Here is a 121,896-nt window from a genome sequence, read left to right as displayed (position 1 = left end):
TTCCTCTCTTCCGTCTGACCCTCTGTGATGTTCTATCATCCTCTCTCCCTCTCAGAGCTCTCCTCCCCGCCCTCACGCCCCACCCCACCCCCCAAATTGTAGAGAGGAGAATTAGGATTTTAAAAAAACAAAAATTCGGGCAATCCTAAAACTGTCAGTGATTAGCCCACAATTTCGTCTTTGTATTTGTCCTTACATTTGTTAACAAATATATGCAATACGCAGTGTTGCATTTACATTTAGAAACTTTCGGAAGCACGTTTTGTTGATTTTTAACTCAACAACAGGAGTTCCCATTGTGGCGCAGCAGTAGAGAACCTGGCTAGAAATAACCAGAAGGATGCGGTCTGATCCCTGGCCTCCTCAGTGGGTTAAGATGCAAACTATTGCCTTTGGAATGGATCAGCAATGGGCTCCTGCTGTTTAGCACTGGGAACTATATCTAGTCACTTAGCATGGAGCATGATAATGTGCGAGAAAAGAATGTATATATGTATGTGTGACTGGGTCACCTTGGTGAACAGTAGAAAATTTACAGAACACTGTGGACCAGCTATAATGGGGGGAAAAATCATTTAAAAAAAAAAAAAAAGGAATCCAGCGCTGTGAGCTGTGGTGTAGGTCGCAGACTCCACTGGGATCCCTTGTGGCTGTGGGTAGGCCTTCGCTGTAGCTCTGGTTTGACCCCTGGGTTGGGAACTTCTGTATGCTGCATGTGGGGCCCTAAAATGCATAAATAAATAAATAAATAAACAAACAAACTCAAAAACAGTTGCAGTAGGGATACAGCAATTGTAAAACAACCATTTTCTTTTCTTTTTTGTCTTTTGTCTTTTTAAGGCCGCACCCATGGCATATGGAGGTTCCCTGGCTAGGGGTCTAATCAGAGCTGTTGCTGCCCGCCTACCAGAGCTGCAGCAATGCCAGATCTGAGCAGTGCCAGACCCAAGCTGAGTCTTCAACCTACACCACAGCTCACGGCAATGCTGGATCCTTAACCCACTGAGCGAGGCCAGGGATCAAACTCGCAACCGAATGATTCCTAGTCGGATTTGATTCCACTGTGCCAAGACGGGAACTCCAAGCAACCTTTTAAATATTAGCGGACTGCTATAATAATGAAGAGGGTTAATTTTAACTTAGAAAATATATTTTTAGAATGCTCTAATTGTAAGTTATATCTAAAACAACCAGTGAGTAGTACAGTTTATGAATGATGACTATCTCTGACACTAGCCAGATTTTATGACTTCCCACAGGTATTTAAAACATGTTTCACAAACTTTGACGTCCATACAAATAATGTATAGAGGTTTACATTCAGATAAGCAAAAGCAGTCTCCATAGGAAAACTACTGGAAAGCATAGTCCTTACTTCCTTACATTGAATAGCTAGAATTTATTGAATGATTTTTATCTGCCAAGTATTGTTCTACTTATTCAACAAGTATTGACATAAGTCCTCTGAACTCTGAGAACTGTATGCTATTATCATCATTTCTATTGCACAGAGGAGGAAACTGAGGCACAGGGCAGAAGCAAGGTTTTAAGCAAAATAGTCTTAATTCCAGAGTTTATATCCTTAACTCTTACGCTATATTACCTCTTGTGACAGTAAAACACAACTGAGAAATCTGTCACTAATAATAGAGAACTGATTATATATGATTCAGTCTTTCACAAAATCTTCCCCTCAAGCTGTTTAATCAGCTAACCAAAGATCTTTCTTTACTTCACTAGGTTCAAATATTTGGCTTATGTGATTTTTTTCACATAATTATACTCTGACTTCTCCCTGAATGGAATTGCCACCAATGTTAAGTCCCTGGGCAACTAAGAAAGGGATACGGTATCATAACTGAACAGTGGCCAACATTAAAACAATGATAATTGAATACATGTCAAAAAATTAAAAAGAGAGCCAATATATACAATGTCTATTTTATGTAAAGTGTCCCCCTGTCATTTAAAATTACACCCTCATAAATGTTTGGCAAATTCTTTGTATAAGCAGAGTGATTAAACCAGTTTCAACAAATTTTGCTGTACTTTGGATTGAGAATTAATGGATTTTCTTTCTTAGGCATTCTTTCAAAAGTATTAACCTGGTTTGCAGGAGAAAAGCTTATAAAATGGCACAAAAAATACCTGGAATATTTCAAATATTAATCTCTAATCCCAATAGCTTAGTACAGTGCCTGGATATCAAAAGTATTCAATAAATACTTCTTGAATAATTGAGAGAATGAAAATAAAAATTCTTCAATTATGCTGTATGCAAATATGACACTCAATTATACATTATGCAAGTAATACAAGTAATAAACATTTTTATAAACTTTTTCTTTGGCCCTAGATAATTTTATTTATTTAGTTTTTAATTTATGGCAGTGCCCCTGGCATATGGAAGTTCCCTAGCCAGTGACTGAATCAGAGCCACAGGTGCAATCTACTCTGGATCCTTTACCCCACTACCCGAGGGCAGGAATAGACCCCATGCCTCCACAGTGACCTGAGATGCTACAGTCGGATTCCTAACCCACTGCACCACAGCAGGAACTCTGACCCTGTTTTATTTTTAAAGAAAAAATTTCTTCCTAAAGTTTTAAAACTGTGCCCCAATTGACCAGATTTGGGTAAAAGCTAGAACAAAGTAACCATAGAGAGAAATTTCCCTTTGAATTTAGCAAAATCTTTTGTGTTGGAATTCCTTTCTTAGCTTAGCAGTTAGCAGACCTGACTAGGATCCTCAAGGATTCGGGTTCAATCCCTGGCCTTGCTCAGTGCATTAAGGATCCGGCATTGCCGTGAGCTGTGGTGTATGTCACAGACGTGGCTTGGATCCCAAATTGCTGTGGCTGTGGCATAGGCCAGCAGCTGTAGCTCTGATTCAACTCCTAGCCTGGGAATCTCCATATGCCTCTGGTTAGGCACTAAGAAAAAAAAAAAAAAGAAAAAAAGGCAACCCCCCTCCCCCCAAAAAAAACCTTTGTGTTGATAAAGAATGTTGTTCCTGAAACTTCTGAAACTACAAGAACTTCTCTGAAGCACATGTGAATGTATAATGAATGGGTTACTCTGGCTGGACAGGGAATTTGGATGGGTCTAAGATGGAATGCGTCAAACTATGATAAACAATAATAATTTCCTAAAACTAATTTTTATGGCATATCCATCCCTAAATCTTTTGATTACACTTCTTGAGAAGGTGAAAAAAACAAACAACTGATGAAGTTAATGTAAAAAAATAATCTCTAAATTTCAGTCTGAGGTAGAGATGATCACATAAAACTGGGAGATCAACAGTTAAGTTATACACAAGTGATTTATTTGCTTTTTAGGGCACCTGGGGCATGTGGAAATTCCCAGGCTAAGGGTCGAACTGAAGCTCCAACTGCTTAAATACATGTCCTCATGGATACTAGTTGGTTTCATTTCCACTGAGACAAAATGTGAATTCCCACATAAGAGATTTTGGTGTCAGTGATAGTCTACTGTAGATTTTAGTTTTCATGTTCAATTTTAAATTACTCATAGGTGGTTTTAGTTGTGAATTGTTATTCATTTCTAGTGGCACACCAATGTTTTTGAGCAAATTCAAGCAGTAAGATGTATAAAAATATAATTCTATTTAAAGCTGATTACCTAGTTTGACACTTAAGCTGTTTGCTCTGATAATGATTCTGGATCGCTAAAAAAATGTTTTCTTTAAATAGGATGCTGGGGGGGACACAGTTTTGAGGTGCAAGTCTACTGTGTCCCTTTTTGCCTAGCAAAGCAGTAAAGCTGTTCTTTTTTCCTTCAACTCTCCCCACCAAAAGAAAAAAAAAAAGAAGATATTGACAACAAGTGAAAAAAGAGATCTCAGGGAGTTCCCATTGTGGCTCAGTGGTTAACGAATCTGACTAGGAACCATGAGGTTGTGGGTTCGATCCCTGCCCTTGCTCAGTGGGTTAAGGATCCGGCGTTGCCATGAGCTGTGGTGTAGGTCGCAGACGCGGCTTGGATCCTGCGTTGCTGTGGCTCTGGCATAGGCTGGTGGCTACAGCTCCGATTCGACCCCTAGCCTGGGAACCTCCCATATGCCGCGGGAGCAGCCCAAGAAATGGCAAAAAGACGGAAAAAAAAAAAAGAGATCTCAAAAAAAATCTGATTTTCTGTTACTAGATATCATTATTTCTACTATGTATTAACATTGCTAATACATATCTCCTAACTTAATAGCAGTTTATTAAGATTTTAACATTATAAGGTTATCTCAGGAAGGTTCTAAAATGCAAGTTAAATGGCATTAAAATGGAATTCTCATAAGTACATATGTTTGTTTATGTGTATGAGTATGTATACACTTGCCTCACTTTCTTAAGAGATTTTCATCTTCAGAGGGATAACAGGTAGCTAATCTCAAAGGGGACAACATTCAGGTAGCTAATCTTAACCTAATATACTTGAAGATCATAAAAGCCAATTACAATATACCTAATACTCAGAGTAAAACTAAAACATGTAAACGTAAAACAACCAAGCAACCAGCTATTAATCAGATTAATTGGCTCTGTGTTTTGAATACTATTTAAATACAAAATAAGTGCTTAATACTAAATTATAAATGTATAGCTGAAGAAAAGAATAAAAACATAAGGAGAGATGCACATGAAAGGTGATAAATTACTCCCTTGTGAAAAACTCCATAAAACAAGTCTTCAAAGACACTTAATTAAAACTTCCATGCATATACAAGAGTAGAAAAAAAAACACCCATCACCTAGATTTAATGATTATAAAGATTTTACTCCAATTTACTTTATCTGTTCTTTTATCCTTTTTTTCTTATTTTCTTAGCTGAAGCTGAATTTTTTTTTTTTTATTGTCTTTTTAGGGCTGCACCCACAGCATATGGAGGTTCCCAGGCTAGGGGTCTAATCAGAGCTACTGGTCGGGCCTACGCCACAGCCACAGCAACGCCAGGTTGTTAACCCACTGAGCAAGGTCAGGTATCGAACCCGCAACCTCATGGCTCCTAGTCCTATTTGTTGCGCCATGACAGGAAACTCTGAAGCTGACTTATTTTTAAGTAAATCATAGACATCATGTCATTTTTCTTCTCTATATTTCAAGACACATCTGTTAAAAAATGGGCATAATGCCATTATCACATCTAAAGAAATAAACAATAATTATTTAGTACTGTTTTATATTGGTTCGTAACCAAATTTTCCCAGTTGGTTTATTGAATTGGGATCCAAACAAGGTCCACACAGGGATTTTGGGTGTCATGCCTTTTAATTTAGAGCAGCCCCTCCTTCCATACATTTTTCCCCTATGCTATTGCTTATTACAAGAACCAATTCAGTTATCCTTAAGAATGGTGTATATCCTGTATTTGCACGTTTGCTTCCTCGAATGTCATTTACCTTCTTCCTTCATCCTTCATATTTCCCACAGTTGGAAGTTCCTGCTCTAGATTTGATAAGATTTCAGGTTATCTTTTTTTGCAAGAACACTTTATGTTGCTTTTTACTTATTGAAAGGCCTACAATGTCTGGTTGTCCCACCTGTAGTAATGCTAAGATTTATCAGTGATTTCAGGTGCCTAGAGCTTAAACCCTTCTCTCACCAAAGGTTTTATACACTGATGATTGTTTCCTAAATCAATTATTTCATTTGGGATTACAAAATCATTACTTTCTTTCTTTCTTTCTTTTTTCTTTTTCTTTTTTTTTTTTTTTTTTGTCTTTTTAGGGCTGCACCTGTGGCATATGGAGGTTCCCAGGCTAGGAGTCGAATTGGAGCTGTAGCTGCTGGCCTACGCCAGAGCCACAGCAACTCGGGATCTGAGTCTTGTCTGCGAACTACACCACAGCTCATGGCAACACCGGATCCTTAACCCACTGAGCAAGGCCAGGGATCGAACCCGAAACCTCATGGCTCCTAGTTGGATTCGTTAACCACTGAGCCACGACAGGAACTCCTTTTTTTTTTTTTTTTTTCCCCAAAATCGTTATTTTCTAATCCTATCATTCACGAAGAGCCACAAATCTCCTCTTCTACTTCATGTAAGCAAATTTCCTTCCATGACTAGCATAAAACTGGACATTTGTTCATTGGAGAGAGTAACGCAGGGGTTTCTGGCCTGGATGATACCACGTACAACTGAGAGCAAGCCTGGGTAACACACTGAAAATGGTGTCTGAGTGAATGTTTACATGTAGAATGCTGACACTTCAACACTTTCTCAACCACATGACTCCACAAGATTTGGAAGACATTTTTCTAAGGAATCTGATCAGCCCAAGAGAACATATTTAAATATACTGATATTGGGGTCTCCCGGCAGCAAAACCAGGTTAACATACAATGTCCCTCACATTTAATAAGCCCATATACATGCTCAGAATGTCCAACTGGATTTTTATTCTCTCAATCTTAAACATGAGCAGAAAACTAAATATCACCTTCCCTCTGAGGAAAGTTTCTAAGCTATAACACACAAAAATGGAATTTGGAAAAAGAAAAAGTTGTGTTTACTTCTAAATCCTAATCACACCCATCCTAATTCCTTTGCTCCTCTATTGCTTTCTTGGATTTGCTTGACGAAAGCACAGCCCAAGTTCAATTCAATACTACACCTGTATAACTAAAAATGGCTGAGGAAATACACACACATACATATACACACACAAACAGAAAGGCCAATTTAAACGTAAGGTCACAGGCCTCGTTATGAGCCCTTGATGCAACTATATCATACTATGTTCCCCTAGATCAGTAGTTCTCAAAATGTGAAAATCAGGCCACAGTACCCACTTCACCTGGGACATTGTTAGAAATGGAAATTCTTGGTTGGGTTCCACCCCAGACTGGGGAATTAGAAAATCTGGGACTGGGGCTCAGTTCCCAGGTGAATCTGATACACTGGGTCTCAAATTTTAGCATGCAAAAAAGTCAATCTCCCCAGTAAATGTAGTTAAAAACCAGATTGCTGTATCCCAGGCTTGAAGTTTCTGATTCAGGTCTGGGTCCCAAGTTTTGCATTTTTAGCAAGTTCCCAAGTGATGCTGTTACTGAATCTGGGACCACACACTGAGAACCTGTCCCCTTACCAATCATTCTCCCTTTTTAAAGATAATTTTTTTTTTAATTTTCATCTCCTCCTGAAACTGACTTTCAGCTGATGATCTGATTAGCACTTCACTGACAGGATATAAAAACAATCAAAATAGAATTTCCCAACCTCACACCTGTCACATCTATCTCCCTATTTTTCATCTCTATTCACATACACTACCTACATTCCAGTTCCTGGAGACGAACCCTCTATATTCCTACCTAGTGCTAATTTTTCCACTTGGGCACCAGATCCCATCACCTCAGGCCTTCTTAAGGAAATACATTTAGTTAGTTCTCCAATCTCTTTCCTACGTCATCAAAACGGCCCCCTTGGAGTTCCCATCGTGGTGCAGCGTAAATGAATCCGACTAGGAACCATGATGTTGCATTTGATCCCTGGCCTTGCTCAGTGGGTTAAGGGTCTGGCATTGCCATGAGCGGTGGTGTAGGTTGCAGATTTGGCTTGGATCTGGCATGGCTGTGGCTGTGGCTGCGGCTGCGGCCAGCATCTGTAGCTCCGATTCAACCTGTAGTCTGGGGACCTGCATATGCCCGTGGGCAAGGCCATAAAAAGAAGAAGAAGAAGAAAAAAAAGCAAACCCTTTACTGGATCCCCATCAACATTAAAAAATGCTGCTATTTCTTCCTTGTCAATACCTCTACCCCAATTCTAAACTTATTCCTTGATCCCATTTCTCTTTTTATAATAAAATTCCATAAAGGAATTGTCTGCATTTGCTCTTTCCACATTTATCTCTTTCCATTCCAAACAGTGACACCTAAACTGAGATTTAAAGGACCTATAGGGATGAGTGCATGTGCAAGGTGGGACACCATGCACAGAAGAGATTCCTAGGAAGAGTGTGAGGGGGCAGGAATGAAGGCGAGGAAAATAATGGGAGATTAAGTTAGAAAGGAACAGAGACTAAAGTAGTCACTAGGGCTTAAGGAATCTAGATTATTCTTACACAAATTTGTTGCTATTAATTTTTTGTTAAGCACTTGAATTGCATGATTAGATTTCCATCTTGGAAAGATCACTGGCTGTGATATCCCCCTTCCAAGGGGGATTGATAGCAAAATTACCATCTGGAAGACCAATGGGAAGTCTGTTTCAGTACAGATGAATTACACTGAGTTAGTGGCAGTGAGGATGGTGAGCACTAGGACCATTCAGAGACATTTGGAAGAATATGGAGAGGACTTGGCACTTGTATTTGTCTATTTTACTTCTCTGCACTGAAAGGACTGGAGTAGACTTTGTAGAGAAAATAAATGAGGCTTCAACTGAAAAGTGTTCCAAACACAAATAATAAATTTTTGGATAAAGCACTTTTCATTTGTAAAAAAAATTACTTGATTTTCCATAGCTAGCAGAACCTATTAAGGTAATTATTACTTAGACTCCAGTAGATACCTTTCCCACTTATCTAGAGAAGTGACCCTGTGATCTAAGTTGGAAAGTCATTTTTAACCGAATGACATGCCAAACCATAGACTTTCATTTTCAGCTAAAGTTAAGAGCTATATACCCACCTCCTAAGAAAGCTCTTAAGAATTAGTACCTTACCAGTTTGCAGAGTTCTTTCCAGGAATTCTGCAAGTCTGGCTATTGTTGCAAGTGCAAATTGTCTATTCTAAGACCTCATATACAGGCAGTTGAAATTTCCAAAATTTTTAGGAAGGACACTTTGTTATCATTAGTGTTACTTAAAATTAGTCATCGTTTTCAATGGTTAATGCTTTTCAGTGATACATTATTTTTACTTTTGCTTTTTTGGGTTTTTTTTTGGCCACACTGTTGCTGGAATTCGGCCTCTGTCTGCTGGTGCCGAATTGAAACAGAGACAGAGTTTTGGGTAAAGTAGAAAAAAATAGCTCTATCATTTTGCCAGGCAAAGGAAGTTCACAGTAGGCTAATGCCCTAAAGGTGGTGCCTCCATTAGAAAGAATTGTGAGGAGTTTTATAGTAAAAAGGAGAAAAACAGGTTTTCAGATATGTTTCAGGACTGGGACAAACATGCATTCTTCTTTCTTTGGGGGAATCTTAGTCATCAAAGCTGGAGTCAGGAGATGTCGGTATGATCATGATGCTGGTTTTCTGGGTTATTGCCTAGAATAACAATACTCACGGAAAGGGCCTATTATTGATCAGAGATGAGAACATGCTAGGAAATTTCCTGAAAAACATCATGTGTTAATAATCTTAAACCCACAAGCAATTGTGCTCAAGGTGCCTCATCTTTAGTTTTCAGGCGATTGTGATTAGGGTGCAATTAAGCCAGGGAAGAGGACAAGGAAGGACTCTAAGCTGTCCTTGACTGTTCCTCCCTTGTCTTTGAATCCCTTCTCTTCTCTCATCAGCAACTGTCTGAACCTGTCTCGAGGAGCTTAGGGAGGGTCATAGTGGTTGAACGAGGCCCATTTCCTGAGAATAAGAAATGGGGGACACAGGAAGGCTCTTGCTTCCAGGAGTCCCACAGAGCTCTGTCCAGTTTCAATACCTGCTACAGGTGGAAGTTCCTGGGCCAGGGATCAAAACCGTGCCACAGCAGCAACCCTAGTGGCAGCAATGACACCAGATCCTTAACCTGCTGAGCCACAAGAGAACTCCATACTTTTGCTTTATTTTTAATTTGTTGTGGGTCATTTGGTTAAGGGTTATGAGAAATGTAAAGTTGAGAACTTCTGATCTAGATTCTGGAGTCTTTATTGGATTATAGAAATGGGAATGACCTTATAAAATTTACTCCTACTCCTATTTTCTAGTGAAACAAACTGAATTTCAAGCTAATAAATATAATTTACAGAGAACATGAATTAATTTTATTTAAAGACAAAACATGTGACATCTTGGTTAAATATTTTTCATATTCTTCCATCATCATAGATGGAAAATGTAAAAGGTACAATAACATAGTGAAAAATGTCTCCTTCTCACCCCTGTGCTCCAGCCATCTTACCCCCTCTCTTCCAAGAGACAGCTACTCTTTCCAAGTATATCAGCCTGTGGATGAAACAATGTTCCTTTGCAGTAGGGCATAGAGGGAACAAGACTTCCTCAATGTGTGGTCAAGACAGACACACTACAGATGCATAAGTGGGCCATCTATATCTGAGTTTAAAAAGACGGGACAATGGCAGCAAGATCTTAGTAATTTGTAAGAACAATATCAGCAAAGCTGCAAATATCAGGGATGTTCATCATAAGAGGGAGGGTAATTTCCTGGTTAAAAAAAGTCTACACATACATCAATTCAATAAATATTCATTAAAGGGTTCCATGTATCGATATGTTTCCAGTAAATGACATTTATGGAATCTAGCTTGTATGGATTATTTGTCAGACTTAAAAGAACTATTCAACTTCATAAGTGATTACTACCAGTTTACCTTATGTGAACATGATCTACTAGCCCTTTAGTTCATTTTCAATTATTTTTCATCATTTAAAATAAAACAAACTCAAATTTTATTTCAAAATAGAATTTATTGAATACCATAGTGAATTCAATACATTAAAAAAAACCCTGTTTTTCTTGTCAGTATCAGCACATAATGAAAGAATTTTAAAGCACTGCCAGATTAACACTTCAAAAAAATTAAAAACTTTAAATCATGTCCCATTAAAAAAATAAAGCTTAGTAGTGTTATAAAAGTACTAGTTTACACTAATATACGGAAGTGTTAGAAGACTTCCACACTCAGAGTTTTATCAAAAAGTAAAAATGCAATCATGTATTTTTAAAAGGTTCTCATTTGATCAAGATACCACAGAAGGTATAAAACAGGCAAAAACCACCTAATTTACATTGACTTGTCTAATTGGAGAAAATCCTGCACATTATCCATATAAACTTTGGACACACACACACACACACACACAAAAAGAAATAAAAAGAAAAAACATATTCCAAAGGAAAATAAGTTCTTTACAATACTTTTTATGACTAATCAAAGAAACACATGATGATGTTAAATATTCTACATTTTTTCCTTTAGTTGCTATTTAACTGCCAATAATGTGAGACAATTCTAAAAGTTTTAAAATTTTTCCCTCCAGTGATCATTTTCTCAGATACAAAAGCTATCCTCAAGTATGGAAACATTATACAAGGAAATTTACATATATAATCTTCACTGTAATATGGCCTATATATTACTCTTGTCAATCATTTCATTTATTCTGAAAATTCAGTAATCCAAATCATGGACACTACACAATTTCTTCCAAATTTCAAAAGGGTGGAGTTCCTCGGAGTTCCCGTCGTGGCGCAGTGGTTAACGAATGCGACTAGGAACCATGAGGTTTCGGGTTCTATCCCTGGCCTTGCTCAGTGGGTTAAGGATCCGGCGTTGCCATGAGCTGTGGTGTAGGTCGCAGACGCGGCTCGGATCCTGCGTTGCTGTGGCTCTGGCGTAGGCTGGTGGCTATAACTCCGATTAGACCCCTCGCCTGGGAACCTCCATATGCCACGGGAGCAGCCCAAGAAATGGCAAAAAGACAAAAAAAAAAAAAGACAAAGAAAAAAAAAAAGGGTGGAGTTCCAGTTGTGGCTCAGCGGTTAACAAATCTGATTAGCATCCAAGAGGATGCAGGTTTGATCCCTGTCCTTGCTCAGTGGGTTCAGAGTCCGGTGTTGCCATGAGCTGTGGTGCAGGTTGCAGATACCTCTCCGATCCTGCATTGCTGAGGCTGTGGCATAGGCTGGCAGCTACAGCTCTGATTTGACCCCTAGCCTAGGAACCGCTCTATGCTTCGAGCCGCGAGTGTGAATGCAGCCCTAAAAAAGCAAAACAACAACAACAACAACAAAAAACCAAACAAAAAAGCAAATTCTAAAAGGTTAAGTAATTTGATTCAGATCTCTTGAATTTACAGAGTATCTATCTTTTAGGAAGCATAAAGTGATTTTTTTTTTGTTCAGGATTTTAATTTCATTATCCTCCCCTACCCTTTAGAATAACCTCTGAGGTAAACAGATTTTTTTTAAACTGTAAAATTACTTACTCTGCATCATCCTGAATAAATTCAACTTTTTTCCTTGTTAATGGGGAAATAAAAAGCCTTTCAAAGTGGTACAATCCACTAGTCTGAAAATGCCTGTTTTTAAAATCTCATTGGCTAAGAACAGATTGCAGTTTTAGAGACCAAGCTTAAATACATTTGTTCAAATATTTTTTAGTCAAATACAAAAATAATTTTTGCTTATACACAAGGCAGACATTAAAAGAGCAGAGGAAAACTGGAAGCTCATTTGTATTTACTATAAATGTACCATTTTGCCAAAATCTCTATGAAAATGTGACTAAAATCAATGAATGCCAATAGCAGATGGGTTAAAATTTTCTTCCTTCAAAAGAGAAATAAATTACTGAGTCTACTAATAAGGTATTGCTCATCTAAAAAAACTACAAACTATAAGGAAACATATTAGAATATCAAAGTCTTTCCCCACAAACCTCATATTTATTTTTGCTGCAATAAACTCAAGTAAAAACCATCTACAATTTGAGATACTTAATAATTTCTGTTTGATAAGCTACAAAAATGTTCATAGACAATATCTAAGAAGTATTTTTTTTTTTTTTTTTGCAGTAAGTGATCTGATACAATACATCTTAGGGGTTTCAAGACATATTTAGGGAAAAAAACCAAACTTCTCTTCCCCTTAAAGTTATTGGTGGTGAGAAGGCAAAAGAAGAAAAGATAGTCTTCTAAAACCAAATTTTCACCTCCCCTATCCTTTGTTCATATTTTGATTCCCCAAATAAAATATTTCTGCACTTTATTGTAATTTCTATAAATATTTTCAGCTTGGCTGCTAGAAGGATTGCTCAAGTACAATATAAAGTTGACACTGAAGATGGAGAAACTTAATGAATTTCACTTATTTCTTATTTTTATTAAATCAGTAAGATTGAAATAGCAAGGTAAAATAAGGTTTTATCTATTTTTTTTTTGTCTTTTTGTCTTTTGTTGTTGTTGTTGTTGTTGTTGTTGCTATTTCTTGGGCCGCTCCCGCGGCATATGGAGGTTCCCAGGCGAGGGGTTGAATCGGAGCTGTAGCTACCGGCCTACACCAGAGCCACAGCAACGCGGGCTCCGAGCCGAGTCTGCAACCTACACCACAGCTCACGGCAACGCCAGATCGTTAACCCACTGAGCAAGGGCAGGGACCGAACCCGCAACCTCATGGTTCCTAGTTGGATTCATTAACCACTGCGCCACGACGGGAACTCCGGTTTTATCTTTCTGATAACAAATGGTTGGATAAAATGGAATTTGTATCAAAGAACTAAGGTTCCAGATCTCTAGATGTAAAATTTTCTTTTACATTTTTCATAAAATGTGGTTAAGGCTTTTGAATATCATGAAGCTGGGATGAGAGTGAAGATAATTTTACTTTAAAAAGCTGTATTTGGCAAACATTTTATTGATATTATAAATGAAAATAAAGTTGGAGCTTTAATATAGCACTTAGTCTGTTCCCTCTATTACAGGCTGCCAAATAAATTAGAGTCTTTGGAAAAAATTCAAACTGGATATTATGGAGGCAAAATTAACATGAACTCCTACTTGTCAGATACTTATTTGTCATTTGCCATAAACCAAACAAGCCATAAGTGTATTAACGAGAAAGAAGGGCTGACGGTCAAGGGAGCTTCTCTATCTGTAAATTACTCAGCAAGTTAGCAATTAATCAAAAACATCTAATTCCCTCAAATGCCAAATTCAGTTCAAACAATAAAGGTCTGATCAATTTTTAAAGGCATTAGCTCTATATTTAATCAGTTAAACTGGCCTAAGAATGAAAAATCATAGATTTGTTCACATACACATTATTTACAGAGAAATATATAATCCTGCTACCTTTGCAATCACCTTTCATTTGGGAATTTCTTAGGGAAAATAAAAGAAAATGAAAGTAATTTGGCCTATGACTTCCAGAATAATGTCATAATCTGAGTTTTAGGAAAGAAAGAGAAAGAAAATTTTCAAGTTGGAAGGTACCAGAGTGATTAATTGGTCTAACATACTCATTTGGCAGAGAAGAAAAGAGAAATACAAGTGTCTTGAGCTAATACAATTTACTCAAACTCTTGCAATTAAAATGAGACTAACACCCCATTTTCTGTCTTTTGTTTCCATTTCTTTCCTCTGAAGCATACTTTGTATATTAGTACCATCTTCCTCCCAAATTTTTACAAGTTAACAGTGGGAAGAGTGGGAATCTGGAAAAAAGATAAGGGAGGGAATTATTAGAGATGTTAATGCTCAAACAATGAGCCATATGTATTAATATATCATTTGATAAGAAAAATAATTTTTACAAAACATTAAGTCAACATTAGCAGAAACAAACTTCAGAGATCAAAAATATCGTGGAATTGAATGTTAATTTAGAAATTTAAGCTACCATCTTCAAGAAAACGGCAGACCAACTGAAAACTGGATTTCAATTTTTGTGTCCTTTTAATGACTAGTTCTATATGTTGTTTCTCTTTATCTGGAGAAATATTCTAATATAATACATATCAGTCTGAAGGAATTTAGGTTCTCAAGTTAAAAAAAGGTTTCGGATTTTTTTTTTAACCTATGCTACAAAAATACACATTTATATATTCCCCAATTATATATTTTTAACCTCTACAGTGATAAAAGTTCCAAAATTCTGTTGCTGAACTGCTTTCTTGCATGGTCTTAAACAGTTATTTTTATAGAGCATAAAATCTGCATAATTCTTTACAATAAAATCTGCTCAGAAACTCTAAATACTTGTTAACTACCATTAGAGTTGAATGAAACAGTTTTCAGTAAGAAAAGTACAGGATTGGTTCAAAACTTTTTTTTTTAGAAAAATATACTGTATATAATACCTCTAGAAAATTACACAGACCATAAGCTTTTATTTAATGTGAAGGCACAACTTTAACATAGCTAAAAGCAAACATATTTCAATTATTTAACACATAATTGTCAGTACCAGTTCTTAAAAATACATATTTGCAAGCATATCATTAAAATTTTTTTCAGATTGTCAAATCAAAAGTCAATTTAAAAAGTCAAACTCTATTTGTAGAAATTGTCAGTTAACATATTATTGCAGGTCTACATAATACTATTGTTGGACAATCTGTTCACCAGCAGTCACAGGGTTTTCTTCATTTGTTGCATAGTCCAGATGGTCCATCATCTAGGCATAAATAAAAGGTATTAAGAAATCCAAATTTTCAACATGCCCCCAGCATTCTCAATTGGCAAAAGGATTTCCAGTTTTTAAGAAAGAGAAGACCCCATAGAAGCAAGCACTCTTTTGGAACAATGTATGGGTTCAATATCCATACTCCTCGGGACACACTCAAGGTGACAATCACTTTTTCAGGAAGCCTAATCATTTGACTCAGGACTAATTTTCTCTGGATCTTCCACTATTTCCATCTCTCAGTATGAATACTACCCTGAATGGCAGTGGGAACTCCATCACAAGATATTCCTGATGCTTATTCCAGGACAATATTTCAAGCAGTATCCATGTCCAGAGGTGGAAAAACTAAAAATGGCTCCACAAACACTGTGAGAATACCCCCTGGGTCAGGGACAGTGGCTGATACCTTGAATTGACCTTAGGATAATTTAGCAATGATAAATGAACATATGTGTGTGTGTGTGTGTGTGTGTGTGTGTGTGTGTACACACACATTTATTTTTTGGCCATACATGTGGCCTGTGGAAGTTTCTGGGCTAGGGGTCAAACCCACAGCATAGTAGCAAACTGGGCCACTACAGTGACAACACTGGATCCTTAATCCACTGCACCACAAGGGAACTCCTAATAAATGAAATTTTTAAAAGACTGTATGATAAAAATTTTTATTAAGAACAAAGAAACTAAAGGTATTAAAGGTCAAATGCTATCTGAAAATAAAATCAAGAATACATTTTCTATAGACTTTTTTAGAGTAATTACCAATTAAACTTTTCTCACATGATCAGTTCAGCTCTTCCCATATTCCCATAAAAATCTTTCTATACTTGGGAATGAAGGAAAGAACCACTTGAATGTTTTCAGTGTTTTTACCCTATTCTTCAGGAAAAACTACTTGAAAATAGAAGAAAAAAGTACTTAATGTCTTTCTGAAGACTGTCAAAGATTTTTAGTCATTAAACTCAAATATTGTGATGCACTTTTCCCCTTCTCTTTTACGAAGAAGTAGAAGACAAGCACGATAAGTGTTGCTATTTTTTATAAACTCATTCTAAAAGCTTTAGTGTTTTTGTTGTTGTTGTTGTTGTTGTGGTTTTTTGTTTTTGCAAGAAGAAGTAGAGAGAGGGATAATTTCTGAATAGGGTTTTGGGACTTGCCAGACAAAGAAAACACATGAGCTGAGGCTCTCAGCTGACAAGTGTCTCAAGTGATAGAGACAGCTTATAAAACCCAAACCTGATGCTCTGAGTCATTTCAATCCCCCAAACAATCAGTTTTGAGGTCCTCTATTTGCCAAAGATTTCCTCTAGATTAAGGTAGTTGCATATTCATAGTACTTCTGTGTGGAGGGGGAAAGAGAGAGAGAAAAAAAAAAAAAAGCCAAATCAAGACAGGTAACACAAAAGATAAAGTTTTGTGGAAGAGTTGCTTTAGTCAGGATATAAATAAGAGAGGGAAAGAAGCATGTGAGATATATTTAGGCCCCCTTTCTTCGTAGTAATTTAGATGCTCTGGGTTTAGGAGGTTGGAGCTGTGGGGAAAGAGAACTGAAGCAACCTTGGAAGAATGGATGGTGGGGACTCTCTTTCTTCCACAAGATCTGCTAACCCTGGTAATGGTAACCTAATGAAATAATAAAAATAACACGGAAATATAAAGAGCAAACTTGATGTCCTCCGAAATTGGGTCAGCTAGCCTGGCACTTACTGATAGCTGTGAACCAATCTCCAGAAGCTGTCTAATAAAATGCTCATTAAAGTACAGTAACTGGAGAGCTGCTGATACTACAGCAGAGTTGTTCTCAGTATCTGTATTCTGACTTGTCAGTTATAGCTTGTGACTTCTAAAAATAATTAGAAGCACTAGTGACATTTAACAGAGGACAAACCCAGTGTTTACTGGATATTAACAAACTGAAAAGTTAATTCCCACTCAGAGTAAAATAGCCCATTGGAGGTTGCTGTATAAATCTAACTCCACTGATTTAGGATTAGAAACAAAAAAATTCTCCCAAAGGCATGATTTCTATTCATTGTTCTATATGCCAAAGTAATTATGCCACTACTTAATTTTTCTCTCTGGAGAAAAAAACACTTTAACTTTCTCTCTACTCATTAGAAAATAAATGAAACTGGGAGTTCCCATCATGGCTTAGTGTAAACGAATCTGACTAGCATCCATGGCTGGTTCAATCCCTAGCCTTGTTCGGTGGGTTAAGGATCAGGTGTTGCCTCGAGCTGTGGTATAGATCGCAGATGCAGCTTGGATCCCTTGTTGCTGTGGCTATGGTGTTGCCTCAAGCTGTGGTATAGGTAGCAGATGTAGCTTGGATCCCTTGTTGCTGTGGCTATGGTGTAGGCCGATTTGACCCCTAGCCTGGGAATCGCCATATGCTGCAGGTGCGGCCCTAAAAAGATCAAAAAAAAAAAAAGAAAGAAAGAAAGAAAAGAAAAAACTGAAAACCTGTAATTCTTGAAGCACTCCAGAAAAATAGTTTATAAAAAACACAGTGTAGGAGTTTCCACTGTGGCACTCTGGAGTGCTGGGATGCAGGTTCGATGCCCGGCACAGCACAGTGGGCTGAGGATCTGGTGTGGCCACAGCTGTGGCATAGGTCACAACTGCAGTTTAGATCTGACCCCTGGCCTGGAAACTTCCATATGCCATGGGGCAGCCAAAAAAGAAAGAAAAAAAAAACAAAAAAAACACCACAGTGTAAGTAGCTTTGAGCTATAGAAAGGAATATATAATTACGGTTTCCAAGCTAGTATTAGTTTAGTGACATCCTATAGAAAATATTATTTTCTTTTTTTTCCCCCTTTTTTGGTTGCTCCACCACTCATTGAGTTCCCAGGCCAGGGATCAGATCTGAGCCATAGCTGTGGCCTAGGCAGTAGGCAAAGTCAGATCCTTCAACCCACTGTGCTGGGCTGGGGATAGAACCTGCATCCCAGTGCTGCAGAGATGCCACTGATCCTGTTGTGCCAGAGCAGGAACTCCAACATTACTTCTTTTGCTCAGAGAAATTTATAGAAGGTTGCAGGACTCCAAGTAAAAATATTAAAGTATTTCTATGAGGTCTCTAAGTTATAGCAACAAACGAGGAATAATTTGCCCTTTGGAAACAGCATAAAAAGGCTGTCAGGGCTACCCACGACATTTATAAAACTCCAGGAGAGAGTCTTGCTTTCTACTATTCTTACACTCAATTCTAATATCAGGCATTAGAATGAACCGAATAATAACAGCAAAAAACAAATGTGCCATCACCTTAGACTCTGATTTTAATTTATATTACTTGTTTTATATTTGATTCTTTCAGCAAAAACTTTTGGCACTTACAAAAAAATGTTTATGTATAAAGAATGTAGAGATATAATTCTAGTTTAGTGTTTTAAGAGTGCCTTTTACAATATCTTAAACAATTTTGGTAATCTGATGAAGGCTACTAAAACATAATCTGGAAGCTAATACATACACACAAAATTGACTAAAGGTCAGTGGATTAAAGATTGAACATTCTATTTGTTTTGCATGAAGAATTTCAGTAACACAGATAGAATGTGCAGTGTATAAAACACTGTTATCAGCACTGTGGGTTCCCAACACCCAGGAGATAATAATTTAAGTGAGGGAGGAATACATAAATACCTACAGGACAAGACAGATGTAAAGTATTTAAAGTCAAAGTCTAAAAAAAATATGGGGAAAAGTGAACCTAATTTCAGTTGGAGAACTCCTGGATGTCTGCTTGGAGAAGGCAGCTTTTGAGTTGGGAGTTACATAAGGGATATTCTGGAGACAGAGATAATGGAGGTGGGAGGGGAGGAGGGCAAGGATTATCACACTGTTAGCCAAAGAGATGAACTGGTAACTGCCTGAGGGCTGTCTTCAGGGTTTACCCTCTTGGCCTCCTATACTGAGTCCATACTTAGTCTCCCTCTAGTTTACCGGGCTTGCTGAGCTTCCCATTCTACTTTCAAAGCCCCTACCTAGCCTTACCTGATTTCAACGTCGCCTTGCCTCTCTAGGCCCTGGGCTAAGCCACCGCTATAGATTACAAATTCTCTTACCAGCCTGTAGATCCAAACTACGAAAGAAAAGACAGTGTCTTCAGGATTAAGTAACTTGCCAGAACTACTGCTAAAGCCAATAATATACTGGCTCTCACAAATGACAACATTTGAGCTAAATTAAGTTGGACTTTAAAGGTTGGACAAAAGGAATGAGAGGTTTTCTTCTTCATATTAACAGAGGGCATTACATCTTATAACTTTTAAATATGTTAGTTTTCTGGAAAAATAGACTCCCTGCTGGTAGCAGCTTATATTATTCTGCAATTAGCTGCCTAAAATTTCAGCAAATGTACATTCTTAGTATTTTAAAATTTTGTGCACAGTGGGAAAATGACCATGTTTATTTTAACAAAATCTTTTTCTCTGAGGCTTGTGATGGCCTTTTACAAATAAGTAGTTAAAAGAACTGGACTTAACAAAGACTGAAAGTTTAATATCCAAACCAGGAAAATGGAAATCTAGTTAATGAACTGAAAAGTAATGATCAGGAATTCCCATTGTGGCTCAGCGGGTTAAGAACCCGACTAGTATCCATGAGGATGTGGGTTTAATCCCCAGCCTCGCTCAGTGGGTTAAGGATCCGGACCTGCTGCAAGCTGTGGCTCAGATCTGGTATTTTCCAGAGTGTGGCGTAGGCCAGCAGCTGTAGCTCCTATTTGACCTATAGCTTGGGAACTTCCATATGCTGTAGGTGCGGCCATAAAAAGAAAGAAAGAAAGAAAGAAAGAAAGAAAGAAAGAAAGAAAGAAAGAAAGGAAGGAAGGAAGGAAGGAAGGAAGGAAGGAAGGAAGGAAGGAAGGAAGGAAGGAAAAAAGAAATGACCAAACCAACTAATAAACCAAAACAAAAAACCCCAATTCTTACAAATATAGCAAATACATTTATAGCACTAGTGATGTTCCTAATACTATAATTAAGCAACTTGCAGCTACTACAACAACCTTCTAAAGTAGGTTGATTATTATCCCATTTTACATCGGAGGAAATAAGAGGCACCAAGAAGCTAAGCACCTTGCCTAAGTTCACATGGCTAATAATAAACAAAATCAGAATTCAAACTTAGGCAGTCTGGCACCAGACTCCATGATTTTTATTAGTATGTGGTATTTTATATTCTAAATGTCTTAACCTAATAAAATTATTACCACACTACAAAAGTGAGAAGTTTATCACTAAAATTGTCCTATCTTTTCAGACACTTTTAAATGTATTTTCCTACAATAAACTGTCTTATTTAACTTCTACGTTTTGTGGTGAAGGCCCTGGAGTCTGCCCTTCTGGGTAATTTACTATGGCTTTACGTCCAGCTGCAATGATACATTTGCAGGAATCTTTTTCCTTTATAGGTAGCTGCTATAAAGCAGTATCATTTCTTTCAAGGTCACGATTTCTAAGAATGAAACTTGGATGGTCCAGGGGAGAGCATTTATTCATAGGGAATATAAATGCCTCCCTTGGTTGAATTCTCTCCTTACATACCGTCCCCTTTTTCCTCAATAAACATCATGGAGAGAGAAAGGAGCAACGGTGCTATAATAAAACACTCCAACCTTAAAGCTGGATTAAAGGGAAAGGAAAAATTTGCAAGCAAAAATAAAATTTCGGTGATAAAAATAAGAGCAGACATATTTAAATCTGTAAGATAGTACCATGTTCACCCACCAATAGTCTCAAATTTAAACTCTAACTTCAATAAAGATTTAACACCAAACCTAAACAACGTTTCCCCATGCTGCTTGTCCTCCTTGTCCTGATTTACCTCATAATTAGGTAATAGGTGCCCCTAAAAGTAGAAACCTTGCAGTCACAGTTCTGTCCTGAGTCTTTTCTTCTCTGTCTACATTCTTCCTCACTCACTGAGTTTGTTAGTGATACTCCCTAATTTCTGACTCTAGCTAGATCTGTCTCCTGCACATCAGGGGATGTTTACTCAACTGCTTATTAGTTATTTATCTCTCCCTGGTGGTCCCATAGGTATTTTGAAATGTCCAACATTGAATTCATCATCTTATCCCTCAAATCTGTTGCCCTTCTTAATTCCAGTGAATGGTCTCACCATATACCCATGTAGTTATTTAAGTCAGAAACCTTGGAATCCATTCCTACACTGAATCTATCACCAGATTGCATTAATTATGCCTCTAAATTTCTCTTGACTTTGTTCACTTCTCCCACTCTCACTACCTTGCTATTTCTGGCTACTATTGCTTCTAATAGTTATAGCTGTATAAAGTTTTGCTCCCTCCTTCAATCCATTTTCTAGATTTCTTAAAACTCTTAAATGGTCTCCAATGTTCCTAGGATATAATCTAAGCTCTTTAACATCTTTCAGGACCCTACAGGCTCTTTCCCTTGCATCCTTTTCCAGTTTTCATTTCCTATAGCTCCCTTATTCTCATACAATTTGTCGGCCATTCTAAATTTTCTTTGGTTCCCAAATCTGTCATGCTCTTCCCTCTGAGCCTTTGAAGTCATGGTTCTCTCAATATGGAACACACAGCTCAGTCTTAAAGTCTCAATATAAACTTAACATTCTTTAGGAAGGCTTCCTTCCCCAAATCACCTCTGTCTCAAAACCATAAGCACTGTGTCCCACTTTTAGGTTTCATGACACCCTGCCATAACTAACACATTTATCACACTTTATTGTTAGTGACTCTATCTATATTCTCCACTAGACTCTAACCTTCAAAAGGTTAGTTAAAATACTACCTGCTCAAACTACTGCTCAATACACATTTGTAAAATGAATAAATAGAAAATTATTTTTTTTAAATGATGACAAAGAACACTACTTGGCCTAAGGTGAGTTTCTTGTAGGCAGCATATTGAAGGTTTTTGCCTTTTTATCCACTCAGCCACTCTGTGTCTTTTGATTGGGGCGTTCAGTCCATTGACATTTAAGGTGATAATTGATAGATGATTATTTATTGCCATTTGAACCTCGTGTAAAGAACACTTCTTGGGATGTGACTTTGAAAAACTAGTATTAGAATGTGTTACATGACATACTTTTATTTTTAAAAATTTGTAAGATAAAAAACTCCATGTGGGTGTCCTCTTCATGGAAAAGTTACAAGCTATCTTACTAGATTAGTCAAGGCCTTTATAGCCATAAACTAATGTTATGTGTCTAAATACAAGTTGAGACAATGGCATTGTGAAAAAGGAAAGGTAAATTTTATTATTTTATCCTAACCTCAAAGAAATTATGAGATTTACCCTGAAGAATTCTATGCTGGTGTTTTTTTCAATTATAGTAGTCTAACTTAAAATGTTAATCACCTCTTGTCAAATAAAGATGACACTACGACCAACCACAAGGTGGATATGAACTTTGAACTGTTTACTGACTAACAGAATTGCAGCCACCCACCCAAAGTATCTCTATTTTTGTTTCATGTGACCACTGACACGCATGCATGAGGGTGGATGATGGAGGGTAGTTTGTTGTAACAGGGCAAAGCAGAGCTAACTGCCTCATGGAGGGATCAATGCCATGACCCTGACCTCAACAGGCTACTGTTTCCCAACCTTCCTCAGTTTCAACGCAAACAAACAAACTTTACTGGAATGCCAAGAATATTTAGGAAAAGAAGAAAGAGGTTTAACTTTAATGAAGAACAAACCCAAACGTGATAGATTCTGGTATCCAGATTCTCTCTGTTCTAGGAATTTTACAGAAAGGTCCATCTTCATTCATTTAAATCTGAAATGAGTGCCCTCTTTCATTTAGATGCCAATTTAGATGCTGTAGAGAGTATACTTATCTGCAAAACCTCAGGACACTTACTATGGATAGCTAATGTCAGTATTAAAATTTAGTACTTAAACATGGGTTTTACTTTTCATGAAGATGATTTTTGTGTGGCTTCTGAAAACTCATGTCGAAATGCTGTATTGATTTTCCCTGACACCCTCCCATTGCTTCTTGGTAGTTTTATCCTAAGTCATCAGAATTTTGGCATCAGATTGCAGTGGGGAGAGGATTTGATGATGCAGCAGGTGAACAATAAGGATGCAGTAGTGGAAAAAACTTAGGACATTCTGACAGATTCAAGGCAACTTTTTGGCATGTAAAAGCTTTGATATATATATAAGCAGTTCCCAATCAAAATTAGGCAGAGAGAGTCATAGATAACTTGGTAACCAAAATATAAGCACATACCTCATAGCCGCTACCTTTCCAGAACTTTTTCATTTCCTTACGTCTCCAAGCAACAACTGAGGCAGTAATTAGTGTGCAGGGTACTAAATAGAGGAGAGCAGGTTGCCCCTTTTTCATCAGCACCAGAACAACAAATGTAAGTATCATGCCAACAGCATAGGCTACAAGAAAATATCAAGCGTTAGTCATTTCTACATGTTATCAAGGGTGGATTTTAACTCCCTCACTGAAGTACTGTTTTTAGCTATTTCTGAGGATGTTTTTGCCCTATGATTTCTTTTCAAAATTTCATTATTTTCCAAGACAGTAGTTAGAAAAGACAGAGCTTTTGAAAATTCTGGAAACTGGTTAGTATTTCCATTATAATTACCCTTATCATTAATCATCGATAAAGATAATAATTCAAGAAAATCTCAATAATCTGTCACTATTAAGGATGTTGAGTTGTTCCACATTTCAGATAACTAAAATTGGTGCCTGTAGGTACTAACAGCTGCTTTTAAAAAAATCTTCCTAATAATGAGTATATACTTCTTTGTCTTCTTCAACAAGTACATATCAAATGTCATTTGATCTTTTCTTTCTTTTTAGGGTCATACCCACGGCATATGGAAATTCCTAGGCTAGGGGTTGAATAGGAGCTGCAGTTGCTGGCCTACACCACAGCCACAGGAACACAGGATTCGAGCCACATCTGCGACCTACACTGCAGCTTGTGGCAATGCTGGATCCTTAACCCACTGGGTGAGGCCAGGGATCGAACCCACATCCTCACAGAGACTATGTTGGGTTCTTAACCTGATGAGCCACAATAGGAACTCCCCAATCTTTATTAATGACTCAGAGTTTCATTATGAACATAGGATCTCAGAGTATTGGAGCTAGGAGGGCCTTTACAGATAGTGCAGTCCACCTTCTCAATTTATAAATGAAGCAATGGAGGGCCAGGGAAGTTAAGTAAGTGTCCCAAAGTTATACAGCAGAACTGACATTCTTAGAACAGTATCTAAATGGCTATCTAAATGGCTCTGGTGCAGGCCATTTGCCTAAGAATAAAGAACTTTGATATATAAACTTTGAGATAACTATTTGTTATGCTCAGAAGTAGTAAAATTTGTCTGTTCTCAATAATAGAAATAAAAGGATAAGTGACAACTACCTCTGCTATCCCAGGTGAGATGCTATTGTGCCATAAATTGATTTATGTTAATATGTAATTACTATATAGTATTTTAAAAATCTGCAATTATATAATTTATTGACAACTTATGTGCCATGTGCTCTAGTACACGTTTTATGTACAGAACCTAATGTTTTTCTTTTTCATATAATTTCCTTTTTGAACCTCAAAAACCTTGTAATATAGGTAGTAAAGTATACATATCTCTTTTGATGGAAAAAAAACATGTCTTAATTAATAGGGAAGAATTAGAATTCAGGACTCCTTGTTTTCAGACCTTTCCCTACAGGCAATACAGTTCAATATAATAAAAAGAAAAAACAAAAAATTACCAATTGTGGAGGAAACATAGTATATAGAAGAACCAGTCTGAACATCAAATCTTCTACAGTATGCAATCAATAGGCCTAAAAAAACACCTCACGTTATTTTCTTGAAGCAACAACAGCAACATAAATGCATCTGTTAACTATGGCAATAGTGTATGCTGAATGGTATTTAATCTGAATTTTTGCATCATTAGAACATTAAATTGAATTCTGGACAAAATTTTATACGCTGATTTTGAAAAACTTAATACCATATATTAAATATTTTCCTAAGCCATTAAGCAAACTTTAAAAACATGAGTTTTACTAGCTGCTTAATATTCTATGTCCTGGAGAAATTTTTTTTATATTTCTGTGGTATCAGCTGTAATGTCTCCTCTTTCATTAAACCTCTCTCTTTTTTTCTTGGTTCATCTACCTAAAGGTCTGTCAATTTTGTTTATCTTTTTAAAGAATCAACTTCTTTTTTAAATATTTCCTATTATTTTCCTTTCTCTATTTCTGCTCTAATCTTTATTATTTCCTTTCTTTTGCTACCTCTGGGTTTAGTTTGTTCCACTTTTTCTAGTCCTTGTGGGTGTAAAGAAAGGTTGTATATTTGAGATCTATAAGATTATTGCTATAAAATTTCTTCTTAGAACTGCTTTTGCTGCATCCCATAAGATTTGAAATGTTGTGTTTCTCTTTTCACCATCTCCCGACAAGTTTTTTACTTCTCTTTTAATATTTTCTTTGATCTACTTATTGTTTAGGAGTGTGTTAATTTCCATGTATTTGTTTTTTTTTAGAAAACTTTATTATCATGCTCCCTTGTGACTAGATACAGTTCCCAGTGCTATACAGCAGGACCTCATTGCTTATCCATTCCAAAGGCAGTAATCTGCACCTATTAACCCCAAGTTCTCAATCCATCTCACTCCCTCCCCCACCCCCTTGGCAACCACAAGTCTACTCTCTAAGTCCATGATTTTCTTTTCTATGGACAAGTTAATAATTTCTATGTATTTGTGAATATTCCATTTTTCCTCCTGTTATTGACTTCTAGTTTTGTGCTACAGTGGTCAGGAAATATACAGTGGAAAGGAAATAATGATTTCAATCTTAAATTTGTTAAGATTTGTTTTGTGTCCTAACATATACTCTATCCTAGAAAACATTTAATGTGTGCTTCATAATATGTACATTCTGTTGTTATATGGAATATTCTATATATGTCTCTAGTCCATTTGGTCTCTAGTGTTGAGAAAAATATTTAAATGTATCAAGGAAGAGCATCAAGGAAGACAATTTCAAGTTATGATCAAAGAACTCTCCCTTCCTACAAGAAGGAAGTAATTTAGAATTTAACATAGAGTTCAAATAACCCTCATTTGTAAGCAAGCAAGTATATGGAAACAACCCATTTTATTACTTTATTTATTTAGTAAACACTATTATGAAAATGTAAGAATGACATTCAATTGCCTAAAAAATTCAGAAAAAAATGTACTATCTTTATGGGTTGTTTCAGTGAATTAGTTTTGGTCCCTAGATAATTAATCAAATAAGTTTCTTGGTATTCCTTGTTATTTGCTGTTTAATCACATTTCGATACATTACAAACAGTGATACCCACCCCTAAAATTAGAATTTAGCTTTTAGAATTAAGTCACATACTGTCAGAAACTCTGCTTTGTAGGGGCCTTAAACATTTTACTTTAAGAATGCAATATTTACACACTGTCACACTATTTTCACCAAGTCTATGATACATGCTATATATAAGCTTTTTATAGGACATGATGTGGAACTGGTAAAATTGGGTTTAAGTTTAAAGAAATCTTAAGGTTATTCAATAGAATGCTTTCCCTACTTTATTAATTATGTTAATTTTTTTGGTGGTGTTGTCTTTTTGCCTTTTCTAAGGCTGCTCTCATGGCATATGGAAGTTCCCAGGCTAGGGGTCTAATTGGAGCTGTAGCCACCAGCCTGCGCCAGAGCCACAGCAATGTGGGATCCGAGCCGTGTCTTCGGCCTACACCACAGCCTACGGCAACGCCGGATCCTTAACCCACTAAGTGAGGCCAGGGATTGAACCCGAAACCTCATCATTCCTAATCGGATTTGTTAACCACTGAGCCACAACGGGAACTCCTAATTATGTGAATAGAGGCTCACTGAAATAAGAGAGCAGCTACACTGGACTCTTCATCCAGCTCACATGGCAACACTTTGTTTCTCTCTCTACCCAGCTTCTACTATATCAATGAAAGGGCTTTTTCAGAAGGGTCAGTACTCTTTACCCAGCCACAGGTAGTTAGTGCAGAAGGAAACTGTATGAAAAGTGGGGAAGACAAACACTCAGTTGAGAAACATTATTAATTATTTCTAAGCTATATTATTCCTGGGCTGGGATTAAGTTTACAGGTTGCACAGAGAGGAAAATAACACAGAACTGCAGTAACTGACAGAGAAGACATGCTAGGAGAAGGTGATAAATTCCACCATATGCTGTTGGTATTATAGTGCCCTGCAAGGTGGCATTCTAATGTTCCTCCTCATTATCAGGACATTGCTTAGTAACTAATTCCTAAACTAATTTTCCTAGAACATTGCTATTATTTTAAAATACAAGTAATAGAAATTATAATACATTTGTTATTATTAAATTCACCTTTAAAAAGGGGATTTGATATATACTTTCTTGGGAAAAAGGTCAAACTGACCCTAGTTACTTCCTCTAAAACACTTTTTGAGCCATGGGAGATATACTTTGGTTGTCACCATTTGAGCTTTCTTCCACCCCTCAAAACACTTTTTCTCCATCTTTGTCACTGATTCCAGCTCTAGAGACAGCCAAAAATACTTAATATAGAGTAGGTAACTTTTAAGAGATACTATCTATACATTTGACAATTTTAAACCATCATATTTTTTCTCAAATTGTTACAAACAATTGCTTACCTGGTACAATAATGTCTCCAAAACCCAATACTGAAACTGGCATAAGGCACACGCTCATTACTGAGAAATAGGCCAGCTTTGGTACTCTGATGACTACTGGTAACTGTAATTATAAAAACAAACAAACAAACAAACAAAAAAGAGGCCACCAATAAATCTCTTAGGAATTTTTACCCACATCTTTAGAAAAAGAAGGATTGATATTAGAATAATTAACATTTTAAAATTAACATTTGAGAAAGCTTGAAATTAGAGAACATAAATTAGACATATATACTCTGAATGTATAGAAAACTTGAAAGAAATAGGTATGTGGTTTTGGGAAAACAAAACCCAACACACATGTAGGGTTAACAGTATTAATCCAGTATTCCCACAACTAACTTTTTTTTTTCTTCCCTTTTTACGAAAATAGGACTCAGGCCTTGAAACAGATTTTTTTCCTCTTTTTTTTTGGTAATCGATCTGGATTTTTTTTCCCCCAAAGAAGAGTCTTATCTCAGAGGGTATGATTTAAAGTCCAATGAACATATCTGAAATACAATCCTTACTTTCTCATGGGGAGCTGAGGGTTGAGCAGTGGCTTCCACCAAGTTTCCATCATTCTAGGATGAAACCCAAGTCAATAGGTATTTAATAATTTAGAATACTAATAAAAGGGCTATATTTTGTGAGAAATAAAGTTTTACAATACCTTAACATGCACTACATGACCAATGACTCACATAAGAAGGCAAAATTATTAACTGGACACACACACTGGCAGCCCTTTATATTTAATTGCTATCCCTACCTTTTCATTATTTCCAAAAGGTCCAGCTGCAAGTTCAACCATGATACTCTCGCCATTCTAAAATTGAGAAGAAAGGTGAAAGAAACTATTCAATCACTTAAAAAGAAAAATCTGCCAGTATTTAAGAATAATTTGATCACATGGCTTAGGGTCTAGTGTAAACTGATGAAAAATGGGCTATAGGAGTTCCTGTTGTGGCACAGTGGTTAATGAATCTGACTAGGAACCATGAGGTTGCAGGTTTGATCCCTGGCCTTGCTCAGTTGGTCGAGGATCCGGCGTTGCTGTGAGCTGTGGTGTAGGTTGCAGATGCAGCTCAGATATGGTGTTGCCGTGGCTCTGGTGTAGGCTGGTGGCTACGGCTCCGATTAGACCCCTAGCCTGGGAATCTCCATATGCTGCATGGGAGCAGCCCTAGAAAAGGCAAAAAAAAAAAAAACAGAAAAAAGGGGGGGGGCTATAGAGTGCTTTTTCTAAAAGTTTTTGTAAATAGCAAAAATTAGAATCATCTACAACAAATTTCACCTAGCATGTGCTCCACTTTATCAGAGCCCAATAATTATCAGAAACTGACAGATAAACCACACTACTATTCAACTGAACATTTGAGTGCTGATTTATACTAACAAGTAATTCTAGCATTTCTAATGGGCTATACATTTTAGGTGCTTTTAGTTATATTATGTCATACACTATATGTCCTTGGTCATTTTTAGCAATAAAAATGAATAGGGCCACAAGAAATACTAATGTTTTTTATATTTAGCTTTGTAATAAATATTGGTAACTTTATTGAAATAAATACATACTTGACCTTCTGGCTGTTATCCACAGTAACAATGAAGCCAAACTTGAAAAGACTCAGCCCCAGAGAAGTTGGTAAGCTTCTCTAGCTTAAGTCCTGTCCAGTTTCAGCCATGCCAGCTTTTTATGCCCCAATCCAAACATTAACTTTAGGTAAATTTTTTCCTGTGTATGCCTAAGGTCTTTTTATGTGAGCTGTGAGAGAAGTTCATTAAAAAGTTCTTTCCTGGAGTTCCCGTCGTGGCGCAGTGGTTAACGAATCCGACTAGGAACCATGAGGTTGCGGGTTTGGTCCCTGCCCTTGCTCAGTGGGTTAATGATCCGGCGTTGCCGTGAGCTGTGGTGTAGGTTGCAGACGCGGCTTGGATCCCGCATTGCTGTGGCTCTGGCGTAGGCCGGTGGCTACAGCTCCAATTCAACCCCTAGCCTGGGAACCTCCATATGCCGCAGGAGCGGCCCAAGAAATAGCAACAACAACAACAACAACAACAACAACAACAAAGACAAAAAAAAAAAAAAAGTTCTTTCCTGACAGCCAAGTTTGTTGGGGAGAAGGGGAATATTAAGATGTAGCGAGCTAAGACTGCAGGAGTACCCATGTTATGCTTCATATTATGATAAATACATGCCCCAAACAGGGAGTGTGAAGATAAATAAATGCTAAATTTTAGGAAAATTTAATTAACTGTAATATTTATCATGTAGGTGGGCTGTGTAAGAGAAATTACTTGAGTATCTTTAAGAGGATTTCACTGATATCTGAGCTGAGTAGAAAAGGATAAAAATCCCTAACTACAGAAATCTTTTTACTCATGTTAAGCTTCAGGTTACAGAAGGGTTAAATCACAGGAGCTTATGCAAACTAACTAATATTAAATACAGTTCCTTATGGCAAACTCCCATGATGCAATTCAATTTCCAGGAAAAAAGTTTATTCTGGTTCATTTTCTCATTGTTATTTAAAACATTTAACTGAAGACCACCACTGACATCCTCTCATACATTCAAAGATATATGAGTAAGTATTATTTGCAAGATACTATACCAATATGGTGGTGGATGAAAAAAAAATGAAGACTCTTATTACCTATAGTCCTATTCTATCTGCCTGCCAACTCATTAAAAGTCTACTCATACCAGGGTCAAGAACATGTTTAGGGAGTTCCTGTTGTGGTGCAGTGGACACAAATCTGACTAGTATCCGAGGATGTGGGTTTGATCCCTGGCCTTGCTCAGTGGGTCGGGGATCCAGTGTTGCTGTGAGCTGTGGTGTAGGCAGGCAGCTGTTGCTCTGATTAGACTTCTAGCCTGGGAACTTCCATATGCCACAGGTGTGGCCCTAAAAAGCAAAAATAATAAATAAATAAAAGAACATATTTAGGACATCCAATATTTAATTCTTGAAATTCTCAGTGAAAGCCAAAAAAAAAAATCATAACTCACATCTGATTTTCAATTTGAGTTACCTAACAAACAAACCAGACTGAGAAGAATGTGTTAAAGGTAAATTTACAACAGTGAATTCCAAAGAGCACTTCCATCTTTTCCACTGGATCAGATTACTAGAAAGCACATTTCTAGTCAGTGGGAACTGAGATTGAGAAAAAGAAGATGAGAAGATGAAAAATTCCCTAAACAAGGAGTTCCAGTCTTGGTGCAGCGGAAACAAATCCAACTAGGAACCATGAGGTTGCGGGTTCAATCCCTGGCCTTGCTCAGTGGGTTAAGGATCAGGCATTGCCATGAGCTGTTGTATAGGTAACAGACAAGGCTCAGGTGTTGCTATGGCTCTGGCATAGGCCGGCAGCTACAGCTCCAATTAGATACCTAGCCTAGGAAGCTCCATATACCTCAGGTGCGGCCCTAAAAAGACAAAATAAATAAATAAATAAACAAACAAACAAACAAATAAATAAATAAAATAAAATAAAATAGAAAAATTCCCTAAGCACAGAAGAAGACTCAAAAACATTTTTATTATCATATAACCTTAAAAATCCTGAAACTTTTTTTATGTGTAGAAAATGGAAACAGTTTGCTGGCAGACATTTTTGGCATTTATAAAGTGATACTATTGTTAAAACAAGGGAAAAATTATTTTCATTTATTTATTTACTTTATTTATTTGGCCACATTCACCGCATGTGGAAGTTCCCAGGCCAGGGATTGAACCTGCATCATAGCAGTGACAACGGTGGATCCTTAACCTGCTAGGCTCCTGGGAACGCCTTAAAACACTTTTTGAACCAAATAAACTGACACAGTTGGAACAGATTTAGACAGAACTTTAGTTTTAGTAAACGAACAATTTTTTTAATAATCCATAATACCAATTTCATGCTTTTTTTAGGTTACTATTGCAAATGAAGTCAATGAGCCAGATGGTTCATCATTAAAACATGGAAAAGTGCTAGCAAAATGATTTGGGTAGCTGTAATTTGGAACCTTTAACTACATTTTAGCTTTCCAAGAGAACACATGCTTGTCTTATGCTATTACAGCAAATATAAAAAATTCAGAGATTTCAGACAGAAGGGGTGAAAGAATAGATGAGGAACCACTGGAGAAAAAAGCAGTGATTATAATATCAAATATTAAAAATATAAGCATGAAAAGGATAAAGAAATTATATAAAGTTACAAAAAAAGTCTCAAAGTGGGTAAAGTTAAAGAATTAAAACTGGGCACTACTATGAGTTCCTGCCATGTACAGAGGGTTCATAATCTAACTGCAGGGGCTCAGATCAACCCCCGGCCTGGGAACTTCCATAGACTGAAGATGCGGCCATAAAATAAAATAAAAAAATATGCAAAATTGGGCACTACTGTATAGCACATGGTCTTTTCAATCTCTTGGGATAGACCATGATGGAAGATAATATAAGAAAATGATGTATATATATGTATGACTGGCTCACTTTGTGGTACAGTAGAAATTGGAAGAACACTGTAAATCAACTATAATTAAAAAAAAAAAACGGGCAAATAATGAAGGACTATCACACTCATCCAACAACTTTCCCTTATTCTAATAACAGCACCATGACTTTATTGAAGACCTAGAGGCACAAGTGGGAATAGATGACCTAGGAGTTTCCAGTTGCTATGATTCTAACCTCATAGAAAAAGCCAACCTGAGATAATCAATAGACAGACAGAGGCAGAAGCAGAAAGGGTGCTTGTGCTTGTGCTCCTTGGATCTAGCTTCTCCCGGGGCCAGCCCCACCCTGGCCTTTGCACCTATCCTGGATAGATGGGACCTCTTTCATATAAAAAGGTTAGGTTGGGTTCCAGCAATTGCATCCAGAAGAATTCTAGTGATGGAAAGGGAGGATAGAATGCTAGCAATATTTCCTCACTCAACAGATTAGGAAACTGAGGGCTAAGTGACTAGCAACTAGGGTTACAAGGTTACAGAGCTACACTTTAAGTGTTCAGACTTCCAGTATGATGCCCTTTCTTAGTCTCACACTAAAGTTACAGAAATGAAAGTAGCAATAACACTTTCATTCTTTTTGCTGTCTATATTGTCTATAGCAAATAGTTATTGTTTCATAAAAAGAAGAAAAGTTACTTTAAAAATGGGTAGGAAGAAATTTTATAGACATTCTCATGTTTACACCAATGAGACTTTTTTTGCAGAATTGCCTAAAAGCTTGAAATATTCTCTATGAAAAGGCCAATGTCATTAACAATTCTTAAAGAATTAGAACTCACTCAGTGATAAACATCCACAAAATGAATACTCTAAGATAGCATATTTAAAATTTTCATCTTTTAGCATGTTTCTCATGGATTTCAAAAATATCATACCTTTAAAAAAAATCATACCTTTGTGATGAATGGTGTTATGAAAACGAAAAATACATCATAGAGGAGAAGAAGACCTAGAAGTATCACACATGACTGGTGAAGAAAGAAACAAATTTAAAGGTCAAATTTCCCATAGCTAAATTAGGAGATGTTATTTTGCAAATACAAATAAACATGTGAACATACATTTGAATACTATTTTTTAGATATTTAATGTTTATTACTATTTGTACTTTTAGTCTACAAATCACATTAAAACTTTTATCTGCTTTAACCCATTATTTACCAAAAAAATTACTAAATCAAAGAAATATTCTTCTGTAATATTTAGTCTTGTATGGATTTTATGAATTTGGAATATTATATAAATAACTAAAAATATTTTAGCTAGCAAGTCAGTGGTTGCCTGAGGCTGGGGCTGAAGACTGCCTGCTAAAAGGGCATGATGGAGCTTTCAAAGAGACAAGAAATATTCTATAATTTATTGAGATGGTGGTTATAAAGTTATATATTTATAAAATTTTAATAATCTGTACACTTAAAATGAATACATTTTATTATATGTAATTATACCTTAATAAAGTTGCATTAAAAAGAAAAATTTACTTTAGCTAGCAAAGTAGTATACTTTACCTTGAAGTTGGGTAACTTCAATGTTTTAATTAAATTCAGACAGAAAGCAATCCCCAAGATATCCTGTAAAATCCAAGCCCACCTAAAATCAAAAGAAGTTACTCTATTGTTTTATTTAGTTATTTTTAGATGGAACTTTTCAAAAGAAACAGATCATTACAGTAATACTGTTCAATTGCTATAATTTGACAATTGAATGATCAAGCAGCAATTATAACAAAAAACGTCTTATATTCTCCATATTTAGTAACTTACTGTCCTGGTAGAATAATGAATACTATTATACTAAGAAAAAGTTGAAAGGCTACCTCAGAAGAACATATATCAAACTTAAGTGCATATTTATCCCTACTCTTTGAATTTACATATCTCTTTTTAGAAAGACAGCTATAACAAAGGATAATGATGGTAATACATATCCAGATACCTAAATATAAAGGAAATAAGAGCAATGCAACAATACCCTATCAAGAACTGACATGAATAATTACCAACTGATAATTATGCCCAAAGCTGTCTACAACTGTATGAACCTTGCTCCAAATTTTAGGCCATTAAATTTTTTTTAGGTTTTTTTTTTTTTTTTGTCTTTTTAGGGCCAAACACACAGCATATGGAGGTTTCAAGGTTGAATGGGTGCTGTAGCCGCCAGCCTATGCCATAGGCACAGCAACACAAGATCTGAGCCACATCTGCAACCTACAGCTCATGGCAACGCGGGATCCTTAACCCACTGAGCAAAGCCAGGAATCGAACCTGCATCCTCACGGATACTAGTCAGATTTGTTTCCACTGAGCCATGATGAAAATTTCCAAATTCTTTCAGGTTTTAATAAACTGTTAATTTTTTTTTCTGGTTATCCTTCTTGTAAATGGACAGATACCTGTATATTGTCTTATAGTTCCTTTCTATTTACATGAAAGGTAGTGTACTCTAGATACTCTTTCACGTTTTTTTTTTTTCACTTAAAAATATATCCTAGAAATCACTGCACATCGGTTCACAGAGATCTTCATTCTTTACAGCTAGACTGCACTCCAATGTGTGGCTACACAATAATTAAATATATTTTTGAAGCCTATTTCAGCTCAGATGTTGAAATTCTAATTCATATTTACTTTTCTCAACATCCTCAAATCCATTAGCACAAGATCTGTTTATAAAGGAATTTATTTAGCTTGTTTGGGTTAGCAGATATAAGCTATTATACATGGAGCAGGTAAACTACAATGTCCTACTATATAGCACAGAGAACTGTATATTCAACATCCTGTGATAAACCATAATGGAGAAGAATATATAAAAAAAGAATATATACAAACACTTTATATATATACACACATATATATGTATAACTGAATAACTTTGCTTCATAGGAAAAATTAATACAACATTGTAAATCAATTATACTTCAATAAAAAATTATTTTAAAATTTAAGACTTTATTTAACTTGTTTGAAAACTATGATGTTCTGGAATAAAAACCAAAAAAAAAATCTATATTAATCATAATGAATAATTATCGAGGCAAGATACAAAATGATCCACACTTAGTCTAAGCTAAAAGCGAATACAATGAATACTCATACCTATCTTCATTTCGAAATACGGCCCAAACAACAGCTATTGCTATGCACAGTCCAGAGAGAAAAATAAGTCTCACTTCAATGCTTTTGCCACGACACACAATCCTAAAAAACAGATTGAAATAGGTTAATTTACCCTGTAGATGAAACACAGTGTTCACTTATATGACAAATGAATGTTAGCCACAGTCATAAGAAAGCGATTGAAATACTGACTTAAAAGTCTTGGTTTTAAGAACAACAAATGCTACATAATAAAATATTTAACAGTTCAGTAGAACTATGATGATGAAAATGCTCTATATCTCTGCTGTCCAATACAGTAGCCACTAGTCACAGGTGATTATTTAGCACTTGAAGTGTGGCTAATGAGATGGGGCAATTGAATTTTAAATTTTATTTAATTTTAATTAATTTAAATGTATATAGAGACATGTATATTGGACTGCATAGGTTTAAAATACTCCTACTTTCCCTTGTATTTTAAATTACAAACACCAACATTTAGGCTTCCTCGTAAGAGATACATACGTGCATTGTCCACATGCTATCTTACGAATTAGTGCAGCAAGACAGTTGTACAGACTCATCGCTGATGCTATGCAGAAAATTGCTATCATAACATAAACTAGAAAAAAAAGACACTAAATTACATGAGAACAGAAGGAAACATAAGAAAATATTCATATAATTAATATTAATTCTTTAGCTTTCTTATCAAATCATGATACTTTCAATGCACTGACCATACCATAATCTGAATTGGTTACAAAACTTAAAATATTTAGATGTTGAGTTTTAAGAGTGGGTATTTTATGTATTGTTTTAGTTGCATTACACACTGGTAGAAGTGCTTAAGGAGCTGAAACTGGCTCTACATTTTCTTTCTTTTTTAAAAAAATGTATTTAAAAAAAATTGAACCTAGTTGATTTATAATATTGTGTTAGTTTCAGGTGTTCAGATTCCTAAACATTATAGGTTATTACGAGATACTGAATATGGTTCTCTGGGGAATACAGTAAATCCTTGTTGTTTATCTTTTTAATATACAGTGGTATGTATCTGTTAATCCCATACTCCTAATTTATCCCTCTTCCTCTCCTTCCCTCTTTGGTAACCACAGTTTCTTTTCTATGTCTGGAATTTGTTTCTGTTTTATAAGTTTATTTCTATTATTTTTTTAGATTCCACATATAGGTGATATTATGTGATACTTATCTTTCTGTCTGACTTACTTCACTTGGTATGATAATCTCTAGGTCCATTCATGTTGCTGTAAATGGCAATATTTCACTCTTTCTTATGGCTGAGTAATAATTTCAAATACATACGACATCTTCTTTATCCATTCATCTGCTGATAGATATTTAGATTGCTTCCATGTCTTGGCTATTATAAACAGTGCTGCAATGAACACTGGGGTACATGTATCTTTTCTAATTATGGTTTCCATCCTTCTGGATATATGCCCAGGAATGAGACTACTTAGATCATAAATAGCTCTATTTTTAGTTTTTTGAAGAACCTCCACACTGTTCTCCATTGTGGCTGCACCAAGTTACATTCTAACCAAATCCACTTAAACAAACCTCTCTGTCAAGATACAATACTAAGGTAGCTAAAATTCACAAATGTTTTTCTATATTGGCTATATGTACTTGAGAATTATTTAGAATTAAAACCATTTGCTCCCTGTGTTGCTAAAAAAGGGGAAAAATATTGTACTCTAAAACAAAATAAAAGTATTCATGCAGTTCCTTGGTGGCACAGTGGGTTAGGGATCCAGTGTTAACACTGCTGTAGCTCAGGTTGGTGCTGTGGTGTAGGTTTGACCCCTGGTCTGGGAAGCTCTGCATGCTGTGGGCGCAGCCAAAAATAAAAGTATTAACTTTCTGAACTTTCTGAAAAATTTCACAATGGAAATTCAAATTTTATGTGAATTTTGCAAATTCCACTAGATTTCAGAAAACTGTAGCTCTGTTCTATAGGTAAAAAAAGAGAGTAAACTAGAGATAGCAAATCAGGGATAGCCACTTTTTTTTCTTTTCTTCTTATGGCCATACCTGCTGCATATGGAAGTTCCCAGGCTAGGCAAATCATAGCTGAAGCTGCAGGCCTATGCCACAGTCATAGTGACACCAGATCTGAGCCACATCTGCAACTTACACTGTAGCTTGCAGCAATGCTAGATCCTTTACCCACTGAGTGAGGCCAAGCATTGAACCCACATCCTCACAGACACTATTTCAGGTTCTTAACCCACTGAGCCACAATAGGAACTCCAATAACCACTTTTTAACTAGTATTCTTGGACAAGTTACTTTTTTGTTTATTATTTGGTATTTTTATTATTGGATATATATGGTAATATAAGATAGTCAAAAATTGCCAAGTTGACTTTGTTTAGTCATCCACCAAAGATTTCCAACCCAAGATTGAAGACTCTGGTAAAAATCATGCTCTGGAGGCCCTAACAGAGTTTTAAGGTGTCTCATTCAATATCACACTATATCTAAGAAAGTGATTAGGCATGAGAAAAAATTTTGTTAATATAACTATCTTTAGTAACTTTCTTGAGCATGACTTAAATGGTAAGGAGAACCTGAGCAATTCAGTATACTAAATATATTAAGACATGGTACAATTTTAGCCATAACGAACCATTTGAAGGTGTATTAAATCTTGCAATAACACACACCATTGTCAGAGTCATAATTAAATCTTATGTCCTGGGATAATCGTGAGGTTTAATTACTGCAGATATAAGCTGGGTCAACTTTTTTTTTTTTTGTCTTTTCTAGGGCTGCACCCATGACATATGGAGGTTCCCAGGCTAGGGGTCCAATCAGAGCTGTTGCCGCCAGCCTACTCCAGAGCCACAGCAGCAACATGGGATCCGAACTGTGTCTGCGACCTACACCACAGCTCATGGCAACGCCGGATCCTTAACCCACTGAGAGAGGACAGGGATCGAACCATAACCTCATGGTTCCTAGTGAGATTCGTTAACCACAGAGCCACAACGGGAACTCCTGGGTCAACTTTTTAAAGAGCAATGAGTTTAAGGAAATTTCTTACCAAAAATTAAAACATGATTTAAGATAAGTTAGAAAAATCTTTTTTCAAAAACCACTATATATATATCAACTGTGAGTCAGACACAAACAACTGAAGGCTGAGAATTAAATCAGAAAAATTAGCTGCACAATAATAATACAAACATCACCATTATAGCCACTATCCCAGCAACATATTGAAATATGAATGATGTTTAAAGAATAACTTTTTCTAATTGGGAATATATGTCATAAGTGTAGTTTTTATTTATTTCGTTATTTCTTTTTACAGCTACACTTGTGGTATATGAAAGTTCCCAGGCCAGGGGTAGAATTGGAGTTGCAGCTGCCAGTCTATACTACAGCCACAGCAAAGCCAGATCCAAACTGCATCTGTGACCTACACTGCAACTTGTGGCAATGCTGGATCCTTAATCCACTGAGCAAGGCCAGGGACTGAATCAGCATCCTCACAGAGACTATGTCCAGTTCTTAACCAGATGAACTACAATGGGAACTCCTTAAGTGTAGTTTTTAAATTGTTGCCATAGGACAGGAGAAACAATAAGCTGAAACTAACTTTAGGGGCTCAGTTTTCTAAACCAAAAGCTTACACTAATATTCTCTAAATAAGTATTATAACCTGTGATTTTTTTTTTTTTTTACAAAGGGTTTTTGCTAGTTCTCATCAGGCATACTTCTCTTTTCCCTGAGATCTCTCTCTCTCTCTCTCTTTTTTTTTTTTGGCACACTTGTGGCCTACAGAGGTTCTGGGGCCAGGGACTGAACCCACAGTGTGAATGCCACAGCAGTGACAACACTGGATCCTTAAACCACTGAGCCACCAGGGAACTCCTCTCTCCTCTTTTTTGTTATATGTTGGCCACAGATGGCAAATTTCCATCTTATCAGAACACTAAGAGGACTATCCAGAGGATGGGCATGCCATTATTACCCCTATCAGTCATTCTCTAGACCACAGGCAAGTATCTGTGTGTCTTTAGAAGCAGTATGCTCTTAAATGTTTATATAAGTGAGAACAAAATTTGAGGAATATAACATCGTGATTTGCAAACTGACAAAAAGGACAAATCACACTTTGGGGGTAAGCAGAAGCAATAAATCAGTAATCTGAATGATCTGTTTCAGGTAACTAAATATAACAAAGAAGTCCTTAGTCGGCTACTTAGATACTGGGTTTTCAGGCTTTACCTGCAGAGAGGAAAAGTTAGGGCCCATAGCAATTCTTTCAAGTCATCCATGAAAAAATGTTTTTATCTCAAGACTTATAATATTTTTAATTAGATTTTTTTTCTTTTTAAGACTGAAACTTCAGCATATCATATGGAAGTTCCTAGGCTAGGGGCTGAATTGGAGCTGTAGCTGCGACCTACACCACAGCTCACAGCAATGCCAGATCCTTAACCCACTGAGCAAGGCCAGGGACAAAACCTGAGTCGTCATGGACGCTAGTCAGATTTGTTTCCACCAAGCCATGATGGAAACTCCACCAGTCAGGTTCTTAACCTGCTGAGCCAAAAAGGAACTTCTTTGATTGGAATTTTGTTTTTACACACCAGAGTAATAGAGACCTAATACTTGTGGAAATTTAAAAAGTTAGTTATAAATTATTCACTTAAGTTTTCTAGGTAGAATGCCTTAAAGGAAAAGATAAATTTGGCAAAGTAAATTAAAGTATTATATGCTAAAAGCAGCAAATATAAAATATGACTTCTTACCCAACCATTTGTAGAAGAAATAAAGTAAGACCATCATAACGCAGCAGATGACAACAAATATTACAACTGTTAAAGGACTAAAAGTAAAATATTCTTCCTTCTTTTTCCTCATTTCTCTATCTTCAGAGTTTGTCACTGCCTTCATGTTTTCCCTGCACAAACATACATAGGAATTTCAGCAAATCTTTGAGAAATACAGTTATTTTAAAAATCTATCTCTAGCACCAGCTTAAAATTGTTTCTGATTACTTTAAAAACTACACACCAAAAAGAAATATTTAATGTGGAAAGTAAAAATTCCTTATAATTCTACCCTCCAGAGTTGATCTGTTACTAACCACTAACTTCCTTTTTTTTTTTTTGTCTTTTTAGAGCTGCACCTGTGGCATATGCAAGTTCTCAGGCTAGGGGTCAAATTGGAGTTGCAGCTGCTGGCCTATACCACAGCCACAGCAATGCCAGATCCGAGATGCATCTATGACCTACACCACAGCTCACAGCAAAGCCAGATCCTTAACCCACTGAGCGAGTCCAGGGATTGAACCCACAACCTCATGGTTACTAGTCAGGTTCGTTAACCACTGAGGCGCGACAGGAATTCTGGAACTCCAACTTTTGAAACAGCATTTTTTTCTGGAGGCAAAACTGTTGAAGCAGATGCTATTTATGATATGAACAAATTAATGTTTATGAACGTTTACATTATCTAATTTGGAAACTACACTGATGTAATAAGTTTCAAATGATAACCTTTTTACACACTTAATATTACCAACCTAAGATAGTAAAGTATTTTGAATTAGCTTCTCTTCAAAGTAATCACTAAATTCTTCTATCAATCTACTAAGTATTTACTATATATCTGTTTGTTGCTCATCAATGTATTAGGAAGGAGTCAAAAGAAGTTCAAGACATAGCTTTGTCCTACCTTGATTTAAGACAGCAAAACATTGTTTCTAATTCTCCCAATATCCCTTGCTGGGTTATACAGCTAATAAAAGGCAGAAGTTGAAAAGGAAAGAGTCATAAGTGTCCTTTGTTGAGCAGTCTGTTCTGTTCACCTTATTGTCTCTTCCCAATTAAATGCAACCCACTACATACTTTTTCAGCTCTTGTCCCTTTAACTCTAGTTTACTAAATTCTGTTCCTTTTTGGTATATCCTGACCCTTTCATCAGGCCTGGGAGCAAGATAAACTTTAGGTTAAAAAAAAGATTTATTTCTGGAGTTCCCGCTGTAGTACAATGGGATTGGTGGCATCTCTGCAGCAGCAGAATGCAGGTTCAATCCCTGGCCCTAGCCCAAGAACTTCTTATGCCACAGGGCAGTCCAAAAAAAAAAAAAATTACTTTTATCAAACTGTACATTTGTCAAACTGCTTATTCACCAATATGCCACTTCCTTATTAGAATTGTAGACTGGGATCATCACATTCTAAGCATTTGCAACTAACTGTAGGGAGTCTGTATGGGAAAAGAGCAGGGAAAGAGCTTGGGGTGAGACACATAGTACCTCCCTGAAACTGGAGAGTTGATGACAGGGTATTAATAGATGTTTCAATGAAAGCGGTACTGAGTAGGAAAACAGGTCGACTTTTGGTATCTATCACTGCAAACAGATACATTTAAAAACTTTAAAAAAATCAGAATACACATATAAGCCTTAACAATGAAAGAGTTGTATGTTCATTCTCAGTGTACTAAAAAGCATCAGGCAGTTTTTTTGTTTTTTTGTTCTTATTGTTTTTTCTTTTTAGGGCTGAACTTTCGGCATATGGAGGTTCCCAGGCTAGGGGTCAAATGAGAGCTGTAGTCGCTGGCCTACACCACAGCCACAGCCACAGCCACACCAGATCTGAGCCGTGTCTGCAACCCACACCACAGCTCACAGCAATGCCAGATCCTTAACTCACTGAGCAAGACCAGGGATTGAACCTGTATCCTCATGGATACTAGTCAGATTTGTTTCTGCTGAGCCATGTTGGGAACTCCCATCAGGCAGTTTCTTGAGGGAAAACATATACTACTAGATTTATTTATTTATTTATTTAGGGCCAAACCTGGAGCATATGGACGTTCCCAGGCTAGGGGCTGAATTGGAGCTGCAGCTGCTGGCCTATGTCACAGTCACAGCAATATCAGATCTGAGCCACGTCTGTGACCTACACCACAGCTCAGGGCAACACCAGATCTTTAACCCACTGAGCAAGGCCAGGGATCGAATCTACAACCTCATGGTTCCTAGTCGGATTCATTTCCACAACGCCATGACAGGAACCCCTAGATTTATATCATGCTAAAATTATATTTTTAAGAAACTGTACTCTTAAATCAGCTCAAGAGCCACATGCAATGGGGAAGACAAGCTTTCTTTCATGTCATCTTGAGTTTATGATGAGGACTGGTGATCTCATTATAATAAGGCTTTAATTCCCCACTGAAAAGTCTTTAGGTGAAATCAAGGCATTTTCCCCCTTTTGCATAAGATACATTTTTCATTTGGCAGGGTAATTCTGGGTCATGAGGTTCTATTCTCAAAAATTTTCCCTTCCCTAAGCCTTATTCTCCCTTCCCTTCTCTTTCAGTCTACCACTCTTTACTTGCTAAATAATAATTCTTGTGTTATTTTTTTAAAATTAAGACATAACATATAACTTCATATTAGGTTCAGGTATATGACACATTGATTCAATATTTGTAATATATTGGAAAATGACCCCACAATAAATCTAGTTCACATCCATCACTACACACTTTTTTGTGTGACAAGAACTTTTAAGATCTCTCTTAGCAACTTTCAAATATACAGTACAATATTATTAACAATGGTCATGTTGTATGTACATCCCCAGAAATTATTTATTTTATAACTTGAAGTCTATATCTTTTGATTACTTTCACCCATTTTGCCCACCCCTAGCCTCCCCAACTCTGGTAACTACCAATCTGTTCTCTGTATCTATGATTTCATTTATTTTTTTAAGAACCTACATATAAATGAGATCATTCAGTATTTGTCTTTGATGGCATTATATGACGTGAAATAAATCAAAGTCCAGCCATGTTGTTGCAAATTGTTCTTATGTCCTCAATAATTCTACTTATTCTGGAACTTTTCCCATTTTATCACTGATTCATACTCTGTTTCTCTATACTGTCACCACCCTCTGCAACATATACATTTAGTTCTTTCTATCTTTATCTTACTCAGAATCAGTCACCTCAGTTTCAAAATCCATAATCTTGCAAGTAAAGGACATCTCTCTCAACATGGCTAATGAAGGCAACATATTCTTTATTTTTGCCCATCATCACATTTTATGAATAAAATAACTTATATGTACTTCTTTCCCATATTCAACTTTCTTGAGAAGCCTGCTCTGACATGTATATGAAAGTTGCCTTGCTAACTCAAAGTCTGGTCCATGGCTCAGTTTGTTAAAACTGTAGAATCTTAGCATCCATCCCCAGTCTACCAAATCTGAATATCTGAATTTTTTAAATTTAATTTTATTTAATTAATATTTTTTCTTTTCTAGGGCCACACCCACTGCATATGGAAACTCCCACACTAGGGGTCTAATCAGAGTTATAGCCACTGGCCTAGCCAGAGCCACAGCAACTCGGGATTAGAGCCACATCTGTGACCTATACCATAGCTCACAGCAACGCCGATCCTTAACACACTGAGCAAGGCCAGGGATCAAACCCGCCACCTCATGGTTCCTAGTCAGATTTGTTAACCACTGAGCCACGACGGGAACTCCTTTTTTTAATTTTAATGAGATCTTAAGACAGTTTGCATGCACATTACACTTTAAGAAGCACTACTCTAGAGAAAAAATTTACATAACAATGGGAGCATAGTGAGAATCTATATTAAGTGGGAAAACACTTTAATGAATCTGTAGCTTTGGGGAAATTATTTATAGTTTCATCATATAATCTAGAAAATTATTTTGGAGAGCTTCTTACACATTATGCCTTATAAAGACTAATAATGAAGAAAAAACAATGCTTAATCATCTGAAAACATATGACTAACATGTTGAAATGTGTTTTCCAAATATGTAAAACATTTAAAGCTCACTACTCTAGGAACCTACACTTGTTAAGCCCTAACCTGTGCTATATGGAAGTTCTTGGGCCTGGGATCAATACAAGTCACAGCTGAGATCTATGCCACAGCTGTGGCAATGCTAGATCCTTAATGCACTGCTCTGAGCAGGTGACTGAACCTGCATCACCACAGAGACAATGACAGGTCTTAACCCACTGTGCCACAGCAGGAACTCCCTAAGCTTTCTCTCTCTTTCCCCCCCCCCCTGTTTTCTAGCGTGGCATATGGAGGTTTCCAGGCTAGGGGTCAAACTGGAGCTACAGCTGCTGGCCTATAACACAATGCAGGATCCGAGCCATGTCTGTGACCTCTACCACATCTCACAGCAATGCCAGATCCTTAACCCATTAAGTTAGGACAGGGATTGAACCCACAACCTCATGGTTCCTAGTCAGATTTGTTTCCACTGTGCCATGATGGGAACTCCTAAGCTTTCTCTCTTGATGTAAATTAATCAAATTTTAGTATTTTAAGAAACTACAAATAAATTTATTTAGCTTCTACTCCATTCCCTTAACCTCTTGGCCACAACTACAGGGATTGAAACTGCATCCTCATGGATATTAGTCAGATTTATTTCCACTGAGCCATGATGGGAACTCCTAAATAAGCCCTTTTTAATGGACTTTAATTAATCCATAATAAATTCACAAGGTGAATATATTGACCTTTATGCATAAAATAATATGCTCTGAGCACAGTTTTTTACTCAATTATAAATATGAACTGATCCTTCTATACTATATTGCCTGCTTTAATCTACAGCCAAAGGTATGTAACTGTAAGAAGACTGGGTTTAGGTTGTTATTAAATAGATAAATCCAAATTTCATGTACATTGGAATTTTTACATTTAAATTAAAATATGAACATGCTTAATTAATATCCTTGAGTTCCTAAAGCATTTTAAAAAATGATGAGGGATCAAAAATAAAAATAAAAAAAGATGAGGTCACATTGTAATGGCTCAACTCAGGAGAAGTACATATAAGTTTTCAGGAGGAGCTAAAAAACTTCCCATATTCTTATTAATTTTCTTCCAATCTAAGTAAATAGGTACATTAAGATACTAACATTCTTCACTTTTTCTGAAAGAGATAAGTAAACATCTTAATTTAAAAGAGTCTTTGGTGAAATTTCAGTGTCTCCTTGCCAGCAAAAGGACTAGAAGAACCTCTGACTCCTTTTTTCTCAGTGAAAAGTTAAAGATCTACATGAGCATACACCTGAAATCTAACTTTGTCAGCACTATATTCTGAGAACAAGTAGAATTTTAAATGTTGTTATATGATAAAATGATTACCAAACAATAATTTTAACCATTTATCTTAAAAACTATGAAGTTTAATTAAACTTACAATTCAATTAGCCCGCTCCAGTATCCACCTAATGCCACAGTGAACACAGCAATTACAAAAATAACCACCATAGTATAGTCAAAGTTAGGCCACGATGGAGAATACATTTTCACAGTAATATTATCTCCGAGAGCCTAAAAGGGAAAATAGCAGTTAATACACTAGAAATAGTTTTCTTTTTACTATAGTATATGGCAGCAATGCTCCAATTTCATTCTGGAATGGACACTACACATAAGACAGTCAAGAATAATAGAACTATTCTGACAACATGATATAGTCTCTTGTGAAAATCATGAGGCAATGCTTTGGTTTATTAAATCTTGAAAGCGCAGTGTTCCACATAATCACATTTTGTTCAAGGATTTAAAGATAAATGATGACACAAAAATTTTTTAAAAGAGGTCAAAACAAATAAATATTCTTCCTAACATTAGGGCTCTGAAACACCTTGTGCTAAATGTGGGATGAATACTTTTCAAATAAAGACTCAATAGGTCTTAATAACTTCTTGTTAGCAAATGGAACATATACAATAATTTAAATTAAATATCAATGGTTAAAAGTAAAATGTGGTATTACTTATTCATAAATTTTGTCTAATATATAATCCCTAATTTACCTGCTTCATATCTTTAAAGTCTTTGTGGTTTATAAATGCAACCAATATTTTCACATCATGAAATTCAGATTTGTTCCCTGAGGGAGGAAACTAAAAGAAAAAAAACATTATGAGAACCTAAGAACTACTAGCATATTTCAGAATAAAATATAAATTATTCTATTAAACACAAATATTACATCTTTTTTTAAATTTTTATGGTGGCGCTTGAAGCATATGGAAGTTCCCAGGCTATGGGTCAAATTGGAGCTGTAGCTGCTGGCCTATGCCACAACCACAGCAACACCAGATCCAAGCCGCATCTGCAGCCTATGCCACAAGTTGGGGCAATGCAGGATTCTCAACCCACTGAGCGAGGCCAGAGATTGAACCCGCATCCTCATGGATACTTGTTAGGTTCTTAACCCACTGAGCCACATGGGAATGCCAAATATTATGTCTTTTTAGTTATAAAACAGTTTAATGTGTTCTTTCTTAATATTACAGTAAGAGTTCTCAAACTGGAATCCTATAAGCATAAACTTAAACTGATATCTTACACACATACACACTTGTTCCTAACATAGTCTTGTCTAGTTTAGGAATGGAAAAGAAACAAAATTTCCCAATTAAACACTTATCATAACCATAATGGTTTATTTAAAAAGAATCCCACAACACTGTAAATCAACTATACTCTAATATAAAGTTTTAAAAAAATGATTGCTACATTAAAATAGAACAAAAAAGCCTAAAAAACAAAAACAAACAAACAAAAAAGAATCCCACTGTCAGATTATTTAAAACCCAGCCCCTAAACCACACACAAAGATAGTTCAATTCCTGTGAAATTTGTTATCTTGAACTCAAAAGAAGTCATTATAGTTTTAACTTACTAGGACACTGTTATTGGCAACCAACAATGCTTCAGCACCTCCTGTTTGTGCAATTCTGGCTTTTTCAAGAAATTGGCAGGTTCCCCACTGTACCACAACTGCTTTGTTCTTTATTCCTTCAGGAGGAATATCAGAAAGGCTGCACAGTGGTGTGGTAGTCAAATTCATCAAACTAATGGAAGTCTGGAAAAAGGAAATGGCTTTAATATGATAAATAGCATATTTTACCTTACTGCATTCAGTGACCAAGTATCAACATTGTTGTTTAATACCAGGTTCTTTTTTCTCTTTTTCATCGCCCCCATGGTATATGGAAGTTCCCAAGCCAGGCATCATATCCAAGCCAGAGCTGTGACTTACACCACTGCTGCAGCAGCACTGGATACTTAACCCACTGTGCCAGGCTGGGGATCAACCAGTGCCTCCACAGAGACAAGCCAGATCATAAACCCATTGCACCAAAGCAGGAATTCCAAATACACTAGGCTTTTTTTCTTAAGGCTGCACCTGCAGTATATGGAAGTTCCCAGGCTAAGGGTTGAATCAGAGCTGCAGCTGCTGGCCTACACCACAGTCATAGCAGCACAGGATCTGAGCCACATCTGTGATCTGCACTGCAGCTTGTGGCTATGCTGGATCCTTAACCCACTGAGTGAGGCAGGGAACTGAACCTGCAGGCCTCACAGACAATAGTCAGGTTCTTAACCTGCTGAGCCACAATGGCAACTCCAACCAGGTTCTTTTGAATCAGAAATATTTGATGACAATCAGGCTTTGAGGTAAGTATTTTCAAATTCTCTAACTTGTTTTTCCCACACAGAGAAAAATACTTAAGCAAAGCAATAAATTATTTATTAATCATGATATATTATAACTAGATTACATGCTAAAACATAATAATCACTGATTCTCACATTAATATTTTTATGTTTATAAATAAAATAGAAGATGTGATTTACTTACTGCATTTTCTAGGGTACTTGGAAGAGCTGTCCAATGAGGGTTATACAGCATGCAGTAGTCCTTTGATGGTGAAGGCAGGCCGTTTCTGGATGCATGCAGGATTGCTTCCTGAGCAGCTGTCTAGGACACAAACAATAATTTTCATAGTGGCAATAATTTGGCTGGCCAAGACCTAAGATAAAATCCTTTAATAAAACTACTTATATACAAGTTTGACCATATTTCCTCAAGGGGGAATATCTTCCAATGAATTAATTTCTTCTTTTTGAGGAAACAGTAAAACTATACACATTTGTCCAAAACATATTCTTTAAGGAATGTTTCTTACAGGCCTCTGGGGGGTTTTCCATGTCCATCACATGTAGAAGTTCCCAGACCAGGGATTAAACCTGTGCCACAGCTGCAACCAGAGCCATGGCAGTGACAACGCTGGATCCTTAACCTATAACAGGCCCTTGTTATAAGAGCCATATCCCAGGGAGGAATCTTGCTATAATGTTTTAACTTCAATACTCCCTTCACAGCCTGAAACCTTCCTTTCCAATCTCTTATGAGTTATCATTCCACTGTTCATATTCTATAGAAGAAAATGCACTTAAAATCCCTCGGCCTATTTTGCCTTCATATTCTATGAGTAACTAGGGTTAAAAAAAAAAAAAAGGTACATCATTATTTCTAAGTACTATCTCAAGTGTTTAAGGCCCTACAACTGTCTACTCAAAAAGATCAGTCCAGAGTTTAAAGTGAGGAAAATGAAGAGCTAGAAACATGTTCTTTCCCTTTGCCTCATTTCACATTACCTGGAAAGCAAAAAGAGCCAAGAAATGACTATAAAGAATAGCCATTGTACATGGGGGTGGGAGGTGGAAATGGAGTATATAAAATGAAGAAACAACCTGAGATAATTAAAATATCACTCTACATACAATTTCCTTCAAACTTAGATCAATCCAGATCTTCCCTCTCTCATCAATTGCGAAAATATTACTCAACAACATAAGAGAGAAAAAAAATTGGCAGATAAAGATGATATACTAAGCTTCCATCAGTAAAGCATGCATTAGGTTGAGTCTTTTTTTTTTTTTTTTTTTGCTACACCCATGCATGGCATATGGAAGTTCCTGGGCCAGGGATCAAATCTAAGCTATTGCAGCAACCTACACCATAGCTGCAGCAACGCCAGATCATTAACCCACTGGACTGGGTGGGGAATCCAACCCATGTTGTCACAAAGACAATGCTGGATCCTTAACCTGCTGTGCCACAGTGGAAATTCTGATATTTGACCATTTTTGAGCTATAAAATTGGTAATTTCATAGAGGTTGATCTAAATGTCTAAAGAGTACAGCAATGCTCTGATCAATGCTTTCCTAAAATCTCCCTTGAACATTTGAGATTAGAAGGCTTTCCAGCATACTTGGGTTTTATTAGCTCATGGATTTAAGCAAGTGTAAAAAATTCCTGAAATAGGCCATCAGATTACATAAAATAGTTACATAAGGAAATTATTTGTGGAAAAATGTTTTCACTCAGCTTTATCTTTGGTGGCCATAAATAGATTCTGACAACAGAGGCGAACTAATATATTAAATTCTTACTGTACATCAAACTATTTTTACATTGTAAACAAACTATACAAATACAACAAAGTATATTCAGGTTATTGGCATACATTCATGTGATTCATTATCACTGTTTTATAAATGAGGGCTCTGAGACTCAGAGAAGTTACTAATAAAACCTACGTAAGGTCATATAGTAGAATCATCTACAGTTATAACTACAGAGGGTAAGTAATTCTGCAGACAGTCATTAGGTTGATTAGATTTAGCTTAAACATTTTTGAAAGAATATGTTGTAAGTGATTTGTGTACTTTTTGCATCAAATGAAATGGCACATGATATCAGGGTGTCCTACCCATTAGTGATGGGGAGTTTGCTTGGTTAACACAGTAATGCAGGATTTCTCCAGTGTAAAATTAAATAATTTTACCTGTTGTGACTGGTAAGTAATTTGTGGCACTACATGAATTGTTCAACAATTTCTCATCTAGTGTTTTAGCCTCCATACCTCATCATGATGATCCATGCTTGAATTTAGTTTTACATATTATGTTAGAGGTTGTGAAATGGTGAATGTTCTTTAATACCGTCAATCCTCTACATTTGTTATTAATATTATTATTATTATTATCTAGGGTCTCACTTGTGGTATATGGAAGTTCCAGACTAGGGGTCAAATTGGAACTGCAGCTGCTGGCCTATTCCGCAGCCACAGCAATGCCAGATCGAAGCTGCATCTGCGACCTACACTGCAGCTTGTGGCAATGCTGGATCTTTAACCTACTGAGCAAGGTCAGGGATAGAACCTGCATCCTCAAGGATACTAGGTTGGGTTCTTTTTAAAATTAATTAATTAATTAAATTATTTATTTATTTTGCTTTTTAGGTCTGTACCTGTGGCATATGGAGGTTCCCAGGCTAGGGGTCCAATCGGAGCTACAGTTGCCAGCCTATGCCAGACACAGCAATGCAGGATCCGAGCCTTGCCTGTGACCTACACCGCAGCTCATAGCAATGCCAGATCCTTAACCCACTGAGCGAGGCCAGGGATGGAACTTGCAACCTCATGGTTCCTAGTCAGATTTGTTTCTGCTGCGCCACGACAGGAACTCCCTAGTCGGGTTCTTAACCTGTTGAACCACAGTGAGAACTCCCTATTAGCCACTATTCTTCCTTTTAAAAAAAGATTTTTGGAATTCCCTGGTGGCAGAATGGGTTAAGAATTCAGCATTGTCACTGCTATGGCTTGGGTTGCTGCTGTGGCACAGGTTTGATCCCTGGCCTGGGAACTTCCACATGCCATGGGTGCAGCCAAAAATAAATAAATAAAAATAAATTTAAAAATAAAAATAACTTTCTCTACCATCTTTTGTTTACTATCACTACAGATTCACTGATTTTTAAAAATTCAATGTAATACAATTACAATTATTCATTTTATGTTCAAATTATCCCAAATTTGGCCAGTAGAGCCTCCTTTAGCTTGCTCTTTGTATATTTTTAACAAGACCCCATTAGTCTTTGAGGACTTCCTTGTTTTTAGGCTGACTTTATCCTCTACCTTGCACAGAATGGAATCAGTCATTCTACTAAGCTTCTTTTGGAGAGGAATGTACCTAAACCAGGATTTGGGTTTTAACCATGCACATTGCTGCTGAAGAGACATAACCTTTACAATAGACAATTGGCAGTATCAATGAAACGTTTTAATATATACAATTTTCTGATTCATATATTACAGATGTATTATACAAATGCACAAAGACTGTACAAAGGTAAATGTACAAGGATATTCACCACCATGTTATCTGTTATAGCAAAAAACAAAACAAGACAAAAACAACATCTTCCACAGATAAGGATCCATTACATTATGGTATGCACAGTACACAGTTATTAAAAAGAAAGAACTACATATGTCTGTAGAAATAGATATCTATAATGAGGAAAGCAGGCTTCAGAAAAATTTTTTTTTTTTTTTTTTAGGGCCACACTTGCGGCACATGGAGGTTCCCAGGCTAGGGAACCAATTGAAGCTACAGCTGCCAGCCTACACCAGAGCCACAATAATGCCAGAATTGAGCTGTATCTGCGACCTACACCACAGCTCACAGCAATGCCAGATCCATAATCCACTGAGTGAGGCCAGGGATTGAACCCACAACTTCATGGTTCTTAGATTCATTTCCACTGCATCATGAGGGGAACTCCCAGAAAAATATTTATAGTGTTTCCTGTTTTTATAAAAAGAATGACCCTCTCAAAGCTCCCTATATGTACATTTATGTGAACTTCAAGAAGGTTGTGAAGAAAGACACATCAGACTATTAAAAAAAAGACAACAAAAGCAGAGACGAGTGTGAAAAGAGTGGAAAGAAAAATTATAAAAGGAAAAAACAAATAAAGTCCCTTTCCTCTCATTTTGGCTCTCCATCACCCCTCAGGGGTTTTTTATGTCTTTGCAGACATGACGATACATACATACAGTGTTTGTTTTACACACATGGGATCATAACAAACATACTGCTTTGTAGCTTTTCTAAATTTAAATTTTATGTTAGATTTTCCACTTGATACTTATACACAAACTCCATTTATTTATTTAGGTATATGGAGTTTCCCAGGAGAGGGCTCCAATAGGAGCTATAGCTGCTGGCCTACACCACAGCCACAGCAACACAGGATATGAGCTGCATCTGTGACCTACACCACAGCTTGCAGCAATGCCAGAACCTTAACCCACTGAGCGAGGCCAGGGATTGAACCCACAAGCTCATGGTTCCTAGTCAGATTTGTTTTCACTGTGCCATGATGGGAACTCCAATACTACCTCCTTTTATATAACTGTATAATATTCAGTGTTTTTTTTTTTTTTCTTTTCTTAGGGCTGCACCAGCGGCATACAGAGGTGCCCAGGCTAGGGGTCAAATTGGAGCTGCAGCTGCTGGCCTATGCCACAGACACAGCAAGGCAGGATCTGAGCTGCATCTGCAACCTACACCACAGCTCATGGCAATGCCAGATCCTTAACCCACTAAGCGAGGCCAGGAACCAAACCCACATCTTTGTGAATACTAGTCAGGTTCTTTACTGCTGAGCCACAGTAGGAACTCCTCAGTGTTACTTTTATAATTACAGAAACTAAGAGTTTTTAAAATTTTTTATTTTATTATTTTAAATTATTATTATTTTTTTTAGGGCTGCACCTGTGGCACATGGAAATTTCCAGGCTAGGGGTCGAATGTGAGCCACAACTGCCAGTCTATGCCACAGCCACAGCAAAACAGGCTCCAAGCTGTGTCTGCAACCTACACCACAGCTCACGGCAATACTGATCCTTAACCCACTGAGCGAGGCCAGGGATCAAATCCACATCCTCAAAGATCCTAGTTAGTTTCACTTCCACTGAGTTTTGACAGGAACTCCAAGAGATTTTTTTTTAAGCTTAAAAGTCCAAGGAAGTACAAAGATGTCCAGCTATGACAAAAACTTATTGCTACAGAGGAACTATAATCTTTCCTACAATGGTAGAAAATTTATCACTGATAAAAGCAAAACTCATTGGATGGGATTAAGATGGTGGAATAGAAGGATTGGAGCTCAACTTCTCTCATTAAAAACAACAAAATTACAACCAAATGCTGCGCAACCTTCAACCAAATGGACTGGAAACTTTCAAAAAGATATCCTACTCCAGAAGAAAAAGAGGAGGCCACATCAAGAGGTAGGAGGGGTGATTACATGATATAAACAACCCCATACATCCTGGGTGGGAAGCTCACAGACTGGAAAGTAACTGTATCACAGAGACTCACCTACAGGAGTGAGAGTTCTGAGCCCCACGTCAAATCCCCATGCCTGGTGATCTGGCATTGGGAGAAAGAGCCCCCGGAGCATCTGGCATTGAAGGCCAGTGGGGCTGGTGCGCAAGAGCTCCATAGGACTAGGGGAAACAAAGACCCCATTCCTGAAAGGCACACACAGACTTTCACGTGCAATGGGTCCCAGCACAAAGCAAAGGCTCCATAGGAATCTGGGTTGAACATGACTGCACTTCTTGGAGGATCTCCTGGGAAAATGGGGTGACTGTGGTTTGTTGTAGGGGAAGGACATGGAAGCAGGGCTCTCAGGAATATTCATCAGCATGCATTTCTCTGGAGGTGGCCATATTCAGAAAATCTGGCCCCACCAATCAGCACTGAGGAGCCCCAGGCCAAACAATAATCCAGGTGGGATCATAGCCCCACCCATGAGTAAATGGCCTGCCTAAAGACCCCTCAGGCACAGACATGCCTCTAATCTCGACCAGAGACAAAGCCCCAACCACCAGAGGGATACAATCAGCCCACCTACAGTGGACAGGCACCAGTCCCTCCCATCAGGAAGCCTACAGCAAGCCCCCATACCTAGCTACTTCAGCCACAAGGGGGGCAGACACCAGAAGTAAGAGAGGCTACAACACTATTGTCTGCAAAAAAGGACACCACACCAAAAACCTATAAAAATGAAAAGACAGAAAACTATAACTCATATGAGAGAGCAAAACAAAAACAAAAAACAAACAAAAACCCCCCCCAGAAAAACAGGTAAGTGATCTGGAGATTATCAGCCTCCAGGAAAAAAACTTTAGACTGATGATGCTCAAGATGATGCAGGATATTGGAAATAAACTGGAGGCAAAGATTGATAATTTATAGCAAACACTGAGCAAGGAAACACGCGATTTAAAACTCAGGCAAGCAGAGATGCAAAATACAATAACTGAAATAAAAAATTCATTACAAGCAACCAACAGCAGAATACAGAAGGCAGAAGAATGAATAAGCGAGGTGGAAGCCAGACTAGTGGAAATCACTGATGTGGAACAGAAAAGAGAAAAAAGATTGAAAAGAAATGAAGATAGTCTCAGAGAATTCTGGGACAATGTTAAATGCACCAACATCTGAATTACAGGAATGCCAGAATCTGGAGAGAGAGAGAAAGGGACAGAAAAAAAATATTTGAAGAGATAATAGCTGAAAACTTCCCTAACATGGGAAAGGAAGCACTCACTTGAATCCAGAAGGGCAACAAGTACCATATAAAATAAACCCAAGGAGGAACACCCTGAGACACATATTAATCAAACTGACCAAAATTAAAGACAAAGAGAAAATATTGAAAAGAGTAAGAGAAAAGAAACAAATAACATATAAGGGAGCCCCGATAAGGTTATCAGCAGAATTTTCAGCAGAAACTCTGCAGGCCAGAAGGGACAGACATGATATACTTCATGTGATGAAAGGAAAAAACCTCTAACCAAGATTATTCTACCCAGTAAAGCTCACATTCAGATTTGAAGGAGAAATCAAAGCTTTACAAATAAGCTAAAGCTAAGAGAATTCAGCACGTTAAACCAACTTTACAACAAATACTAAAGGAGCTTCTCCAGGCAGAAAAGAAAAGGCCACAAACAGAAACAAAAATACCACAAATGACAAGGCTCACCAGTAAAGGCATATATAGAGTAAAGACACAAAGTCATCCATGCACAATTACGCTACCAAAATCAGAAATTGTGAGAAGTGGAAGGTACAAATACAGGACACTGGAGATCACTTGAAATTAAGAGATCAACAACTTAAAACATATATAGACTCCTATATAAAAACTTCAGGGCAATCGATACACAAACAAATAAGAAAAATCAACCAACACTAAAGATACTCATCAAACCACAAGAGGAGAGAACAAGAGAAGAAGAAAAAAGAGAAACAAAAACAAATCCAAAACAGTTAAGAAAATGGCAATAAGAACATAGATATCAATAATTACCTTAAATGTTAATGGACTAAATGCCCCAACCAAAAGGAATAGACTGGCTGAATGGATACAAAAATAAGACCCACATATATGCTGTCTTCAAGAGACCCACCTCACTTCTAGGGACACGTACAAATTGAAAGTGAGAGGATGGAAGAAAATATTCCATGCAAACGGGAATCAAAAGAAAGCTGGAGTAGCAATACTCATATCAGACAAAATAGACTTTAAAATGAAGAATATTTTAAGGGACAAAGAAGGTCACTACATAATGATCAAAGTATTAATCCAAGAAGAAGATAACACAATTTAAAATATCTACGTACCTAACATAGGTTCACCACAATATATAAGGCAACTGCTAACAACCTTAAAAGGACAAATCGACAATAACACAGTAATAGTGGGGGACTTTAACACCCCACTTACAGCAATGGACAGATCATCCAGACTGAAAATCAACAAGGAAACACAGGCTGTGAATGAAGCATTAGACCAGATGGACTTAAAAGATATTTATAGAACATTCCATCCAAAAGCAACAGAATACACATTCTTCTCAAGTGCACATGGAACATTCTCTATGATTGATCACATCTTGGGCTACAAATCAAGCCTCAGTAACTTTAAGAAAATTGAAATCATAACAAGCATCTTTTCCAACCACAACACTATATGACTGGAAATAACAACAAGAAAAAAACTGCCAAAAACACAAACACGTGGAGACTCAACAACATGCTACTAAACAATGGATCACTGCAGAAATCAAAGAGGAAATTAAAAATTACCTAGAAGCAAACACAACAAAGATACAACACTCCAAAACCTATGGGATGCAGCAAAAGCCATTCTAAGAGGAAAGTTTAGAGCAATACAAGCCTACCTCAGGAAACAAGAAAACCTCAAATAAAGAAGCTAACTTTACATCTAAAGCAGCTAGAGAGAGAACAGACAAGACCTGAAAGGAAGGAAGTAGTAGAGGAAAGAAATCATAAAGATCAGAGCAGAAATCAATGAAATAGAAACAAAGAAAACCATAGAAAAGATCAATGAAATGAAAAGCTGGTTCTTTGTAAAAATCAACAAAACTGAAAAACCCTTAGCCAGACTTATCAAGAAAAAAAGAGAGAGGACTCAAATCAATAAAATTAGAAATTAAAAAGGAGAAGTAACAACAGACATCACAGAAATACAAAGGATCATAAGAGACTACTATGTGCAACTATACGCCAATAAAATGGAAAACCTAGAAGAAATGGACAAATTCTTTGAACAGTACAATCTTCCAAGACTAATCTAAGATGCAAGAGAAAAGATGAATGGACCAATCACAAGAACTGAAATTGAAACTGTGATTAAAAAATTCCCAACAAACAAAAGTTCAGGACCAGATGGCTTCACAGGCGAATTCTATGAAACACTTAGAGAAGAGCTAACACCTCTCCTTATGAAACTATTTCAAAAAATTGCACAGGAAGGGATACTCCCAAACTCATTCTAGGAGGCCACCATCACTTTCATACCAAAACCAAAGATACCACAAAAAAAGAAAACTACAAGCCAATTTCACCTATGAACATCAATGCAAAAATCCTCAACAAAATACTAGCAAACCACATCCAACAATACATTAAAAGGATTGTACATCATGATCAAGTGGGATTTATTCCAAGGATGCAAGGATTCTTCAATATCCACAAATCCATCAGTGGGATACACCACATTAATGAACTGAAGAATAAAAACCATATGATCCTCTCAATAGATGCAGAAAAAGCCTTTGACAAAATCCAACACCCATTTCTGATAAAAACCCTTCAGAAAGTGGGCATAATGGGAACCTACCTCAACATAATAAAGGCCATATATGACAAACCCACAGCAAACATCATTCTCAATGGTGAAAAGCTGAAAGAATTCCCGCTGAGATCAGGAACAAGACAAGCATGTCCACTCTCACCACTACTCTTCCACAGTTTTGGAAGTCCTAGCCACAGCAATCAGAGAAGTAAAATAAATAAAAGGAATCCAAATTTGAAAGGAAGAAGTAAAACTATCCCTATTTGCAGATGACATGATACTATACCTAGAGAATCCTAAAGACTCTACCAGAAAACTGTTAGAGCTCATCCATGAATTTGGCAAAGTCACAGGATACAAAATTAATACACAGAAATCAATGGCATTTCTATACACTAACAATGAAAGATCAGAAAGAGAAATTAGGGAAGCAATCCCTTTTATTATAGCATCAAAAAGAATAAAATACCTAGGAGTAAATCTACCTAAAGAGACAAAAAGACCTGTATCCTGAAAACTATAAGATGCTGATGAAGGAAATCAAAGAGGACACAAATAGATGGAAAGACATAACATGCTCTTGGATTGGAAGAGTCAGTATTATCAAAATGACTATACTACTTAAGGCAATCTACAGATTTCATGCAATCCCTATCAAATTACCAAGGACATTTTTCACAGAACTTGAACAAAATATTTTAAAGTTTGTTTGGAAGAACAAAAGACCCAGAATAATCAAAGCAATCCTGAGAAAGGAAAATGGAGCTGGAGGAATCAGGCTCCTGGCCTTCAGACTATACTACAAAGCAACAATCATCAAAAGCATATGGTACTGGCACAAAGACAGAAATACAGATCTGTGGAACAGGATAGAAAGCCCACAATTAAACCCACCCACCTACAGTCAACTAATCTCTTGACAAAGGAGGCAAGAATATACAATGGAGAAAAGACAGCCCCTTCAAGAACCGGTCCTGGGAAAACTGGACAGCCACATGTCAAAGAATGAAATTAGAACACTACCTAATACCATACACAAAAATAAACTTGAAATGGATTAAAGACCTAGATACAAGACCAGATGCTATAAAACAGTTAGAGGAAAACAGGCCAAACACTATCTGACATAAATCACAGCAACATTTTCTCAGATCCGCCTCATAGAATAATGACAATACAAACAAAAATAAACAAATGTGACTTAAACTTAAATGTTTCTCCACAGCAAAGCAAACCCTAAACAAAACAAAAAGACAATGAACAGAATGGGAGGAAATATTTGCAAATGAATCAACTGACAAAGGATTGATCTCCAAAATTTATAAACACCTTCTGCGGCTCAATACCAAAACAAAAAACCCCATCAACAAATGGGCAGAAGATCTAAACAGACATGTCTCCAAAGAAGACATACAGATGGCCAAAAAACACATGGAAAGGTGTTCAGCATCATTCATTATTAGAGAAATGCAGATCAAAACCACTATGAGATACCACCTTACACCGCCAGAATCACCATCATCAAAAAGTCTACAAACAATAAGTGCTAGACAGGGTATGGAGAAAAAGGAACACTTACAGTGTTGGTGGGAATGTAAATTGGTGCAACGGCTGTGGAAAACAGTATGGATTTTCCTCAGAAAACTACAAATAGCATTACCATTTGATCCAGTAATCCCACTCCTAGGCATCTATCCAGAGAAAACCATGACTCGAAAAGACACATGTACTCCAATGTTCATTGCAACACTATACACATTAGCCAAGACGTGGAAACAACCTAAATGTCCATCGACAGAGGAGTGGATCAAGATGTGGTACATATACACAATGGAATATTATTCAGCCATTAAAAGGAAAGAAATAATGGCATTTCCAGCAACATGGATGGACCCAGAAATTACCATGCTAAGTGAAGTCAGTCAGACAAGGAGACACCAACATCAAGTGCTATCACTCACATGTGGAATCTAAAAAGACACAATGGACTTCTTTGCAGAGCAGATACTGACTCACAGACTATGAAAAACTTATGGCTTCCCAATAAGACAGGTTGGGGTGTGGGGGGATGCACTGAGGGTTTGGGATGGAAATGCTATAAAATTTGGTTGTAATGATTGTTGTATAACTATAAATGTAATAAAATTCATTGAGTAATTAAAAAGCAAAACTCACTGATACGGGAATTACAAAGGCAAAACACAAATTTTAGTGGAAGATTAATATAATAGAGGAAAGTATAACCATACATAACTGCAGAATATTACTGGATATTGAACATGCCACAAACTTCATGAGCAAGATAATATGCCTAAATAACTTAAGCATTTCCACATTTTAATATCTCAGTAAAATTTCTCACAGAGATTGTGTAGATTTGAAAATTCAGTTTGTCAACAATAGATATCATGAGTTTTGGAATTAGAGACCTGGGAGAGAATGGCAGTTTCACCATTTACTGGCTGTGCTGCAAGTCATTTAACCTGTCTTGAGTGTCAACATTCTTAGCTCTGAGATGACAAAAAATATCCAAACCTCAAAGAGCTGTCATGATTATTAAGTTAGATGATGCAATTGTCTGCACATATTAAACTTTTAATAAATGCTAACTATTTTATTAATAATACACCTAGCACTTTGCCAAGTACTTGTACCACGCAGAAGAAATACAAGATAGACAGTGGTTGCTTAGCGTTTGGTGGGATGTGAAGACGGTGAGATGGCTAAAGAATGTGAGGTTTCTTTATTAAAAATGGACTTTATTTTTTAGATCAGCTTTAGGGTCACAGCAAAATTGAGCAAAAATAGTGTTCCTACATATCCCCTGACCACACACATGCATAGCCTCCCTCCAACCTCCATTGTTAACATTTTTTACAATTAATGAACCTACACTGACAATCCATTACCACCCAAAGTCTACAGTTTACATATAGGGTTCACTCTTGGTGTTGAACATTCTATGGGTTTTGACAGATATATGACACCGACCCACCAACACAGTATCATATGGAACATGAAATAGCTTCGCTGCCCTAAAAACCCTCTATGCTTTACTTGGTTTCTTTTTGAGTTGATGTGTTTTAAAACTGACTGTGTAGTATAAGTTGCACACATTTATACTAAAGCCACTGAACTGTACACTTTAAGTAGGTGAGTTGAGTAGTATATGAATTATATTTCAATAAAGCTGCCCTTACCCTCCCTCCCAAGAAAAAAACACTAAATAAGAAATTATAGCCTTACTGGGAAGATTAAAAACAAAACTGAAACAGATAATCTCAAACAGAATGTGATTAAAGTCAGAGTCCCTAGTAAAAGCTTTAATAGTTCTTAAGGTGTTAGAAATGCAAATTCTCAGGCCCTAATCTAGACCTGCTGAATCAGAAACTCTGGGTAGTTTGTTTTTAAATAACCCCTTCTGGAGATTTCGATGGTTTTTAAAGTTTGAGTACCACAGCTATAGAAGCAGTGCTTCTCAAGTTTTACTGTGCATATAAATTGGTGATCATATTAAAATGCAGATTTGGGGAGTTCCCATCATGGTTCAGTGGTTAACGAACCTGGGTAGTATGCATGAAGATTCAGGTTCGATCCTTGGCTTCGCTCAGTGGGTTAAGGATTCCTGTGTTGCTGTGAGCTGTGGTGTAGGTCACAGACACAGGTTGGATTCCACATTGCTGTGGCTGTGGATTAGGCTGGCGGCTATAGCTCTGATTCAACCCCTAGCCTGGGAGCCTCCATATGCTGAGGGGTGTAGCCCTAAAAAGACAAAAGACAAAAAACACATAAACCAACAGATTTTGATTCAGTAGGTCTGCGTGAAAAGTAAGAGTCTGCATTGCTAATAAGCTCCCAGGTGATGCTGATGCTGGTGGTCTATGGAGCCAACCTTGAGCAGCAAAAGCTGTAAAGAAACAAGAGCATAGTTGTCCTTGGGTATCTGAGGGGGATTGGTTCCAAGACAGATACCAAAACCCAGAAGTGCTCAAATCCCACAGATTTGATTCTGTATGAATTCAATCAATTGTAAATCATAAATATAGTACACATATTGAAAAAAATCCAAGTATAAGTAGACCTGTATAGTTTAAACCTTTGTTGTTTAAGGGCCAACTATAGAGGAAACACATCACTGTGGGTCAGTTAGATTGGGAGGCATAGATGCCTGAAACTAAGTGTCCCTTCAAACATTACAAGTACCAAATCAGGAATTCCCATCATGGCACAGCGGAAATGAATCCGACTAGGAACCATGAGGTTTCAGGTTTGATCCCTGGCCTTGCTCAGGGGGTTGGGGATCTGGCTTTGCCAAGAGCTGTGGTGTAGGTAGAAGATGCAGCTTGGATCTGGCATTGCTGTGGCTGTGGCACAGGCCTGCAGCAACAGCTCCAATTAGACCCCTAGCCTGGGAACCTCCATATGCCATAGGTATGGCCCTAAAAAGACAAAAGACAAAAAAAAAAAAAAAAAAAAAACCAAAAAAAAAACCCAACAAAAACCCCCCAAGTATCAAATGAGATGACTTGTGGTCTACCTGTGTTAGTATTAGATCATCTGACAAAGACTCTATGGTGGAGGGACAGGATACCTCCCTTCACATCTTCCAAGTTAAGAGACACATTTCAAAACATCTGAATTTCCCTTTGTAATCAACTGTGGTCTGGTCTTCTTTGATTTTACTCAATCTTAGAAAAATATGTTTAAAAAATGTTTATATTTCAACCTATAATAAAAATATTCTTTTATTAAAAAGCTCAGTGGAGTTCCCTTGGGAGTAGAGGGTTAAGGATTCAGTGTTGTCACTGCAGTGACCTGGATCCCTGGCCCAGGAACTTCCATATGCTGTGGGATGGGAGAAAAAAAAGTTAAGTATCAAGAAGTCAAAGAGATTTAAGGATAATATAACCTAGTCCCTTCATTCCCTAGCTCAAAGAGTTCCCAAATTATCAAAATGAAGTGGTCTCAGGGGCAGGCTAGAAATGAACTCCCTAAAACCCAGACCAACAATCTTTCAACTCTTATCCTTCAAGTTCTTTCATGTAGCTAGATTCCCTATGCACCTCTCAGTACCTGATCATTACTCCCCAGTGCTGATATTGGTCATGTATATCTCTGCATGAGCTGTTAACTCCTACTCTGCCATGATGCTGGACATGGTCTCCTACCACCATTCAACTTCCTGTAATACCCAATTAGTTCCTCCCACATCCTAAACATCCCAGACTTTAAGTCTTTCCTCATATCCTTCCAAATACCCCCACTTCAAGGATTCTAGAGCTTCATGGAATTCCTTTCTCTACGACAAGTGCTCCATACTTCTTACTCCAAATCCTCACTTAACAACAGTTCCTACAACCACTGGTGGTGGAATCAAGTGCTCTTCATGGCCATCAAATCAATAAGCTCACAACCATACCTTTATATTCCGCATTTTACTTGATCCCTACATGCAAGGGAAGTGAGTTTACTAGACCACAGTGTGAAGTAGTACTTCCTATTTTTCTGATTCAAATTTACCTCACATAAAACATCATGGGGTGCCTGATGTTAGCAAACATCTTCTATTTACTTTATCCAGATCTCTTGACTTCAGTCATATTCCATTATCATCTTTCAAAATCTTAACGTTACATCTGCCTGTTCTTATGATAATTTTTCTCCTAAATACCTTTTGGTATAACAAGTATCAAGTGAATATTTGAAAATCTACCCCCCCCAAATTAAAACCGTAATGGAGTACACTATAGTCACATCCTTGCAAGTGTACTTATCTCCCCATTTCCCCAGACCAATCAGATGTTAAAGGAACATATGTAAAGAGCTTTATTTTATTTCATCAATGTACCTTCACTGAGAACTGACTTTCACATCCCTGTCTCTTGAGGCTACATCCATGCTTTGTACTCCAGTCCCTTGGTAGTTCCAAGCACGGCATTTGTATTCTTGGCCTCTGTTCAAATGGCCTCCTGATGCTGACTCACCAGCCCAATATTAACCTAGGAAACAGGCCTTTCTACTTTCTACTCCTGTCCAAGAACAGTTCAAGGATTCTTCTTTAATCTTGTTTCACAGATTTCGTTTGTCTTCTACCCTTCTTTCTCTATCAAAAATTATCTACCAGCATTGGATCTACTTCCCAAAGTTCAGTCTTTACATGCTCTTTTTGAAAATAACAATTCTCTCTAAAAAATTTATCTAACGTACTATCCCCTACCCTAAAACATGCCATCCTCTTGGTCTGCCAGGTCTCTGTATCTTGGCCCATTTTCACCTGATCAAGATCTAGCCCTGAATAATACAATGTTAACCATTACCCATGCATATATTTAACTCCCTTCAAAAGCCTTAACAGGAGTTCCCGTTGTGGCTCAGTGGTAACAAACCTGACTAGAACCCATGAGGATGTGGGTTCAATCCCTGGCCTTGCTCAGTTGGTTAAGGATCCAGCATTGCCATAAGCTTGGTGTAGGTCACAGACACAGCTCAGATATGACATTGCTGTGGCTGTGGCATAGGCCAGCAGTTGCAGATCCAATTCAACCCCTAACCTGGGAATTTCCATATGCCATGGGTATGGCCCTAAAAAGAAAAAAAAGAAAAAAAAAAAAAAAGGAGCCTTAACAGATTAGTCAAGCATGGTTCTTCTTTTTTCCTAGAGATTATGCTCAGTAATCTGGGCAGCAATTTCTTTCTTTTTTTGGCCATGCCTGTGGAATGCAGAAGTTCCCAGGTCAGGGATTGAATCTGTGCCACAATAATAACCTGAGCCACAAAACTGACAAAGCTGCATCCTTTTAACTTCTAGAGCACCAGGAAACTCCCTGGGCAGCAATTTCTTACACTTTATTATAGACATGTGCTTTTCGAATTTAATGTTTTCTTAAAATCAGATTCTGATCCAGCAGGCCTAAGGGCCTGTGATTATGCGTTTCTAACATGTTTCCAAGTGATGCTCTGATTTGTGGTCTATAGAGTACACATGGTTATAGACTTCATCATGAATAGCAGTGAAACTCATCATGAAATAGAGTTTTAACTAAAGAGCAACCCCCCCTTGGCTAAGAAGGCAGCTGAAAGCCTTTCCAGCTATGCTTATCACTATACCACCCTTCTTGTAATAATGTAACAACTGTGTGCCCTATGCCCAAGCCAGCAGCCCTGCTAATCATGTACCCAACATTGCTTATCAATTCTGCTTCTGTAACCTTGCTTGCTCAGTTTCTTAGGGAGGAATACTGTCTGCTTGGGGATGGAGAGGAGGTCCAGGATGCTTACATGGGAAAATCAAGACCTTGTAGTGTATAAAACTTACTGAGAACAAAGTCCTGGTGCTCAGACTCTGGAGGTGACTCCTCTGAGCCCGCACTGGTGTTGAATAAACCTTGCCTTTCCATATCTCCGAGTGCTGTTTGTCTCCTTCCACTGCCACGGTTTTTGCAGTTTCTGCAACATTTTTGGTGTGTTGGCCGGGAAGCTGACAACCGAGCTGGCCTCTTGCGCTACCATTGCCGGGGAACCGGGGGAGGCCATGGTCGCCAGCCCGGTGACAGGTGGATAGCGCACACCAGCCATTTTGCCAGATCCAGACCCTCACTCGGGCCATGCTGGCCTTGGCCACACTGCTTCCCGAACAGACTCAGAAGGAGAGTGGAAACAGGTTCCTGGACAGGACGTCGGACTGGTGAGTGCCCCGGGGACATCTGCCCAAGTCAGGACCTGCCATACGGCGGAAGGAGAGACTGATCACCTCTCAGAGACCAAAGGGTCACTCAGGTCAGGATTTGCTCCCTTGGGATCGGGAGGCTTGTCAACCCTGGGGGGGGGGGGGTGTGTGTGTTTGTGAGAGAGAGAGAGAGAGAGAGAGAGAGAGAGAGAGAGAGAGAGAGAGAGAGAGAGACGACTGGAGAGAACAAGAGCCCATGCTCCACCGTCTTTGGACTACGGAGCAAGAGTGAGTCCTAACCTGCAGTTCTGCGGCGACCCTCATACGGCTTATGGTGGCCCTCTTCGGGGGGATCCTGATGTTGGGGTTTATACAGTCCCACCTATGCTAAGAGGAGCCTGAAATATCTCCTCCGGGGGAGTGGTCAGGCAGACGAAGCGATTGTTACCTGAGGCCTTGTCCTCACTGTTTGTCTTGTCACCGGTTCAGGGTGGGACTTCACACAATGGGTAAATCAGCTTCCAAGCCCACTGTCTTAGAGTGTATGGTTAAGAATTTTAAGAAAGGATTTTCTAGAGATTATGGTGTTAAACTGAGTCCTGGAAAACTGTGTACCCTCTGTACCCTAGAGTGACCCTCCTTTGGTGTTGGTTGGCCTCTGGAAGGGACCTTAGATGTGTTCACAGTTGCAGCAGTATATAATGTTATAACAGGAGACCCTGGACACCCAGACCAATTTCCGTACATTGATCAATGGTTGGAAATTTGAGGCCCCCATGGGTTCGGTTCTACACCACAGACCAGGGACAGTGTAGGTACTAGTACCCCAGTCCAAGAAGAAAACCTTGTCTCAAAAAAAGGTGCCACCTATTTATCAAGGGGAACCTGAGGACTCGTCCCCTATATGCCACCACCTTATGTGCTGCCTGCCCCACCTCTGGGAGCCGAAGGTCCCCAGATGCCAGATAGTCCACTGCCTTCTGTTTCTCCTCCTCCTTTTGCTTCTGAAGTTCCTAAGGCGATACCACCCCTGCAGCCAGATTCTCCAGAACCTATGAGCAGGCGTCTCTGGTCAGCTCAGGGAGCAGCCACTCCAGCATTGCAAATGCCCTTATGGGAGACACGGGGACCACAGCAAGTCACCTCTGATGGGACCATACAAGAGAGGGGACGGTTTTATTATTACCAGCCCTTTTCCACTGCTGATCTCCTCAACTGGAAACACCATACTCCCTCACATTCTGAAAAGCCTCAGGAGCTGATTGATCTCTTAGAATTCATCTTCCAGACACACTGTCCCACCTGGATAGACTGCCGGCAACTCCTTTTTACTCTATTTGACTCTGAAGAGTGCTGGCGAATTGTAACAGAAGCCCAAAAATGGCTTCAGGCCAATGCGGGCGGTTGAACAAACTTGGCACACTGGGTAAGGAAAGCCTTCCCAGAAGAAAACCCCCACTGGGACTATGACACTGAAGAAGGGAAACGTAACCTAGAGAGGTACCAGCAGGCCTTCCTACAGGGGGCAAAAGCTGGGGCTAAAAGGCCTACCAATATAGCTAAAATCAGTGAGATACTACAAGAGCCGAATGAAAGCCCAGCCAAATTCTATGAGAGACTATGTGAGGCTTTCTGAATCTACACCCCTTTTGATTCCAAGGCCCCTGAGGACCAATGGATGATAAATGCTGCCTTTGTGGGACAAGCCCAATCAGATATCCGTAAAAAGCTACAGAAATTAGAAGGATTTGCAGGAGAGAATGCCACTAAACTGTTGGAAATAGCCAACAAGGTTTTTATTAACTGAGACCAGGTGGCCCGCCATGATGCAGAAAAGAGAATGAAACAAAAAGTAACTCTTCTGGCGGCTGCCCTGTCAAAACCGGTGCCCCCAGTGGGGCCACCCTGTAGGGGACAAGGCCCAAGGCCAGGGAGAAGGAGTTCCCTGGAACATGACCAATGCGCTTACTGCAAAGAAAAGGGAACATTGGAAAAATGAATGCCCCAACTGTCCTGAGAAAAAGACCAAGGCCCCACCTAGCCGGTACTGACCTGAGCCATTCAGCACCAACCTGATTGGCCTAGCTGAGTCTGAGTAGGGGGGACCAAGCTCTCTCCAACTGGGCCCCCAAGAGCCTATGGTCAGAATTCAAGTAGGGGGCCACCCCATAGACTTTATGGTTGACACAGGTGCAGAACTTTCTGTGGTTACACAACCTGTGGCTCCCCTCTCGGGGAAAGAAACCACCATCATTGGGGCCACAGGTAACCAAACCCATAGACCCTTCTGCGGTCCTCAACGATGTCAGTTAGGAAGCCACGAAGCCATGAACATGAATTTCTTTACCTGCCTGACTGTCCAGTCCCCCTAATGGGAAGAGACCTGCTGGCTAAAATGGGGGCACAAATTTCCTTTTCTACTGACAGATAGGCCCAACTTAAATTGACAGAACCCCCCTCTCCTTTAATCATGGCTCTTGCTATAAAATGGGAAGAGGAATGGTGCTTGTACTCTTCCCCTTCAGAAATGGGGACCATACTCCCAGAACTAGAGACTAAATACCCATTGGTTTGGGCTGAAGGAAACCCACCAGGACTGGCAAAATGCCATGCTCCTGTCTTGATTGATCTAAAACAATCAGACTTCCCAACATTACTGGGGTCCTCCTAGAAATTTGCTTAAGAGGCGAGAGTCACTCTGTACCTGCAGTACGCTGGCATAGTCGACATTCATGTTCTGGCCAACAGATCCCCCACGTTCCAAGGTCAGGCCTTGAATAACTTTCTGATTCAATCTTCACTATTATATATTTTCTCTTTCCTCCCTAACAAGTTATATAATCAAGACAATGTATATTCTTTAAACTCTTACTTCCAGTATTCAAGGTTTATGGAAATGATGCACTGAAAGTGACTAGACCCAGACCTACAGAGATGAAGTGCAATCTTTTTTTCTTTTTTGCTTGTTTTTAGGGCCACACCCATGGCATTTGGAGGTTCCCAGGCTAAGGGTCCAATTGGAGCTATAGCTGCAGGCCTACACCACAGACACAGCAACATAGGATCTGAGCCACACCTGTGACCTACACCACAGCTCACGGTAATACCAGATCCTTAACCCACTGAGTTAGGCCAGGAATCTAACCTGAAACCTCACAGTTCCTATTCAGATTCGTTTCCACTGCGCCACGATGGGAACTCCTGCAGTGTAATCTTAATTACATAACTAGTGGTTCAGTGGGAGCAATGGCATCAAACAGGGATTTACAGAGAATCAGAGGAGTCTGTGGGCCATAGGGAAAGTAGAGCCAGGTTATTCCTTACACTTGGAGAATCTGGGGACACAAAATGCACAGGCTAAGAGGTACTAGGGTGTGGAGAAGAGACAAGGTAACCATTCCTTCATTCGATTCTCTGCAGTCTATGAGTTGCTAAGGGAGACAGGAGAGAATGAGTCAGGTAGAGTTTGTTCTTCATGGGTTTATATTCTATTTGTTACCTAGTCCAGCTTTTTCTGTGGTTTTCCCTAAGTAATCTTACTAATTAACTATTACAGAATTTATGATTTACACTAAAATTCATAAACTCAAATGCCTTTTTAGGCAGGTAAATCAGGTGATTTAAGACCACAGGACATGGCTGCTGTATAGCAGAGAACTCTACTCAACATTCTGTGATGATCTATCTGGGAAAAGAACCTGAAAGAGAATGGATGTGCAGGAGTTCCTGTCATGGCTCAAGGGTTAACGAATCTGACTAGGAACCATGAGGTTGTGGGTTCGATCCCTGGCCTCGCTCATTCGTTTAAGGATTTGGTGTTGCCATGAGCTGTGGTGTAGGTTGCAGACGTGGCTCGGATCCTGCGTTGCTGTGGCTCTGGCATAGGTGGGCAGCTGTAGCTCCGATTGGACCCCTAGCCTGAGAACCTCCATATGCTGTGGGTGTGGCCCTAGAATAGACAAAAAGACAAAAAAAAAAAAGGGTGTGTGTACATGTATAACTGAATCACTCTGTTGTACAGCAGAAATTATCTATCACAACACTGTAAATGAAGCATACAAAAAATTAAAAAAAAAAGACCTAGGATATGGCAACATTCGGAAAATTCTGGCCTAAAGGCAATAAAAAAAAAACTTAGTATCTTAGGGTAAGAGTCCATACCTGGAGACTTTATGGTCTAGATTTGTGTAAACAGATCCAGTTTCAGGTAAATATTAACAAAAACAAATTATCAAATATACAATAAACATTACTTCTATCTTTAAATCTTTTTTTTTATGAAAATAAATTCACAAATTTATCCAATTGGTCTTATGATCTACTTTGTTGTTGTTGTTGTTGTCTTTTTAGGGCTGCACTAGCAGCATATGGAAGTCCCCAGGCTAGGGATTGAATCAGAGCTGTAGCTGCCAGCCTATACCACAGCCACAATAAGGCAGGATCCTAGCTGGGTCTGCAATCTATATCAAAGTCCACGCAACACCAGATCCTTAACCCACTGAGCAAGGCCTGGGATTGAACCTGCATCCTCATGGACACTAGTCATTCATTATGGCTGAGCCATGATGGGAACTCCACAATCTACTTTGGATCCACACACACACACAAAAATCATTATTATACAACTTAGTGGAAAGTATAAAGAAGTATCTAGACGCCTTGGATTCTAGGCCTTTTTTATGACTTTCTGTATGGTCTAGGACAAGTCATAATCTTCCTGAAACTTCTCTCAGGATTATTTTGAGATTCTAAGGAGATGTCTGTGTAGCACTTCTATTTTAGAAGGAAACAACACAGCCATTAATGACTTAAAAATCAGATAATGGGATGCAGAATCCACAGAGACAGCTCAGAGGAGAGAAGGTAAAAGAAAAATTGTGAAGAATCTGAAAGGTAAGAGGATTGTGACAAAACCAGCAGGTCTAAGGTTGGGCTTAGATATGTACCACAGATCAGGTGATTTAAACAATAGAAATTTATTTTTTACAGCCTGGAGCCTAGAAGTTTCAAGGTGCCAGCACGATCCATTTCTAGTAAACGCTCTCTTCCTGGCTTGTAGATGGCCACTTTTTCACTGTGTTCTCTTAGAAACAGAGAGAGGAGTTCCTGTCGTGGCGCAGCAGAAACAAATCCACCCAGGAACCATGAGGTTGCAGGTTCAATCCCCGGCTTGGTCAGTGGGTTAAGGATCCGGCATTGCCATGAGCTGTGGTGTAGGTCACAGATGAAGCTCTTATCTGGCGTGGCCCATGGCTCTGGCATAGGCTGGCAGCAACAGCTCTGATTAGACCCCTAGTCTGGGAACCTCCCTGTGCCGCACGCAGGTATGGCCCTAAAAAGACAAAAGACAAAAAAAAAAAAAGAGAGAGAGAGAGAAACAGAGAGAAAGAGAGCAAGGCTGCGATCCCATTGCAAGAGCCCACCCTGGTAATCTCATCTAAACCTAATTATTTTCAAAGGTGGATCAACCTCCAAAATACCATATCGGGGTTTAGGACTTCAACATGAGAATTTGGGGGCACACAATTCAATCCACAGCATTCCTCCCCTTGCTCCCAAAATTCACATATTTCTCACACACAAAATATATTCATTCCATCCCAACAGCCTTAAAAGTCTTAACTTATTTCAGCATCAACCCTAAAGCCTAAAATCTCATTTAAATATCATCTAAATCTGATATAGGTGAGACTCAAGATTCTTCATAAGGCAAAATTCTTCTCCAGCTATGAATCTGTGAACCCAGACATGTTATGTCCTTCCAAAATAAAATGGTAGGACAGGATAGGCTAGGCATTCCTATTCCGAAAAGAGAGATCTGAAGGAAGAAAGGGGTAAGGGAACCCAAGGAAGATCAAACCCGGCAAGATGAATTCCATTAGATCTTAAGACTCAAGAAATACCCTTCTGGTTCTTTGTCCCACCTTCCAGGCCCACTGGGATAGAAGTGTCATCTCCATGGCTCTGTGGGGTCCCCTCCCAAGGCTCATGGCAGAGGCCAAAAGGCTTATTGAAGCTGAAAATAGTGGCCTTGAAGATCTCCAAAGTACCTTTGGGGGTCATTTCTTCCACTTCCTGAAGAATAATACTTGTTCATAGCCACACAGTTCTATCATTCTATCCTGTCAGATCCAAGAAGTCCAATAGCCTTTTAATTTTGTCCCATCTCCTTTCCCTGCAGTTCCAAGTAGTAGTGTTCTGCTCAAAGAATCCCATAAGCTACTTATCAAGTGACTGTTCAGCCACACCCTTGATGTTCTTTCCAGAACAACCCCCCACCCCCACCCCCAACTTCTCAGTATGGATAGGCTGAGAATTTCCAAATCTTCAAATTCTGGTTCCTTTGTGCTTAACAATTCCTTTCTGCATTGCATTTTACTATAAGCACTTAGAACCAAACTGCTCCATCAACACTTTGCTTAGAAATATTCTCAGCTAAATACCTGATTTCACTGCTTACAATTCTTCCTTCCACACAACACTAGAACACAGTTCAGCCAAATTCTTTGTCATTTTATTACAAGAATTAACTTTCTTCTAGTTTCCAAAACTTGTTCCTCATTTCCACCTGAGATCCCACCAGAAATCACCTTTAATGTCCATAGTCTAGCATGTACCTCAAAACCTCCGCTAGCCTCTACCCCACCACCTAGCTACAAAGCTGCTTCCAGATATTTAGGTATTTGTTACAACAGCACCCCACTTCTGGTAGCAAGATCTGTCTTAGTCACCTTGGGCTGCCATTACAAAATGCCATAGTGAGGGAGGGTGTGGCAGGTAGGGAGAGCAAACTTTTTGGTGTCTTTCCTTAGAAGGGATATATGCTATCACCAAAGAACTATCCTGTGGCCTCATCTAAACCTAATTATCTCCCAAAGGCCCCATCTCCAAATACCATTTACACTGGGGATGAGTTTTTCAACAGAGTGAATTTTGGGAGGACAGAATTCAGTGCACAACACAGTAGCTCAGCCTGTCTTTGACAGGTTGGGTAGGTGAACACAACTAGTTCCCAGGAGGTTGAGAGTGGAGGACAGAGAAGAAGGGATTAAAGAAGATTCTTTGAGTTGGTGCAGTATATCAAAGGAATGCAACTTTCAGCAAGAGATTTTTCTGCTGGGGATCCTGATTATCACTTCATTGTAATAAGTTCAAGATGTGGCTATATAACACTTCAAATTCTTTGACATGATGAAAAAAATGAACAGAACTTTTATAAAAACATGAGAAAGACTCAGAAGTCTTCAGAGAACTGCAATTTTAGAAAACAGATGCAAGATAAATTTCAATCATTCTCTTTGAGACAGAACTCTGTGACTGGGTCCAAATAACACTGAAATAAAGGTCTAACAGTTGCGGCTAGCAGTGGAAACTGGACTGGAGAAGCTCAAAGGTGAAATGGAATTATGGCAAAGCCAAGAGACAATTAACTACGTGCCAGGCACTCTTTTCATTAATGGTCATGGAAGTCATTAAAACAGCAAGACATGCTGTAGCTTGAATTCAAAATACAAAGTAAGGTCACTCTGATGTCAAGAGGACAGATAATGAAGGGCAGGCTACATGATGTTGACGGGCCTTTTCAGTACTAAATCTTTTGCCTCTTCTACAAGGATGTGACAGTTTCTGGAGATTAAATGCTGCTTCTAGATGAGGAGGATGACCCTGTTCTAACATGGCTAAGGAGAAAGATGCCCAGTAGGGCCAGCTTCAAGAGCCTAGAAAGGAGAAATGAAATGATTAAGCTAGCATCATTAATTCAAATGAACTCAGAGAGGCCACCTACAGCTGTCTGATCACAGAAGAATAAACAAGGGCTTCAGGGAGAAACTGGTTAAAACAACAAAAAACTTAAGACAATGTTGGAGGAAAGGAACTAGGTATCCAGTAAAAAGGAGGGAGGGAGGGAGATATAGAGAGAGAGAAAGAGAGAGAGAGAGAGAGAGAGAGAACTCCTGCTGAGGAAAAGGATATTAGATTTATCTGAGGTCTTCAGAAAAGGAAAGGAATGAGAAAGAGACAATTTCAGGAAATTAAAGGAACAGAGAGGAAGAAAACAAATCCACTGAGAAATTTACCAATAATACTAGTTGGTACTGAAAAAGATTTAAAAAGATCTTGGAGTTCCCGTTGTGGCACAGCAGAAACAATTCGACTAGGAACCATGAGGCTGTGGGTTTGATCCCTGGCCTCACTTAGTGGGTTGGGGATCCAGCGTTGCTGGGGCTGTGGTATAGGCTGGCCACAGTGAACACTGGTGTCCTGACCACCCACTCACTGAAGCTCCAACAGCTTGGTGTTGAATTTTAAGACATTATTACTTTTCTCTAATTATGAAAACAAACTTGTGAACACATATTTGTAGTTCCAATTGGACCCCTAGCCTGGGAACCTCCATATACCATGGGTGTGGCCCTAAAAAGCAAAAATCAATCAATCAATCAATCAATCTTGTTAGTTTATTAACAATTACTGGCAGAGCTCCTGGCATAAAAGAGATACACACTAAATATTTGTGGGTGAAAGAATGTTACTGAGTTCCCACAACAACCTATAATGAAGGAGTACAGAACTCAAGATTAATATGGTAAAATATGACAAAATTCATTATGCAATATAAAAATAAAATCTAGAAGGTGGGCTAGACAGGCTAGCTACAATTTGGAACAGGGACAAACTTGAGATTTGTGAAGCCCTTGAAATTACATGAAAATTTTGCTTACATTTTTCTCGTCATAGGGTTCAGAACTTTTAATAAGAATTTTAACGTGAGTTTTTAAGCAATTGATGTATTATGACATTGGTCATTAATTTGTGTTGCAAAAGGACAGGTGGGAATTTATACACGCACATATATATATTCTTATAATTAGTTTAAGAAGTTCAAATGAAAATGAGTGCAAAAACTCAAAAAAATTTCCTGGAGTTCCCGTCGTAGCGCAGTGGTTAACGAATCCGAACCATGAGGTTGCGGGTTCGATCCTTGCCCTTGCTCAGTGGGTTAAGGATCTGGCGTTGCCGTGAGCTGTGGTGTAGGTCGCAGATGCGGCTGGGATCCTGCGATGCTGTGGCTCTGGCGTAGGCTGGCAGCTACAGCTCCGATTCCACCCCTAGCCTGGGAACCTCCATATGCCGCAGGAGCGGCCCAAGAAATGGCAAAAAGACAAAAAAAAAAAAAAATTCCTATCTAGGTTATAATTTTATCTGCACTTACATACTATCTGAATTGTTATCTTTTGGACATATCTGATTACAAGATAAGCAACACATCAAAGATGCAGACCAACACTGCTTCTTTGTTAATTCTCTTTATATCCTAGTTCCCCCAACCCCAAGCTATTTTTACATACATTGTCCCACTCCTCTTCCTAATGCTGCCTAGCAAACATGAATACACCAAAGGCACTTAAGTACTTCAGGCTTCGATTTTTGTTTCCCAGTTAATGTTAGACACTTCCTATTGAATACAGTCACTAGCAGTAATCCTTTAAATTGGAGAGTAAGCAATAAATATACTCTTTCAGAGAAGTTACACATTCTAACAGAAAGAACTAGAGAGGAATACACCATACCAATTCCATATAAATAAAACTCAAGAACGTTCCTACCTGAAACTCCTTAAGTGAAAATTATAAGAAAGAAAAACTGAAACACTGAACACTGGCGTCCTGACCACCCACCCACTGAAGGTCCAACAGCCTGGTGTTGAATTTTAAGACATTATTACTTTTCTCTAATTATGAAAACAAACTTGTTTCACAAACAAGTAACACATTTGTTACTGTTACTCAACCGATCCTCCTTCTCTTTAAACTAGGCAGAGAAGTGAAAACCAATAAAAGCATTACATTTTGATGTGCTCTTTAAAAAACATTTTAAATTATTATTATTATCATTATTATTACCACCTCCCATCCCCAAAGAATCAAATGAGCCCTAAGACGAAACAAAAACTAGAGGAGGAAGGGGGTAAAGTCTGTATAAGAGACATTAAACTAAAGCGCAGTCCTTGAACCTCTAAACATCTTGGGATCAAGAAAGAATACTTTTTTCTTCTTTCGGGGTTGGGGTGGAGGGGTGTGCCAGTTGAGAATCGGTAAGAAGGGCTAGACAATAAAACTCAGAGGTCAATTTAAAACGCCTGGAACCGTGAAAAACTACAGAGAAACGCCAAGGTCAAAGTAGTATTAGAGGTTCGGAGATGGCTCTCGGGGGTAGGTATTCGGGGACTTCAAATGACGAGAATAGGGGCTGAAAGGAAAGGGAAGTGGATGAAAAAGCAAAAAAAAAAACCTAGAGCAGGCCGGCTAGGCGCCGGCAGAGGGGAGGCCGGGCAGGACCTCAGAGATGAAGAGGAGGTGGAGGAGGAGGAGGGGGCGAAGGGGGCCCGGCCCCGCCCCGGGGAGGCCCGAGCGCCCGCCCGCCCGCCCCCCTTACCAGAGGGAGCAGGAAGCCCCAGAGCAGGGCGGCCGCGGGGATGGGCAGCGGCCCCATCTGTCTGGTGGGCGTCCGGCGGCGCGGCTCGGCTCGGCGGGGGAGGCTCCGGGTCCCGTCGCGGCGCTGCCTCAGTGGCCGAGCCGCACAGAAGCCGGCGGCGGGACTTGGCTGGGGGCCGCCGCGGCTGCTGAAGCCGCCACTGCCGCGCCGACTTCCTCTTCCGGCCCCGCCCGGAGGCCGCGGAAACCCCCACGGGGCACGTGGAGCCCCGGTCCGCGCGCGCCGCCAGCAGGGCTTTCTGGGCGTCGTGGCGCCGGTGGGCCACCCACGGCGGGTCTGAGCGTGTCTCCTTCCAGTTGCCTGACCTGAACTGTCCCCGAAGTCCGGTCCTGGGAGGCGAAGGGACTTTTTCAAGGCCGTCTTCCTCCTAGAAGCCGCGGAACGCCTCTTCATGTTTTCCAGTAACTGCCCAGGTGCCCAAGCCAAAAATCTACATACTCTGAGGCCTAATTCATCTGCTCATTAGCAGACCTAGGCACCTCCACACGTATATTCCAAATCCGCCCACCTTCTCCCAAACCCCTGTGAGCACCCTATCCAGGCCACGGATCTTTCTCTCTTCCAAACCGGATTTACACACCCCACAGCCCGTTATCCACACAGTTATCTAAAACAGATCTTTTCGAAAATGTATATCAGATCTCTCACTCCCAACTACACTTAGGACAAAGTCAAAACTACTCCGGACGACAAAGTTTATAGAATATGGTCCCTGCCTTCTTTTCTGACGCCATCTTCTCTACTTTCCCACGCTTGCTTTAAGTCACATGGGCCGCCTTTTGTTCTTCCATCCTTTATATTGGTAGACCCTCCTGCAATGCTCTTCTCTCTGAATGCACGCTGGCATTCACTTATCAGCTCAAGTGTCACTTCCTCAGAGGGAGCTTATTGACATACCCAATCTGAAGTAGCCACTTAGTCACTTTCATATCAAATGATTTATTTTAATTCTTTGCATAGCACTTTTCACTCTCATATTCTTATTTATCTCTTCTTTTATTTATGATGTTGAATTCCACTTGATAGCAAGGCTTATTTCAGTGCTGTATCCATTATAACATTTGGCATAAAGTTGGTCCCCAAATACTTGTTGGATGAATATTCAACACCAAACACTGAATAGAACTCTATCCCTGCCATCTCACAGCTCAGGGTTTTATGAAGGAAACAGATGTGTGAGCAAACACAGTTCAAGGTGATTAGTGACCCTTTTGCTTGCACAAGATGCTATGGGAGTATCAATAAGACATTTAAAGGGGTGCCAGGAAACATTTCAACCTAACTCCAGTCTAGAAGGCTGAGTTAATTTTAGCCAGGCAGTGGGTAGGGGAAGGGGGAGGGAAGACTTCCAGGAAGATAGAACTATCAGTGTCAAAACCAAAGGTGACACTGGAGGAATTACAAAACTTGGGCTTGGCTGAAGGTATGAGTGATGATAGATGAAGTGAGAGAAGAAGGCAGAGGCCAAATCACAGATAGATTGGGGCATCCTGCTAGGGACTTTAGACTTATGGTTAGTGGTGCAAAGTGCAGTGACAGACAATTTCTGCTTTAGGAAGTTTTCTGTGGTGGCAAGCAGTGTGGCAGATGGATTGCAACAGGGCAAGAGTAGAAGCCAGGAGACCTGTTAGACAACTGCAGTAACCTAACCCAGGCAGGTATAGTGAGGGCCTGAGCTGAGACAGTGGCAGAAGAAATGGAGAGGAGGAGATAGTAGATCTGAAGTTTTATTGCAGAATTTGGTATACCTGAGGGGAAATGGGAGAAGAAGGAGAGGGATGAATCCCAGGATCCTGCCCTGGGTTCTTAATTGAGATGATCACCAGAGGAGATGGGGGAGGCAGAAGATATGTGAGGAAAGGGAAATAATTTTGGGCCTGAGTTTGAAAGGCTTATGGGACACGCAATTGCAAATGTCTGTAGGTTGGTGGCTAAGTGGGTTGGTCTGAAGCTTAGTGGCATACTGAGGCCAGAACTCAGGTCTCCTGCTTGTCAATCTGAGACTGTTTCCACATTTTCTAGTGGCTTAGGGCAAGCCAGACTTCCCTTTTGTAAAATGGCTGTGCTTTGGATTTCCCTTGGTGTTGCAGCAGATTAAGGATCTGGTGTTGTCACTGCTATGGCTTGGGTTGCAGCTGTGGCATGGGTTTGATCCCTGGCCCTGGAACTTCCGCATGCTGTGGGTGTGGCCAGAAAAAAAAAAAAAAGATTGTGCTTAGATGAATTCATCTCTAAATATTCCCTTTTGCCCATAGTGGCTCTTTATCTAGTGAATCTTCAACGTGGCTCCCAAGGCTGTCTGAAGATCTGAGGTTTTCCTGTCTACATTTATGCCCATTTTCCCTTCCCTTCAATTGGAGAGAATTTTGTACCCGCAGCAAAAGAACCTGTTATAGGCAAGTTCCTTGTGCTGTCCCTCTTGTAGTGCTTTAGTTTTCTTAGCTGAAAATATGGCAGTAATACCTGTCCTGTCTCACACGATTATTGTAAAAATTACCTGATTTGTAATTTGGGTAAAATTACTCTGGAAATTTTTTTTTTAGCAAAAGAAAAAAAGGAGGGTGGAAAGGAGAAGAAAAAGAGAAGGCTGTGTTATTGCTGTGATCCAGTGTCAGCACTGTTTGTCATAATTCACCAGAATTATTTTTCCTTGGTCAAAGTCCAAGTGCACCATGAAGGAAAATGGAAGAGTTAATGGAAGATTAAAAAATTCTTGTTAAATGACTTTACTCTTGGAATGGCTGTTAAAGGGTATTTGGTGTATACCTTTGTTACATGGGAGTTTCCCTGGAAGTAGGATTAAGTACCTGAATAAAATTTACTCAATATTTTTCTTTTCTAAGTAAGCTATATATAAAAGAAACCAATTATGGAAAATAAGTATCACTAAAGATGGTTTTAATTTCTAAATATATTCAGTTAATGGAATTTTTTCGCAATGATAAAAGAAAATTATTGGGTGTTAGAACCTTTCTATATTCTAAGAAATGGGTAGGAACTGTTGGCTCCATTTTATAAAAGAGGGATGTGCTAGGTGAGAGCAGAAGAGGAGGAGTTAAAACTCAGTCTCCTATCCGAGTACACTAGATCATTTATACTATCTATTGTTTGTATACAGTTGTATACAAGGAGGTAGTGTTGGAGTTCCCTTCGTGGTGCAGCAGCAAAGAATCCGACTAGGGACCATGAGGTTGCGAGTTCGATCCCTGGCCTTGCTCAGTGGGTTAAGGATCTGGCGTTGCCGTGAGCTGTGGTGTAGGTTGCAGATGTGGCTCGGATCCTGCATTGATGTGGCTGTGGCCTAGGCCAGCAGCTTCAGCTCGGAATTCAACCCCTAGCCTGGGAACCTCCATATGCCGTGGGTGCAGCCCTAAAAAGACAAAAGACAAAAAAAAAATACTTAGAGACGAATTTGTCAAAACATATACATGACTGAAATATTGAAAAACTGTAAAACATCACTGTGAAGTATTAAAGAGGGACCTAAATAAATAGGGAGATTTACTATGCTCTTGGATTGGGAAAGTCAATACTGTTAAGATGTCAGTTCTTTCTAAATTGATCTAAAAAATAATGCAGTTCCAAACAAAATCACAGCCAGATTTTTGTTGTTGTTAGTGTTGAAACTAGGATGCCAATTGCAAATTTATGTGGAAACATAAAAAAGCTAGAGTAACCAAAATAATTTTGAGGGAAAAAAAAGAACCAAACTGAGGACTTAAAGACCTGATTTCAAGACTTTTTTAAAGCTACAGACAGTAATGGTAGTTGAGTATGGTTAGTACCATATAGATATATAGATATATAGATCAATAAAAGAGAATAGAGAGTCCATAGTTAGACCTACAAATATATAATCAATTTTTTTTGACAAGAGTGCTAAGGCAATTCCATAGCAAAAGGATAATCATTTCAACAAATAACGGGTGTTGGAACAATTGGGTTTCCATGCCACTGAAAACAAAACTCCTCCTCAAATATAACACAGTTCTCACTTCATGATATATTCTAAATTTAACTTGAAATAAATCATAGAACTAAACACATGTGCTAAAACCAAAATATTTCCAAGAGAAAACATAGGAAAAAATATTTTTCTCCTTTTTCTCTGCTAACCTTTTGTTAGGCAAAGATTTCTTAAATAAAACTTACCAGGCGCTATAAAAGAAAAATGATAAATTGGACTTTATCAAAATGAAAATGTTCTGCTCTTTGAAAGATAACATTAAGAGAAGTAAAGGCTGGCCACAGACTGGGGAGAAATATTTGCAAAACATATATCCGAAAAAGGACTTGTGATGAAGATATATGAGAAACACTTGTACACTCAAAAATAGGACACAAAAAATTAAGAAATGAAGAAAATATTTGGACAATTTGTCAAAGAGAGAAAAGTATATATGTATGCAAATAAGCACATGAAAAGATACTCAACATCGTTAGTCATTAGAGAAATGCAAATTAAAAACATTAGATACCTACTAGTATGTGTAAAATTTAAAAATTGGTCACATAAGACTTCCCTAGTGGACTACAGCACAGCTATGTGGCATTGTCACTGCTATAGCTCTGGTTCAATCCCTTGCCCCAGAACTTCCAGATGCTGTAGGTGCAAAAAAAATAAAATAAATTGGCCATACAATTTTTTATGCATGGGCAATGGTATGGGTAAAATAGAATTCTCATATACTGCTGGTGGGAATGTAAAATAATACAATGACTTTGGAAAACTGACAATTTCTTATAAACATATTCCTATATATGATTTCATTTCATTCCTAGGCATAGCCAAGAAAGTGATTTTACATGTTTTACATACACATTTTGGGGCTTTATTTTTTCAATAATAGTCATAACAGATATAAACTAATATATCACTGTGGTTTTTATTTTTATTTATCTAATGATAATGATGTTGAATATCTTTCCATATATCTCTAGGCCATTTGTATATCTTCTTTGGCAAGTCCTTTGCCCATTTTTAAATTAGCTTTTTTTACTATAGAGTTATAGAAGTTCTTTTATAGTTTTTTTTATTGAAGTACATTTTAGAGATTGACCATTTATCAGATATAGTTTGCAAATATTTTTTCCCATTCCATAGGTTGCTTTTCACTTTGTTATTTCCTTTGCTGTGCAGAAAAATTTTCATTTTGTTGTAGTCTCATTTGTTTTTATTACATGTGGTTTTGCTGTCATATCTATGAAATCATCACCAAGCCCAGTGTCTTGAAGCTTTTCCCCTGTGTTTTAAGAGAAAACAGTTTCAGGTCATATGTTTAAGTCTTTAATCCACTGACTTTATTTTTGTGCTTATTACCCTTTTCATAGAAATAATCATTGTTACCACTGAGCCTCCCTAATAATATATTGTCCACAGATTAAAAAATGGTAAGAGAAGTTCCTTCTGTGGTGCACTGGGATTGGCAGCATCTCTGGAGCAGTGGGAGGCAAATTCAATCCCGACCTGGCACAGTGGGCTAAGGATCTGGTGTCACCCCAGCTCATAGGTTGCTGCTGTGGCTTGGATCTAATCTCTGGCCTGGGAACTTCACATGCCTCGGAGTGGCCAAAAGCTGCACGTGCGCGCGCATGCACGCACGCACGCACGCACGCACGCACACACACACACACACACACACACACACAGAGTGAGCGAGTGAGCTGCTTAGAGATTCTCAGTATTGTTTTTCTGCTGCCTTTGGTTATATACTTTACTCCTCTAATACCTGTTTATGAGCCATTTATCCTTGAGTGGAATGTGTGATTTGAATGCTTCCTGGGTCACCAGAGGTGACTAGGAGCGGAGAGAGAAGCTATCAGTTATGGTTTCATCACTGTATTTTCTGTTTACCTGTACAATATATTACTGTTCTTGACAATCCCAGTTGGAATTTTGTCAGTAAGTGAAACACAGTTGACACTTCCTGCATGAGAGGTGAGTTTACATATTAACTCAAATCTCATGGCAGGTAAAAAGAAGTATTTGATAGATTGAAATATTCTGAGAAGTAATTCAGGAAGCTCACAGTCGTGGGGGAACATGCAACCCAAGGTGACAGAACAAAACTCAGGCTCTGGCATCTTCTCTTAGGATATCGTTGTAAGCTCTTAGCAAGGGAATTTCTTGAATGCAAAGTTATTTAATAATAATGTCTTGTACACTATTTTTATTATGATTTTATTTATTTATTTTGTCTTTTGTCCTTTTAGGGCCACACCCATGACATATGGAGGTTCCCAAGCTAGGGGTCGAGTCGGAGCTGTTGCTGCCGGCCTATGCCTGAGCCATAGCAATGCCAGATCCAGGCTGTGTGAGCCATGTCTGCGACCTATACCATAGCTCATGGAAACTCTGGATCCTTAACCCACTGATCGAGGCCAGGGATCGAACCCGCAATCTCATGGTTCCTAGTTGGATTCGCTTCTGCTGCACCACGAGGGGAACTCCTATTATCATTTTAAAGCTCATATTTACTTCTGTGCTAAGAACTTTATATCATTAAGTTAATTCATTTGAAGCGATTTTAAGAGGAAATTATTGCTCCCATTTTGCAGATGAGGAAATTTAGACATCAATTTATGTATAGGAAATCTCCCATCAAGATAAGTAGCAGGAGTTTAAACAATGGTCATGTAGGATTCTGAAAGATGGAAGAATAGGAAGCACCATAAATCTGCCATTGGATCCCCATGTATATCATTGTAGGTTCTCAATAAATGTGTCCTAAGAGAATAAAATTTGCCAATAATTAAGAAACCTGTAATGTGGTTTTAAATATTTTGGGGTGTAACTAATTACTTCTGAAGTATTTTCTTTTCTTTTTTCTTTTTTCTTTTTGTCTTTTCTAGGGCTGCATCCGCAGCATATGGAGGTTCCCAGGCTAGGGGTTGAATCCAAGCTGCAGCTGCCGGCCTAGGCCACAGCCACAGCAACGCAGGATCCGAGCCAATCTGCGACCTACACCACAGCCCACGGAAATGCCAGATCCTTAACCCACTGAGTGAGGCCGCAACCCAGGGACGAACCCGCAACCTCATGGTTCCTAGTTGGGTTTGTTAACCACTGCACCACGTTGGGAACTCCTGAAGTATTTTCTTAATTTTAAAGAAATCTAGTCTTTTGAGGAATAGTCATAGCTAATTTTTCAAACAAGATCAATTCTTTGGATTTTGATTTGCCTAGAAAATCTGAGAGTCTCCTCACTGATAAAAAGGAATAAGAAACTTAAGTTGCAGCTTCGCTATTAAGATGAATCATTTTGGCCCCAGGACTTATTAAATCTCAGAAAAACATTATTTTTCTTTCTTAGGGCCCTATTTGAGGCATATTGCAGTTCCCAGTCTAGGGGTCGAATCAGAGCTGCAGCTGCCAGCCTACACCACAGCTACAGCAATACACAATCTGAGCCACATCTGTGACCTATATAGAAAGGCCTGATCCTTAACTCACTGAGTGAGGTCAGGGATCAAACCTGGAGACTATGTCGGATTCTTAACTCACCGAGTTACAATGGGAACTCCATAAACCTCAGAAATATTTTTTTGTCTTTTTTCTTTTGCTATTTCTTGGGCCGCTCCCATGGCATATGGAGATTCCCAGGCTAGGGGTCGAATCAGAGCCGTAGCCACCAGCCTACATACACCAGAGCCACAGCAACGCGTGATCCGAGCCACGTCTGCAACCTCACCACACACAGCTCACCGCAATGCCGGATCGTCAACCCACTGAGCAAAGGCAGGGACCGAACCCGCAACCTCATGGTTCCTAGTCGGATTCATTAACCACTGCACCACGACGGGAACTCCAGAAATATTTTTTTTAATTATGCAACTTTCTGAACAGTTTAAATTTACCAAGTGAGTTCCTGATCTTTGCTTGGATTTTTTTTTTTTTTCATTTTAGGACGTATTTCCACAGTAAAAATGAGAAGGTAATGATACATAATATTATAATAATTAATATAGTATTATAATAATACAATAACATGTACTATATTAAATATATAATATTTAATATATTTATTAAAATATACAATATTAAAATAATATAGGTTATATATTACATGTAAAATTTATGTAAATTATTACATAAATTACATGTAAAAATAATAAGGTTATATATTACATGTAAAATTTATGTAAAATAATACATACATATGTATATATAGATATACTTTTTAATATATTTGTTTGTGTGAATGAATTGTTTTACAATAAAACTTCTAAAAGTGATACCCCATTGTTTTATAAACTAGAGTTATATTGTTCTTGGAGTTGAGGCATAACAAGAGGTGTTATCTGTCTGTATAAATCAGTGGGACTGTGAGGAGCAGTGGCTGATTTTAGATGTTTCTGGGAAAGGCAAAGCCTAGCCCATTTCCAAGTTTCCAAGGCATAGCAGATTGACTCACATGTTACTAAAATCCCTCTCTGGCTCCAGAAGAATTAATTGACATGGTATTCTTGCTTGGGTACTACAGTATTATCTGTTGGCATGTTGAGACTACTCTGGGCTTTTAAAACCAAAGTTTCTCATTTACAGGAACTTCCAGATTAATAACCTATCACCTTCAGCAAGTAAATGCACCACAGCCACAGCAATGCACAATCTGAGCCACATCTGTGACCTGTGACCTATACAGAAAGGCCTGATCCTTAACTCGGGATGCTTTTTTTTTTTTTTAAGGCTACACCTGTGTCATATGGAAGTTTTCAGGCTAGAGGTTGATTTAGAGCTGCCACTGCCACCTACACCACAGGCACAGCAACCCTGGATCTAAGTTGCATCTGTGACCTACACCACAGGTTGTGGCAACTCTGGATCCTTAACCCACTGGACGAGGCCAAGGATCGAACCTGAATCCTCACGGAGACTATGTCAAGAGTTCTTAACCCACTGAGCTGCAGTGGGAACTCCTACAATCAGATGCTTTTTGATGCACAGAGATACCTCAAGCCTCTAAGGTGCCATTTATTATACAACTGAGTACTTTCTACATGACCTTTCTGGCTCTGATTTGCTATGATTCTATGAACTATTATCTGCTCAGGGGAAAAAAGACTCAAGATTTTATTGTCCAATAGTGCAGTTCAACAAAACTATATTGTGTGAGATGATTGAGATATTTTTGACCATAAACCAGTGCCCTTCCTACTGCCAGATAAAGGATGACATAAATTCACAAAAAGGAATTAACATCTTAATTTGATGTTTTATCAACTGTCTGATTTAGCAGGAAGATTATTATATTTATCCCAGTGTGTAGGCTGACCTCCATGAGTTAATTGCTGAAAATGCAAAGGATGTAATTACATTTTCTCAGTAACAGGCCTTGACAGTAATTTAAGCTTTCTCCCCACCTTTCCCTGTTTCTCATTAACCTACACCTGGCATTCTGTGTACATACCAGAGATCGGGATGATAGGGCCGTGTGATATCAACAGCCCTGTCTAGGCATTAGTGTGTAACCCAGTCAGCAATTGCAGCCGGTTGTTTCCAGCCGCTTGGATCAGCTGAGACGAGAACATCAATTTAAATGAAACTATATTTAAGGCGGTGACCCACTGTCACGAGATACAGACTTAAGGCCAGGAGTTTAAAATTCAATCATGAAAGGGTAGAGCACAGGAAACAGGGAAGAATGTGAGAAGTATTTTACCATTTATGAAGAAAAAAGAGCACTCTAACTTTTTCAAGTATAATATACAGGCAGGAAAGTGCACATTTTGTAAGTGTACACCTTATTCCCACATATCTGTGTATCTAGCACCTAATCCAGAAACTGAGCATTACTAACTCCTCAGAAATCCCGCTTGTGTTTCCTTTCAGCTAGTATTTGCTCCCAAGTAACTACTTTCTGACTTTATTTCCCCAGCATTATTGAGGTATAATTGACATATAGCATTGTTTAACTTTAAGGTATACAATGTGATGGCTGGACATTTATGTATATTGTGAAATAATTTCTACAACATGGTTGATTAACATATACATTACCTTACATGGTTATCTTAAAGTTTTTATTTGTTTGTTTTTGTTGTTTTTTTTTTGTTGGTGAGAACATTTAAGATCTTCTCTCAGCATTTTAAAGTATATAATACATGGGAGTTCCTGTCGTGGCACAGTGGTTAACGACTCCGACTAGGAACCATGAGGTTGCGGGTTCGGTCCCTGCCCTTGCTCAGTGGGTTAACGATCCGGCGTTGCTGTGAGCTGTGGTGTAGGTTGCAGATGCAGCTCGGATCCCGCGTTGCTGTGGCTCTGGCGTAGGCCGGTGGCTACAGCTCCGATTCAACCCCTAGCCTGGGAACCTCCATATGCCAAGGGAGCGGCCCAAGAAATAGCAACAACAACAAAAAAAAAAGACAAAAAAAAATATATATATAATACAGTGCTGTTAACTATAGTCACCACGCTGAATTTTAGACCCCCAGAATTAATTCATTTTATAACTGAAAGTTTGTCCCCTTTGACCAACATCTCCACAATTCTCCCACCCTCCAGCCTATGGCAATCACCAAACTACTTTTTTAGATTCCACATATAAGTTAGATCATACATAATTTGTATTTCTCTGCTTGACTTCTTTCACTTAGCATAATTCCCTCAAGATTCACCCATGTTATCACCAATGGCAGGATTTCCTTCTTTTCTTATGGTTGGATAATATTACACTATATTTTATATAAATATAGGTGTATATATATGTGTGTGTGTATATATATATATATGTATGCACACCATATTCTTAAAAATTTTTTATTATAGTTGATTTACAGTATTGTGCCAATTTCTGCTGTATAGCAAAATGACACAGTCATATATATATATGCATTCCATTTCTTATATTATCTTCCATCATGGTCTATCTCAAGAGATTGGATATAGTTCCCTCTGCTATACAGTAGGACCTCATTGCTTATCCATTCTAAATGTGATAGTTTGCATCTACTAACCCCAAACCATCCCCCTCCCCCTTGGCAACCAGTTTGTTCCGTATGTCTGTGAGTCTGTTACTATTTTGCAGATAGGTTCACTTGTGCGATGTTTTAAATTTCACATATAAGTGACATCATATGGTATTTGGCTTTCTATTTCTGACTTATTTTACCTAGTATGACAATCTTTAGTTGCATCCTTGTTGCCAAAAATGGCATTATTTTGTTCTTTTTTATGGGTGAGTAGTATTCTATTGTATATATGTACCACATATTCTTAAGTCTTTCATCTGTCGATGGACATTTTTGTTGTTTCCATGTCTTAGCTATTGTGAATAGTGCTGCTATGAACATAGGGGATATCTTTTCAAAATCCTGATTTCGTTTCTTTAAGGTATGTATTCATAAATGTGATTGCTAAGTCAATTGGTACTTCAACTTCTAATTTCTTGAGGGCCCTCTATACTATTTTCCACAATGGCTGTACCAGTTTACATTCCAACTAGCAGTGCACAAGGGTTCCCTTTTCTCACATCCTTGCCTAGAGTTGTGATCTTTTGGTTTTTTGATAATAACAATGCTAACAAGTATGAGTCAATATTTCATTGTGTTGTTGTTTGTTTGCTTTTTTTTAGGGCTGCACCTGCGGCATATGGAAGTTCCCAGGCTAGAGGTTGAATTGGAGCTATAGCCACTGGCCTATACCACAGCCACAGCAATGCCAGATCTGGGCTGCGTCTGTGACTTACACCACAGCTCACAGCCATGCCAGATCCTTAACCCACTGAGCGAGGCCAGGGATTGAATCTGAGTCCTCATGGATCCTAGTCAGATTCATTTATGCTGAGCCACTATGGGAACTCCTCATTGTAGTTTTGATTTGCATTTCCCTGATGATTAGTGATGTTGTACACCTTCTCGTGTACCTGTTAGAATTGCTTTCTAATTTCTATCACAGCATATTAGTTTTGTCTCTTCTTAAACTTCAATGAATCAAAATTATACAATTTGTTTTCTTTTGTGATTAGCTTTTCTTTCAACATTATGTTTTGAAATTCAGCCATATTGTTGCATATGGTTATAGTTTGGTCATCTTCACTGCTGTATAGTATTCCATTTTATGAATATATGATTTTTTTTTATCCATTCTTTGCTTATGGGTATTTGAGTAGTTCTTTACTTTTGGTTAGTACAAAAAGGAAGAACATATATTTTAAATGATGAAAAACTTGATTTTTCAAGGCCCTGGTGACTTGGCCTGCACTCACTCCTCCAGTCTCAGGTCTTATCATTTCCGTGATCTCACTGAAAGTTCCAGTCATACTGAACTCTGTTGTGGAATCCATTTCTCACTTATCTCCTGGCCTTTGAACATTCTGTTCTCTCTTCCTGGAATACCTGTTTCCCATCACCTATGCCTTAACCTGGATAACACTCCTCTGTTGGGCCTCAGTTCGAATGCACTTTCCTCTAGAAAACAACCACTTCCTCTAAACTACTAGTAAGGTTATCCTTCTTTACTGCCTGTTTGCTCAAATGTGTCCCCAGGAGACTGAGGGCAGAGGCTGTGTCTTACTCTTTGTATTCTATCCCTGGTGCTTAGTGCAGAGTGGGCACGGATTTGCTGAATACATTTATTTTTTACAATCTAATAAGTAATTAATCCAGTGACACACACTCATCATTCTAAGACCTAGTAAACTTTCATAGAAATAGGACACGATTTGGTTATTTTGTAATTTTTCAGTTTTATTTTTGTTTATTTATTTTGGCCACAGTGTGCAGTGGCTTGATGTGGGATCTCAGTTCCCAGAGCAGGGATTGAACCCTAGCCACAGTGGTGAAAGTGCCAAACCCTAACCACAAGGCTACCAGGAATTCCCTCTCCTCAGTTTTGATAAAGACAGAATATGCACATTTTCAGAAGGAAAATATGTTTCTTTTCAAACATCTTTTTAGAAATATATCTTTCTACATATCCTACTGTTTCAATGGTATTTTATACTTGTTAGGTTAGATAATTGGGATCATTGTGAAGCCAGATTCAAAATTTGTCTGCAGTGCTCTCATGCCTCCATGTCCTCTGGGAAAAGAGGCAAAAAGAGGTGTGTTGAAGGGTTGCCAAGAGTTTTCCTACGTAAGTCTCTTTACCTTTCTTTGGCTGGTAGGCTGGTTTCTCCAAATCCTCTGGCTCAGGCTGGTCCTCAGCTTTGGAGGGACTAGCTGCAGTTGGAAGGTGTATATGGATTGGGCTACTTTGATGATAAGAAACACTTAGGGTATTAGTTTAAAAATACAGGAAAAATATAAATTCCTAATGTAAACTGGCACAATCACTACAGAAAATAGTATGGGGTTCCTTAAAAAACTAAAAATAGAACTATCATATGATCCAGCAATTCTACTCCTGGGTACATATCCAGAAAAAGCAAAAACTTCTAATTTGAAAAGATACATGCACCCCGATGTTCACAGCAGCACTGTTTACAACAGCCAAGACGTGGAAACCAAGTAAATGTTCATAAAATATGATCAGATTAAGATATCTAGATCTACATCTAAGCAGTGGAATTTTATGCTTAGTGAAATAAGTCAGTAAAGACAATACTATATGAAATTACTTAGATGCAGAATCTAAAAAATAGTATAAATAAATGTATATGCAAAACAGAAACAGACACACAGACATAGAAAACAAACTTGTGATTACAAAAGGGGAGGGGGAGGTGGAAGAGACAATTTAGGAGTATAGGATTAACAGATACAAACCACCATATATAAAACAGATAAGCAACAGCAATATACAGTTACAGCACAGGGAATTATATCCATTATCTTGTAATAACCTATGATGGAGAGTAATCTGCAAAAAAACCCAAATTGCTATGCTGTATACCTGAAACTAACACAACTATACTTCAATTAAAAAAAAATTAGGAGTTCCCACCATGGCTCAGTGGGTTAAGAATCTGATTGCAGTAGCTTGGGTCACTGTGGAGGTGCAGGTTCAATCCCTGGCTTGGTGGAGTGGGTTAAAGGATCCAGTGTTGCTGCAGCTGTGGTATAATTTGAAGCTGTGGCTTGGAATCAATCCCTAGCCCAGAAACTTCCATATGCCGTGGTTGGCACCATTAAAAAAAAAAAAATTCCAGCCCCCACTCAAAGCTGCTTAATCAGAATCCCCAGGGGAGGGTATTACCTAGGTTTTAAGAGCCTCAGGTTATTCTTATGAAGAGCAAATCATGGGAAATATGTTTGAGAAATTCCAAGTGTTTCAGGAACTGGGGTATAGATAGTGTGTGTTAGAGCTGGCTTGTAAGCTAATTGTGAATATCCCTTCCCAGATCCATGTTGATAAACTGAAATTGGCCATAGTAGGAGAATTTATACCACAGAAATTGGTGAATGCAACAAATCGGGGCATTTCCCCACCCAAAGAGCTAGTTGTTAAACATTTATGATTACACCACTGACTATAGAAATGAAAAAACAAATGAAAATCTTTGCCCTCATGGAACTCACATTCTAATTGAAGAGACAGACAAAATAAGTGAATTATGTTAGAAATATATTAGAAGGAGATAAATACTAAAGAGACAAAGTTGCAGAAAGCAATGAGAAGTTATGGCTGGTGGTGGGCACTGCAATTTTAAGTAAAGAAAGATCCTCACTGAGAACGTAATATTTTAGCATTAATTTGAATGAGAGGAGAGAGGAAGCCATGCATATATCTAAGAGAAGAGTGGTCTAGACAGAGAGAAGAGTCAGTGCAAAGGCTAGACAGGAGTGCCAATAGAGCTGGAGCCAAGTGAGGAAGGGGTAGAGTCCAAGGAGCTGAAATCCTAGAGGTAATGGACGAAGCAGGGGAGGGGTAGAAGGCCAAACTATGAAAGGTCTAGAAGGCCACTATGAAGGCTTGAGAGAAATTAGCATAAGGAATTGCAGTGTTTTACAGAGTTAAAATGTAAGTTATCAAATGTTAACTTTTGTTGTTGTTGTTGTTGTTGTTTTGCCTTTTCTAGGACCGCTTCTCACGGCATATGGAGGTTCCCAGGCTAGGGGTCCAATCGGAGCCGTAGCCGCTGGCCTACGCCAGAGCCACAGCAACGCAGGATCCGAGCCATGTCTGTAACCTACACCACAGCTCACGTCAACACCGGATCCTTAACCCACTGAGCAAGGCCAGGGATCGAACCTGCAACCTCATGGATGCTAGTCGGATTCTTTAACCACTGCACCACAACGAGAACTCCAAATGTTAACTTAGAGTCCCTGCTGAATTCAAAAATGACTTTCAAATTGTTTTCTTTCAGCTGGTTTAATCTTGAGGCTTATCTTGGTAGCCATTAGCCATAGATGGCTATTTAAAATCTGAATTAACTTAAAAATAAATTTTTAATTTAAATGTATTGAAGTTAAATACAATTAAATTATTAAAATAAAATAAAACTGAGAATTTAGTTCCTTAGCTGCAGAGGTCAAATTTCAAGAGTTCTTTAGCTACATGCAGCTAATAGCTACCATGTGGGAAAGCACAGACCTATAACATGCCCATGATTGCAGAAGGTTCTATTGGACAGGGCTGCTCTAGGCAGTAAACTTGGTGGAGTTAACTATAGTTTGGGCCCCGGTTCTTAGGCTTTTTATGGAGGGTGTATTTTTTAATTGAAATATAGTAGACATACCATGTTATGTTAGTTTCAGGTGTCCTATATAATGATTTGACATTTGCATACATTATGAAATGATTGCCATGACAAATATGTCCCCATATGAAGTTATTACAATATTATTGACTATGTTTCTTATGCTGTATATTATATCCCTGTGACTTATTTGTTATATAACTGGAGATTCATATGTTTTAATTCCTTTCACTCAGTTTGCCCACTCCCCACCCTCTTCCACTGGTAATCACTCATTTGTTCTCTGGGTCTGTGAATCTGTTTTCCTTTAGTTTGTTTGTTTTGCTTCTTATTTTTATTTTTTGGCCACCCTGTGGCATATGGAGCTCCTGAGCCAGGGATCAGATCCAAGCTGCAGTTGTAACCTACACCGTAGCTGCAGCAATGCCAGATCCTTTAACCCACTGTGCTTGACGGGGGTCCAACCTGTGTCCTAGTGCTGCAGAGACACTGCTAATCCCATTACACCACAGTAGGCACTCCTGTTTTGTTTTTTAGATTCCACATATAAATGGAATTGTGCATTATTGTCTTTCTCTGTTTGACTTTTTTCACTTAGCATAATACCCTCTAGATCCAGCAATACTGTCATAAATGGCAAGATTTTTTCTGTCTATGGATGAGTAATATTCCAGTGTGTGTGTTTTTGTGTGTGTGTGTGTACATACATACCACAATTTCTTTTTCTATCCATATATCGATGGACATTTAGGTTGCTTTCACATGTTTGTTGGCCATCTATTCTATACGTCCTTGGAAATATGTCTATTTAGATCCTCTGCCCATTTTTAATTGAGTTATTTGGGGTTTTTTGATGTTGAGTTGTATGGGTTCTTTGTATATTTGGATATTAACTGCTCATCAGATATATCATTGGCAAATATCTTCTCCCTTTCAGTAGGCTGCCTTTTCACCTTATTGATAGGTTCCTTCATTGTGCGAAAGCTTTTTAGTTTGATGTAGTACCATTTGTTTATTTTTACTTTTGTTTCCCTTGTCTTAAGAGAGATATATCCAAAAAAATATTGCTAAGACCAATGTCAAAGAGCATACTGCCTACGTTTTCTTCCTATTTTATATTAACTAACCATGTGTATTGTGGGTTTATTTCTGGGCTCTCTATCCTGAAATAATTTTATTTTTTTTCTCGTATGATTGCTGTGACTTCTAATACTATGTTGAATAAAGTGGTGATGGCAGACATTCTTGTTTTATTGCTGATCTTAGAGGAAATGCTCTAAGATTTTCCACCACTGAGTATGATGTTGGCTGTGGGTTTGTCATATACGGCCATTGCAACTTATGGAAGTTCCTGGACCAGAGACGGAACACATACCACAGCAGCAAGCTGAGCTGCTGCAGTGACAATGCCAGATCCTTAACTTGCTGTGCCACAAGGGAACTCCTACATGGCCTTTTTTATGTTAAAGTATGTTGCACATATATGTGCTTTGTGAAGAGCTTTTATCATAAATGGATGTTGAATTTCATCAAATGCTTTTTCTGTATCTATTAAGATGAGATATATATATATATATGTATATATATATATATATATATATATTTTTGCTTTTTTAGGGCCGCACCCATAGCATATGGAGGTTCCCAGGCCAGGAGTGAAATCGAAGCTATAGTTTCTGGCCTATGCCACAGCCACAGCAACACAGGATCTGAGCCAAGTCTGCAACCTACACCACAGCTCATGACAATGCTGGATAGCTTAACCCACTGAGTGAGGCCAGGGATCAAACCTCAAATTTGTTAACCACTGAGCCATGACTGGAACTCCAATATGATTTTTATTCTTCAATTTGTTAGTGTCAGGTGCCATGTTGATTTGCAAATATTGAACTATCCCTAATTCCCTGGTATAGATTCTACTTAATCATACCAGTGTAATGATCCTTGCATGTACTGTTAAATTTGGTTTGCTAATATTTTGTTGAGGATTTTTTCGTCTATGTTCATCAGGAATATTGGCCTATAGTTTTCTTTTTTTATAGTGTCTTTGTCTAGTTTTGGTATTAGGGTGGTGTTGGCCTCATAGAATGAGTTTGGAAATGTTCCTTCCTCTTCAATTTTTTGGAATAATTTGAGAAGGATAGATGTTAACTTCTTTTCTTTTCTTTTTTCTTTCTTTCTTTTTTTTTTTTTTTAGGGCTGCACCTGTGGCATATGGAAGTTCCCAGGCTAGGGGGTGAATCAGAACTATAGCTGCCAGCCTTCACCACAGCTCACAGCAACAGTAGATCCCAACCCACTGAGCAAGGCCAGGGATCAAACCCCACATCTTCATTGATACTAGTTGGATTCATTTCTGTTACGCCACAACAGGAACTTCCTAACTTTTCTTTAAATGTTTGGTAGGATTCATCTGTGAAGCTGTCTGGTCCTGGACTTTTACTTATTAGGAATTTTTTAAAATTAATAATTCAATTTCTTTACTGGTAATTAGTCTCTTCATATTTTCTATTTCTTTCTAATTTAATCTTGGGAGATTTTACATTTCTAGGAATTTATTCATTTCTTCTAGTTTGTCCATTTTATTGGCATACAATTGCTTCATAGTAATCTCATGATCCTTGGTATTTCTGTGGTATTGGTTGTAACTTCCACTCTTTCATTTCTACTTTTATTGAGTTAGGCCTCTCTCTTTTTTCCTTGATGAATCTAGCTAGAGGCTTATCAATTTTATCTTTTCAAAGAACAAGCTCTTAATTTTACTGATTTTTCTATTTTTTTTTAGTCTTTATTTCAGCCCTGATTTTTATTTTTTCTTTCCTTCTACTAACTTTGAATTCTGTTTGTTTTTTTTCTAGTTCCTTTAGGTGTGACATTTTTTATTTAAGATTTTTCTGTTTCCTGAGATAGGTTTGTATCACTATAAACTTCCCTCTTGGGTACAGCTTTTCCTGCATCCCATAGATTTTGGATTGTTAGGTTTTCATTTTTATTTTTCTTCAGGTATTTTTTGATTTCCTCTTTGATTTTGCCTGTGACTTATGGATGGTGTATTTGCCCTAGCAGACTCCTTGGCAAGGACAATTTTGTACCGGCATCCTGGAGCCATTTGATTCCTGCTCAGATTGTAAGTTTCTATTTCAGGGCCTTATTTCTGAAAGCTGCTTTAGGTAAAACCTGTAATCTTCTTCAGAAACATCCTGTAGTTCATTTATATATTCATAAAAAGTGAGTGGTCCTTGGCTATTTCCTGGCTTGTATAACATGTTGTTGTGAAAAGCAAAGATGACGTAGATGCAAATTACTGGTCAAAAATGGCCCAAATTATAGCCTAGAGACTTTAATTTATTCATTTATTTATTTTGTGGTTGTTTTCAGTACTGAGGATTCATATTAAACAGTGATTCAATCTAAGATTTAAATTGCTCAGAGTCAAAAATGCAAAACAATTCCTTAAGCTTTTTTGAAAGAAAGGATGCTTTGCAAGGTTAATTCAAGGTTCTTCACATACTTCTACAGTGCTCCCTGAATGGGGTGTGGGACCATCAAAATGTGGTAGTCTGACTAGGGACTTTTCTCTACCTGGTTCTGTGTGATGAAGGGAAAGCAGTCTCTGAACTTCATATGAATGGCAGTTATTCTGTGAGCTGGCTTATTTGGAGCACGGTGCTTCATAAGCATCTGGGAGCTCATTCTTTATATTCTGCTAGAAATAACATCTTTATATTTTGCTAGAGATGTGTCTTCTAGGGCTAGGTAAGCATAGATCTTTTGGGCCAACGAGGCTTTGCTGGGCTCTGTGGTTCCTTGCAGGTATTTCTCTGAGGTGAGATTGGGTCTTATGGTCAGGATCATCCTCAGACTTTTCCAGCTTCTCTCATGCAGTGTCCTTTTCCTTTTCCCTCAGCTAAACACAGTCTAGAATTCTACAGACTGGCTTTTCCTCTTGCCCCAAACTTGTCCTCTGGGAAGAATCTGAAAGGTTTATTCATGTTAAAATATAAATTTCATGGAGTTCCCATTGTGGTTCAGCAGGTTAAGAACCTGACTAGTATCCATGGAGATGCAGGTTTGATCCCTGGCCTTGCTCAGTGGGTTAAGGATCTGGTGTTGCTGCAAGCTGTGTTGTAGGTCACAGATGTGGCTTAGATCTGGCATTGCTATGGCTGTGATGTAGGCCAGCAGCTGTAGCTCTGATTCAACCCCTAGCCTGAGAACTTCCATATGCCATGGGCATGGGGGAAAAAAAAAAGAAAAAAAAAATGTCTATATCTCCTCCCAGGAGTAAATTTATGGAAACTGAGCCACTATACATCCAGTCTATGCTTGGATCAGCCCTGATTTATACCTATCACTCTTGCATATTTATTAACAATGTTCCCTTTTACTCTCGAAATATCTGTATGATACATTAAGTAGTCATATTGTTTATAACCCCATCTTTTGCTAAATGCCTGGAGAATAGATGTAAGGCAAAATCTTCTCAAAGTTACTCCCTTAAGTTGGCTGCTCCTAATAATCTCTATGGCTTTCTCTTTCTTTTTGTCTAGGAAAACATGCTTCCTCTAAGAAATCTCTTGATTGAATTATTTCCTCACACTGGCAGTTTGATTGGATTGATTCCACTTTCTATTTTAAGAATTGCAGTGATTTTATTCACAGATTTTTGTCTGGAAGGCACACAATTAGAATGTGTTATGATCTTGCCTTTAGGCCCTACGTCTTATCTGAGATAAGAGCCTGGAGTATCTGGCAACTGCAAAATTCATTCCCAGCTAGACTAGCCTAGAGGCAAACTAGAACACCAGTCACTAGCATGAGTTACACCTGCATGCATATAAATGGCATTTTAAGAAGAAGAAAGCATAAAGCCACAAAGTCATAATGTTTCTTTAGAGCCAGACTGTAGCTATAAAAACACACCAGGTAGGCACTTACATTTTCAGCTGTTCTAAGTTCTCTGTTGGTTCTTATTAAAGTTTGTCTATATTCATTTGGATTTTAATATCAAGTAGATAGACTTTTCTTTTTGGTTGTGCAGCTGCTTTCCTTAAACATTCCAGTATACATCTTACAACTTACCTTTATGAAAAGGAAGGCCAAAAAGGGTTTGTATTGATATTTTGCCTAGTACTTTAGATAATAAAATTTCCAAATTCGATCATGACCTAAGAATTTTTTCATAATTTTGCCCCTGTAACCCTTGGAATTCCAGTTGGTTGAAAATTAACCTATTTAATGTCCTTGAGAGCAAAGGGTTAAATCTTAGCATCAAGGTTGACTTAAAACAACAGTTGGCCTCTTGTGTATACATTCTCTTCTCCTTTTAGGAACACTCTTTGTTGTTTGTTTGTTTTTCCATTTCAAATGCCTGTTTGCAATTCAGTGAGCTAGTTTTCTATTTATTGTGTCATCACCTTAAATGTTACACATCAAATAGTATCAAGAGTTATTTCTAAAACACAAAAAAGGGATATCTACTTTCACAACAAAAAAATCTACATTGGCCAAGAAAATTATGTGTGGTAGTAATAGCTGTGACAATATGAAAACTATTAGGGCAAATGAGAAGATATTAACAGTCTAACTCATTCCATTAACTGAAGAACTTAATTAGACAAAGAAACAGTAATCAAACAGAAATTAGAATGAACTTTCTATCTGAATGAAGGAAAGGAAGGATGCATTCTAACTAGACAGCAAGATGATATCCAACTTTAATTATTAGAATATCCAAACTTATGATTGTAGTTAGAGTCTCTACGTGCTGGTTGTAGACTAGGAAGGTGGATTACTTTGGGGAGCTTACTGTGATGGGTCTTCAGGCCTGGGTTCTGACTCAGAGCACACTGAGATTCATTTTTGTCAGGAGATTTATAAGAAATCACAAGAAAGGTAATGAGTAAACCGAGAATCTTCATGTGTTCATTTTAAATATTAATAATTTATATCTGTATATGTATATATAATAACTATGTCTGAGTATATGCTTGCCTGCATGTGCTAATTTATTTATTTGGATCTCGGGTGCAGAGGTTCAGTTAATGACATTCTTCAGTTACTGGCAAGTTACTGGTATGTTATCATTATTGGTCCCACCAAGAATCTTCTGTCCTATTTATATATCTATCTATCCTTTTATCCATTCATTCCTTTTGATAATCATACTGAACTCCCACTCTCCTATTGCCATAGGGAATTTCATGTATTTAATGTGTACCTTTTTATTTGTATGTGTTATACCAACTGTGTATTATATTATGTGATTGTAGCTTTAGTTTACATGAATAGCATTTCTTTCTATATCTTTTATTATTAAGCACTATGATTTAAAGATCTATCCTTGTTGTTATGTGGTACCTCTAATCTATTGCATCCAACCTATTCACTTCACTCTCTCAGTGATAGCCACCCAGGTTACCTTCCACTCCCTAACACCACAAATAAAGCTCCAGTGAACACCCTCCTGTGTGTTCCCTGAGAGACCAGTCTAACTGATGTACACTTGGTATCTCATTGTCTTTGTGAAATTTTTTTTTAAAAGTTTCTCCCAAATGGGGAGCCAGTTTTCCCAACATCTCCCAAATAACTTGTTCCTTTTGCAGTGATTTGTGGTTCCACTTTTATTGCATAAGAAGTTTCAAGCTGGACGTGGGTATGTCTCTGTGCTCTTCTCTCTGTCCAAGTCCAAGTATTTATTTCTAGTGGGAACTATGCACTCTCAGAGAAACAATAACTTGTGTAGACTCATCAGGGAAACACCCTCTCTCTTTCTGGTTTCTGATTACTTGGCAGGTCAAGTGAAGAAACAGAAATTTTCCTGGAATAAAAAAGATCGTACACCACGACCAAGTGTGATTCATCCCAGGTTCACAAGGATGGGTCAACATATGCAAATCAATCGACATAGTAAATCACATTAACAAAAGAAAAGTAAAAAAAACCACATGACCTTCTCAATAGATGCAGCAAAAGCATTTCTCAAAGTCCAATATCTATTCATGATGAAAACTCTTATCAAAGTGGGTATAGAAGGAACATACCTTAACATAATGAAAGCCATTTATGACAAACCCACAGCCAATATAATACTCAATGGAGAAAAGCTGAAAACCTTCCTGCTAAAATCTGGAACAAGATAAGGATGCCTAGTTTCACCATTTATTTATTTATTTATTTATTTATTTATTTATTTATTTATTTATTTTTGCTATTTTAGAGCTGCACCCACAGCATATGGAGGTTCCCAGGCTAGGGGTCAAATTGGAGCTACAGCTGCTGGCCTACACCGAAGCCACAGCAACACAGGATCCGAGCTGAGTCTGCCACCTACACCACAGCTCATGGCAACGCAGGATCCTTAACCCACTGAGTGAGGCTAGGGATTGAACCTGCATCCTCATGGATCCTAGTTGGGTTCGTTACCACTAAGCCACATTGGGTACTCCCAAGATAAATCATTTTAGGGGATACTTTGTGTGTACATCTAATTCAGATGAACAATCTCTGCCCTATAGAAGAACATTTCTCTGCTGAGTAGAATCTTTGTAACTTACTTGTACTTATTTGTCTCTTCATTTCTAGGCTCCAAACAAATGCTTTCCCTTTTTTATTGCACATTCATGCTTCAGGCTGCCATGGTATAAGTCATCAGAGTTGAGCATGTTTAGAACAACTGCCTTCCAATTTTGCCTTCTGAGATGAATTCAAGTCAATTTAGCTACAGTTAACTCAACAGATGGGAGGCAGTGTAGCTTTGGAAACAGATGGGTTTGAATTCTGGATATACTTTCTTAGTATACATTTAATGCCCACCATCCACTTTTCCTACTTCCATTCCCACCCACATCCATGTCTTCCTTGCTAGATTTTGTTTTTTGAGCTGGCATCGTGCCTAGTCTCAGGAGGAATGGATTGTGTTTCTAGTCACATATAGTGTGACACTTGGAGCAGAGATGGCCATCTTGTGACCATGTGGAAATAGCCTAAAATAAATGTCAGCTTATTTATAATGGCACACCAGACAGATGGAAAGAGTCTATGTCCTGAAGAACATTGTAGAGCTGCTGAATCCCTGGAACTGCCTACCTCCAAGCCTCTCATTAAGTGAACAGTAACTGTTCTTGTGGTTAAACACTTGTTACTCAAAATATGGTCTACAGACCAGTACTGGCCTCACTTGGTTACTTATTGAGAATGCAGACTATCACCCGCAATTCCCAACCTACTAAATTAGAACCTGCAGTTTAACAAGATCCTAGGTGGTTCTTATGTACATTAAAATTTGAGAGGCACTGGTATTAGCTACCCCCTCATAGGTTTTTATTTCTTGAAGCTGAATTCATCCTAAGTCATACACTGTGACCTTGGCCAAATTACCTAATGCAGCTAAACCTCAGTTTCTTTATCTGTAAATTATGAATAATAATAATAATAGTACCTACCTTGTAAAAATGCTACAATAAGTAAAGGAGAACATAAAACATGCTGCACAATGTCTGGCACGTATTTAACACTCAATGTTAGGTATCTTACTGAATTCTGTAAACATTCTTGGTGTAGATAGTAAATTTGAGGAAAAATGCAATTCTCTGCCCTTCCAGGATGGGAACTGGGTGTTTCCAGAATATCTGTGGGGGTGAGGTTTTATTGTCATTCTTGCTGCCAGGAGTATAGAACAGACTACTTCTAGATGCTGCTTTCCTGAGAATTGACTATAGGCAACTTATATCTACATGCAGCAGGTTTGATTTTATTTTTGAACTTCCTTAAGCTCAATAATAAAAGTCATTATTTAGAAATGACTTGGTTTATTTAGCTGGAGTAAAGATACAGGCCAGAAAATTAAAGCAAGGAATATTAGGAAAGACTGTAGGACAAAAATGAGATTAAAGGAGGAAGGCACTTAAGTGCTTGTGTACATGATGACTGTGCAATAGGACAACTGGTTGGGACTTTAGTAAACTTGCAGAGTAAGTCATCAAATGTCAAGCTGAGGTCCAAGTAGACTTAATTTAGGACAATAAAATAATGTGTGCATGCCAAGCATACACTAAATGTAGTGTGTCCATAGCTCATAAAAATATAAGGCCCTATAAAGTTTAACCTATTTATGGTACTCTATAATTAAAGTATATTTGTCACAATAAAAAGCATTCACTGAAATACTAAATGCCAATGGAAAAACAAAGTACCTGATGACGTCTGAATTGTGCTATCTCGGAACGCCTCTGTGAGGCTGGACTGCTTACTCTTGGCTGGAGAGGAAGGTCAGGAGGACACTTTGCTCTAGACCCACCCACCCCTGGTGGTGAAAGGTAGATGTGGGCCCAGCAGACCCTGAAAGCTCAGCAAAGCAAAGGGACCTCAGTGAACCGCAGGAGAAATGGACATAGTTGAAGCAAATGCTTGGTCTGCCAACTAGGGCATCAGAGAAGAGTGAGGCTCCCCAACATGACTGGGGGTGGCAGGGTATGAAGGGAGCAGGCAAGACTCAAGACTACAAACAGACAGAAAGCCTATTGACCATGCTCATCATGGTTAAATAACATGTAATTAATGGCCTCTGGATTAGGGGGGGATGGCTCTAGTGCAGGACCCAGCAAAATCAAAGCAAGGTCTCATTTTTAGGAGCACCTGGGATATTAAGCTGAAACCTCCAAAAATAGGATTAAGCTTTATAAACAGTATTGGAACTTAGGTTCAAGAAGCAGTGCCCATTATTAGCACAGGGCACCTCGTGAGCATATGGAACGGCAACTCCTTAGTTCTGTGGCAGCAGTGACCAGGTATGCTAGATCTCAGTCAAGGAGGAAGTGGTGGAAAACACAGGAGCCCGGGGTCAGCACTAACAAGAGGACCTGCTCCTTACAAGCACTTACAGATTGGGGATGATGACTGGGGTGTATGAAGCTGCCTAAGTGCTTTATATCCCAGCCCTGCAGGGACAAATATAAGGCTTTGAATGTAATTAACAATCTCAAATCCCAATGACTAAACATGATAATTATTTCTTACCAATCTCATAGTCCAACTGGATTGGTTGGGATGAAGTAAATGAGGTAAGTAGAAGTTTGTTCCACACAGTCATTTAGGTGCTCAAGCTCCAAGCACTTTCCACTTGGTGGCTCCAGCATCTTGTGAGGTCTTGGCTTCCTCCACTGGTTTCTCTGCATACAATAAAAGGGACAAACGGTGAGGGAGGACCTCAAGGCAGGTATTTTATTGGCTAGGTTTGTAGGTAGGTACATCATTTCTGCTTAATTTCCATTGGTGAGAATCAGTTGCAAAGCCCTTCCTAGTTTCAAGATGACTGATAAATGTTTTCCAGAAAAGGGTACAATAGCACTAAATAGGGAGCCAGTCTGCCAAGATAGAAGAAAGCAGAGGTGGCAGGAGGAATGAGATGAGATTTGTAGGAAGTAGCTTAAAATGGTTTCCCTTTGTGAGTTCCCACTGGGGTACAACTGAATCAGCAGCATCTTGGGAGCACTGGGACACAGGTTTGATTCTGGGCCCAGCACAGTGGGTTTAGGATCTGGTGCTGTTGCAGCTGCAACTGCAGCTTAGTTCACAACAATGGCTCGGATCTGATCCCTGGAACTAGAACTCCATATGCAAAAAAAAAAAAAAAAAAAAGTTTTCTCTTTGAAAAGTTAGTTTACTTGTGGGGAAAGGCAAGAGATATTCATTGATTTATTCATTGCTCTATCCATCCAATCAATACAAATTTATTAAGGATTGAGTGGGCTGAGCACACCAAGAAGAGTTTATTTAACAAATATTTTTGGGACATTTATTATTCCCTAGTAGTATTCTAGGTGCTGGGACTAGAACTGCAAATAAAATCAGACAATGCCACTGACTTCTAGCTTCAAGGTTAATGGGGGTATACATATGGATGCAAAAAAATGTAATAGAAGACAGTAAGTATTATAATAGAGGTGCTGTGGGATCCGGGAGGAAAATTCTTCTGACTTTAGCTGAGGTGGGTAAGGCAGGAAATAATAATACAGCTAACACTTTTTTATATGTGCCAAACATTGCACTAAGCAATCTATGACCCCAGTGTTATTTAATCTCCAATGAAATACCCAATGAAGTTATTTTCCAGCCAGAGCAGAGAAGGATTAAATAATTTTCTCTAAGTTGCTTAGCTTGTAAGAAATGGAATCAACATGTGAACCTAAGCCTAGTGAATTCTGAAAACCCATAGTCTTTTTTCTATATGCTATGCTGCCTTTCATTAGACATAAGAAGATACTGGGGTTGGATTCTGAAATACAAACAGAAGGTGGATTGACTATGATCTTTCAGGTATTGTGAACAATGTGTACAAAAGCATTGAGGGGCGAAACAACAGGTTGTATTTAGGAATCTGTTCTGAATTTTTTCAAATAACATTTTATTTATTTATTTATTTATTTTGTCTTTTTTTAAGGGCTACACTCACGGCCTATGGAGGTTCCCAGGCTAGGGGTCAAATCAGAGCTGTAGCTGCCAGCCTATTCCACAGCCACAATAATGCCAGATCCAAGCCATGTTTGTGACCTACATACAGCACAGCTCATGGCAACACCGGATCCTTAACCCATAAATGAGGCAAGAGATTGAACCCACATCCTCATGGATTACTAGTCGGATTATTAAACCTCTGAGCCACAACAGGAACTCCAAAAATTTATTTCTTACTGATGTAGTGTTTTAGGCAGGTAGGCAGTGGGTTTTGCTCCACATTGCTGCTGAAGGATCAATGAGGCCACTCGAATCAAAGTGGAGAAAGAAGGAAATCTGGAGAATCATGCACAGGCTTTTTTCTGCCTCAGCCTAGAAGTGACATACATCAATTCCCCTCACAGCTCATTGACCAAAACTGACCACATGGCTTCAACTACTTGCTGTAAGCTGGGCAGAAATGGAAGAAAGCGTATGGGAGGAAATGAATATTGTGTAAGTGTTATTGTCTGCTGCAGCTTGTATTTATTTAAACAATATTTTTTAGTTTAGCTTTTTTTTTATAATGAAGATAGAATGCATCAAAGTGAAAAATTCTGATTCCTAATTTAGACCTTTGTGACTGGTCTAATTTTAGCTTGTTTCAGATAAATTCTCATTGGATGATTTCTGGAGAGACTAGATCAATTCTAGGCCAAACCAAGGTTTTGAATCTCTCTGAGCTGGTAGAGAGGATCAGACTTTCAGTCAAACCTTCTTTATGTCTAGAACTAAACCACTATGCTCTGTGGAACACAGATTAATCTGGGCTGGACCAAACCTCTTGCCACTTGAATCAGAAAAAAGGGTATTAAATTATAACTTTAGAGTATTTTATATAATTTCATTGAAAATCTTCTTCATAGTATGACTGTGTGATAAATCAGTTTTAAAATGAAAATAGAAATGATTTTTCATTTTCATGTGTTTATAAATCTCTCAATAGGCTTTCTGTTTAATGATAAACAATTAGAAAAAATGCAAGCAATTTCAAGATTATATTTCCTTAATAATAAGTTACTTTAGTATATTTTGAAACAATATTTCATATTCAAAAATTGTGTGTATAATTTTTGTATTAAAAGAGTGAAGAGATTAGTGAAAGGTTGGGAAGATTAATAAATAGATTATTTGTATTAAAATCTTCTCTTACTGGTCATGTGATTAATCTCTCTGTTTTTAGGTTGGTATGTTATCTTTACTCCAAATTTGTATCAAAATTTTGTTCTTAATCTGATTTTAACAGCAAAGCACGAAATAATTCCTAGGTGCTCACCATTGGTCTGTGGTATTGTATTCTCATTTTACAGATAAGGAAAGCAAATACCTGAAAAGTTAAATAGTCTGGCCAAGGCATCAAGTTGGATTTTTTTTTTTTTTTCTTTTTAGGGCCAAACCTGGGGCATATGGAAGTTTCCAGGCTAGGGGTCGAATATGAACTACAGCTGCTGGTTTATACCCTAACTACATCGACGCAGGATACAAGCTGCATTTGTGACCTATACCACAGCTTACAGGAACACTAGATCCCTGACCCACTGAGAAAGGCCTCATCCTTCATCCTCATGGATGCTAGTCAGATTTGTTTCTGCTGCACCACAATCGCAACTCCTCAAGCTGGAATTTGAATCCTGGTTGACTGATTTCAGAGCATGTATCTTTTTACACATTTATTTGTTCAGTAGACAGGTGAGAGCAAGCAGCGGGGTAATTGACAAGAGGGTGAATAAAAAGTGTTCTTTATCCTATGGCCTATATTTAAACCTGGGCCATCAAGCAACATTTTCAAAGAAATGCTATTTATTTTCCCAATCTGCTCATGAAATGTTCTTGCTGCATACTCTTGGGATACTCTTTTAATTCTGTGAACCACTGTGGGTGGGCTGGACACATTAACAAGTCATAACATGAAATCATCCGTGACAGGTCTGTCTCTGGCCTGTCATCAGATTCCTAAGTGTCAGGGAAGTGGCTCAGTCTGTACTTCAGTTTATGGGCTGGGAATGTACTGGAAATACTCTGTGCCAATCATTTCAAGATAAAACTCTCTTAATTCCTTTTTAATAATGTAATTATCCCATTAGAGAAAAATTTACAATGCTAAATTCAAGTCAGTAATGGTGAATAGAATTTTTTTTTGGGGGGGATCTTTTTGTCTTTTTAGGGCCGTGTGTGCAGCAAATGGAGGTTCCCAGGCTAGGAGTCCATTCGGAGCTGTAGCTGCTGGCCTACCCAGAGCCACAGCAATACCAGATCCAAGCTGCATCTGTGACCTACACCACAGCTCATGGCAACACTGAATCCTTAACCCATTAAGCAAGGCCAGGAATCGAACCCACAACCTCATGGTTCCAAATCGGATTCATTTCCACTGTGCCACAATGGGAACTCTGGAGTCCTCATTTTTAAAAAATTTTTAATAGACAATTTTTTTAGAGCAGGTTTATGTTCATAGTGCAATTGAGTGGAAAGTACAGAGTTCCTATATACTTCCACCTCCACACATGAATAGCATCTCCTCTTATCAACATCTCTCATCAGAATTATACATTTGTGGAGTTCCCGTTGTGGCTCAGTGGTTAATGAACCCTGGCTAGCATCCATGAGGATGCAGGTTTGATCCCTGGCCTCACTCAGTGGGTTAAGGATCCAGTATCGCCATGAGCCGTGTTGTAGGTCGCAGACGTGGTTTGGATCTGGCATTGCTGCGGCTCTGGAGTGGGCCAGCGGCTACAGTTCCAATTGCACCCCTAGCCTGGGAACCTCCACATGCCTCGGGTGTGGCCCTAAAAAAAAAAAAAGACAAAAAAAAAGAATTATACATTTGCTACAATGGTTGAAATTATATTTATACGTCTTTATCACCAAGAGAACAGAATTTTTTTCCATGAAAGATCTAGATGTGTCATTTCAAATGACACAACCACATAACAGATAAACTCGTTGTGACTATTAAGACTAAGCACTATCAAATGTGAACTCAAGTTAGAGACACATATTTCCAGTAAGATATTCAGAAAGTTTTAGAAGATTTTGATATTTTTTTTTTTGGAGTGGAAGTAGCTTTATAATTTTTGTGATTTATTCCCCCTGGTTTTAAATCTACAGGGGCAAGAAAGAATGAATTGGCAGGGCTCCCATAAAACAAGGTCTATGTTCAGACTGACTCTAATCCTGACTAACCCTGAGCTATTCTCATTCTCATAAGGTAATCACAGTGAGAGAAAGCACTCTGTATGCTGTTCAACACAAGTTGGAAAAACAGAAATCAGAAATTTTGTTTGGAACCAGCAAAAAATGTGTTAGAAACAATAACAAAGAATTAATATTTATTGATTAAATAGCACTTATACTATGTGCCAGACACTGTGCTAAGTCCTTTGTGTATATGTTATCTCATTAAAACCTCGCAAGCATTCTATGAGATAGGTAGTATTATTTCTATCTTAAAAATGGATAAATAGAGGCTAAGTACTACACAGAAGGTTATGCCAGACTGGTAGATTGCAGGGCTGGATTTTAATCTCAAATGTATTAGGGTGGAGTAACTGGTTTAGTAATCCCCAAATTGTAGAAATGTAACAATATAAATGTGTTTCTTGCTGGGCAAGGTGCAGCATGGATGGTCCTCATCAGGTGGCTCTCTTTGCACCTCACCTCTAAGCAGTGACTCATGTACCCCTTCCATCTTGTGGCTTAAGCATGCTGTAGCCTCAAGATCTCCCATCATCAATCAGCCTGGAGTGATGGAAAGAGAGCATGGAAGATGGAATAGGATGCTTCAAGTCAGACCTGGAAGTAGTGATGTCACTTCTGCCCACATTCCATTGACTACAACTCAGTCACCTAAGAATCTGGGTTGCAAGGGAATCTGGAAAATGTGGTTTGACTCCATGTTCTGGAAGGAGAGACAAACTGTATATTGGTGAAGTCAAGAAATCTCTCCAGAGAAGGTTTGTCTGACTCAGGACCCTTAACTACTAGACTCCAATCTTCTCCCCTAATCTTTGACCAGAGAGAAACTACCAAGTCTCTCAGACTTAACACTAGATGGCATAAATCCATTTAGGAGTTTAAATAGTAAGAAGTACTGGCATAGTGCACCCATTGTGAGCCTGGGAACTAAAGCTGAATCTGATGACCTCCTTGGCACATTTCTAAATTTCTGCTTTTCCTTACATACAAATTAAAAATAATATTTATCTTCATGCATCTCACAGATTGCTATGAGAGTCAAAGGGGATAGTTTGTGTAAAAATACTTTGTAAAAGGTAAAATGATGCACAAATGTCAGTAGTTGTTGATGTTATTATTGTAACTTTCTAAGTGTCAGTGTGAGTGATACAGATAATAATCACTCTATAACACTGAAGAAGAAGGAATCCTGGTAAGTTGGACTGGTTAGGGAGTACTTTATGGGAAAGATGGAATTTGCATCTGATCTGGAGGGATGAATAATATTTACATAGTAAGAAAAATAAGGAAAAGGCATTCAAGGCAGGAAGTATTGCCTCACCAAACAAGTAGAAGCTGGAAGGAGCAGAGTACTTGTGAAACACTGAAAAAACTACTTGTCCTTGGAGGTTTCTGAGGTTGGGGTGGGCAGAGGCAAGTGAACTTCATGCTGCTGCCACCTCTGCCTCACTTCAGCTTAAAAGTTGAGACATTTCTCCATGGGCCCCTCTTATTTCTGAATGTCTTGCAAATAAGGCACAGATTGCACCTCGCTCCAGACTACCTTTTCAAGGATGGCAATAGCGTGTCCCTCAGAAGTAAAGGGCAGGCATGTCCATTATAAAAGATTTGGGGGAGGAGGCAGGCATCTGCAACTTGGGATCATGACTATTCTCAGATACCTCATGAAGTTCATGATCATCAAAAAGAAGACCAAGAAGTTCATCCAGTACAAATCTAATATGTCAAAGTAAGCATAACTGGCAGAAACCCAGAGACATTGACAATAGGATGCAGAGAAGATCCAAGTGCCATATCTTGATGCCCAGTATTGGTCATAGCTGCAATAAGAAAATGAAACACATGCTGTCTAGTGGCTTCTAGAAGTCTCTGGTCTATAGCATCAAAAAGCTGGAAGTGCTACTGATGTGCAGCAAATCTTACTGTGCTGTGATGGCTCATGTTTCCTCCAAGAACCTCAAAGCCACCATGGAAAGAATAGCCTCACTGGCCATGAGTCACCAATCCCAGTGCCAGGATGCACAGTGAAGAAAATGAATAGACAGCTCATGTGCAAGTTTTATTTGTGTTAAATAAAACCATAAAAATTCTGCAAAGAAAAAGGAAGATTCAGTACTATGTTTAAATGTGGGGACGACCAATGAACAGAACTCTGTCATGGAGGGCAGAAAAGTCACATGTAGATGGAAAATTATCTAGAATTCTAAGGCTGTGGTTTCTGAAACAGAATTGGTTCTACGTACAGGGCCCAAGAAACTTGGGATTTTTAAGAGATAGGGGCTCCATAAGAAAAATGAGATGAGGACTTACGGCAGTAAAGAAGTGAGGAAACCTGGCAGGCAAAAGTACTTAGTAGTCTAGCTGTAGCAGACAGTGCTAAGGTGCCAAAACAATTCAGTAAACAGGGTGTTCTAGGCTCATCTGACAATTTAGATACAAATAGGTATCACATGGTAATTAGCAAAGATGAGTACCTGACACTAATATGTGACAACACAAAATCATGAGCATTATACAATGTGGCAGGTGTGAGTTAGGTCTTTAGCACAGGAAGCAAGAATCCATTCATTCAACAAAGTGTACTGGCACTGCTGTAGGAGCTAGGGATAAAGCAGTGAATAAGAAAGACAAAAATCCCTGCCCTATTTTGCTCTAAATGAAGTTAAATCTGGCTCTGAGTCACCTAGGTCAAGAGAGGTGAGAAACTCAAGATTTGTTGGAGTTCCCGTCGTGGCTCAAGGGTTGGCAAACCCAACTAGCATCCATGAGGACATGGGTTCGATCTCTGGCCTGGCTCAGTGGGTTAAGGATCTGGCATTGCTGTGAGCTATGGTGTAGGTTGCAGATGTGGCTCAGATCCCAAGTTGCTGTGGCTGTGGTGTAGGCCGGCAGCTACAGCTCTGATTCAACCCCTAGCCTGGGAACCTCCATGTGCCACTGTGGCCCCAAAAGACCAAAAAAAAAAAAAAAAAGAAGAAGAAGAAAAGAAAAAAGAAACTCAAGATTTGTCATGTTTACGTTTAGGGGTAGAAAATGTATTAGGGGTATTTGTACCGTTCTAAGATCATACACACTAGAATATTCTGCCCTCTGGTCTTCAGACCACATTAGCTACCACTGTACTTGGGTGATCCAAGTCCTTATGGTCCCTTGTCTAGGCCACCCTAATATTTACAGGGCCTAGGACAAGCATACAATTAGAGGTTTATATAACATATGTTAAATATCTTAAAGTTATAAACCAAGCTGGAAAATTGTTGAATAAAATGGGTTCTATCATTCTGCTTTGACACATACAACTCTGTGAAATCTGATTTGAATTTAGAATTTGGGAACTTGGAGTTGTGAATGTGGCAGTGTGAGGAGAGGTGGCCCCTAGTCTAAGGTGCTTCCCTCTTTCTTCTTCCACCCCGGCTCTGTCCAGCACAATAAGGGAATGTCCATGCATCTGATGTATAGTCCAGCTGGCACATCCAAGTTCTGTTCACCAATCCCCCAACCCTTGCTAAAAAGGTCACATTTTTGGACATTATGCACACATGGGTATGGCTGACTTCAAACAGATAGATCCTGGAAAGGGTTTGGTGCAGGACTTGGAAGCATTTCAGGATCATTTGGGCTGAGATTCTGGGGTCTCAAATATGAAGAGCATGATCTAAAAGGGTGATGTATAGGCTTTAGGGGTACATGTCCCTTGCAGACTTCTTGCTCATATGGAGGGGTGTAGCCCATGGAGGGTAAAAGCAGGATCTTCTGAAGTGTGGGACCCATAAAATGAGTGGTCTGACATTCAGAACACAACCTTGGATCCAGTCTTTTTTTTTTTAAATTAATTTTACTGGAGCAGAGTTGACTTACAAAGTTGTATTAGTTTCAGGCACACAGCAAATTAAATCAGTCATATACATACACATACCCATTCCTTTTCAGATTCTTTTACCATATAGGTTATTACACAGTATTGAGTAGATTTCCCTGTGCTATACGGTAGGCTCTTGTTACCCATCTATTTTATACATAGTAGTATGTATATGTCAATCTCAACCCTCTAGTTTACCCCCCCACTTTGGTCTAGTCTTGAAGGTGATACAGCCAGATCAGTCCAGGTGACAAGAGATACCAGTGGTTGGGAGGAAAAGTGTGGGAGCTCATCTTGTCCATGTCTGCAGTGCTTACTGTCCTTGTGAGCGGGTGATTCCACTACTTCTGAGCAAATCTTGGGCCAGAGAACTAAAATTGAGTCTGAAATTTAGTAGCCACCCACATTGCCCCCTGAGATATAGCACACTGCCAAATCAGCCATCACCATCAGAGGCCCTGGATCCAGCTATTGCGGCAGAGTAGGGCACAGGTCCCTGACTCCCTTGAAATCCATAAATGCATCCCCTCTAAAGATGAGATGTTTCCCAAATGGCTTTCTCTTAAGTATTAACCCACTTCTTGTTCTCCCAATCCTTAGTGTCTTCTGCCACCTGGAACAATCTAGCTATATCACTTTCAAGTCTAGACTAAAAGTCATGTTTTGAGTGTAAGACAACTTTTAATTTTGGCCCTACAAAATTAATGCCATGAACTACTCCCGAAGGCAGACATGGTTGCTTTCTTTGGATGAGGGAGGCAGAAATACCTATAGCAGCCTGAACAAGATATAAATTAATATCTCAAACAGTTACCCTACCAAACATATATTATCTCATTCATTTCTTTATTACAGACTTAAGGAAGTAAAATATAAAATATAAATATATATAAAATATAAAATATACATTCCCTTTCTTATATTATCTTCCATCACAGTCTATCCCAAGAGGCTGGGTATAGTTCCCTGTGTTACACAGTAGGACCTCATTGCTTATTCATTCTAAATGAATAGTTTGCATCTACTAACCCCAAACTTCCAGTCCATCCCACTCCCTTCCCTTTCATTTTGCATTATTTTAGTTCCAAAAAGACACTAAAAAGATCAGAAAAAAAAAAAAACAGATAATCATCAAACATAAAATTTGGTTGATATCACTTGTAAATAAAATAGAATTGATTGTGAAATGCAATTTGGTGAGTTCTTACTGTTTGCTGTCCTCTTGTTTCCTTATACTTATCATCCAGCTCAGGGCAGAATATGTCTCCCTAAAGAGCGAGGCAGAAAAACTCCCCAGGTCTGGTTTTGTTGAGGATTTTAATTGTTAATTGTGAGTTTCAAGAATATACACCCAGGATGAAGAAGAAGGATTAAGTATACTGTAAACTTTTAAATCATGGAATGCAAAACTTTTTCTCCCATTGTTTTTATGCACAAACTCAGACAATATCAAATCCATATCCTAATTTTCTCCCTTAAAAAGGGAGTAGAGGAAGTAGGATACAGATGGGGGAAAGGAGTCAAGCATGGTACCATTTTATAAAGTCCTGCTCTTGGCTTGATCCTGTGAGGTACTCTGTAGCATAAATTATACCTCAGGGTTTATCCAGCCTTGAGGCAAAGGAACTGCACTTTCACATTCAGGCATCAATCAATCAATGGCTGTGGTTCCCCCAGAGCAATTCTGAATTTCTGCAAATACTGACCAAACAGCTTCTTTGGAAACAAAGCAAACAGAAGTTAGGAGACAGACAGCAGAACTGATAAAAAATGATCAGTGGGGCTATGAGTGATAGACCAACAGCAATGGCTATGCCAGTGACATTGACCATTTATTATGTAGTTTATAATTCTGTCACTGTATGTTGGCTTTTCTAATCAAGAGACAAAAGGTCCATTAACAACCAGTAGTAGTAGGAGGAAGAAATTCTAAGTGATTTGAATTGTTTGAGCAGTGGAAGGAATTAAAAAAAATCCCCTACTCAAAATTCTAGAGGAGTCAGATTGGCAGGATATGGTCATATATCCTTGTGTAGTGTAAAAAAAAAAAAAAAAAAAAACCTTTAAGCAATTGATCACTAAGTATATACCATTTCACCAGCCCTGTAGGGAAGGCAAAACATTTATCTGACTCAGTCCTTACCTCAAGATGCTTACACTATAGTTGGGTAAATACAATTCACATGCATGAAATAAGCACGAGCAACACCAACACTATGTAATTAAAGACTGTTGAGTTACGAGAAAAGAGAAATAGATTCCCTTTGGCTACACTTTTTTAGAGACTCAGTGTATGAGCAGTGAATAAGGTCAAATCAAGCCCATGCATGCAGTGATTCAATCAATCTGAGTGACGTCTTTGTGCCAGATGATAAGCAAGTTATGGCTAGAGAAACAGATCATAAGGCACTGTGATAAGCACAGTGATAAAGTCTATACTTTGGGGATTATTTGGGTGTTATTAGTATTTTTATTGTATTTTATTTTTTTATTTATTAGTATTTTTTAGTAGTAAGTTCAATTACTCTAATTCATTGAATCTAAGATGCCATGAATTGTTAAGATTTGCTAATATTTTATTTAGCATTAAGAAAGAGATAAACCCTGCCTGTTAAGCAATACAAGACATATCATGATTGCAGAAGTAGTACATGAAATAAATGTTCATTTTAGAGTTGATGAAATGGGGCTACAGGAGACATGGCTTTGGCTTAATTCTTTTCCCTGGCTATCCTTTGCTTTCAAAGGACAAACAGAAGAGTGCCCAATTTTTCCCTTCCTGTAGTTCTTAGTGTTGTTTCTGCACAGAGGAAAAATGATAACAGAAAGGCCTTGGTTTCTATCACTTTTAATTAGAACTAATTTGATAGGGAAATGAAGGCCAACAGTAGTATTTAAAATAGTAGTTAATATAGATTAGATGCTTAGTATGGATCTAGCACTGGACTAATTGCTTCTTACCCATTACTTAATTAATTCTTACCTAATTCACTAGGTAAAGGTATTAATATCTCTATTTTACTGATAAGTAAGCTGAGATTTAAAGAGGGTAAACAATTTGCCCGAGGTCACACAGCTGCTGAATGTCTGAGCTGAGGATGGAATGTGGGTCTGTCTGTCTGCCACTCAAGTTTAAATTTTTAACTACTATGCCCGTAGATGATTTGATAAGACCTGATTTCCGGTGAAGGAAAAGAATGAGGACATTTCATTTTACTCAGCATTTACCAGAAACATCTTTTCTCAAGGATCTTTTAGAAAGCAAACATGGTTATCCAGACTAAGAGAAGACAGAGTGACCTATCTTAAACTATGACCATGTTTCTGATGTCACGCTTGCATAACTAGTCTTTATACAGACTTTGCGAATTATACTGCTGGATAATGAATTTTAAATTGCATGTCTAAGTAGACTAAGAACTCTATAGTTAGTGGGTTATATTTAAGTGACCACAAAATAGATAAGGTGCACAATTAAAGAGTACATTTCTTCCAAACCCCTAATTTGTGTTAGAATATTCAATTACCATCCTCTATGTGCAGGCATGAATTTTGATCCAGTAGCAATGAAATCAAGCCCAGAGGTTTGCAGATTCAGAATTATTTATCATCCAGTATTACCTAACCCACATTTGAAAAAACTGTTTATGTTTACAGACAATTTGGGGTTATCTGAATTTAGTAGAGGTTGGCAATTAGCCTGATTAACCTGAGATAATAGGTGTAATTTTAGGATAGAAATGTCAGTTTCCTAGCTTCTTAATGTGTTTAGTCTGATCACCCTATAAACTGGACCAGCAATTCTCAAATTTTGGGGGTCTCAAGACCCTTTTACATTCTTAAAAGTACTAAGATCCCCAAAGAGATTTTGTTTATGTTGATTTTATCTATCACTATTTTCCATATTAGAAATTAAAATGGAGAAAACTTTAAACAATTTAATTCACTTAAAATAATAATTCTGTTACATGTTAACATATTTTATAAAAGAACTATATTTTCTAAAACAAAAAAATTTTGTTTCACATTTTTACAGAAGAGTGGCATTGTTTCACATTTAAGAGATCTCTCTAATGTCCGACTTAATAGAAGAGAGTTGAATCCTCCTATTCTGAATTCAGTCTTTTGTGATAATACACATCATGTGAACTCTGCAGAACTCCGTTATTTACTCACGAGAGAATGAAGGTTAACAACAACAAAAAAAAACCCACACAAATAACATTTTAGTATTATTATGAAAATAATCTTCACTTTATGAGTTTCCTGTAAAGGTACTAGAGACCTTGAAGGATCCCCAGATTATGCCCTAAGAACCACAGAACTGGAAAAATGGGTTACTCATGGTTCAAAGCTACAAAATAAAGAGATAAAACAAGATCAGATACTTTCTTTTTATTGTTGCTTTTTAGGGTCACACTCACCACATATGGAAGTTCCCAGGCTAAGGGTCAAATCAGAGCTGCAGTTGCTGGCCTACACCACAGCTCACAGCAACACCAGATCCCCGACCCACCGAGTGAGGCCAGGGGTCGAACCCACATCCTCATGGCTACTAGTCGGGTTCATAACCCGCTGTGCCACAACAGGAACTCCAAGATCAGACACTTTCTAATGACCAATATTCTTTACAAATTTTTGTCAACATATTTTCTTTTTTTATGGTGGTAAAATACATATTACACAAAATTTATCATTCTAACCATTTCTAAGTGTTTAGTTCAGTGGTATTAAATATTTTCACATTATTGTGAACAATTACTACCATTCATTTCCAGAATTTTCTGGTCTTCCCAAACTGAAACTTAGTACTCATTAAACAGTAACTCCCTACTTCCCCTTTCCCCAACACCTGTCAACCATATTAAAGCATGTGTCAGAATTTCATTTCTTTTTAAAGCTGAATAATAGTCCATTGTTTGTATATACCACATATTTAAAATCTCCATTCATTTATTGATATACATTTGGACTGTTTTCACATTTTGGCTATTGTGGATAATGCTGCTATGAGCATTGATGTACAAATATCTATTCATGTCTCTGCTTTCAGTTCTTTTGGGTATATACCCAGAAGTGGAATTGCTGAATCATATGATAGTTTTATGTTTAATTTTGTGAGGAACCAGCAAATAGTTTTCCTATGTCAGTATTTTAAACGCTATTCATTTCTTTTTTTCTTTTTTCTTTTTTTTGGTCTTTTTTTTGCCATTTCTTGGGCCGCTCCCGTGGCATATGGAAGTTTCCAGGCTAGGGGTCGAATCCAAGCTGTAGCCACCGGCCTACATTAGAGCCACAGCAACGCTGGATTCAAGCAACGTCTGCGACCTACACCACAGCTCACTGCAATACCAGATCCTTAACCCACTGAGCAAGGCCAGGGATCGAACCCACAACCTCATGGTTCCTAGTCAGATTCGTTAACCACTGAGCCAAGACAGGAATTCCAACTATTCATTTCCTGCTAAAAGTTTTAAAATAGATTGTTTGTAATGTATATATTTATTTTCATTAGATTTTGTCCAGTGACTAAAATTCCGTGGATCTGATATACAGTGTAAAGAATTATGAATTCTCTGGAAGATAGATTTCTCATAGCCCTTACTTTCAAGGAACTCTCAAACTAAATTAGAACATGTAAGTTAAATTCCACTAGTAAAAGAATAAAGAGAGAAGAAATAATATTTATTGGGCACTGAGCATGTTTCAGATACAGCTTTAGGTATTGGGGATACAAGCAGTGAACATGATGGAATCCTTTCCCTCAAAAATGAGCTAGAGTTTATCACAAATATTCTGAAATAGTGACCCTCAGATCATGAATGATCACTGTACCTTCAGGTGGTCTGGGAGCTGTTGGAAAAATTAACAGTAAATCATCATGACAGTGTCTATCCTTCAAGAGTGGTGAAACACAAATCAGCCTTGAGAGACAATCCCAGTAGCATGAATTTCCCACCCAAGAATTCAGAGGAGACAGATAAAATGTTAAATAGATATGCTTGCCAACAACCCAGAACTCCAAAGGCCAGAGAAGTTTGTAGAAGTTTTTCTAGAAAAAACAGAAGGAAGAGGAGAGAATAAAGAAAAGAGAAAACTTGTCAGAGGGAAGGAGTGGGCAGTGGTTCAGGATATGTTTATGCTCCCTTCTACCTTGAAGCCTGGTGGTCCTTAGGTACCTAAGCTGTGACTTACTCTCCAAGATCTGGGCAGCTGGGGAATAGAATGGGCTTAATGGACTGCCCACCTATCCTTCAAGGAGTTCTGTGGCTAAGTAGTATTGTGTTCACAGCAGAAATGGCATCTTTATTTGATAATTATGGTAATTATTCCTTCTTCTTCCCCCATTTTTCTTCAGTAACTTTCTTTTCTCCTCAAATTATCAATTGCCAATGTGCAATTGTATATTAGAGTGCAATGACTTTTTTTGGTGCACAGATTCTTCTATAAGTGCCCATCAAAATATCCTAGATCAAAATAGATTTGCCACAGAAGAAGTTTAAAGTAAAAAAATACCAATAATATTGATTTATATTTGTTTAAGTGCAAAGTCAACAGGATTTTATAATTTCCAGGAAGGTGAAAAAACAATCAAGTATGAAAACCAAGACTTCTGATTAGGCATTTTTCTGAACAGGTGAGAAACAGATACCAACACTCAAAAGATTCTATACTATGAAAAGATACCATTATGGGAGTTCCTGTCATGGAACAGTGGTTAATGAACCTGACTGGTAACCATGAGGTTGTGGGTTCGATCCCCGGCCTCACTCAGTGGGTTAAGGATCTGGCGTTGCTGTGAACTGTGGTGTAGATCACAGACGCAGCTCGGATCCCACGTTGCTGTGGCTCTGGCGTAGGCTGGTGGCTACAGCTCCGGTTAGACCCCTCTGCCTGGGAAGCTCCATGTGCCTTGGGTGCGGCCCCAGAAAAGACAAAAAGAAAAAGAAAAAAGAAAAGATACCACTATAAAACAATAAAGCACTACCTTCATTGTGACAGTTTATATACTCCAATGAAGGTCAGTCTTGAACCTGACCATAGGGAATGTAATGGAATGATACAGAAACCTCCAAAGGCCTAAAATACACATACAGAAATCCATAAATGAAGCTCTTGATTGCTTATTGTTTCTCCTGGAAGATACACTACTGTTACGCATAATAAAAAGGAGGAATCACTGATAGTAAAAAATGGTGCAAATCCCACTGCAGAGAAAAAAAGAGGATAGTATTGTATTAGAATAAAGGTAATAAAAAATGGTATTGGGGAAATAACTACTAAAAAAAATTAAGGTAAAGAACCCCAAAGAAAAAATTTTGAAATACATTCTATAGGACCAGTTAAGATTCATGACTGACAACATAGAATGTGAGCCCTTCACAGGTTATTGTCAGAGACTGTGCACTTCATTTTTTCCCATGTCTCCCTTAGGATGATGATTCTAAGTTTCTCAAATGGTCTATTTTGGCTATTCAGGGTCAGACTACAACTGCTAGCTATTCTGCTGGCTATAATGTCCACCAGCACAATATAAGAAGCCATTCTCAAAGACAACAGTAGAAAAGCAATTCGAACAATTCATAGTTAGAATCAATTGTGCCTTAACAAAGCACATGTGAGTTGGGTCCTTGGTGGCAGTGAGGACTCATTCATTCATTCATTCATTATTTCAACATTTGTTGGGTACCTGCTATGGGCAAGACACTGGGTATAGAGTGGCAAGCAAAATAAACTTTGGCCCTGTCCTTAGATCTGTTTTTGCTGTTTCAAATTTATTTATTAGTGTTGTAACAACACTGTTTTGGCCCTTGTGCCAATTGATAAAAATCATCTCTCAGTTCCACATCCACACTTAATACTCTTGTTTTGTGATGCTGAAACTGGGACCATGCAAATAATATTTCTACTTTGCCAGCTTCCCTCTTTTAGGTGCTTCTATAATAGGGAATGTCAAAGACTTAAAGACTTAAAGGTTTCCTGCTCTTTTCAGTGGCACTCTAGTCTCACTTCTACACCAGGGCTATGTTGTTCTGATCCAAGAGAAGTACACTTAGCTGTAAATCCAATTTAAGTCAATTTGTTTGACACTTGCAGAACCCGCCTCATCGCAGCCCCTAAAAGACTTCAGCCCAAGCTGGTCGGAGGTCTGGGTAACAGTTCTATTGGGCTCTTCTGAGCTAAGGTGCCCCAGGACCAGCTAGGCAACACTCCCTTCTCAAAAGTCTGGTACTCCATTTCTCAGGTCCCCTCTTCAAATCTTCTAAGTTTTAATTTTTCTAACCTCTTCCCTTTGTTCCCCAGTCACAAGGGTGGAAGCTCCTTCTTGCAATCTGTATCTTTATTTACAATCTTAGCGCTCTTTTCCCCTTTTCTATTCTTCAGTACTTAGTTAACGATTCTTTACCTCCCTTAGTTAAAAATAGGTGTATGTTTTCTGGATCTTGATTGGACCCTAACATTGTCTTAATTTGTTTCTTAAATTCTGTGATCTCTTTGAAAAATCTCATTTTATTGTTTTATCATTTTATAAGTTCTTATTTTATCATAAAATGCCAGCACAAAGAACTCTTTAACATTTTTTTCTATTCTTTGTGTTATGTTTTCCAGACTGCATTGTATGCTGTGTTCCTTTCCTTGTTGCTGTTTTGTTTTGTTTTGTTTTTCTGAGTACATTTGCATAGTTGCTATGTGTTTTCTTTCATTTCGCTCTTGCATAATATGGGCAACTCTTTTATAGACAAGTTTTGCTCTAACACAGTATAGGTAAAATTCCCTTGGCATCCTTCCTTCCTAACTGACATGTGTTTGTCTTTTGCTATAGTTCAGCTTGAGGATTCATATCAGGTAGAGATTTAGTGACACCTAAGAAATGAGAAATAAATATACTGTATTTTTTTATTATTGGATCACAGTAATTGTTACATAATGTAATCTTTCTCTATTGGGCTATGACTTTTTCTTTCTTTTTTTTTACTTCAATAAAACTTTTATTTTTTATTTTTAATTTTAATTTTTTATTACTCAAATGAATTTATCACATCTGCAGTTGTATAGTGATCATCACAATCTGATTTCACAGGATTTCCATCCCACAGCCCAAGCACATCCCCCTACCCCCCAAATTGTCTCCTCCAGAGACCATAAGTTTTTCAATGTCTGTGAGTCAGCATCTGTTCTGCAAAGAAGTTCAGTCTGTCCTTTTTTCAGATTCCACATGTCTGTGAAAGCATTTGATGTTGGTGTCTCATTGTATGGCTGACTTCACTTGGCATGATAATTTCTAGGTCCATCCATGTTGCTAAAAATGCTGGTATTTCATTCTTTTTAATGGCTGAGTAGTATTCCATTGTATATATGTACCACATCTTCTTGATCCACTCCTGTGTTGATGGACTTTTAGGTTGTTTCCATGTTTTGGCTACTGTAAATAGTGCTGCTTTTTCTAATTTCAGAAGTCTTTGCAAATATGAATCATGGGGAGTTCCTGTCATAGCACAGTGGTTAACGAATCTGACTAGGAACCATGAGGTTTCGGGTTCGATCCCTGGCCTTGCTCAGTTGGTTAAGGATCCAGTGTTGCCGTAAGCTGTGGTGTACGTTGCAGACACGGCTCGGATCCTGTGTTGCTGTGGCTCTGGCGTAGGCTGGTGGCTATGGCTCCGATTAGACCCCTAGCCTGGGAATCTCCATATGCCGCGAGAGGGGCCCTAGAAAAAGGCAAAAAGATCAAAAAAAGAAAAAAAAAAAGAAAAAATGAATCATGCTGAACAGAGTGTGGTCATGTTTTTAGTTTTAAAATGTACAATTAGGAGTTCCCTTGTGGCTCAGCAGGTTAAGGACCTGGTGTTGTCACTCCTGTGTCTCAGGTTAGAGCTGTAGCTCAGGTTTGATCCCTGGCTTGGGAACTTCCACATGCCTCATGCATGGGCCCAAAAGCTTTTTTTTTTAATGGACAAGTAAGGGCAATTTGTATTAAGTGTATAACTAAGTAATGTTCATTAAGAAATTTAAAATTTTGTCTTTCAGGTTGTAAAAATAATGCAACCTCAAGAATAAACAAAAAAAAAAGTATCATATGACCTTGCAGTCCTTGCTACTACCAGTGAGGCTAGAGCTGACATTGACATTGGATCCTGGTCAGAGATCTATGATACAGACTACATAAGAGTTCTACTAAACAAAGCCCCTCCCCCGCCCCCTACCCTGACCCAATATTACACAGGGAATGTTCAAAACAATCAGATGCTTTTTTGAGGTAATTCGAACTTGAAACATAAGAGAAATAGTTGGGTAGTAGTAGGAATAGTAGAAGCAGAGCTAAAGAGTACCCAAATCTCCTTAAAAGCAGAGTTGGGATTGAGAGGTTTATACTGCTTGATGACGACCATACACTTTAACATCTGACACTATAAAACTTTCCAGTTCTGGAATTGTGTCATTCCAATAAGACATGCAATTATCTTTTAATAAATCATCATTACTTAACATGGCTTGAAACTTAAAATAGTATAACTTGTAACTTTTTTCTGAATTTTTATTACTATAAACAAACAGCATCATGCAGATAATTTTGATCTTAGGTTGAATTACTTCCATACTATAAATTCCCAGAAGTGACCTTAATGGTTTTAAGAAATAAATAGTACAATTTTTTGCTACCACTGTTGTCATATTACTTTCCAAAAGTATTGTAAGAATTTATCAGCAAGACTTGAACATGGACTTTACTACTGTCTGTGTGCTAATTTTGTAGGTATACAATTGTGCCTCTACACTTTCTTAGTTTTTATTTCTTTGGTTTATATCAAATATTGTTGAGAAAGTTTTGATATACTTTGTGAAGACACCAGAGTCCACATGCCCTATGGATCAGTGGACAGAACTTCAAAGCTGCAATTTGATGACATTTGAGTCAGCAGTGTGTAAACCTTAGATTAGATTCTAGTATTTGTGCTCTTGGAAACAAAGACCTGATTAAATATAGACCACAATATGAGATTGACAGGCTTCTGCTTGGACTAGACATGATCTCATTAGTATTTCAACAAAAGATCACTATTCACTGCCTTAATTTTGATGTGAGGATTGGCTTTTATTCTCTTTCCTTTTGGTCTTAACTAACAGGACTAATCAAAATGAAATGACTGATCTCAGAAATTTTGTGTCCTCAGATTTCCACTTGAACTTAGCTATTTTGCCAAACTAAAGCTTTTATATGCTCCTACTATTATATAGCTGTCACTTTTATTTATTTATTTATTTATTTATTTATTTATTTATTTATTTGTCTTTTTGCTATTTCTTGGGCCGCTCCCGCGGCATATGGAAGTTCCCAGGCCAGGGGTCGAATCGGAGCTGTAGCCACCGGCCTACACCAGACCCACAGCAACGAGGGATCCGAGCCACGTCTGCGACCTATACCACAGCTCACGGCAACGCCGGACCCTTAACCCACTGAGCAAGGGCAGGGACTGAATCCGCAACCTCATGGTTCCTAGTCGGATTCGTTAACCACTGCGCCATGACGGGAACTCCCATCTGTCACTTTTAATAGGACATCTTTAGATTGCATCATAGTCCTGAAATTACCTACTCTGAATAAAATAAAATGCTTCTAATTTCATTTTGATAGTTTTGATGACTAAGAACTTTCAGCATGTAAAGGCAAAGAGACAGAAATCACAGTCAAGGAGTTCACTGGCAGCCTAGCAGGTTAACTAGTTTTAAGACCCATGGCTCGGGTCACCTGCTGTGGTGCAGATTCAATCCTTAGCCTGGGAACTTCTTCATGGCACTGTGGGCACAACCAAAACAAACAAACAAACAAAAAAGCCGCAGTTAAAATCTGCTTTTGGATCTACCCTCTAATTTCTCAAGATCATCAGTACCAAAGTAAAAGAGGTAATGAGGAGGAATTCAGCCTATTCAACATAAAGAAATGTTAGATTAAAAAATAATTTAAGGGGAGTTCCCTTTGTGGCTCAGTGGTTAATGAACCCGACTAGGATCCATGAGGATGCAGGTTCGATCTCTGGCCTCACTCTGTGGGTT

General features: G+C 38.3%; 1 protein-coding gene and 1 pseudogene across 4 annotated transcripts; one reads left to right on the top strand and one right to left on the bottom strand.

Moving 5' to 3' along the window:
• Positions 1-15,001: 15,001 nt before the first annotated feature.
• On the bottom strand, positions 15,002-76,115 carry SPPL2A (signal peptide peptidase like 2A). Of its 4 annotated transcripts, XM_047766359.1 has the most exons (17): positions 75,649-76,115; positions 48,377-48,496; positions 47,414-47,596; positions 46,539-46,628; positions 45,917-46,050; positions 41,370-41,432; positions 40,442-40,593; positions 36,177-36,273; positions 35,649-35,750; positions 34,059-34,140; positions 33,444-33,518; positions 28,810-28,866; positions 28,568-28,621; positions 28,017-28,119; positions 25,077-25,151; positions 23,565-23,725; positions 15,002-15,308 (listed from the first exon to the last, which is right to left on the bottom strand). In XM_047766359.1, exons 1-17 carry the CDS (start codon positions 76,099-76,101, stop codon positions 15,234-15,236), a joined length of 2,076 nt encoding a protein of 691 aa, XP_047622315.1. In that variant the 5' UTR covers positions 76,102-76,115; the 3' UTR covers positions 15,002-15,233. The 4 variants fall into 4 exon arrangements, with proteins under 4 accessions (XP_047622315.1, XP_047622316.1, XP_047622317.1 ...); XM_047766360.1 differs by lacking the exon at positions 28,568-28,621; XM_047766361.1 differs by lacking the exon at positions 41,370-41,432.
• A 31,511-nt stretch (positions 76,116-107,626) lies between these two features.
• Positions 107,627-108,024, top strand: LOC125121167 (60S ribosomal protein L32-like; annotated as a pseudogene).
• The last annotated feature ends 13,872 nt before the right edge of the window (positions 108,025-121,896 follow it).

The sequence above is a fragment of the Phacochoerus africanus genome, chromosome 2 (genome assembly GCF_016906955.1).
Source record: "Phacochoerus africanus isolate WHEZ1 chromosome 2, ROS_Pafr_v1, whole genome shotgun sequence".
In the NCBI taxonomy this organism is placed as follows: domain Eukaryota; kingdom Metazoa; phylum Chordata; class Mammalia; order Artiodactyla; family Suidae; genus Phacochoerus; species Phacochoerus africanus.
This window is presented reverse-complemented; position numbering and strand designations above follow the sequence as displayed.

What these genes read in the sequence shown, in the direction of transcription:
- SPPL2A (XM_047766359.1), bottom strand. Translation starts at nt 76,101, where the DNA reads ATGAAGAGGCGTTCCGCGGCTTCTAGGAGGAAGACGGCCTTGAAAAAG. An exon ending in TTTCTTCTACAAATGGTTGG is followed by an intron (nt 36,274 to 40,441) that starts GTAAGAAGTCAT and finishes TTTTTTTTCTAG; the next exon opens with TTTATGTTATGATAGCAATT. An exon ending in CTATGTTTCCTCCACAATTG is followed by an intron (nt 23,726 to 25,076) that starts GTAATTTTTTGT and finishes ATTTTCTTGTAG; the next exon opens with CCTATGCTGTTGGCATGATA.